Here is a 112,045-nt window from a genome sequence, read left to right as displayed (position 1 = left end):
GACCCCAATAACTTAAAGAGGTAGAAGAGCCTGTTTGGGTTCATGATTTTTAGAAAATTTACTCCATAGTGGGATGATTCCAAAGCAGGAAGATTATTGGAAAGTTTTGGTGGAGGAAAGCTGCTCCTGTCATGGTGGCCAGGAAGCAGAGAGAGAAGAGAGGGTGTGGGAGGGAGATAAACACTTCCAGGCCACTTCTCAAGTGGCCCACTCTTCCGACCCAATCCCACCTCCTAAAAGCATATCACCTCTGAACTCACCTATGGGTTAATCCACAGACAACTGGTGCCCCTATGATCCATTACCTTTGAAAAGTCTCACTTCAGAACATGTGAGGCTCGAGGGGGACATTTAGACCTAAGCCATAATGTGAGGCAATGAAAAGAGACATGAGAATATATGATGGGGGCATGGGTATAGCCAGCTTCAGAAACGGTCCTTTGGCTGTCTCTTTACAATTTGAGTGTCAGAGAAATAAAAAGGGATGTTGGTTGGTGATCAGAATCTATTAAAAATTTAAATTTTTAAATTACAAAGCCAGAGGGGAAAAGCCCAAAGTAATCAAAACATGAAAGAATTCGTGTGTGAGGTTATTACTGGCACTCTCCCTTGTTATACCCAATTACTGAAGAATAAATATCAACAGGGGATCAATTTTTTTAAAAGTCTGATATGTAACACCACAGAAAACTATTCAACTATAAAAAGAATGACTATTTCCACATACTAACACAGAAATATCACCAAGATATATTGCTAAAAAAAAAAAAAAAAAAGTAGACAGGGTGCGTAACTCAGTGGCAGTCTTTGCCTGGCATGCACAGGGCCCTGGCATGGGGGTGGAGGGACTGGGCATAGAAAAATTGTATTGTATTCTGTCTTTTATGCAAAAAAGGAGATTAAAAATACGAGTTTCATATTTTTTTTTCTAGTGGTAAATATATAAAAATTTTACTACGTTAACATTTTGTGGTTTTCTTTCTTTTTTGGTTTTGTTTCTTGGTAGTGCACTGGGAATTTGAACTCAGGTCCTCACTTATGTTAGGCAAGTGCTCTACCACTGAGCTACACCCCCAGCCCTTTTAACTTTGAGACAGGGAAGTCTCAAATTTGGATTCTCCCTACATTAGCCTCCTTAATAGCCAGATTACACACCCATTTAATTATCTGAAAGTATATAATGTGGGAGACAGCTCCAGTGACTCCCCTTGAATGTAAAACAATTGCTACAACTTTGATTATTTGGAGACTTATTTCCTTATACTGTTATGTAGAGAGCTGGCTATGGTATTTCCTTCTCTCTTCAATTGACTCTAAGCATTGCAAATAACGCTAGCCAGGTACTGGGAGGTACTGGTATGTAATTTCGAAAGTTGACAGTCTCCTGTTTCCTTGCATAGTGCTCTGTATAAAAGATATGAGCACAGCGGGATGTTAGAGCCATCAGCTCCAGGAATGTCAACTGGGTATGAGCCTTAAAGTAAAGAGGCTATGACTCCCCAGGGCACAAAAATTTACATATTAGAAACTGAAGCAACAGCCTCCTAAAATAATTCAGTTGCTACCTTAATTGAATAATGCAAACTGATCCCTCTGCATATCTTTATCTCTGCCTTTTTCAGAGATGCTTTTCCCCCTACCTGGCCAGCCAGCTCAAGTTACTCACATAGTTCCCTCCATCCTCACTGTCATTCATCCCTGAGCCACCCCTCTAGGTCACAAGATAATAAATTCTGGGAGAGGCACTCATCCTCTCGGGGACTGGACTTAGGACCCTTTGGCTGCCTTTAACATGGAATATGTCTTGGTGTCTTTACACTCAACGTGGGTTGCATTGGAGGTGGTAGACTGGAATTAACTTGCTGAGATTCCAATAACGTCTCAATGGGACTGTAAATATAACTTTTTGGATTGTAAGGAAGACTAAAAGGGATTACAATACTTGGTTGACTGTATACAATATTTGGGGTTGCAATATACAGCTCTGTGGCACTGAGGACCTGCACAATATTGTGCAGCTGTCTCCACCATCCATCTCCAGAAACTTCCCTCTTCCCAGACTGAGACCTTGTTCCTATAAACCCTGAGCCCCTCCTGCCAGCCCCTGAAAACCATCATTCTGCTTTCAATTCTGGTGTGAATCTGACTGTTCCAGGATCTCACAGAAGTGGGATAAATCTGTCCTTTTGTGATTGGGTTACTCAGCATAATGTCTTCAGGACTTATTATTATTATTTTCTCTGGAAGAATAAAATAATGCCAATGAAGCTGCAGGAGGAGGTAGCACAGAGCCAGTGGAAATAAGGGACAGGAAGAAGGTTTTCGCTATGCATTCTTTTTGCAATTTTTAAATTTTTGAGCCACAGGTAGGTTCTGCTCCTCCAACACTGTACATTTAAATCCTCTGAGTATGAGAGAAATGAAGGCAACAGAAATTGCAGAGTCGATTTCATGAAGCCCTATGTGATGAACTTGGCCAGCCCAGAGCCGGACACAGCTTTGCCTGCGGAAAGTGTGCTGCTGCGTGTGTGTTTGCATCTTCATGGCTGCTGAGTTTTGCGCTGGTTCCACATCCCTTGCTAGATTTAAAACTCCCCAAATCCAGCCTGGGGTTGGCGCGAGCGGGGGCGGGGGACGGCTACTGTCACAGGTCACAGAGCTGCCCGGTAAGAGGTGTGGCGCCGACCTACCTCATGCAGGCTGTTGGTGGAGACCCTCTGCGTTGGGGAATTATCTTTAATGCACCAGACAGGCAGACTGTTAGGCGGCCTTATTACCCACCGCTTGCTATCACCACGGTGGGGCAGGCACACGATTGGAGGATTATCCACGGGCTGACAAATCCCCTGGGCCCTGCCAATCCCGGTTAGAAAAGAATCAAATCTGTTTATTGCTGATAATAGATGGCATGCCCACGGGTTTGCTTGTCAGTAATACGTGCATCACTTTTTGTTTTTATGTTTATTTTTTCTCTTAGCAACAGGAGCTGAATTTGGATTCATCCCGATAAACCAGACATTTGGACTTTATGTGATCTAATTGCTCTGAGCTGTGTCTTAATCCCTTTTTGCGGGTTCTGCGTTCCCTCCCACAATGGCAGAAGCCACCTGGATCCAGGATTGAGAATGGTCCGATGGACAAAGCGGCCTCACAATTGGCCCCAGGGCAGAGATGGTAGATGCCCCAGTGAGCCCCTTCTGGCCGTTGTGTTTGTTGTCCTAAGAATCATTTAAATAACAGAAGGAAGCAAATCCTAAACTTGTTGCTGTGATAAACTGAACTCTCCCAAGGCAAAGGCCATTTCTTAATTCATTACCGTATCCCTGGCAACAGGTACTGTGACTGACATGTAGGGGCTAAAAACGTTTGTGGAATTGCCTTGTTCACAAAAGGTTAGATTGCTTACAGTAAAATGTTCTCAGTTATCTGAATGTTAGTAGAAGACACTTGGACTAGAGATGGATTTAAATTAGATCTGTAATTCCTTGTTTGTTTGTTTGTTTCGGGGGTTTTTTGTTTCTTTTTTTGGTGGTGGTTGAGGTTGAACCCAGTGTTTGGTGCTGAATTACAGCCACAGCTCTTTATTATTCTTTGTTTTGAGGCAGGGTCTGGCTAAGTTGCTAAATTGCCTAGGCTGAACTTGAATTTTCAGTCCTCTTGAGTAGCTTTCCAACTGATGCATAATCCTTTCGATTTATTAGAAATGAATTTCTGAATGTGTATGTGTGTCTGTCTAAGTAGATGGATAGGTGATGCACAGATAAACTGGATGTGGTGGTGCACTCCTGTGATCCCAGTACTTGGAAGGCTGAGGCAGGAGATTGCTGAGAGTTTAAGGCCAGCTTGAACTACACATGGATATCAAAGCTAGCCTAAACTAATAATGAGACTCTGTCTTAAAAAAAAAAAAAATCAATCAAACAAACAAAAATACAATAAGAATCTGGGTATGGTGGCACACATCTGTAATCTCAGTCCTTGGGAGTTGAGGCAGGAAGATTACCGTGAGTTTGAAGCCAGTTTGGGCCACATAGTGAGTTCAAGGCCAGCCTGAATGACACAGCGAGACCTGTCCCCCCCGCACAAAAAAGTAAAATAAAATAATGATACATACATGACTGACCCACTAATTGATTGATAGAAATGTACTCACACATATATAATTCTTAATAAAAATATATCACTTATGCACACTGGTTTTTTATTTGTTTTTGCAGTGCTGGGAATTGAATTCAGCACTTTTCCATGCTGGGCAAACACACTGAGATACATCTGCAGCCCACAGCACTATCTTGAAACTTGCTTTGCTCCCCTCAATAAAGCACAGAAACATGTATTTTAGATCATATTATAAAACCAAACACACATGGGAATATTCAGATTTTTATATGAAAGAGCAAAAATGGCATGTGTAAAGATACTAAAGACAAACCCAGAGAGAGCACTTATATAAGCTGGGAAATGAGTTCAGAGGTTAAAGAAGTTGGTTTCTCCTAATTCAAACATTTTCCTCTGCTAAACTCAGAAATATTTTCACAGCATACATTTTTTGATAAGATACAGCTGGGAAATTCTCCCATTTCATACCTCTTAAGCTTAAAGTTTGCAAAGTCTAGTTTTCTTTTTTTCTTTTTCTTCTTCGTCTTTTTAAAAAGCTTTTAACTTATTGACCCCAGTATTTTTGCTACATCCATTGCTAGGATCAAATCATTGTTCTTTTCAAAAAGCATTCCTGTAACCTAAGGTCAAACGAATGTGAAATATGAGGAAGTTATAAAAAGACTAATATCTAGAACACCCATAGCCCCAGTGTACTCTATCCAAATTTTTTAAACTTTGAAGTGCATTGAATGCAGAAAGAATGCAGAGCTTTTATTTTTCCACCCAGAGAAACCACACACAGGAAGAGAGACAGAGAGAGAGACAGAGAGAGACAGAGAGAGACAGAGAGAGAGAGAGAGAGAGAGAGAGAGAGAGAGAATAAAACACTATCTCCTCAATTCTATAGTCAATCTCTCAATTCAGAAAAAAAGGAAGCAGAGAAGATCCATATCAAAACAGCAGAAACAAACTATTGCTATTGTTTACTAAGATTTGAGGTATTTTTCTACCAGAATAAGACAGAAAGAAACAAAGAAGACAAAAGAAAGCCCACAAAGATGATCTCTGGCTCCGTTTATTTCACAGAAGGGAAATTGTTTAATGATTGCTTATTTTGTACAAACTGTTAACAGCCCATGAAGCCAAACAATTCCTCCCTCTTTTCTGGCAGGGGGAAAGCCATGGAATCTGCTGCCAGCATGGCCTGACCTCATCGAACTTCTGCAAGATTCCTGTGAACTCCAACCGGCCAGCCTGACCCCAGGTGAGGGACTTGGGCAGTATGGATGGGAGTGACCAGATACAGGAGGCTGACATCTAGGCAGTGTGACTTTGGGTGGCAGGCACACCGACTGAGAGTGAGTGCATGGTCACCTTCCTTCCCCGCTGCTCTGCATGCCCAGCCATATGCTCAGAGTGCCGTGCCCCCTCCTTGCCCCTTGACTTGGGCGGTGGCTGTGAGGTTAGCTCTAGGCTGTGGGGGCCTTGCACCTTTCCACTTGCCTTCGTCCCAGCGCCAAGCCTGTGAGACTGGCGTGTCCTACTGAAGTCCCTACAGTGAGGAGGATGAGAGATGAGGAACAGAGCAAGCCACAGAGCTGCCAAGGTACAAAGCTTTCGCAGCTGCCCGGCCCAACCCACATCAGCCAAACACTGTAGTGTGATCAAATGATACAGTAAGTGCTTAATCTTTAAAATCCAAATTATAGTAAAAGAAATATTGCTATTACTCTTCATCAAAATACTCTTCACACACACTTAGCCCATCTTTCTTACCACTTTCTGAAGCAGGTCTGGAAGTCCTCTTGTCTGTTTCTAGTTGTGCTGTCCCGGCTGCCTCAATGTCCTGAATCCATTCAAAGCATTTAGTTTTCCTGGTCATTTTGACTTAGGGAAAATCTAGACGTGTCACAGTGCTAGATCTGATGAGTAAGACGGAAGAGGACATACAGCGAGGCTTTCACAATCTGCCTTTCTGTTGGATGGATGTAATTTTGGACACTCATGAAAGAGGACTTCTAGAACTGCTTCCAAAAGTGGCCAGAACAACGGGTCAAGTGTGTTCGAAGTGAAGGGGAATACTTTGAGAGGGATTATTGGGAATGTGCTTTTCATTGTAAATACCTTTTTAAAAATGTAAACATTCATTGTATATTATATCACTCTTTATATTGCAATATTGTGGTTAGACGAGTTAGTACACACTTTGAAACAAAAAGACCAATTCTTTGGCTGTTCTTACTGACGCAGAAAATAGAATTATAGTCACTATAACATGAGAAGATGAGAGGGAGGGGTAGAAAGAGATTGGATAAAGGGCACCAAATACAGCGAGACAGGAAGAAATCAGTTCTAGTGTTCTAGAGCACAGTACACACTCACAGTCTGCATCAACGTATTATGTTTTTCAAAATAACTAGACAAATTAGGAGGTGCTCAATTCCTCCCTCTTCTTTGGGCAGTGGGAAAACTAGGTCAGGCTAAGTTTGGTTTAAAGAGAAGAGTTCAAATCTCTCAATGCATAGAGTATTTGAGGGGGTGGAAATGCTGATTACCCCGTAAATTGTATATGTGACTGAATTACTATACCATGCACCATAAATATGTAAAAACATTACACATCAATTAAAAATTTACTTGACGTGGGCTGGGCCAACCCCTTCTGGTGAGCCAGTGGTTGCCATGCATCCTGGAAAGAGAACCAAGAAGAAGTAAATCCCTTCCTGTGAGCCAGCGGAGCACAGGCTGGGAGATAAGAAGTGTGGAGGGCCCTACCACCCCACCATAAGCAACCAGCTGATTAGGAGAAACACAGGCTGAGATAATAGCCACTGAAATAAAAAAGCATTAAGTTGTTTTTTGCGCATTGATTGACTTTGCAGGCCTAAAACCGGTAGTCTGAGCATCTATTTAGATGATAACAGTATGCAATATAGCGACTATAGGGATCTCCTTCTGAAAGTAGTATCATTGTTAATTCCCTGTTTCTTGTTTTTTTTTCCTGTTATCTTGTTTTAAAGTCCTATATCATTTTCATTGTTTTGTTTTGATAGGTTTATTCTATTCTGTTCTGTTTGATTTTATTATATCTGATGATATTAGCCGCTATTTTGAAGACAATAAGAGGCAGTATAATAATCATCGTTGATTTCCTGTTAAATTCTTTTAAAGTCCTGCATCACTTGCACTGTTTTGCTTTGGTTGGCTTTATTCTGTTTTATTTTGTTTGGTTTTATGCTCTTTAAATGAAAAACATTTATTTTATTTTTTTGTACCGGGGATCAAACTCACCACCTTGCGTTTGCCAGGCAGGTGCTTATGCTGCTGAGCTAAATCCCTGACCAAAAACATTTATTTCAAAAAGAAGTTATGTCCTCCACCTTTTTTCACTTTTTATTTTGTGACAGAGTCTTGCTAAATTGCTGAATTACCCAGCGGGGCTTGAAGTAGCCTTCCAGAGAGACATGTACTACCATGTATGGCTAAAAGAAGACATTTTTTAATAAAAGAAGAAATTCTTTGGAAATGCTGCACAGTAGATGAATGTGTGGCTGTGCATAGGGTGAACTGCAGGGTGGAACACAGAGCACAGTGGTTCAGGAGAGTAGCCCTCGGACGGAAGTGGAGACTGTGGACCCAAGAAGGAATGGGGACAGGAAGAAGGTCGGCCAGGGACTGGCTGCAGAGATGAGAGAAACAGCTGAGTCCAGTGAAGATGAAAGAGGATAATAATGCTGGTGCACAGTTTTGGATAATTCAAAACCTAAATGTGAAATGACAAATATAAAAACCAAGAGAAAAAAAATCAACTTTGTTATCTTGTCATTTGTAGCAGGAGATACTCAGACCCATCATTTCTGTGCAGTAAATGCTATCATCTGAATAAACTGAGTGTTTTTGCTCCTTACATCCTACAGATGCTTAACCTGCACGCTTTCAGTGTTTCTAGTCCAGCTAGATCCGGCCACCAAACTGACTACTGGCCATGCTGTTCCAGAAGTTTTATGAATAAGTGAAAATACATATTCACATATGCAAGTAGAGGACAATGGAAGAGTGAGCCAGGCATGGGATACGGTAAAGAAGCAGCTGGACAGGGGCTGGGGATTTAGCTCAGCAGCATAAGCACCTGTCTTGCAAGCAGGTGGTCGTGAGTTTGATCCCCGGTACTGGTAAAAAAAAAAAAAAAAGAAGCAGCTGGAGAAGCAGGACAATGCCTCACTGCAGACAGCAACAGAGTCAAGCCTCAACATTGATGAGCGGCAGAATCACCTTGTGGCTTTTTAACACCCAGAGTGCTGGGCTGACCTGCTTGCCTTTTGCTCCGGCAGCGCTGCAGTGGAGCCTGAGTCAGCACCTCTCACACAGGCAGGTCATCTGACATTGCTGGGCTGGGCACTCACCGAGAGAGGCCAGAAGAAAGAGGAGTGTCTAAGACAGTCAGACGCCTCCGAGGCTTGGCTGGGCAGAGTGGGCAGATCAGAACATTTCAGGGCTGTTGGTTCCAACAACGAGTCCTGGAAGATGGCAGAATGTGCTGACTGCTGTCTCCTAGAACAAGCCACATATTCCTGTCCCATTGTCAAATAGCAGGCAGGAAGGTGAGTCTTGCTTATGCACGCTGGCTGTTGTCACACTGCCCGGGCACTCAGCACTTGAGAGTGACGGGAGCTGGTCAATGGATTGTGCAGTGTCCGTCTGTCTTCCTGAGTCCAGCACTTCTACTACAACCCACATAGGGCAAAGGTATTCAGCACACAAAGGCTTTTGTGGTTGGAATCCAAATTTGAATAGAATAGAAACTAAAAATAATTTATCATTTTGAAAGGAGGTTGAGAGACTGGTGTCCTGAAAGTAGCTATTATTTGCCCACCATCTAGGTGAGCATTAAATTAGGACTGAGGAAGTCAAAGACCCTAGAGCTCCTGCAGATGGATAAATTTATTAGTTTTTCCCCCCTTTAGAGCACTGTATCTATTTTTTTCTTACCCCTCTGGCACCCCACAATGCCAGTACTGGGAATTGAACCCAGAGTCTTTGCACTAAACTACATCTTTTAAAATTTTTTTAAAATTTTGAGACAGGTTCCGAGCAAGTCTCTGTTGCCCAGGTTGGGCTTGAACTTGTGATCCTCCCACCTCAGCCTCTCAGTACGCTGGGATTAAAGGTGTGTGCCACTATGCCTGGCTGAATGTGTTTCTTTTCTCTCCGGATGTAGGATGTTCCCTTTGGCTCCTGCACAAATATTGGAATTGGTTAGCCTAGAAACCAGAAATGCTTTCTCTTACAGCTCTGGAATCAAGGCGTTGCAGAGCTGAGCTCCCTCTGACATCCACAGGAAAGAGCGATGCATCCTCCCTCACCTCTTCCTAGCTGTTCACAGTGTCCAGCAACCCCTTTGGCTTTGCCCTGCAGCTGCAGCACTCCATTCTCCACCCATGTGGCATACAGGGTTCTTCCCCTGTGGCCTGCATCTTCACACAGCTGTCCTCTATTCTCAGAGGGCAATGGGCTCTACTGGATTTGGAGCTGTTCTGCTCCAGCTTGATCTCATCATAACTAGTTAAGGCCACAGTTAGTTAACCTAGGGAGGGGTTAACTAGTTAACCCTAGGGGGTCAGGACTTCAACATACCTTTTTTGGGGAAGGATGCAATCTGTATTTAATGCCTATCCAAGACCACATACCATCTTTTCTTTCCTAATCTAATACAGACTTTGCCAAAGGCATATTACGATTAACAAAACACCTGTGAATAAAAATAGCCAAGCAGAGCCCAGAGAGCTGCTGCTCACAGCTAGTCCCAGTGTCATGCCTCATGCCTAAAGGTAGGTGCTTGAGCTAACTCACAGAATATGCCCTGGGAGAGCTTCTGACAAAGACACATATGAAAATGTGGAGATATCAGAAGGACATGTGTGCAATGTGATCAAAATACACAGGAGAGGTTGACTGTTTAAAAATTTATTACAGTAAAAGACAAATTGTCATCAAAATAGCTACTTCCTCCTATTCAGACATACTTATGCCACCATGCTTGACCCTTCCTGAAGTGGTTCTGGAAGTCCTTTTTCATGAGTGTCTTCAGGAAGAACACAGTGAATGCTGCTGCTGAAAGGCTCATAAAAACATTCCTGAGTGTCCTCATCCACCTGATTCACCAGATCTGCTGCTATGATAGCTCTGGCTCAGCCCCAACTCAAAATAATCATGAAAGGTGAGTGTTCTGAATTTGGAATTGAGGCAGTGTGTGGAACAGCACAACTAAAGACACACAAGTAGGCTTCCAGAACTGCTTTGGAAAGTGGCAAGAATGATGGAATGTGTTTGAAGTGGGCAGGGGGGAGGATTTTTGAAGGGAATGGCAAGAAATATGTGAGTACTATGAGCTGGGCTAGGTAGGAGGCCTGAAAGCACCTCTGCAATATGCAGAGAGAAGGATGTGCAGAAAGAGTCATCTGCATAACACAACTGAGGTGGCAGTTCTGGGGCAGTGCTTCAGTTCCAATGTGTAAACTTTTCTGCCCTGGGAAATCATGGCCTCTGATCTTGAGGTCCACTCCAGTTGACAAGTATGGAGTGGTGGCTCTTCATCCCCCCCAGCTTAACCATGTTTTCTGGGGAGACATGGGGTAGGGAAACAGCAGGACTAGCTTCAAAGATTATGCATCAGCACCACAGCCAGCCCTAGTTATGTTACTTAGAACCAACTGAAGGGAAAAGGAAATGGCCCAGCCAACTCTGTACATATTAGTACATGGAAATAGGGCCAGGTTCAGCCAAAATGGAGATGATTGCCCTTTGTTCAAGGAGAGTCCTCCAGGTGGTCTTCCACACATGATGAGCTGCTATCTGCCTTTGTAATAGAATGAGCACAATAAGAAGGGGAAATGAAGGATGATATAAAGGTGTAGATATTAGCTTCTCCAGCCTAGAACTGAGAAAGTGGAACAAAAGCTTCAGAGACAGCTGTGATCAAACTGGGACCATGTTCAGCAGATTAAATACGTGGACTGTGCCCAGGCAGGTATTCTGGACTGTCAGCAGAGGGTCTCTATTCTCCACAGGGCACTGAGTAACAGTGGGTCCCCAGGGATGCAGCTGTAGTTGGGGTGCAAGTGGCTTGAAAGGAGTCAGCTCATGGGATGATTCCAGCTCAGCCCAGGAAAGGCAGGTGAGACCAGACCTACAGTTTGAGATTGTTATAGACTGCATCTGTTCCTTGTGTGATGGTATCTGGAGGTGGAGCCTTTGGGAGGTGAGTAGGTCATGAAGATGGGGCCATTATAAATGGGATTAGTGTAAGAGACGTGAAATAGTCTCTCTGCTCCCTGCCAGGTGAAGATTCATAGAAAGACAGCTGTCTGGAACTAGGAAGAGGATGCTCACCACATTCCACATCTGCCTTGCTCTTGGACTTCCACACTCCAGAACTGGGAGAAGTAAATGTCCATCATTTTTGTTTTTATTGCTATTTTTATTTTATTTTTGTCTTTTTTGAGACAGGGTCTTGCTATGCAGTTTGGGCAGGCCTTGGGCTTACTTTGTAGTCCAGGCTGGTCTCGAACTTGCAACAATCCTCCTGCCTCAGCCTTCCAAGTGCTGAGATTATTGGAGTGCGTCACCATTCCCAGCAAATGTTTATCATTTTTATGGCTTTTTTTTTTTTTTTTTTTGTACTGGGGAGCAAACACATGACCACATGCTTGCAAATCAGGCATTTATGCTGCTGAGCTAAAGCCTTGGCCCCCTGTCCATCATTTTTAAACTACCTGCTCCCTGGCATTTTGTTACAGCAGCCAGAGCTGACTAAGACAGGTATAGTGAGTGGTTCCTTCTCATTCATCTTTAACCCACAGAGCTGAATGGGAACTCAGAGTTCTGTGGATCCACCGATATATTGCAAAAATAAATATGCCAGGATCAATTGTCTTAGTCATTTCCTCATTGCTGAGACACATCTCCTACAATTTAAAAGAGGTGAGGTTTGTTTTTGGCTCCAATAATTTAAAAGGAGGTGAGGTTTGTTTTTGGCTCCTACAGCTTAAAGGAGGTGAGGTTTGTTTATGGCTCACAGTTTTCAGAGGTTTCGGTCCATAGTCACTTGGATCCAGAGCAGGACAGCATAGAGAAAGGCCTGGGCAGAGGAAAGCTGCTGATCTCATAACATCCAGGAAACAGGGTGCTGGGGAGAGGGAGGGGGATGAAATTTTCTGGGTCATATCCACAGTGACCTCCCCCCTCTACACAGAATTTACCTTCTAACAGTAAGTCTGCTGTAAGCCTGACAAGCCATTTACTTTTCAAAAGCCCCACCTTTGAGCATATGAGGCTTTGGGGGAACATCTGAATATAAACTACAACAAGATGATTAGTGGCCTTTCAGTGAAATGATGGGGACTCCTGTAGACTGATTAGGACTTCTGGATCTTATGGGGTGAAGTTACCTTTGATTGTTTTTGATGGGACTGGTTTATAATTATGTAGAGTGGAGAACCTGGGAAATACTCAGAACCCGGCATTTCTCAGTCACAGTAATGTGTATGAGGAGTCCGGAGGCTTTTGCTGGAGGGAAGTGGGAAGCAGAAAATGATATGGCAAAGAGATAGGCAGGAAGCTTTATTTCCTAGGAAGCCCTGCATTTCTATGTGAAATAGGTGTTTACCATTTTTCCTGAGGAAAGCAATGGTCACCAAAGCCAAGAAGCAACTCCTGGAAATCTTCCAGAAAGTCAAGAAATTACAAAGTTAGTCTCTGGCCTCCTAGTGGGCCGCAGGTCAGAAGCCCGTGTTATCAGGGGGATGTCCTTCTCAGCCTGGAAGTCTTCCAAGGGCGGGTCCTCTCGCTCGGGGTAACCCTGTAGAGATGTTACTCCAGCCGCCTTCCACCAGGAGGCTCAGGCCTCGTCCCCAGGCCCCAAGCAGCTCCTAACACCTGTCTTTACCAGAGGTGCTCATCCAGTTTCTTTTGGAGACAGGAGGGTGTTGCCACTGTCCCCTGCCCCAAGGAGAGTGGTGTGCAGACAGACTGAGTTCTGGAACATTCCCTCCTGAGCACAAGTTTCTCTGGATCATTCTCTTCCCTTCTTCATAGATGTTCAGACTATGGTGGCTTTGACATTCTGTCCTTCCCAGAGCAGACATGGAAGCAACTGGTGTGAAATGATGGCCCAAACGTGAGCTCCATTTCAGCCAGAAGTCACTTGGCTTTTTCAGAGAGCAGGTATCAGATTCACTGCCCACCTCGACCTTCACATCTCTCCCATACTTGATAGGTATTTCCTGTCTGCCAGACAGCTAGCAGGTTCCAGTCTATGAGGACTACTCGGCCAGCCTCCAGACTTTGTCCACACTGTCCCTTTCCTTGACTGGACACCCAAACATCACGCCAATGATCAGCAACTCATGTCCTCAGATGCAGCTGAGTACAGGGCAGCTCCTTCTGTGATGCCAGCAGCAACCTGAGGGGTGAGACACTCATCCCTGCCAAGAAGCCGTGCCTCCAGCCCCTCTCCTTCCTGCCACAACTTTGAGGGTTACAGAGAACAGTATGTTCCTCTTTATAACGAACATGACTTGGAGAAGATCTAAACACAGACAATCTGGGAAAATTCTTACAGCAATTGTAAATCCAAGCCACCACATTTGCTTAAGTCTGATATTACAAAGGCCTGAAGTAATCATGGTTCACCTCACAAATGGCATCTTTACCCCCTGTATCTTTCTCACTTGCCAATAGGATTTTCACACCTATTTACTTACACGTAACTAGGGCAACCTACAGACTGAAAATCTGAGTGTCAGTGCAAATCAGGAAGGATGAAGGTAGGTTTTACAGATTTCTGAGGGTTGGGGATTTAGTTCAGTGGTATAAGCACCTGCCTGGCAAGTGTGAGGTCATGAGTTCGATCCTCAGTACCAATCAAATCAAATCAAATCAAATAGGGGTAGACAGATCTTATGGGCCAGGGATTTAGCTCAGTGGCAGAAGCACCTGCCTGGAAAGCATGACGTTATGAGTTCAGTCCCTGTTACAGAAAAAAAAAGGTGACATCTTCCAAGGTAAGAAGGCAGTTGTGGATGCAGTGTAAGGCCTATTCTCTCCTTAGGGACTTCTGTCCTGGGCTCCCTTATAGGTGTTGGGAGGCAGCGTGGCCTCGGGGAACCACCCAGAGTTGTCCAGGATGGCTTTGGGAATTGCTGGAACCTGGAGCCTGAAGGGGTTGTGCCCTGAGGTTCCTATCACCCGGCTTCTTCTCACCTCACCTTGGGTGACAGCAAAAGGGCAGTCCTTTCCAGCCAGCCTGGGCTGGGCCGCTCCAGGCCATCAGATTAGCAACAGCTATGCTTCAGTTTCCGCTTCTGGTTTCCAGAAGAGGGGAGGAGGCAGCTTCCTGGTGGAGCAATGTTAAGAGCCCTGAGAGGAAATGCACTTCACCCCTGTCTGTACTGAGCCATGGGCTGGCTTTGTTGTTGCTGTTTTAATAGAAAACAAAGTGCTTCTCATTACACTGTTAGAGATTTCAAAGATGCTGCTGATAGAATTTTCAGTATGGCTAAAAAGATAGAAATATGAAATAAAGGTGGCTTTTATTTTAAGAACGCGGAGACAGAACCCCACGACCACTGAGGTCTGGCTTTTCTCTCTGCTGGACACGTGGTGTGGGGGCATACATATAGCTTTGGTCTCAGGTGGTGCCTAAGGGGCATTACTGATGCACAAATAGCCCGTTAAAATTCATTTTGCACCACAGGTAAATTCGGTTAGGGGTGGAAAAGATGACCTCAAGATAGAGCCCTTGGTTCCACATCCCAGCCTCCCACCGATGCAGCATCCCATCTAGGGCAAAATACTTTCAGCTGCCCTCTGATATTTTTAGTGGTTTTTGTTTGTTTGGTTTTGTTTTGTGTCTTTGAGACAGGGCCTTGCTATGTTGTCCAGGCTGGACTTGAATTTAGGATGGCCTCAAACTCATGGCAATCCTCCTGCCTCAGTGTCCCAAATGCTAAGATTACAGGTATGTGCCACTACACTTGGAAGCCCTCTGATATTTTTTAAAAGTGGGCTGGGAGTGCAGCTCAGTGATAGAGAGCTTGCCTAGCATGTGTAAGGCTCTGGGTTTAATCCTCAGCCTTTCAAAAACACAGTTACACCTGAGGCAGAAATGAACCACATCTGACTTCTGTAAGGATGTTTTGATGCGCTTGTGAGAAGCAGGAGAGAAAGCCAGGAACACAGCTGGCTGGATCCCAAGCCAAACCTGGAGCAAACTGGCACCTGCAACTTGCAGCCAGATGGTGGTTTCAGGGACCACTGCTGAGGGGCTGCCTTTCTAGGCGGTGCTGTGTGATGTGTGATGCTGCGTTGGTTACTGGGACCTGGCAAGGCTTTTCTCAGACTGTCACATGGACTGACCCTGCTGCTGGAGAGGTGGAGCAAGTTTCCACTCTTTTCTCTCGACAGGTCCCAGGTGGCTTACAGATCTGTGCTGTATCAGAGCTGATGCATTTCTCCTAGCTCAGAGATGACATTTCACTGTACTGTCAGCAGTGACTTGTATTGATCTGCTAAACATAACTCCACACAATATAAACACCTCCTTCATGGTTTTTAAAAAAACTCCCATGTCAATTTCTGAAACCAAATATGATTAACAGTCAATTAAGCAGGCATCCACAGAAGAGGTTTCAAGTACATAAGTAAAAAAAAAAAAAAAAAGAGATTCTAGATACTGAGGAGATCATTAACGGAACATACTATGGGGGCAAGAGTCTTACTTTTCCCTTTTTCCTTTGGTATGTTTTGAATTACCTGCATGTACAGAGTACCTACTGCAAAGAGAAAAGCAGAATTAAAATAAATGAAAATTAAATATTCAGACTGTAAACTGAAACTTCAGAACCTGAAGATTCAATTCCTGTTAATCTTTTTCTTCTGTTTGTTGTTTTGAGACAGGGTCTCGCTATGTAGCTCAAGCTGACTTTGAACTCACTCTGTAGCCCAGCTGAGTGCCTAGCAATCCTCCTGCCTCAGCCTCCTGAATGCAAGTGTGGGCTTATAGGCAATATGCTACCCTACTTGGCTAAAATGCTTTTCCTTAAGCCTTTGAAATAAAAGGAAATAAGCTCTTCTATTCAGAAAAGTCCTCCACCCCCCCCCCAGCATTTCAGTAGCTTTGTAAAATTCCTTTAAGGAACAAGTAGGCATATGTGGGAGTTAAAAATGCTTTTAATCACCCTCCCCAAGTTTGACAGAAGTACAGTAAGAAGGGCCATCTGTTTTGTTTGAAGGAGAAGTGACCCAGCATTCTGATTTCAATTAGCCTCTTTGTAGCTTTCTGTTTGGGCTGCTTCCGAGGGTGACAGTTCACACTAAGTGTAGAGAGGAGCTGGCCAAGTTCTGCCAGTGCTGATCTGTTTTAACAACTGTCAGTGAACATAGCACAAGCGCACAAGACAACCTTGCTGGATGCACATGGAAACGCATAATTTTACAGAATCAGAATAGCACAGGCTAGAATCCGAGAGCTAAGCAAAACAGTGAAATGGTGTCTTTAAGTCATATTAAACAATGATTTCAATACTTAAGAATCAATTCCAATGATCATCAAAATTCCTCATTTCAATCAACAAATACATGCCTGCTTTGTGCGAAGTGCTATGGCTTACATCTGGCCGGCAGCCACCTCCAGCTGCAGCTGTCACGGGTGCCTCCGAGTAACTCTGACCTGTCCCCATGCTACTGCCCACTGTGCAGTGGAAGGGATGCAGACAACTTATAGAGCTTCACGCAGATGTGGTGCCTCTGATGTTGATCAGTCCCACACAAACCACACACAGGCCGACTCCAGGAAACCCACCCTTGTCCCGTATGCGCCCCTTCTCTGACTCCAGCGGTAAGGTCTTGCTGCCTCTCTGACCACGCTTCTGTCCCTAAGTCTCTAATAAATCACTTTTTTTTTTTGGTACCGGGAATCGAACTCAGGGCCTGTGCTTGCCGGGCAGGCACTGTGCTGCTGAGCTATATTCCCAGCCAATTGTGCTTTGTATGATTTATGATCTCTTATAGGCCTCTTTAGCATGGTCAGTGCCATTCATGTGGCCTAGACTAGTTTTTGCTAAAAACAGTCAGAGGAAATAATGACTTTTTAGAATCATGCTTTTCCTTCCCTTCAGTCTACCCCCTCCTCTCTTCGCTCTTTTCTCTCTCCTCCTTCTCCTCTGTCCTGGGGGGCTAAACTCAGGTTCTTCCCACTGAAGCACACTCCCAGTCCTTTTTTTTATTTTGACACAGAGTCTTGTTAAGTTGCTAAATTGCCTGGGTTAGGTTCCTACTTGAATTCCTCCAGCTTCAGCCTCCAGAGTGCTGGTTACAGACTTGTGCCATCATGCCTGCTTCCAGATTTCCTTTTTATCAAAGGTAAATAATTCATTATTAATGAGAATGCCAAATAATTGTTGGATCCAACAGCAAAAGGGAAAAAAATCATCAAATATGAATATGCAGGTATGTAGTTCAAATGAGTAGGCTCAAGAAATTCCACTAAGTTCCTGAAGCCAGAGGACTGCAGCAGCACTGGAGGTTTAGATTTTAATGACAAAGTCAGGGAGAAAGCAAATCAGTAGAAGGCAACAGATTCTATCAAAGTAAAGCTATCTCGGAAGAAAAGCATTATTTTCTACATGTTGATCTTATTGTAGGCAGGGAATTTATAGTCACCATCTATTAGGGCTATAGGAATAAAAGAATAAAATTTGGAAAAACATTTTCTTAGTGATATAAATATACATATTAATGAAGCACAGAATATTCTGCTATCCATAGACAGAAAGTAAGGAACTGGTTCTGTTAATTAAGGTTATTTATTATATTTATTAAAAACCAAAAGCGTGGGCTGGAGTAGCTCAGGGTAAAGTGCTTGCCTAGTGTGTATGAAATCCCAGGATCAACCCCCAGCAGTGCAAAAGTAAATCAATAAAAATCCAACACAGGCCTTGCCAAAACCTTCTAAAACTGATCATTCAAAAATAAGCCTTTAAGACCTATAGTGCTTTATAATTGTTAAAATGTTTGTGGTTTATAGCCTTATTAATTTTAGATAGCATGTGTAAAAGCCTCTGCAAAGTATAAGATATTGATTGCACAGATTGGAGGCTGGTAATTTTCAAGTCAGATACAGTTGAACAGTCATCAGGTCCCCATTTGTGACCAGACTGCAGCACCTGGGCTGCACCTGGACTCCAGCTGCGCACCATCTACAGCCTGATGGGTACAGAAAGAGCTGCATCCACCTACTTTCTCCAAATTGTCCCATTACCTAAATGTCATGCTTTAGTCATGCCCTTCAATTAAAGCACTGATTTCCTACCCTAAAACTTAAAACACAAATGTTAAATAGCGTTACTAAGATCACTCTATTCATTGGTACTGTCCAGATGATCAAATTAACTGAAGGTTGAGACTAAGAAAATGATCTAATTGGGCAAATTCTGAAGTGACAAAGGAGGAGGATTTGGAAGCATTCATCTTTTAATTCAGAAAGGACGCGGCTACCTCCTGAGTGCACCATGGCAACCGAGAAGAGTAAGATAGGGCGCTGTCCCCAAAGAGCTTACTCATGATTTCACAGGGCTGGGGCACTGGTATATGACACGTGGAAAAGTGTGGAGCAAGAGATCTTTATAACAAGTTTAGGAAAAGGTTTCCAAACCTACAGCTAAGCTTCCTTTTCTTTTTCCTGAGCAATTGTGATCAAGTGAGAAGCATCTGGCCATGGAATAAAAATCCAACCCAGAGACACCTTTAATCCTCTGAGGGTCCAACTCCCCCAAGATGTCCCACACAGCCCACCCTCACCCCCTTGTAAACCAGCAGGCTGCTCATTTCAGGCGTGGGAGCCCCGGCCATAGGCTGGTCGTCCCAGACACCACTCACTGTCTCCTCCAATAGGAGTCAGCGGCTTTAACCAAGATCCAGGACTGATTCCCCATGACATCAGGCTTAATGGATGGTTTTGACATGTGAGGAAAAGATCTTGTATTGAAAGAGAAAATCCATACCATCGTGTTTCATGAAATGTAGCTTCATCGTTTTATTTGTATTTTAAGACTAGGGTCTCCTATTTGCTCAGGGTAGGTCCAACCCTGGGGTTCTATCATACCTCCCACCTCCATCTCCTGAGAAGCTCAGAGACTACAGTGTGTGCCCTGCATCCTGCTGAGCCAGCACTAGAAGCAAGGGTACTGTCATGAACTAACCCTATGCCTCCTTCATATGTTGGAGCCCTAATTCCCAGGACTTCCGAATATGTCTCTATTGGAATAGGGCCTTTAAGGAGAAAATGAAGATTAGTTCATCTGGGTGGGCATAAGTCTTACTGGCATCCTTTTAGGAAATTGGACATACAAAGCAGGTGGCCACCAACAAGCAAAAGGGAGGCCTCAGGAAGAACCAAACCAGCTGTCACCTTAATCTTAGATGTCTGGTCTCCAACACTGAGAAAATAAATAATGTTGAGGGAGGAGTTGTTGGGGCCAGACAGTTTCTAGTTTGTGGCTACACAGCCTGTAGAAACCAGGCTGCACAGCAGGAAGTGAGAGGTAGGCAAATGAAACTTCTATCTGTATCCATGGCTGTCTTCACCGCCTGAGCTCCACTTCCTGTCAGATTAGCAGCAGCCTTAGATTCTCATAGGAACAAAAGCCCTACTATGAACTGTGTATCTGAGAGATCTAGGTTGTACTCTTTATAAGAACCTAATGCCTGGACCTGGTATTTAGTTCAGTGACATAAGCGCCTGCCTGGCAAGCATGAGGTCATGAGTTTGATCCCTGATATCAAAAAAAGAAGAATCTAATGCCTCATGATCTGAGATGGAGCTGAGGCAGTTATGCTGTATTGGGGAGCAGATGCAAATACAGATTAACGTTAGCAGAGAGGTGTGACTACAAAGTCCATAATAAATCAATTGGCTGCAGACTCATATCAGAACTCTTTCCCACCCTGCACACTTGTCTAGGTCATAGTTTTGGTAACTCCCAAGCTACATGAGTAAGAAACAAACATCACTAGACAACTCTGAAAAGAGGAAAAGGCCCAGTGATAAGCTAGCACAAGATTGGCAACAAAAAAGAAAGCTGCATTTAAAAGGAAACGCCAAGAGTTCTACTTAAATAGGGGTTCAGTGCAACAGGTGATTCATTCTCCAGATCTGATGTGTATGGTTGGAGGAAAATAAACTCAGAGCTCACATTAATTCTGCTTTATAATAAACTGTGTAATTACTTCACATTTAATCTCCATTATGGTAAATTGTGTAATTACTTCACACTAAGTCTTCACTATAGTAAACTGTACAATTACTTCATTTTATATTATAAACTAATAGTAATTAAGAAGTAAAAGCTGGCCACAGTGGCACATACTTGTAACCCCAGCACCCAGGAGGCTGAGGGAGGCATTCAAGGCCTGCCTGAACTACAATAATGAAACCCTGTTTCAAAAACCCAAACCAAAGCAAAAGAATGCACAATGAATATAGTGTGCTTTAATTATCACAAAATTGGTCTACTTCTCCCTGGTGCATGGAAAAACTGTCTTCCGTGAAACTGGTCTTTGGTGCCAGAGGCTAGGCACTGATGCCTTGGGGCATCTTATAGTGCCGTTATTAGGCCAATAGGAAACTACAAACCAAGCCAGGTAGGGTGACAAATGGCCCAGAACCTTCAGGAATGAAGATATGGTCATCCTTGCAAATGAAGCTTATTGGCTGGAACCACCCATAACTAGAGTGGGATTTCCTCACCTTAGTTTGCTGGCTTGAATGTGGTTGGTTGCTGAAGGCCTAGGAAATAAAGAATAGGTAGAAAATAGTTATAAATACCAGCTACAACCACATGACCTGTTACAAAAATGCAGATGGTAGTTGTCCTGATTCCTATGTTATATATAGTTTTATATATATATATATAATTATATATTTATCAGATCTTTATAACAAAATGTTGATTAACATTGGCACTTAGGTATTGTTAAATTTGCATTATAGGGGCTGGGGATTTAGCAAAAAAAAAAAAAATTTGCATTATAATCTCTAAATCATGGAGTGGCAGGAAGAGTAAGGATCATCCAAAGAAAATTGCCTTCTATTCTGGGGAGGAAATTAGTGTTCCCATTCATATACAAAATAGTTGTACCACATTTGGCTTAATCAACATTTTTTTTTTTTTTTTTGGTCTTTTTCCTTTTTATCAATACTGAGGATTGAACTCACGACTGCCTGCTTGCAAGGCAGGCAGCTTATGCTACTGAGCTAAATCCCCAGCCCCTTAATCAACTTTCTATTGTATTCAAAGTATGGTTTAAAATGTGTCTGGTTGTCAAGTTGACAATAAGGGATTACAAGCACTAATCATATCAACCTGACTGGATTAAGGAAGCCTAGCAGATAGTAAAGCACACTTCCCATGTGGACAAGGCTGGCATGCAGGCCAGCAAACTGAGGGGGAAAGTCCTCATTATGAGTTGCTCCAGTTAGAATAGAGTAAAAAAAGGAAAAGCAGATGGAAGTTTGCAGGGAGCCATTAAAGCTGGAGGTTGATCACATGTGTGGGCTAAAGCAAGGCCAGCTCGGAAAACAGCTCAAAACAAGCTAGGTAGACAAGCTGTCAGAGCACCAAAAAGGCAAGGGGCCAGCCAGGCAAGCAAGTCACTAGGAAGCAGGTTGAAACTGATGTTCTTCTTTGGAGGGTGTAAATAAATGTGCTACCGTGGCTGCAGTTCCTTCGGTCCCATCAGGAGAGCAAGGGCTTCACCTGATCCCAGCTTTGTCCGCTTTCTCACCCTGTCATTGCCTTCCCTCTGGGAATATCTATAGCTGCAGCCAGGGTTACAGAAGTTTGTCCATTTCTTTGACGAGCTCTAATCTTTTTCAGTGTGTCTTTTGCTGCTACTGCCTCTGGATATTGGTCCAGTTTTTGAACATTCCAATGCAGAGCCACACCATTAACTCCCCAGGGAGCTTCCAGGCCTTCCACCCTAGGCTGAGGCTACATCCTTGATCCCTCTTTTCTGCAGCTTTCCTCTTGGGTTGAGCGGCCCTTAGCTCCTCCGGCTCTCCAGCATGCAGGTGGCCACTGTGGACTCTCCCACTCCTCTGAACCTGTTGGCCTAACATATTCCCTTATGCAACTACACAGATCTTCTATTGATGCAGTCCCTCTAGAGAATCCTAATACAAGCCAGTGGTAGTTAGAGGTCACAAAACTTGGTGATTAATTGAAGGGAGGTAACCTGAGGTAATTCGGGTGATAAATTAATTGAGGGATCCAGGATGGAGTTCACCTACATACATAACAAGATTGAGGTTCCTTGGGACCACTTTCATTACTAGGCAAGCAAGACGCTACAGGTGGAAATGAAGGTAATGGTTATGTAAATGAGTGAAACTGGACAGAGAACACCATATGAGAAGCAGGCCAAAGACCCCCTCAAAGGGCACTGATAAAAAGCACTGTCACCTATTTTAGTATGCTTCTCTACAACACATGCTGGACCAGGACATGTTGGTGAACATCTCTGGGATACTATGCAAGTGACTCAGACTGAGAAAGATGTCTTCAGGTGTAAGATTTTCAGGACAGACTGGGTTTCACATCAGCAATCTGAGTTGAGAAGTAATCCCTTGGTGGGGTTTCGGTGGGTACTGAAAAGCTCAGTAACAGAACTTCCAGTAGAATCCTGGGGACTGGAGAGCTAGCAGAACAGATAGGTCAGAGGACTGCTGTGCTGTTTAAAACATAGCAGAAGCTGGGTGTGGTGACACTCACCTAGCACACTGGTGGCTGAGGCCCCAAGTTTGAGATCAACCTGGAGACAGCCACAGACAAAATGCCTTTTTTTCCATACCAGGGATCAAACTCACAACCTTGCACTTGTGATGCAGGCCCCAAAATGCCACTTTCCAAACGGTGCTCAGGACAGTCGTGCAGATGGCTAGCTCTCTAGAAATGACCCAGAGACACAAGGAATGATCTGACCTACCTCTGGTTGTCACCTCAGTTCTAGTCTTCACTACAGGTGCTCTTTTCCTTCACAGCTGCTCTCAGCTGCAATGGCTCATGAAGAGACTTCCTTGGGGCTCTCAGCTGCTCACTGCTCATAGTACAGCTCAACAGGATCAGTTCCAGCCACATTTAAATGAAGGCCAAAGGTCCACAGGCCTGCAGGCTCTGCCTCCCGTGCCCGAGGCAGTACTCACTTCCCTGTCAGGAAGAGCTTCCAAAGCGGATCACCGCAGCAGGCTAAGGACAGTCATGGAGAAGAGGCCGTTTCCTCCTCACTTGCTGTCCTTATCACTCTTTTCCTATGTTCCTTGTTCTAAACTTCCATTTTTTAGGGTACAGTAGACTGAACCTAAGGGTTGGAGGATGCTTATCAAATCTCTACCACTGAGCTACATCCCAACTCTTCCCTTAGTACTTAAATGAGCATTCCTCATCTGAACACCTAAAAGGTTCTAGAATTTAAAAAATTTTATTTTTGGTCTTAGGATCAAGTGTAGGGCGCTGGGTGAGCACTACCACTGGGCCATACCCCAGCCAAGAAATCCAAAACTTTTTGAGCAATGACATCATGCTCAGAAACTTCTGGATTTCTTGGGGAAAAAAAAAGGAAAATATTATATATAGAGAAACATTCTCTGTGAAGAATTACCATTATGTGTGTCTAAAATATACAAATAAAATTTTTTAAAAGGGGGGGGAGTAAGTTTTGAATTTCTGGTTTTCATATTAAGATGCTCAACTGGTAAAGTCTATGCAAATATCCTCAAGACCAAAATAAAGCTAACTTAAATCATTTACTGTTCACTGGAGGAAAAGTTAAACTTAACTTTGATCCAACAAAATTAACTTGATACCTGAATCAACAGTTTGTTTTCAAAATTAAAATCTTTGTCTGGGCAATCAGTCTATTTTAATGCTATCTTTACACTGCAAAAGGTATTAAAAAATATCTTCCAAAGAATTTTAACCCAAGGATATGAAATACAGATATGAGATTTGAAATAACTAGAGCTATAAACACAACTGTTCTAGACAATGAAAGAAAAATTACTCAGTAGGAACACAGCAAAATCATATAAACAGCAGCTAGAAATTTTAGTTCTAACTTTAATGATAATGTCTGATTTGTTCTCATAAGCAGTAAGCATTGAGCCCCTTAATACAAATAGTTTCATAGACACAAGCAGACTGCTATCTCTGAAATCATCTCAAATGTCTGTGTTTCCCATAGATTTCAGTCAGATGAATATGAAAAGGCAGTGGTGATTTCTTGGCTGTATGAATAAAACTGTGAAATCTAAATTAAACAATGTAATCTAAAGATGCAGGTATGCTACTCACCACTAATGTACAGATCATAAACCTGATTTTTAAACAAATAAAAAGCACTGTATTTTGAAAGACAACTCATAAAATCCTTAAGGACAACAATGTAAGTAAGGCCCACAGTAAGACCTAGAGTTACCTCACTTACCTGACTAAACATACATCACTGCCTCAGAAGGAAATTTCTGGACCTGACACAAAGCCCTGAAGACTGAGATTACAGCAAAATGAAATCCAGATCTAAATTCCTTTAGATCAAAACTCACAGTGATATACATGAACAAAATTTTGATAATTCTGACACAATCATACAAATCAGATTAAAACACCCTTAATCAACAGATTTGTATTTACATGTGCTTTTTGAATATATAACAGGTAAGGATGCAATGAAGACGTTTTTACAATATTTATTAAGATAACAAATTTATAAATTGAAAGACTCAGAGGCACATAGTTTAAAAGGCCAATACCATGGGAATAATGAAGTCAACACAGAAGAGTAATAAGATATGAACAGTTACAACCAATACAAGGTTTTTTAAAAGCCATATTCCCCCAATGAGCACATCATAGGAATCATCCTTCAAAATTACCATGATAAAAAGTTATTTTATTTCCTTCAAAGAAAAATAATTCTTTCTACCTACCGAGCCTAGAAAATCCTATTTACAATTAACTGTCCTGCCCTTCACCAGTATGGCCTCCTCTATTCTGTCATTAAAAGTACTGAAAACTTTATAGCTATTATATTTACAAATGCACATATTTAAATTTGCTCTTCATTGAGAACAACTGAATATATACTTAAATCAAATCACAATACAAATGCTTTAGTGTTGAAAACACATTTTGTGGGGACAGGTGTATGGGAAGAGGTGTATGTAGAAGTGTGTTGTTTCTGAAGGATTACTAGGCCAGTAAGTCTGATAAAACCCAAGGTAGTCACAAAAACAGGTCTTTGTTGATGAAGAATTTTATTTCTGTTTTTACTGGACACACTGGGCTTCTTCAGTCAACCTTTACCACACTGTATATTTTGGTAACAAACCAAAAGCATGCAAAGAAGCCAATAGTTCCTAGAAAAGAAAAAAACAAAAACAAATACATTTTTACATAGCGTTCATAATTTACATCAACATGCATACTTTAGAAGTTCCTTTAAAAGTTCCAAAGCTCTAAGCTATTATTAATGGTCAAGAAATACCACATCCATGGCTGTCTGAAAAATATGAAACTACTTCAAATCAAATTTCTTACAAATACAGGTATGTTTTTATACTGTAAGAGTATCTAAGCTTTCCATAATATACATTGTTTTCTTTACTATGTACCTAATACTGAGTTAAAAAAAAAATGAAAAGAACATCAAATTTTCTTTTCTGTTTAATAGGAGTATTTTTCCACAGCTGGGAGGATATAACTCAGTGGCATAGCACCTGCCTGGCAAGCACAAAGTTGTGAGTTTGGTTCAAAACAAACAAAAATAAAAACTGGAAACTTTTGTCACAAAATGGAACTGTTACTAAAAAATTTTTAAGATCTGGTGAAAATAACTTTTAGGGGGCTGGGGATTTAGCTCAGTGGCATAAGCACCTGCTTTGCAAGCAGGCGGTCATAAGTTCAATCCCCGGTACCGATAAAAAAAACAACAACAACCAACTTTTAATTACTCAGTCATAGAATAATTACACAGGGGTTATTTCTCAAGCAGAGTTATTAGAAGTTATCAGTTTTAAAGAATTATACTGGGGATTTAGCTCAGCGGCATAAGCGCCTGCCTTGCAAACAGGCAGTCGTGAGTTCGATCCCTGGTACCAATAAAAAGGAAAAAGACCAAAAAAAAAAAAAAAAAAAAAAAAAAGAAGAATTATGCTAAAAAATAGAACAATGCAAAAGCAAGTTTTTGCAAAATGTCAAAAGTGATACAATAGCAAAGATGCCCCCAGAATACAGGGACAGGCGGCCTGGTCACACAGCACAGGGCCCTTCAGTGTGAGCCACCAGACCGTCCACGCACGAGGACACTGACATAGCCAAGCTGCTGCTTCATCTTGCTAAGAAGAATTTACTGCCTTGGCCATCTCTGTATACTGCTACGCAGAGTAAATGAGGTAATTCATGCAAATATTTACATCTCATTTTCAGAGATCTTCATCAAATTAGAAATAAAAAGTTTGAAAATTGGGGACACTTTTCAATGTGACAAAAATGAAGCTGGAAAGAGTTAAGTGACTGCCTCAAGAATTCTAGCTTTTTCTGAATTTAAATGGAGTGCACTTTTAAATTTAGTTACTGCCAAGATTGGTGGTCTGTAATCCCAGCACTCAGGAGGCTGAGGCAGGAGGATCACTGTGAGTTTGAGGCCAGCCTTGCCTCTGAAGTAGGTTCAATGCCAGCCTGAACTGCATAGCAAGATCCTGTCTCAAAAAAAAAAAAAAAAAAAAATTTGTTTAAAGACTTTTTTTTTTATTTTGTATTTTTACTGGTACCAGGGATCGAACTCATGACCACACACTTGCAAGGCAGGCGCTTATGCCACTGAGCTAAATCCTCAGCCCCTAAAGACTGTTTTATAAAAGAATATATACTAAGTTGTAAAACTGCCTGACAATTTAAAAATAAATTGAGACACACCATTTTTTCCAGGGTCAACCTCTGAGAAACTCATATGCAAAAACACAGATGCATACAGAAAGGGATGGAGATGTTGCTATGCCAGACGTGATTTATATTTCAAGTCCCAACTGCTTTTTAACACTGTTATGAAGGTAACATACAGACAGTGCAGTAAAGAAAATTTTCTAAATCAAGAGAGCTCTAGAGGTGTCAACTGTGACTACACCCAAACCGTAGCAACACAAGCACCTGCTGGGCTCCAGGTCCCAGCCCTGGTGCACTGTGGAGGACACAGGGGTCCCTCTGGGAGCTTCACAAGGGTCACGAAGGTTTGAGCAGAGGCTAGGGTTAATTTTATAAAACCAATGGTGAAAAATAAAACATTTAAAAAGCCTTGTGCTCAGCAAGAATTAGGGTGAGCGGAGAATACATCTTAGATGAGGAAAACATACATGCTTTTAAGCAGGCAGTACTGCATTTCCCTTACATACGATGCAGAAGCACAGTTATAATGGGCCAGATTAGCATCACTGCATTATTTATGGTTCTGTGTTTTTCCTTCTCTCTTTCTTACTGAGAAATACTGTTTATTACTACCATCCTGGTACATTCATCGGACACAACGTAACACTGAAAGTGACATCTTTCTATTTTGTAAAGTGGATTTTGTTTTATGAAATCAAATGGTGTCGGCTTGGAGCTAAGCCAATACAGATCCAGCCAACCACACAGAAATCCTGAGGCTTTGCAGTGCTCCATTCTGTTTCGCTGAGTTCTGAGACAGGGTCTTGCCGTGCAGTTCAACTGGCCTTAAACTCACTATATATCTCAGGCTGGCCTCACACTTGTAGTGAGGCTTCTGCCTCAGCCACCCGAATACTGAGATCACAGATATGTGTCACCATGCCTGGCTTCTTACTCTTTAACAAAATCCCTCCTACAACATGAAATGCAGGAGAAGTTACTGTGCTCACTGCCTATTCTATTCGTTATGGTTCCAGAATCTAGATTATAAATCTGTTTAATAAAAGAATGAAAATACGACATTAAGTCATAAACAATAAACCTTAGGGGACAGCTAAGCTATGATTTCTTTATGGGCATCTACAGTTACACAGAGTCAAAAAGAAAGCAGCTCCTTGCTTCCTAAGCTTCCTCAGCTCTCCCATTTAGGAACATTTATAGCTGGGACCCTAACCTGAATGTACCATCCTGAGATGCACAGCACGCCCTGGCCCCCGCCTGGCTCCCTAAGGACCTGGATTGGGAACAACCCAAGTGCATGGAGCCAGTCACATACTGAGACAGCAGCTGGCCCACTTTGCTCTACCTCTGCTCTTCAGCATAACACAGGAGTAAAAGTGCAACAGTTCTAATGGAACTCCAGCGGCATGACAATCCCAGATATAGCTTCAGATGCACATTTTGTATGATATTACTTTTTTAAGACACAGAAAGGTCCCATGTTTTTTTTTTAAGTTTAGTCATTCACTCCACAACTGTTAACCAAGTAGGCACTGGGGGCTAAGAGACCTTTATCAATTCAATTTGTGGTGGCTCCAAAATTCTGATTAAACTCTAGCTTTACAAATATAAAGTAAATGTCCGTCTTAATACACACCACATACCATCACGTGTTTTGGTTCTACAGTGGAGCTACAACCTTCCAGTTCCAACTGCCAGAGGAAGGGCTGTCCTATTATTATTGCTTCTTGATGCCACCTTCTGGGCCCCATCTGGCCATGTCCTCAGTGTGTCCTATGACTTGGCCTAGGCAGCCACAGCACTCCACCCACTGAGAGGGCGCAGAGCACGTGCACCACTCAGGCGGCAGGGGCAGAGGCCACAGGCCAGCTGCTCTGTGCAACGCGTGGACTCTGCCTGGTCTGTGGCCCTGACTTCTGTCACCTTCACAGAGCTGCACTGCACAGAACAGTGTGCCAAACCATGACATTTAGGGTTGGGGGCCAAGGACTGGAGCACTAAATAAAAGAAGCCTTCATGGGATTTTTAAAGAGAAAATGTTTATTGTGTAAAATTATTATGCTAAAAACAGTCTTACCTGTAAAGAGAAAGAAGATCAGAACCATTATCATGGTATAACCGAAGTACAGAATTGTACTTGCTGTTCCTGTGATCTGCAGCTTGGAAAAGAAGTAATGTATTGCATATATTAAGAAATACACTGCGGTGAAGCCGCTGGTGAGGAATGAGCGCCACTGCCAATGGTAATCCTAGGTAGAGGAGAAATCAAACAGCAAGAATTACCGGCCCACGATCAGAAACATGTAGCTTTCTAAATTACGGACCCAAAACACCTCGCGACAGCCCCCAAACCTCATTTCTGCTATCAGTTCCAAACCCTGGCTTCTACTGAATTTTGTGTTCCTCTGGCCTCACTGAGGGCATTGAGAAGCATATCCTACCTACTGTGAAGCTACTTAAAAACTCGCTAAAAATCTGAAGCAAAACAAAAAACAGTTTATGAGTAATAAAGCATTTGGCTGTAATTAAATTTTGTGATTCCCAAGGAAAAGCAATGTACAAAAGCATACATGATTCAAAATACGTATTAATTATATTAAAGTCTAGTCAATTCTGTATCGGGAGAGCTATCCTATTAAAGTCTGGCTAAAACGCATATTTGGTTATTACTAACATAATTTAAATAAGCTAGGTGATTAAAGTAGCTCCTCTTACTTTTATATAAAGTGCCACTGCTTATGGCTTCGTAGAACTTTTAAAAGCAAACCAAGATTAGAAAATCCCACAAAACCCGTATTTCTTTTTTTTTTTTTGTCTTTTTCCTTTTTATCAATACCGGGGATCGAACTCATGACTGTCTGCTTGCAAGGCAGGTGCTTATTCCGCTGAGCTAAACCTCCAGCCCCAAAACCCGTATTTCAAAACTGACAACCCAAATTCAAGAAAACCAAACCAAAGCACCATAGCTCTTAAAAAAATTCAGCAGAGAGTAATGAATGTCTGGAATGCTACCTCCTGGGGAGAACAAGGCTTACAAGTTTGAGACCAGTCTCAGAACTTTAGTGAGACTGTCCCAAAACAAAAAGGGTTGGAATGTAGCTCAATGGTACAGTGTCCCTGGGTTCAAGTCCCAGTGAAGAAAAGAGGAAGGGAGGAAAGGAGGGAGAAAAGAAGGTTGGGGAGGGCGGAAGGAGGGAAAGTAGGTTTCAGCGTATGACAACTACATGCAAAAAAAAAAAAAAAAAAAAAATCAGGCTTCTTTCTTCCTTCTTTTTATTTATTTTTTGTGGTCCTGGGGATTGGACCTCGGGCTTCTCACCTGTTAGACAGGCAAACTTTTCACTGAGCTACACTCCCAGCGCTCTTGTGTTTACATACCAGCAGTGAACAATTTAAAGAATACATAGCTGAACCAAGGAGAAGAAAGACTTACATGGAAAGCTATAGAACACAGTTGAAAGAAATTACAGAAGACTTCAAGTGGGGGAAAGACATTCCATACTCAGGATCTGGCAAACTTAAGACTGTTAGGATGGTAGGGTCTCTGAAGTACTCCAGGGAGTCAGTGTAATCCTTGTCAAACTTCACAAGTTTCCCTATCAAACTTTTCCAAAAGTAAAAAAGCTGATCCTCAAATTTCATATGGAATTGCAAAGGGCTCTATATGGCCACAGCAATCTTGAAAAAGAACTAAGCTGGAAGACTTATCTGTCTTGTATTTCAAGAGCTTACTCCAAGCTCTGGTAACTGTAAGTGTGGTACTGGTGTGAGCATATAGACAGGCGACTGGATCAGAACAGAGAACTCAGAAATAAACCCAAATATCTATGGCCGAGTATTTCCAACAGCAGCCAACTCTGTTCAAAGGGAAACAAGTTTCTTCAACAAATGGTGTTGGGACAACTGGATATTCACATACAAAAGATTAAAGTTGGATCTCTATCTCAAATCATATATAATAATTAGTTAAAAATGAATCAATGCCTAAATATTTAAGTTGAAACTGTAGTATATAGAAGAAAACATAGAGGTAAATCTTCCTAGTCTTGAATTTGGCAATAAATTCTTAGGTATGACATTAAAAGCATGAGCAAGAAAAAAAATTAAATTAGACCTCACTAAAATTAAAAACATTTTGTAAAGGTTACCAAGAAAGTAAAATACAACCTACTGAATGGGAGAAAATATTTGTAGGGGCTGGGGATTTAGCTCAGCACCTGCCTTGCAAGCAGGTGTTGTGAGTTCAATCCCCGGCACCGATAAAAATGAAAAAGACAAAAAAAAAAAAAAAAAAAAAAAAAAGAAAATATTTGTAAATCAAGTATTTGACAAAGGTCTATATCTAGAATACATAAAGAATTCTTAAAACTCAACAGAAAGACAATTGACCCAATTAAAAAATGGTCAAAGAACTTAAGTATATATTTTTCCAAAGAAGATATACAAATGACCAACCCACACAAGAAAAGAAGTTCAATATCATTAGTCACTGGAAAATGCAAATCAAAATGTGCTATCATTTCATACCCACCAGGACAGTTATAATAATAAACTAAAAAGAAAACACACAGAATGGAAGTGTAGGCAAGGATTCACAGAAACTAGAACCATTGGACATCACCAGTGGGAATGTAAAATGGTGATTCACCAAAATATTAAAGAATTAACACAGGACAAAGCAATTCCATTCGTAGAATATGTTCAAAAGAACTGGAGAAAAAAAAAAACCCACAGAAAACCAACCTGTTGTTCATGAATGCGCAGAGCAGCACTATTTAGAGAGACACAAGGTAGAAATGACTCAGCTGTCCATCATGGATGAATGCTTAAACATTCACACAGTAGAATAGTACGCAATCACACAAAGGAGTGAAGGATAGGTACTACACCGCAGCCCTTCAAAGCACTCTAAGTGGGACAAGTCAAATGCAAAAGACCGCAGACTGTATAATCCTGTTAGTAAGCAGTAACCAGAATAGGTTTAGCTTTCAGAAACTAAAGACAGACTAAAGAAGGAAATGGTCTCATGTGAGCAGGAAGAATAAAAATATTTTGGAACCAGTGAGCAGGGATGGTCGTTCAGCATGGAAAATGTACAAGCACCAGGAATTCTTAACTTTGAAATGATTAATTTTATGTTATATGAACTTAATTTCACTTTAAGAAGATCACACTTGGTTTAAAAGCTAGACTTTATCTTTTGTATAGAAAATAACTATAAAAGAATGTATTTAACAATCTAAACCTTTAAAAACCAACTATAGTACATAAGGATGTAATAATTTTGATGTTGCCATGCACATAACTCATAACAATGTAATTGCTGAAACATTTCAATGAATTTTCCCACTGATACTAATTATTCTCACTAAATTTTCAGAATCTAGAAACATCCATGGGGTCAGGAATTTAGCTCAGCAGCACACCATCTGCCTGGTAAATGTGAGGTCCTGAGTTTGATTTCCAGTACCAAAAACAAACAACCCCCCCCCCAAAAAAAGAGGAAAGAAAGAAATATGGATGAATTTTTTTAGTTGTTTTTTTCTCTAGTGCTGTTTTTTTTGGACAGGGTTTCACTGTGCCGTTCAGATTGGCCTCAAACTAGCAGTGACCCACCTTGCCTCAGCTTCCCAAGTGCTGGGATTACAGGCCTATGCCATCATGCCCAGTCAATGCTGAGGTTGTGAACTTAGGATCTCACACACTAGGCAAGTACTTGACATCCTCAGTCCAGAATATGAATTTTTAATTGTAAAAAATCAACAGTGGAATTTAGCAGACAGTATCATTTTCAGAAAATTAAAATTCTAAAATATCGAATAGCAAAAATTGGGCAGAATGGCACGTGCCTGTAATTCCAACACTTGGAAGGCTGAGGCAGGAGGACTGTCACAAGTTTGAGGCCAGCCTCAACTCCTTAGTGGGTTCAAGGCCAGCCTGAACTACAAACAAGACCCTGTCTCAAAAACTAAACAAACAAAAATACCTAACACAAAACAGAAACAAATCTCTATTCATAAGCTCTAAATAATGTAACAAACTAAATGTCACTCAATCCCAGAAGGCCATATTTGATTTAGAAATATAGGCCAGCTTCTATCATAAATATACATCCACAGAAATGATAACAGTCAAGCTCAGAAAGTTCTAAGTACTGTCTATGAATTAACACAAGTGAATTGTTAATACATACCTCTGCACATAGGTGGAAATAACAAAGAAGTATAGTTGCTTCAGAACATGTAATAACCAAAATGATAAACACCAAAAACAGGAAGCCAAACATGTAATACATCTGGTGTGACCTACAATCAAACACATCAAGATGAAACTAAACATCTTTGACACGCTAAAGGGCAGTTTCTTCATTTTTCTTGAACTGAGAAAAAGTTGCTTTTTCCTCCAACTAACCAAACCAGTCCAATTTTCACAGGTTTAGATGGTGAGGGGTGGGGTAGGTGTGGTGCAGAAAGTGGAAGGATGTGGCCATGTCACTGGGTTTCACTTTTGATTAGGCAGAACCCAGAGCTCCTTTTTATTACAGTATGGTTAGTCTACTGTCTAACAGGGATCTAGACATATTTGAGAAAAACTGAATGGAAAGGCAGACACAAATGAGGAAAAGGCTGACACACATGGTTTCTAATCACATACGATAAAAATCAGAATTTGGGAAATCACTATAATTGAAAAGATACTCTAGTCACTAAAAAGCTCACATGTAGTTCTGATTCTGTGCTATTTCAAATTTTGGTACTGTCTGGTGACACAGATCAAGGTAATCAAATATTGACATAATAATACACTGCTGTATCACGCACGTACAAATGTGAGAGTGGCTCAAAATTGCTACCACAAATTCTCCACAGGAATGTGAAATCAGAGAAGGCAGGCTCAGACTGGAAAGGATGAACCCTTGCTCTAGTCCTCTGACAAGTGTGCAGAGGGCCTCTCTGGAGCACACAGATTATTTCAGAATATGGGTTTAGAGATGGGGTTAATGGTCTCTCACATGGCAGCTGTGTGACATAATTACTCAAGCTCCAAAACCTACTTCCATCTCTGTAAAATGAGATAATATCAAGCTGGTAGAATTTTGAAAAGTAATAAAATTTAAATAGGGATAAGTTTTTGATTAATATTAGTTGTCATCACTATTATTCTTTATCCCACAGGAAAGACAAAACAATCTTTCAGCTGTTACAATTTTAGTGTATTAGAGAATGGCTTCTATTGCTCAGAAGACACAAACAGTAATCCATACACTAAAAACAGAAGCAAAACAAACAAAACCCCCCAAGCATAATGGTAATGTATAATGGCAAAAGAGTAAGACTTCATTCTTAGCTTACCAAATGCTATTCAGAATGAAGAAAAGCTGTATAAAGATGCAGCCGAAGGGCAAAATCCCTCCCATGATAATACCAGGCAAGGGCTTTGTGTAGAAAGACTGCTCAGGAATCTGACGTGGAATCTGATTGGTTCGAACTGGGTGTTCAATGGCCTGCAGGACAAGGAGAAAGAAAGGATTTCATAATTACATATGTGTTTTCAAATTTTTTTCTCAGTACAAGATTATTGGCCTGCTTTTTGTCAGCTTCCATGCTGACACTAATGGCAATGTAAGTCTACTTAAGCCATCAAACTGAAGTTTGTATTGAGAAGCAATGAACCGACACTATCAGGTACAATGGCCAGTCTGTCTACTAGAACGAGGCAACACTGTTTCCAGCAGGTAGCCGGTGATTAATGGCTTTAGACAAAGTAAGAAACTCACAGGAGAAGATACAGTACTTGGAAAATAATACTTAATAAAAAGGTAGAGCTAGGTTTTTCATTTTAATTACATACTTAGTCTAAGAAATCAGCTGGCTCTGAAATTTTTTCAACATTTTTAAAATCTGGAGGTGGGCAATGACATCTTGATTAAGTCGCTCGATTTTACTGAGCCAAGAACATGAAAAGGGCAGTGAGAGGCAGTATGAAACTTTAAGGCCATAAAGTATCAGTGATCTCAATTATTTGCTCGTTGGTGGTGGTATAAAAAGACTTGCAACTTAAGGTATCAAAACACATCTCTGTGGGGGCCAGGGGACAGAGATGTGAAAAAGCTCAAAAACATCCTTCCACAGGGTTCACGATGATAAATTAAAATTTAAAACCTATTTTCATCCAGATCCTATTTTCAGACTAGATTGTTTTATATGCAGATACACATGTGTTCAGGCAGATAATCAGATTATTCTGCCGTGCGAACCATTTTTAACTTTCAAGCACCGTTATTTATTTATTTATTTATTTATTTATTTATTTATTTATTTATTTGTCTTTTTTGTTTTTATCGGTACCAGGGATCGAACTCACGACTGCCTGCTTGCAAGGCAGGCGCTTATGCCGCTGAGCTAAATCCCCAGCCCCCAAGCACCGTAATTTTGAAATTAAATTTAATATACACAATTCAAAGTTTTAACTCTGTTGCTTTACTATTTATCATATGTAAATTTTAAATAATTACTTCAACAAGCCCCCAAGAATTGAAAAATCTTTCGGTGGGCTGACATGAGAGGAGCATGGAAACTACAAAGGCAGGATAGTCGCTGCTGGGTCACAACATGTATAGTCACAGCTCACTTCCTTCTGGTGAGAGCGCTGGAACCCAGGGCTGCCCCAGGCCAAGCAAATGCTCTACCACGGAGCTACATGGCCAGCTCCCACATGCTATTTAACTTTGTGGATTTGATATTTTTAGGGAGGAGTAGAGACAGAGAAGGAGGAAGTAAGAGAAAGATATAGATGAGGCCAAATAAGATTCTTATTTTCTCCCTAGCCTGCAGGTGGAAGGAGGCAGCAGAAGTAGGAATAGCAAACTAGAGGAGGGGTGGAAAGAAAAAGAAAGGAAAGATTGAGCCTTGACTGTAGTCTTCCTTAAGATCAGATATTAGGAAGGAAGCAGTACAATTTATTTCAAAGCCATGCATCAAAATAAAGTGCTATTTTTACTTTGTGGTCACTTTTCTTATAGGTTCACTTCCTAAATCATGGTATTTATTTACGTAGTTAAGTACTGTGCACTAGTGACAATTCTACTTAGGGAAAACGCACATTTTTAGAGTAAAAGAGGTAAAAAGGTACCAAAAATCTACAATTTTCCTTTATTTACTTACCCATTTTTATCTATTTGTTTTTTGTTTTATCTTTTTGAGATACAGTTTCACTATGCAGTTCAGGCTGGCCTTGAACCTAGGTTGCTCCTCCTACTTCAGCCTCCTGAGTGCTGGGATTGCAAGCATGCACCACCACGCCTAGTTTCTATTTTTCCTTTGTTTTGCTTTGCTTTTTTAGTACTGGAGATCAAACTTACAACCTCATGCCTAACACGCAGGTGCTGTGCCATTCAGTTTTATCCCTGGCCCCTCTATTTGATTTTAAAGAAAAGGTCTCATTATGTAGTTCAGTCTGGTCTTAAACTCACCACGTAGGCTAGGCTGGCCACAATCCTCTTGCCTCAGTCTCCCAAGTGCTAGGATTATGGATGTGTACCACCATGCCAGGCAGAGTTTTCATTACTTTATATCAGCATTCCTTTTCCAATTAATCTATATTAGTTTCCATTTTTACTGTAAAAAACTCTGAAATCTAAGAGTTAATACCTTAATACCTCTGCCCTGTTCCTAGTACCAGTGGGTTTTTTGTTTCTTTCTGTGTTAACAGTACAGGGGACTGAGTGCAAGGCCTTTGCAGTGAGTCACATCCTTAGCTGTTTTTCACTTGTGGACAGGGTCTTGCTAAGTTACCTGTACTGGGCTCAAACTTGCACTCCTCCTACCTTAGCCTCCCAGAGTGCTGGGATCACTGGCATGTACCACCATATCTGGCCTAAAATTAGAGTTTTAAGAATTTTCTATGAAGTCTAGATTCTGAAAGACAAGTTCATATCTGTTAGATATTTTTGTAATGTTTTTTAGGGTGGCATAGGCTAATTTCTACAGTTGAAATTCATCTGATAAGTTAGTATCTATAAACTTACATTCTTCTTAAAACCAAAGTATGCACCAATAAAAGTCAGAGGCACAGATATGCAGAACCAAAGGGCTAGTATGGCCACCAGTGTGCCAAAGGGAATAGCCGCTGACGATCCTTCTCCCCAGAGGATTAGATTCATTATAAAGAAGTCGGCAAACACGATTCTGAAAGACACAACAGGCTTTTGGGTAAAAGCAGCATTAGAAGCAAAATGAAGTGGTAACAAAACAGATGACATTGCAGCTTGTTTCTAACTGCCGCGTCCTGGGTTACATGAATGTGAAACTTCACTAGAGGCCGGGGATGTAGCCCAGCGGCACAGTGACTGCCTGGCAAGCACAAGGTCCCAAGTTTGATTCCTGACACCAAAAAACAAATGAACAAAACAACAACTTCAATAGAACCTACCAAGCTGTTTCTTTCTGACTGGTTTTGCCTAACTGAAATTCCCACTAGCCGACTGTGCAAGTTAGCTTTCCGTGTTTTCACGGCCGTTTCAGGCTGTCTTTTCCACGGCTGACGGCGGCGGGCCTCTGCTATCTGCTGGCTGTCTAGGCTCTACCTCCTGTGGCTCACCTACTGCTCATGGGCCGTCTGGGCTGCAAGTCTTTTGCAAAGTCACACAGGGAATTGTTACAGACTCTGGGACCTAATTCTTCATTATAGATCCTACTCTCAGGCTGCAGACTTTCCCCGTTTAAAACATCTGAATGTGTAACTCAATTATTTTTGTGGCTTTCTTCTTGATACACTTTTTTAAAAAAAATCAGTACAAGGTCTGCAGTACACATGTTTACATTCCTTGGGTAGAGTTGATGTACATGAACACATCTTAATTCCTTTCTCCATTCCCTTTCCATCCCCTCCTCCTCCTGTCATCTCTTGATCTCCTTTCCATTTAAGAAAGATCTGTCTCCCTACTTTCTTTTTTTCTTTTGGTACCAGGGATGAACTCACGACTTCACGCTTGCCAGGCTGCTGAGCTAAACCCCAGGCTCCTCCGTACTTCCTACTATCTTTTATTTTGCTTTTTAATTTATGTGTACTTTGGATTTCTCATATAAGAGAAGCCTATGATATGTAAGCTCAGGTGTCTGATGTTTCGCTCAACATTACAGTGTCAAAATGCATCTGTTTTCCTACAAATGACTCATTTATCCTTTTTTATGACCTAGTAGTAGTCCATTGTATGAATGTACCACATTTTCTTATCCATTCATCTGCGGATAAACATACAGGCTGCTTCCAAGATTAAGCTATTATGACGTGCTGCTGTAAATATAGGTGTGCAAGGATCACTATAACATGGTATTTTTAATTCTTTCAGGAAGATACCTCCAATGGAACAGCTGGGTCATATGGAATGTCTAGCTTTAGTTTCTTGAGGAATTTGCATACTGATTTCCATAGGGGCTGTACTCGTTTACATTCCTACTAATAATGCAGAAGGCTTCCTTTTCCCCCATAGCCTCGCCAGCATTTGATATTATTTGATTTCTTGATGACTGTCATTTTTCCTGGGGTAGGAGGGAATCCGAGTGTTGTTTAAATTTACATCTCTCTTAACAGACAGTGATGCGGAGCACTTTTTTATGTATTTACTGGTCATTTTTATTGCTTCTCAAAGTGTCTATTCATCTTACTTGCCCTTTTTTAAAATTGGGTCTTCTCTTTGGGGAGGTCTGAATGTTTCTGAATTCTTCATATAGTCTAACATTAGTCCTTTGAGGGAATGGCTGGCAAAATTTTTTCTGATTCTGTAGGCTTTTTCTTCTCAATACACTTTTTAAAAAACATGGCTCTATTACATAATAACCTACACACTCTGCAGTTTTTGTTTTATGTGGTGCTGGGAATCAAACCCAGGATCTCAATATGTACTATGCATGCAAACTACCACTGAGCTTCCATTCCAGCCCTACACAGTGTTTCTTTTTTCCCCTTTTCTTTTTTTCTTACTACTGGGGATTAAACCCAGAATTTTCCACACTGAGCTATATTCACAGACTTTTTACTTGTATTTTTGATTTTTTTTTTTTTTTTTTGTATTTTTCATTTTTATCGGTACCAGGGATCGAACTCACAACTGCCTGCTTGCAAGGCAAGCACTTCTGCTTCTGAGCTAAATCCCCAGCCCTTTTGATTTTTATTTTGAGACAGGGTCTTCCTATGCCGTTCAGGCTGGCCTTGAACCCACTTTGTAGCCCAGGCTGGCCTTAAACTTGAAGGCAAATCCTCTTGCCTCAGCTTCCCAAGTGCTGGGATTATAGGCATTCACCACCATGCCCCAACTTATGCTTTATTTTTCAGACAGGTTTGCATTAAGTTGCTAAATTGCCTGGAACGGGCTTGATCTTGTGATCTTCCTGCCTTGGGCTCTCAGACTGCTGGGATTATATATGCACCACCTTGCCTGGCTCCTACAGAGCTTTTAAAACACTGCCCCCACCTTTATCTTTCATGATCTAGTTTAAGACAAAAAAGCCTTGTCAAACCTGGAATCAAGAAGACATTTTTCTATACTTTAACACTTCTGCCTGTTACCTTTAGCTTTTAATCTACACAGAACTGATTTTGTGTATGTACTATAAGGGGATTTTTCTTCTCTTGAGGATTCATGGAACCCAGGGGCCCACATGCCAGACTCTACCCATGAGTTAGAGCCTTGGCCCCTCACACGACAGGGTGCTTCAGAATTGTTAATTCAACAGCTTCTCCTGCTTGTGATGCCACACCTTGGGTCTTCCACACAGACAGTGCCTGCTTCTTTATCCTCCCGAGCAGCCCAGGGGAGCGCATCCAAGTCTCATCTTTTCATCAATAACAGGCAATCTATGTGGATGGTGCCTATGTGGAGAGGCTGTCTGAGGTACTGCTTCAGTTTTCTGTTACAAATACTCCTGTGAATACAATCTTCCACATGACTCTCATTTGACTGGTAACTGGGATAGGACCTGCTATCCAGACATTTTGCCTAATTCTTTTTATAGCGATCACATCATCCATAAATAATAATAAAGTAGAATAATAAATGATTCTACTTTTACGGTTTTATTTCTCTTAGATCTGTTTCCTGCCTTGCTGTTCAGAGAACTTAACTGAAGCCATAAACGTGGTTTACTGGAAATTTGCCCCTGGAATGCTTGGGTTCTTAGCACTTTCTTACAGTCACTTGTTCCATTGACTTTACCACTTTGCTGGTAAGATAAATTTAAGTCAGGGACATAAGAGAAGAAGTAGCACAGGATAATTTCTATGAAGCCTAAAAAGAAGCTTCAATCATTTGTTATGGTTTAGATCTTGAGTCTCATATGTTCAGAGATGGGGCTTCTGGAAAATGACAGGACCATGGAGGAGCTGTACTCATCAGTGAGTTAATCCACGAATAAGCTCTTAGTCGAATGTTAGCAGGTGGGGCCTGGTCAGAGAAGGCAAGGCAGGGAAGAGTGTGCACATTCTCGTCTGGTTTTCTGTTCTCTTACCAGGAGAGATTCTGGCTGCCATGGGGTAGGCAGATATCATTGCGATGCCCTTCCACCTGTTTTTGCCTGGAAGTCAACCAACCACAGTCTGTACTCACTAAAATTGTGAGCTAAGCCAAAATAAGCCTTTCTCCTTTTTAACTTACAGTGTTAGGCATTTTGTCCTAGTAATGGAAAAGTTAACACACTGCTCTTTATCATTACTGCTCGTTTGGAGATCAGCTCTTGCCCATCAGAAGTGGAAGTAGGGGAGCAACTGGGTTCTACTCCCAGGGCAAATTAGATACTTGTTCTCAGAAAACCAACATTTCATTCTGATTTGTGGGGACTGTTTAGTACATACTACACTGCATGTCATACTCTAAAAGGGGCAACACTCTCCAAAGAGCATGCTTGCCTAAACATCTCCAGGGATTCGTGGAATCTATTCCCATGATGAGGTCAAAAGCCTTAATAAACCTTACATGAAATGTCAGACCACTACAGACAACAGAAGAGAAAGAATTCTACAAAACAAAAGCAAAAAACATTTCTCATGCATAAAGGTAATTTTCCCAAAGAAGGCAGTCATCACTTGGCAAATGTTTTTTACTTATTTTCAAAAATAAATCTGTTTTTTTAGAAACACAGTCTAGAGTCAGAGGATTAAAGGATCACCTACTCAAAAGCTGGGAACAAAAACATGACTAGTTAAGACATAATCACTGAAATGTTCACTTACCCAGGACAAAGAAATGATGTCAACAAAACATTTGTTTTCCACTTCTCACCTCCAAAAGCTGCAGAAGGCAAAAGTGACATAAATACAGACTTTTCTTTAGCAATCTAAGCCTGGAATGTGTCAAACTGCTAGGTAACCCTGGCCCTCACTCCTAGGCACCAGTCCTAGGGAATGTGCTGTGATTTCCTTATCAGTGGTGAGAAGCCAAACAGCACAGCACAGCCTGCCCCACTCTGGGTAAAACAAGTCCTAGACAAAACGAGTCATCTAGACCAGTTCCACTGTTCTGATTTTTTAAACTTCAAAACAAAACAAACACTGTAAATCCTGAGCCAGTATTAATGGGACTGGATACAGAAAGGACACAGTGGGGATTCCCAACTTTATCTGCCAGCGTCAGAACCTGCTCTAAAGCCAGGAACCCCTGAGTGTGCCATGCAACATAAATTTTAAATTCCCACAGTCAGCTGGCATGTCTGGGGTCTTCTAGGGCAATGTTTTCTGGAGGGACTGGAGAGATGAGCATGCCTCACCAGACTACTAAGAAGGGATGGTCACGGCCTTTCAACAGAACAGCCCTGCTTATCAAATTTTATTCTTTTGCCCCTCTCCTAGTCCCCACCTCAGTTAAAACAATCACATGCTAAAATACAGTATCAAATATGAAAGTATTACTCCATTCCCAGTTTAAATCTGGACATGAAAGTGGCATAGGTGAGAACAGATTTTTTTTTTTTGGTCTTTTTGAGACAGAGTCTAACTATGCAGTTCAGGCAGGCCTTAAGCTTACTTTATAGCCCAGGCTGGTCTTGAACTTACAACAATCCTCCTGCGTCAGCCTCCTGGGTGCTGGGGATTACAGGCGTGAGCTACCATGCCCAGCTGAACAGCTTTAAATCTTAAAGGTTTTAGCATGATTTATAAGCAAGTTTAAGTACCACTTTGCCCTCAAAAAAAAACCCCATATGCTCTGTTATATGTGATATGAATTCACAGTGTGACTAAGAGAGAGAGATTTATGAAATGATTAATTCTGGGTTCAATTTAACTCCAACATTCAAGGGTTTTTTAAGCACTAGAAATGATTTCATACAACGAGGTGCTTTTCTGACAAGGCCACATGACAGCGGCTCTCTGAACTCTGCCTCGCTGGTGAGCGCGGGGGTCTGGTTGAATGGGTGGGATGGGAAAGCAGCAAGAGGAGCAGGAGGATGGAAGCTGCCATGGCTGCTATCAGGAAAGGGAGGAGGAGTAAAATGAGGCCAGCATGGCAGGCAGGGTCCTGACTGTATATTCTATGTTAAGGTAACAACTCTAATCCTATGTCCTGTAGTAAAGAGGAAAGATAAAACCCAAGAACTTGGCAAAGTCTCGCCTGTATTCCTACATTAGGCCAAGATTCCCTGATCCAACTTAAAGGCAGCCTGTGTAACCCTTCTCCATTTCACCTCTAATCCTCTTTCTACTGAGACAACTTGGGGGGGGGGTTTAATCACTGCAAACCTAGATTACCAACAGCTGCAGCATTGACGCCAGGGCTACCTCTGACACTGACCCTGCCAACTTGCTTCTAGGTTATGCAAACATCTCTCAGTTGCCCTGAGTTTTTGGAGGGCTGAACTTTATTTCTGGAAAGCAAGACTATAGAAGACTGTATCTAATTATAAAAGTGACTTACTCCAGGGCTCTCTAAAATATTAAGATCTTGGTTCATCTGAAATACAGTTTATTTTTTATAAACATTGAAGGGCCACATTAAGAACCCTTGGATGTTTAAAGATGTTCATCAGATGTTACTTGCCTTATTAAGAAATCAGTGATCCCTGATGGCATACTTTCTTCCTCTGATAGTCTTCCACACTTTTAGGAACACAGCACATCTAACTTGGCCCTATCTATTTCAGCCAAACCTTATAATAAAAGGAGGCTGGGGTGGCAGGTAAGCAGCATCTAAACTGTTCACTTCACTCTCAAGATTCTGAACACAAAAACATAGCATCGTTTACTGATGCAAAGAAGCCATCTCCAATAGGCGTCTCTGACCCAAGACACCTGCAATGCCTACTGTTCACAGAGCATCCCTGCCTGACATCAGGTAGAACAATTCCTGAGCTGACACCAGTTACACTGGCTCTTACTTACACTTATAGAATCTGGCAGCAACGTAGCCGGCAGGAGTGCCCAGAAGCACCCACAGGACCACAGCACACGTCATCAGTGCTCCTCGGTTGGCAGGGGACAAAAACCCCAGGCAAGCAAAAACTAAAAGCAAATCATGAAAGATATAAATGTTATTACTGTTATCTTGGTTGTGAAATGATAGAACCCTTTCATTTAACAAAAAAATGAATACAACTTCAAGAAAAACATATACTATTTGACACTCAGCTGTGTCAACCTTAGCGATGCTGAACCCCACATTGGCGCATGGCCCGATGCAAGGCAAAGGCCACTCTGGAGCCCCTTACCAAGGCCCAGACCCCACTGTCCCATGGTCTGGGCAGGCAGGCCAGGCACACTAAAATAGAGTGCTTTTAATTCTGGGATCCAATGACTGCCTTTAAAATTAATATGAATAGAGGCCAGGGATTTAGCTCAGCAACATAAGCACCTGCCTGGCAAGCGCGAGGTTGTGAGTTTGATCCCTGGTATGAAAGAAAACAAAACAAAACAAAACAAAAAACCTCTTCATAAATAAATACATAAATAAATAAATAAAACTAATGTGGATAAAAATCATCCCCATTTTTATCTCATTTAAAAATAGTAAGACTGGGGGTTGGGGATTTAGCTCAACAGCAGAAGCGCCTGCCTTGCAAGTATGCAGCAGTCAGTTCCACCCCCGGCACCAAAAAAGAAAAAGGTAAGTTCCCTGAGGTTAAAAAAAAATAGTCAAACGTAAGAGAAGAGACAAGATCTAACCACAGGGTAAGGAGGGAAATTATGAAGGACTTGGTTAACAACCCGGAGAAACTGTCTTCTTACCCCTTCTCGTTAGTCAGCTTTGCTAGCTCTTGCCTGCCCAGTCCTTCATACTGCCTGGAATATAAAGCCTATCGATTACTCACAAAGACATCCAGCCTGAAGCCAAGGCTTGAAGTTACCACATGCTCACAATGGCAAGGCCAGTAAGATACTGCAAAGAGTCTCAAGTGGCCTTCCAATCCTAGCAGCAAGATAATCGCTGTTGTTTCCCCCAGTGCACCCCTGAGCAAACAAGTGCATGACTAGCAATGCACTCATGACCAGCAGGCAGACCACGGCAGCTTTGAAGAGCTGTCCAGATTCCAGGTAAGATACAGCCCCTACTGCAACCCAGACTAAAGAACTAGTTCTAAAACAGCAGGTGCATGATCCAATGCAAGGACTTAGGAAAAGGATTCCTATCCTTTCTTCCTCCTACAGTCACTTTCTAGCTGAAGCACCGACTGGGTGGCAGAAGACAGCTTCTGATAACATTTTAGAGAGGAATTTTATCTTCAAATGTCCATCCTGGGCTAAGTCCACCTTGACTCTCTGACATTCAGCACCACTGTGAATTCTCTGGTCATGTCCAAACCTCTTTTATGAGTCCTTCTCTCAACTACCCTCTTCAATCTAATATTCTTTCAAATTCCAGCATTATCCATCAAAGCTATGCCTCCTTAGGTTGTTAGATTAAACAAACACTACATTCCAGGAGACTTCAAATTGAGTCTTAAGGTCTGAATCAGTAGCTCCCAAACTTATCAGTAGTGCCAGACATTTGGAAGTAATGGTCCTTTTGCAAATGGTTCATTTATATGCTTAATTTCATTATAAAAACTTAGAACTCTTTTATTAACAGAAAATGAAATGACTATAGTATTAGTACTTAATATGCAATCAAACAGAAAAACAAAATGTCATTTAAAAAGTTAAAAGGTCAGCCATTTCTGAATTCTTCTAATAATGTCATTTGTTACTGCTTATTAGTGGCAGGCATCACTAAAGGAAAATATCACTAAGGGGGAAAAAAGGTAAATTCTATTCATAAATATTTTTTTCTGTTAAAAATTTATAAGAACCTGGGATTAATGCATTCCTAGAGCAGTCTCACAACCAGCTTTGTGGCTGATCAATATCTCTATCAAAGGTCTATCAAAAATAAATAAATAAATAAATATGGATTGTCCTAATAAAATCTCTCAAAATGTCCTGCCGGTACAAGGAAATTCACGCATGTAAATGTGTGTCTATGTGTCTGTACCCCTTCTTGAACACTGGCAGAGAAAGAAAATAATCTGGTTTCCTGAATCCTCCCCAGGTATAAGGGACTACAAAACTCTTCCTGCCCTACCCAATTTTTCTTCTCCCATCTTCCCTTGTAGATTCCAAAGATGTCTCAGATTCCAGATCTAATCTCCCACCCTCAACCCAAAGCAAGTGAGGCCCCCTACCCTAGATGGTCTCTAAGGACCAGCCCAATGTCACTAACACAAAGGATAGCTCTTTAGGGAGGTGGAGGAAATTAGAAACAATCTAGCTACTTCCCACTTAACAAACCTGGTTTTCAAATAGTATCTGGAAAAAGTATTTTCACTTGACACTTACATAGAGTCACAAAAGTCATAATTAAAATCTGCGTCCCAGATCCTAGGAAGACTGACAGAAGCATTCCTTTTCTTGGAGGACGGAATATGTCACCATGAACTAGTTTCCAGCCAAATTCTTCTTGGGCATCTTCCTAAAATGGGAATGAAATCCATTCAATGTATTACATGACATCACCATGACAACTAGAGAAGTGGGTTCACTGTTGAATATGCTAACAGAAAAATTATAAACTTATAAATGTTAATATCTACTTCGATTGTAAAGAAGTCGAACTTTATATGATTTTCTCAATTTTTGCTAAAGAAATACTTTGCTTTAAAGTCCAGAAATATCAGTTACTGAGAACTTTACAAAGATCACTGGAGTCCCACTTAATGCTATTCTATGTCAAACTTCGTGATCCAACTTGACTTAATTTTGATTACACACTATTATTCTTAACCTATGTTCATTAATCTACAAAACAAGCAGATGGTGTTAGCCCTTGTACTATAGCTGCTGTGCTATTGCAGTAAGTGTGGTCAATGGCACATTAGTAAGCCTGTGCTGAACTGCACCTGTGCTCTCCAGACATATACGTACAAGAACCCAATCAGCAGCCCACCTGGTCGTCTTAACGGAAACCTTAATCAGAATTACCCATAACTGAACTGACTTTCCCCCATCCAAGTCTGTTCTTCCTACAGTCTTCCCCAGTAGATAAAAACTCCATCCCTTCACTGCTGCATCTCCGAAACCTTACAGTCATTTGCCACTCTTCTTTCCTGAGCCTCCCTAAGATACACTTTAACACATCACATAGCCCTATTGGAAGCACACCCACAGGACCCCCTCCTCCCTCACCTTGGTTCTGGCTATCACATCCTGGCTACAATAAACAAGTCTGCTTGTGTCCCTATCCATTCAGCAACTGCAGGGCTTCTTTGGACTGAGCAGGCTCGGACCAGAAGCCTGGAGCCAGTCACTCACTTCTAGGTGTCCCCCCACAGCCAGTCACTCAGCTACTCCCACCTCCTAAATGCCAGCGCGCCCTCCTCTCCCTGCGGCCTTCCCAGCTGACAGTAGGAAGACTGTCAGTGGCCTCCTAACCAGTCTCTGCACCTCTGGTCCTTCCCTGCTCCACACAGTCCTCTGGACAATACTCGAAGCAATTTTCCTCAACACAACACTGCTCTCTCAAATTCCTCAACAGCTTCTCTGTGACCTTCAGACTCAACAGCTTGCGAGTCCTTCAGAATCTGGACCTTGCTCTCTCAGCTTTCTCTCAGCTAAATCTGTATCCTTTCCCCAAATTCCCATTAAACACCTATCTTTTTGAGCAGTAAAATGCTGTTCCTAATATACTTTTTTTTCTTGTAGTAAAAACAAATCTCCTGAAAACAGAAAATTGTAAGTTATTAATTTCTCCCTTAACAGCTAATTTATAGGACAATAGTAATAATCAGAGTATTTCCCTCCCCTTCTATACAAAATACTTTCATGCCCTTGAGAATTACACTCTACCTGGTCATTTATAAGGCATGTACAAGATGAAATATATTAAAATTGCATCTAGAATTGATTTTAAAAACCAGAAGACAGGTGGTCATTCTTACAGATTAAACAAGACTGAGCACAAGTCAGTAAGTGTTGGGTGATGGGCATGCTAATCTTATTTTTCTGAATGTTCAAAACCATGTGACAAAAACCAGTGCATTTCTTCTCCTAGGTGGTATACTGCTACACAAGGGGCCTTTCTGACTACTTTTTAATGGATACTTTAAAAAAAGAAAAAAACAAGTTACATACAGAGAGCCTTTTCTTTTGCAAACCTATGGGACTACAGCATATTCTTATTACCTTTCATAAGGAAATGCATGAAGAATTTCCCCGACACTATACACATATTTCATATTTTGCTTGCTTTTTAAGTCTAATATCATTTTCTCCTTGGGGTACTGGAAGTTGAATCCAGCCTGGATACAATGTAGGGTTCAGGTGAAGTGCCGACTTGACTGGTTTTGAGCTCTGCCCCGATGATGGTGGTGCATACCTCTTGGTGTCTGGATGGGTCACCAACACGTGGCTTCTGCTCTGTCTGGTCCCTCACTCCTCCTCTGGCAGTGAACTGAGCCGGGAACTAACGGGGTGTGTTCCACAGTGTTCTTCCACTGCGCTACTCTTGCCTGAGTAAGAGGGAGCCAGCCAACTATGCACCGAACCCCCTTCAAACACTGAGTCAAATTAATCTTTCCTCTTCACAGTGAGTGTTGGGCACTGTGTGCAGTAACAGAAAGCTAACTACGAGGTATACATCAGGCAAACTGCTCTGGTTTTCGTTTTGAAAACAGGTAAGTTCTTGCTATTTTTCCTGTGTAGTCCAGGCTGACCTTACATTCAATATATAGCCCAGGCTGGCCTGAACTCAGGACAATCTTTCTGCCTCAGTCTCCCAAAGGCTAATGTTTTTCTTTAGCTGTTTTTTTTTGGGGGGGGGGCAGGGCTCAAACTTGCAATGATCCTCCTAGCTCAGACTCCCAAGTGCTGGGATTATAGATGTGCACCATCATGCCTGATACTTAGCCCTTTTTAAAATTTTTTAAAGAAAAAGTCTAAGTTTTCAGGTTAATCTTTTTTTTTTTTTTTTGGTACCACAGATCGAACTCATGACCTTGCACTTGCCACTGAGCTAAATCCCCAGCCCTCTTCCAGGTTAATCTTAAACTTATGATCTTCCCCATCTAACCCATCCAAGCAGCTGGGATTACAGGAATATGCCAGCAAGCCTTGCTGGTCTAATAACATTTTGACCATCCTTTTCTTTCTGTGTATACAGAGTTGTCCCACTCTTTTTAATGATTACATAGTATCCTGCAATATGGGTATCATTAATTACAAAATCAATTCCTGCTAGTATTTGAGTTTATAATCTGCTATCTGTCAACATATATATTGTTTGAAAATAAAAATAATAAAATCCTTTGCATGTTGACAATAATTTCAAAAAATGAAATTGTTGGGTCAAGCTATGTGTATTACAAATCAGAAGCCATATTGCCAAGTTGCTACTGCAGGCTGAAAAACTTCATATTCTCACATACTATCCAGCAAAGTATTCTTGTCCACAATTTCCCAGCACAGGGTCATATCAAGCATTTTAATTTCTCCCAGAGTAAGGTAATATTGGGCAACAACTCTGAACAAACAGTATTGCATTGTACTTTTTTATTATGAATGATAATCACATATCCATATTTTTTCATATTTAGTAAGTACTGATTTTTTAAACAGACTTTCTTTTCATGTACTTTGACAATTTCTTACTGGGTTGTTGACTGAGTTCTTCATGGCTGTAGAATTTCTTTATTCAGAAATTGTGGTAGGTATTTAAAATATATTACATTATGCAACTTAAAATGCTTGAGAATAAATGAGCCTGGGACATCAAAATTATTTTTTTTTCCTATAATGCATAACAAAAAACCATATTTATGTGCAGACACAGTGGGATGTTAGATGTTAAAAACACTTAACTGCTCTCGAATAGTTAATATAGTTAGCAGGAAACTTGCTTTTTGACTATATCCCCCTTGATACTGTTCATGCTCTTCAAAATGGCCACAAAGACCTCAGGACCTCCCCTGTACCCCACTGTTTGGTGAGTTTGGGTGTGCGTGTGTAAGCATAGCTTGTGCAGTGCAGCTTGGACATGAAAAGCTCATGTCTTCACAAGGAGGTGGTCCACAGGACCCGCTCTGTTTAACCTGGCACTAAGCAGTGGAAAAGAAGGTACAGCCAGTAAAAAAACAGTCCCTTTGTCCTCATTTTGTGTTAAAGCAAATACGCCATTCTGAAAACCAAGGTCTCTCTCGCAGCATCTTAGTTTACTGCTGCTGTCCAAATCCAGAGAGGCTGGAGCCGAGTTGCTAGGAAAACGAAGAGTCAGCATGGACTCCCCATGCATATGAAGGTGGTCGAAGGCACTGGCTTCATGGCACTGTGAATGGCAGAGGGTCCTGGTAGGCACTGGGAGGGCAGCTGGCATGTGCACACTTGCTTGTTCACACACATGGTCTTCCTGTGCATGTGTCCCGAGAGCCCCCTTGAAGGCTCGTCTCATCTTTCCCTTGCCCTCTCCTGTGGCCACACTTACTCTTCCTTTGTTTTCCTAACATCAAACATCCCGTAACCTAGGATCTGTGCTCAGTAACCGAGGCATGGGAACAGTGACTGGCAGACTGGCCTGAAATCACAGCTAGAAGAGAATGGCAGTCCACTGCACGTGGTGGAGGGCTCTGCTAAAGAAAGCAGGCTGTGTAGCTCTTCTAGTCTAGGCCTTCTCAGTCTTTTGCGATATATGGAGGGTTTCACAGCTTTTTCCCTGCTTTGGTATGATTTTGGTGTCTGTGTTTGAAGGCTATGTGGAGACTGCAGGAACCTTAATACTGGGCTTCTGTTTGCTGCAGCAGATGACCTGGTCAATGGCTCTTGAGATCAGGAAGACTTGTGAGTTGACGGTAGGCCAGACACGCCAGCAGGACACGACAGAGCTGCTTGTGTAAGCAAATGACTGGCTATAGGTGCCAGCCTCAATGTCATCAGAGACAGAAAATCGAGCTGTGGAGGTGGCTTTATAGGCCTAGATGAAGGTATCAGACTTTCCACTTTATTCTTGATGCCTTTAATGTGCCTGTTATTATCTTCAGCTGTCAAGAGACTCTTACCAAGCAAACATCGGTGCTCTCTGCAGTCTCCTGAAGTTTTGGGCTGGGCGGCAAGCAGATCTTCTGGGGGAGCTGCTGTAGGACCTCCTCGACGGTCTCTTCTGCAGTCCCGGACACCTTGCTAGCACTAGACTGCTGTGTCTCTTCTCTCCTCTTTGGGGCCTCTTTCACCTTGATGTGCTTAGGAGCCTGCAACAGCAATTCTAGCCAAACTGTCTCCCTACAGTGTGGCTTTCTGCCATGGCCCCAAGCCCTCCCAATGGGCTGAGCTACAAGCACATCATCCGTCCATTTTTTCCTGAAGCACGAATACTAGGCAGACAGTGTGAAGGACCCACAGATGCCCAGTCTCACAGTAATGTGAGTCAGATGCAGACCAGAGGATGAAGGTGATCACGTGAACAGTCCAGGCGCCCCCTACTGTCGCCCCTAAAATTATTTTTAATAATTTAAAATATTTCAAATATTTGAACTGAAAAAAATTCAGTTAAATTCGTTTTCAAAAATTCAACACTTACACAAGTAAAAATTGCTTGGGAGTTAATTAAACATTTCATGAACTCCATGTACAGCCATAGCACTTTCTTATTTGAAAATGTAAACTCAAGATAACTTTTGAGAATACTTTAAAAGTAGGTTCTAGAGCTACTCTTTCAACTTTTTTCTGAAGCAACAATAAAGACTGTCAATCACAGAATAAAGATGAGATAAAATGTCCCGCTCACCGTGGAATCCATCTGATTGTATCTGGCAATATCTTTATGCAGTGTCCGTAACATAATCATAGCCACCATTCCAGACAAGAAGAGAACAATCACTAGGGAATTCATTATGCTGTAAAAATAAGCATTTCATAATTCATTTGTAGCTTAATCTACAGGACTGTTTAAAAGTTTAAAAAAAGAAATCTGTTCATTGTGTAATATTAAAGCAGCATTAAATCAAAATTAAAACTGCATAAAAGCCAACAAATTCAGTCAGCTGTGTTCTTCCATGTTTCTCTTTAGAGGATATACAACTTCAATACTTATCATAATATAGGTTCTGGCTTCAGGATTTTAGATTCACTGACATATGGTAGTGCTGGGAATCAAACTCAGGGCCTTGTGCAAGCACTGTACCACTGAGCTACATTTCCAGCCCTTGTGTTTAGAGGTGTAATTTTTTTTGTTTACAGTCAACATTATTAAATATCTACTGGGTATAAACCACTGTTACACACATGGCAAGGAATCCACAAGGACTGGCCTGGGTCCACAAGGTCTGGCCTCCAGAAATGTACAGAAGAAGTTTGCTCAGCAGATTAGCTAGAGCATCAAAGGATTAGTCAGCAAAGTAGAAAAAAGGAGAGTGATAGTAGGGTGAACAAGTTTCTACGCAAGAGTTCTGAGTTGCACTTTGGAGAGAAAAGCAGTAGCATAACAATGGCAGCATCTTCCATTCACTGAGTACTTGTACGTGCCAGTCACGTCCTCTAGTGCTAACTCACATCTCCTTTAATTCTCTGAACAACCCAATGAGCTAGGTTCTTCTGAATAAAAAACAAACTCTAAGGAATATGTGGCCTGCCTTGACAAACAACTCTTAAGATGAAAAGCCAAGATGGGAACATAGGCCCAGACCTCTGAATACACAGGAGAAGATGAGAGAATAACTGAGATGCTTGCAGACACAACCAGGCAGGGGCAGAATAACCACGTAGGCAAAAGCAGACGAACTGCACTCTTACCTAAACCACTGAATGTGGGTGTGAGGCATAGACTCCAGAATGTAATCCCATCTGGATGCCCATCTGATATTTTTGTCTTCCTGGAGGGGGAAAGCGAAAAGCTCCTTGAACATGTACTGACAAAGCACATTAAAAACCAAGTTCCCTTCCACAGCTGTCCTGCTGTTTAGTCAGCACCTGCACTTTCTAATGCTCACAACTAGGTTAGTCACAAGACTTAGGGAACTTTGCATTTACTCAGCTACAGTGAAAAACAGGATGAGATTAAACAGTAAACAAAACAAAACAAACCCCTAAGTGTTTCTAACAATATTAACATACTTGGATTCTTAAAAAAGTCTTGTTTAAAACTAGTAAATATTTATTTTTGATGTTAAAGCTTAGTGCTATATTTAATTTTTTCAGAACATAACTTATTTCTCTGTTCCTACCTACAGGATAGCTAACTAGATCACAAAATCACAACCCAGGTACACTGAGTATCCTACATATCTCACTCACACTGGGTTCTAAATATCCTAGAAATATATGCTGTTCTACTTGGCTGGGCTTGCAAGATTAAAAAATATTTGAGAGAAAAAACCCTAAGGATATTAAATATCACAAGTACATTAGAGTGCCAAAACAGCTTTTTAAAAATAGAGATGGAACCCAAGTGTGGGGGCACGCACCTATAATCTCGGTACTATTGGAGGCTGAGGCAGGAGGACTGCCAAATCTGAGCCTGATGTAAGCAATTTAGTGACTTAGCAAGACCTTATCTCAAAATAAAAAGTAGGACTAGAGATATACATCATGCAAAGGCTTTGGTTCAATCACCAATACTAAGAAAAAAAGACACAGGTGGAATACTCCTTCACTGTTTCACAACTTTTACTTTTCTCCTTAGGGATTTCTCCACTGATAAAAATACCCCTATAGTAACTAATTTCCTATGAAAATCTGTCAATAGAAATACTCCATTTATGTTCACACTCAAATCCTGACTTTGAAAATGGTATTATTTCCAAATGCTTTTGATATATGCTTTCAACATTTTCATTCTGTGTCTATTTCTATGCTTGTTTTCTACCCTGTTTTCTATATACTTCATAAGGATAACACAAGTTATTCTCCAATTTCCTCTACCCTTTCATTTAAATGGAAACTTAGTTGTAAGAGTGATTATGTTGCTTAGCGCACTAGCAAACTTTCTAAAAATCAGCTCATTAAGTGCTGATCTATTTGACAAGCTTAATCATTAGTATTTTTAATTAGTTTAAGTAGTACAAATTTAAAATCAATTTATAAGTTAAAGATTAAAAAAACTCACCTCAAAACTAACAGAATAAGTGTAGGCAATTTTGATCTCCCCAGAGGCCTTGTTACTTATATCCATGGGAGGTCCGGAGCAGTCTGGTTTATCTGTATGAGTATGTTTGAAGCTGTGGGAAGAAACATTTTGGCAAGATGCTGATAAAGTGGTTGAAAAAATGGAGTAAAATACATGTTAGAAATTCTGTACATATTTCAAAGTGCTGCTGATAGTGAAAGATGAAATTATACATACACATTTAAAACAGGGAATATTTACTTCATAAAAATAATGGGCTTAGTTAGAAGTAAGTGTACAAAAGCATTACTCGAAACTAAAAACAAACTTTTTAAACCCTATGCTTAGACATTAATTTCTTTTTTAAAGACAGGGTCTCAGTGAATCACTGGCTGATCCACAACTCTTGGGCTCAAGGGACCTGTCGACCTCAGCCTCCTGAGTACTAGGATTGGCGTGTCCCAAGGTACCCAGTTAAATGATCTTTAAAAAGAAAAAACCATGGAGGTAGTTTAAATGAACTACCACCTTATTATGACAAGCATTTCTTTACCACTAGTGATGTGAGAAAATGGCTGATTCCGTGGCAGGAAAAAATCATGGCAGAATATTCCATCTACATAATGTACGTTTATGCCAACAGCTCCAACCACCTGCTGAGATGCCCTTTCTGAGGCTCTACAAACACTGGCATCTAACACAGCACAGCACGGAAGCTTCAGGAACAATGGCACCACTCAGGGCCCGTGGCCTCTGACCACAGGAAGGTCACACGACCCTGGGGAAGTGCTCTTTCCACTGCAAAGGGAAATGCTGTGCCAACTCTCACCTGCTCTTTCCCACCCTGACAGATGAAACTTTGAAACTTCCTGAATGACAAATCAGAAAGGCACCTTGGCCTGACCACCCACTGCGAGAGGGCTGTAACTACGGTTGCTCCAACCACCCCAATACTCAGTCACAAGTCACATAGTGACAGGAATTTTAGTCACCATCAATCCTGAAATGCCAGATAACGCTCACAGAACAAAGCAACTGGGACCAAAACACTTTTCTGGACCCATATAGTACCTCATTCACTTATTTACTCTGTATAGTTACCTTTTTGGTTCGAGTTTAGCTGCCACTAATCTTGCTCCCATGGATCCCGTTTCCACAACATGGTAATGTATTTTGATGTCAACATGGTTGAAGATGTAAAATGTATCTCTCTCATGGAATTCTGACTGTGAAACAGAACTTAAAGTTAAAGGTAGAAATCTGGCTACAAGAGAGTCAAAATAAAAAATTAAAATTGGTTACAAGAAGAAAAATTTAGGCTTGGATAGAATTCTAATCCTTTCCCAGGAAAATGTTTTAAGTTTTGAGTTTAAATTCCTTATAAGCCAAAAATTAATTTTGGAAAGGTATAAGTCATGTTTTTTTAAAGTTTTAATGTTTACATAAAATTTAATAAACACCTGTTCAAAAGAACACAATCTAACACTCTCTAGTTTTTCAATAAAACAAGATTAACAAAATAAATCTTAGGGCTGCCTTGCAAGCAGGCAGTCGTGAGTTCGATCCCTGGTACCGCTAAAAACGAAAAAGACAAAAAAAACCCAAAAAAACAAAATAAATCTTAAACTATTATATTGTAAGCATTTCAAAGTTTACACATTCAAACACTTTTTCTTCTTAAATTTGTAACTTTGGACTAAATCAATGATCTAAGCTATTCAAGTGTCTTTGGTCAACTCTCAAAAATGCACTCACCGGGGCTGGGGATTTAGCTCAGCAGCATAAGTACCTGCCTTGCAAGCAGGTGGTCGTGAGTTCAATCCCCAGTACCGATAAAAATGAAAAAGACCAAAAAAAAAAAAAAAAAAAAGCACTAATCAATATAATCAGTTTCAAGATCAAGTTCATGCAAACTTCTATCAATTCATATCCATCAACAGAATAAATTAGGTTACTTTGAGCAAATATTAGCTATTTTTATATTCCCAATAATATTATTACCTTCTGTAGTCTATGAATGTTTAACTTATAAAAGAATAATGTCATAGAAGAAAGTCCCAGCCTTTAGCACAGCACTTGGCATGCAAGAAGAACTGAATCTGAATTATTTTAACTCCACTGTTAAATTTATACATTATTAATTTGGCATCAATTTAAGACTTAAGCATCTGTACTCCAGAACATGTGAGTCATACTCATTCAGTGACTATAACGATTTTTGTCCAAGTAAAAGATAAATTCTCTAAAATTCCATGTTTTTGTTTTGTCTTTTTGAGTAGGGTCTCGCTATGCAGTTTAGGCTGGCCTTGGGCTCACTTTGTAGCCTGGGCTGGTCTTAAACTCACAACGATCCTCCTGCCTCAGCCTCTCAAGTGCTGGGATTACACGCATGAGCCACCACACCCGGCTCTTAAAAAGCCATGTTTTATAAAGCAACACAGAGTTCATTAAAAGCTTACATTAATAACACAGGCATCTTTTGCATGGCCTTTATCTGTAATGTAACAGCCAATAGGAAATCCAGGATTGCAAAACCTCTGACTATCTTCAACATCGTAACACCACGTGACAGGCATGTTATCCACAATCCTAGGCACAGAAGTAAGAGTCAAGTTAGAAGAGAACCCAGTAAACATGACTAAATTATTGCCCAAATCAGTGCCTTACTGTAAAATGTAAAAGGCTCAATGCTTTAAGATTCCAAAACCCAAGAAATTTTGATGGAATGTAGTATTTCATAAGAACTTGACAGTATGCCAACATCTGATACAACAGTGAGGAAAAAAAATTTCATAGCTTCTTTGAAACTATAAATGTATGTAGTAAAGGGGAGTTTTATAAATTAATGTGCGTAATTCCTAATTTAATAGTATAATCTGAACAACTAAGTATAATTTACCTTTAGAAGAACACTCAAAGCTCTAAATAGGCATAAAGCAATAAAATATAATTCCTTGGGAATAGTTTACTGAAAGGTACAGAACCAAACTCTTTAATTATAACAAAAATGAAGAAGAATGTAACTGCAGGATTGGAAAATGTTCACAGGGCCACATAAAAAGGAAATTTACAATATTTCTTAAAATTGTAATTGTAGGCCGGTATGGTGGCTCATGCCTGTAATCCCAGCACTTGGGAGGCTGAGGCAGGAGGATTGTTGCGAGTTCGAGACCATCCAGGACTACATAAGTGAGTTCAAGGCCTGCCCGAACTACATAGAGACCCTGTCTCAAAAAAGACCAAAAAAAAAAAAAACATTTTTTAAAAAATTGTAAATGACTTCTAAAAGAAATAATTCTTTACCTCTAGAGAGCAAATCTTTGATGCTTTATAGTAAAAAATAGCTTTTAAAAAAAGGATAAAAGAGAAAAACAAAGTTCTGGAGTACTGTACAGCTACACTAGTATCAGCATATGGCCCTTATGTTCAGAGCACACTGGGATAAAAATTTTAAAAATTAGTCAAAATATACTAGCTGTATTACAGCCATAAGATGACACTCGAGGGCATGTTTTATTTGTTAATTAATGTATGCCTTAGAAAGTAAAATTAGAATCTCATATTCACCTGAGGTGTACATTATAAAACACGTCTCATTACATTTAAATATTTAACAGTATCCAGTGCCCTGAATTTTACAGCACCTATACTATTAAGTTGTTTATTATGATAGCCAAGAAGCTAGTAGTTCCAATGAAAAAGACTATAAAATATTAGAAGCTCAAATAAAATAAATAATTCCGATTTTCTAGAAGCCTAAAGAATCAGTTAAAACTTTAATTTTTTTTTTAGAGAATGAAGTTCAATTGATGAACGCATATAAACCATATACAATAGTTTTATGCTATCATACTGGAAAAAGACATTACACAAAAATTATACTACTAGTTACCAAATGAAAAATTCAGGGGTACTTTGCATTTTTTAAAGGCAAACAAATTTATCAATTATTTATAAAATGCCTTGATATAACAGCCTGGTTCTGATAGCAGGGTGCAGTAGAAACCAACAAACCCTTTGAAATAAGAGAAAAATTAAAGAATATCACTTTTAATTACTGCCCTCCTAAGTTAGGGAGCAGTATTTATTCAGATTTCTAACATCAAAAAAATTTAAATCCTATTTCCAATTTGATAGTGAAAGAAAGAAGACCAAAAGAATAAAGGCTGAATGGCCTTAACTCTTTGTCATGAAGGTCTGCTTCCCATTATTTCCCTCTACCCTCCTCTACCAATCAAGCTCCATTTATTAATAACTACATTTTCCCAAGAAGCTACAAAAGTTTCTGATAAGAAAGGAGTAATCAAGGCTGGGGATTTAGCTCAGCGGCATAAGCACCTGCCTTGCAAGCAGGCGGTCGTGAGTTTGATCCCCGGGACTGATAAAAATGAAAAAGACAAAAAAAGAAAGAGGTAATCAAAATCTTAACCAAAACCAAAGAAGCGGGGCATTTAAGTCATCCTGTATGGGTTTTTTTTTTTTTTTTGTCTTTTTCGTTTTTATGGGTACCAAGAATCAAACTCACGACTGCCTGCTTGCAAGGCAGGCACTTATGCCGCTGAGCTAAATCCCCAGCCCCCATCCTGTATGGTTTTAATGTGAGTAAAACATGTATTACCCATTAAGATCTTGAACTTTTAAAAATAAGACATCAGTCCTCTTTGCTAACTTGGTGGGAATCTAGGATAGAATACACTAATGTATCTTCAAGACCTTTTTCTGGCCAATAAACTACAGTCCAGGAGTCTATGAGATTAAAAATATTTTATGTACTCTGGTAACTAGTTGAGCAATTATACTTTTAAAATGCATAAAGGGTCAGGAGTATAGCTTAGCAGTAAAGCACCTGCCTAACGTTTATGAGGCCCTGGGTCAATCTCCAGTAACACACACTCACATAAACAAACACACATGCATGCATGCACACATGCAAGTCCTAACCCCAAACTCTGGCGGATGCAAGAGACTGAAGAAGTGCTGGTGTTAGTATCAAACACTAGTCAGTCTTCCAAACTACAAAGTAGCTTAGCCTGCTGAAACAGTGAGCTCAAAAGATCCGTAAATTGTACCCAAGTTAATAAAAATTTTCATCAACTTAAGAAAGAAAATTATTGTTAACTTTTCTCTATAACAAAAATAAGCTCATACATGATTAGAATGTTATGGAGGAAAAACTACTTCATCCGTATAATGAAATGTCACACAATTGGAAAAAAAATGAGGTAAATACAGACCTACAGAGGAACTTGATTTCAGAAAATGCTTGTAGTTTTTTCTTTAATGGAAAAAGCAAGCAGCAGAATAATGTACATAGTATTCAGCCATGTTATTTAGAAAAGGCACACACCTACCTGTGTATGCAGAGAAAATCTAGAAACATGTAAGAAATAACAGTTCTATCTCGAAGGTGGGGAATAGGATTCTAAAAAGTGGGAGTGGTAGAAGACTTTTACTGATTACTTAATGTTTTCTGAATTGCTTGTGGTTTTTCACAAGTATTTATTACTTTGTAATTTAGAAAATGATTATGTTCGCCCTAAAGCAGTTTAGTGCAAAGGATAAAATAAACTGCCACATTCACAGTAACATTTTATAACAGAAGCACTATGCTTCTGGAGTTGCGCCCCTTAGTCGCTCCCATTTTATTTATTTGTGGTACAGAGATTAAACCCAGAGCCTCTCCACTGAATAAACCCGAAGTCCTTTTTAAAAATTTTGAGACAAGGTCTTATTAAATTGCCCAGGCTGGCCTCCAACTTGCAATGCTCCTGCCTCAGCCTCCTAGAATACTGAGATTACAGGAATGCACAATAATGTCCAGATTTGCCATTAACTCTGATATTTATGCTTAAAAACAAGTAAAATAGAAAAATTTTCATAAAAAAGTCAAGGGCTGGGGATATAGCTCAGTGGCACATTGTAAGCATGAGGTCCTGAGTTTGATTCCCAATACTCCAAAAATAGCATAACAAAAAATAACGTAAGTCAAAGAAGAAGTACATTTAACTAATGCTTATCAATGAGCATTAATCAACATTTTCCAAATGTGTACTGAGCTAATTCAAGAACTAAAGGAGAAAGAAAAAAAAAAAAAAAAAAAAACAGCCGGGGATTTAGCTCAGTGGTATAAGCACTCGCCTGGCAAGTGCATGGTCGTGAGTTTGATCCCTGGTATTAAAAAAACAAAAGATCTAAAGGAGACGGGAATGGGGGGAAAAACAAAGAAGAATGAAGTTTATCACATCCAGGTACAAATTCTCTATGATGAATGATATATACCTCAAATGTACCACACACACACACATACATACTAAAGCCTTTGTCTAGAACTACTGTGTATTTCTTTTTTTTTTTCCTCTTTTTTTATCAGTACCGGGGATCGAACTCACGACCGCCTGCTTGCAAGGCAGGTGCTTATGCCGCTGAGCTAAATCCCCAGCCCCTACTGTGTATTTTTGATATGACTTATATTTTTCTTAATGATTCAGACTTGTATCATAAATTTTTCTAATTGCAAAGATCATTATTAGTATGTCTCCAGTTTTTTAAAGCAGAATACCTTAAACTTACAACTAATATAATTTGTCAATTTTATTACTGAATGCTTTCTAACTTTGTAACTATTTGAAATTATTTTTCTTTAACTATCTGAGCATCAAGACAAGATGTAAATTAACTGTATCATAAATTTGTTGAAAAAGATTTCTAAAGCACTTTCCTGTGTGGAGGCTGTTACGGCTTGTATCTACATGTCCCCCAAAGCCTCATGAGGTCACTGATGGGGCTTTTCAGCGGTGGCTGGATCTGGGGTGTGTGACGCTGGGAATGTGGATGTCCCACCCGGAGTGTGAGCGCTACCCTGGATAAAGTAAGCCGAGAAAGAGGGCTGCTACTGTTCTGCTACCTCACTGCTTTGCTACCTTCAGCCTGCCACAAACCTTTCCCCCTCTACTATGATCCTCTGCCAAGCCACCATCCTTGGAGCCAGCCAGCTAGGGACTGAAACTCTACAAACTATGAGATAAATTTTTTCTCCTTTAACTTTGGTTGTTGGGTATTTTGTCTCAGCAACACAAAAAGTAACTAAGACAGAAGTTTCTAAGGAGAAGCTGCTTCTATTATTCTCAAAACCAACACTTTGAACAGCATCCTTGGCACAGAAGGGAGGAAATCTAGAATCACTCCCAGACCTGAGGCGCCAACCTTTCACTCGGTCAACAATCAGCTCCTACTAGAGTAAATGGAGGTGGCAGGGCCTAATAAGAGAAGACAACATAAGACTTAAATAATATTTTCAAGGGTGTAAAGGACAATGGGAAGGAAAAGAAAAATACTGAGGGAATTTAAAGTACTTAATACTGTAAGTAAAGGTATCTCAAATTACATTGATCTAGCAATTAAGTTTCTTCTGTTTTTTTTTTATTTAAGGAGAGAAAGAAAAAAATAGAAAAAGGGTACAAGTTATACAGAATTTCAGAAAATATAAACAGTAGGAAATCACTAGTTAATAGATTACATATTGTTATCTTAGAAATAGTTGTTCAAGTTACAAAATTAAAGCATATAAAGTGGACTTTCAAACAGTGAAACTGGAAACAGTTTTGTTCAATGATCCAAAAAAAAACACAGCAATATGGTTATCTATCTTATACACTTAAATATATATGCAGTTATACTCTTTAGAGCACTTTCTCACATTGGAGTACTGAGTAACTGGTATACAATTTTGGAAACAAACTAAGATAGTTTTAATGGCTTTCTGATTTCAAATCAGCTGGGAAGGAACTTGTTAATGCTGCACATGATGGTGACAAAATGAGGCACAGATTTGCTGAGGATGCAGTTTGGTAGTGGAGCACTTAGCTAGCATATACCATGCCTGAGGTTCCATCTCCAGTACTGTAGGGGAAGCAAGAGGTAGGAGATAGCAAACAAAGGGTTTTATTTTTATTTGAAGTAAATACTATCTATAAAACATCAAATGGTAGTTACATTTTCTTTTGCTCTGATCTTTTCCATGATTCACAGTATATAAGATAATGTTTCTCTAGACTGAACCAGATCCCTTCCATAAGTATAATTCCTGTTAATCTCACAAGAGTAAATAACAAAAGTATTCTATGTAGCAAGTCCATGGAACAAAGAAATACCCAGTATTATAGTAACCTAAATCCATTTATAAGATGATACTTTATAGAAACTATTATTTCCAAAAAAGAAACTGTTATTTCTGAAATTTCTGGAACATGTTTTCATAATAGCTGAAGTTTATGTTGCTAATATATGTTAACATCTGTAATTAAAAATGGTTACTATGAAAAAAATGATACTTTAATGATGTTCTGAAAAGTAAAAGCTATTACTTCATACTGTTACTATTAAGGAATGAATGTTTCCTATATTTTATACAGATCACAAAGTAATTTATATACTTACTGAAACAGATGTTTCTGCTTTTGTTTTTTGAGACAGGGTCTTGCTATGCAATTCAGGCTGGCCTTGAACTCACTATGTAGCCCAGGCTGGCCTCAAACTCAGCAATTCTCCTGCTTCAGCCTCCCAAGTGCACAGATTATAGGCATGCATCACCACACCTGGCTGAAACAGATGCTTTATTCTGAAAAGGAAAAAGCCCCGAATCCCAAATCTTCATGTCTTACCAGTGGTGTTGATAATTCAGTAACATGCTTTTTTTCAAGAAATCTAACTTTTGTTTGTCTTCAGCTGTCTCTGTATGGTATGTCTTTGTACAAACAAGCTTACAGGTTTCCACCTTATTAAATGTAAACTGTATGAAAAGAAAGTAAAAGGTACTTTAAGAAAAATATCCAGGACCTTAGTAAAGATAACAAAGAGTAATACATAAGTGCATTAATCTTGGCAATAAACATTTAAAAATTCTTTGGAGCTTAAACAGATTTAAACTTCAGTTTTAGTTTCCGTAAGTACTTGCTTCCAATTCTTCATTTCCTAAGTTTTTTCTTTTGATATTTTCAATCTACTCACCTTTTACACAAAAATGAATCCTAGGAGACAGAAAAAAATAAACCCCCATGTAAAACAAACTGGAACATCTGTTTTTCCACAGTAATAGCCTATGATTATGATTCTGAACTCTAAAGTTGATGTCTTTCTAGTAGTAAGCAAATGTTCAACTATTCAATAGAATGAAGGGCCTCCTTAAATTTCACCTGATGAAGATTCAATAGTTAATGATAGAATGAGATGATACAAGAAAGTCACATATAAGGGACTGGGGATTTAGCTCAGCGGCGTAAGCGCCTGCCTCGCAAGCAGGCAGACGTGAGTTTGATCCCCGGTATCGATAAAAAGGAGAAAGACAAAAAAAAAAAAAAAAAAAAAAAAGTCACATATGGGTGTCTACAATCAAGTGAACCTGATCTTTTACTCAAGTATAAAGACCTCAATTTTCAAGACTTTATTTAATGAAAATGAAATAAAAACTGAGAAGTCTTTACAACTAAAGATTCCTCCAATTTAGATCTAGGGCCTGTTTCATGTATAAAAGTAATGATGTTCACAATATGCTCTTTAATAATACATTTATTTTATCAGGAGGCATATTCAAAAAATATATTTTCTAGTTTTCAGAAGGCTGTATTTACTCCTTACTTGATTACTGTAAATCTTTTAGTAAATTCAAACTTTATTACAGGTGTTAAAATTTTGTATATGTTTCACTTCTCAGGAGTCCACTGTTCTATACATCACAAACATCCTTAAACTACCTGCTGTCCATTAGCAGAGGAGCAAGTTTAAGTGTGGCCCACTGCTGCCACCTGCCAGCCAACAGTTTAATTTCGCCACACTGCTGACTGGCAACAGAGAAGGACTTTTTGAAACACATAAACCTGGGTGGTTCAATTACAAAGAAAAATACCAAGACCAAGGACGAAAGTGATTATGACAGTTCACATTTACATAATGCCTCCTATGTTCTATGTACTTTATGTCAAGCCTTGTGTAATCTTTCCAACAATGCTACGAGGGAAGACATTTGTCCATTATACACCAGACTAGGAAACCGAAGGACAGAAAGTCACACAACTATGAAATGGCAGAGCCAGGACTTAAGCAAAGCTGAGCTCTAGAGAAAATGCTCTTAGTAATGACACCCTAGGGACCAGGGATGTAGCTCAGTGGCATAAGCACTTGTCTGGCAAGTGTGAGGTCAAGAGTTCAATCCCCAGTACCTTCCCCACCAAAAAAGAAACGAAACAGACTTCCTATTGCCTTTCCCTATAATATTTTCTTGGGGAAGTTCTAACAGTTTAAATTATCTCTGGTTATAGATTTAGAAAGATTATGTGTTGTTAAAGGTTTTCCAATATTAGCTCTCAAGACAACAAAATCCTCCTTATAATATGCAAACCCCTCATTGTTCTACTTTTATACAATCAATTAAAATGTAAAAAAGATGTAATTTATATAGGAAAATGTTTTATGGTAATTTTTCTTGAATTATTCAATGTGGGCTTAGAATTACCTGTGGAAGTCATTAAATCAAACACTTGATCAACCTACAAGCCTGGTTACAAGGCCAATTCCATCTTGATATAGGAGCTTGGCAAGTTGCCTAGCCCTACCTTAGGTTGAACAACTACCTGTAAAATGGGTTTAGTAATGCTATGCAGGATTATTAAATTAAATACAGAAACAAGCAAAACATGATGCTGACAAAAATAAGTGTTTACTAAATGACAGCTGTTATTATATATCCTGTCACCAGCTTTTATCAAACGGTAGAAAAATTCCATTAAGTTCCTTCGCACTCTGGGGGATACACTGTGGGCTGCCTGAAAACCACTAAGGCTAATCCCTTGGGCCTCATTTCTCTTAACACTTATCATCACAGAAGTCTGGGTCTCCGAGTCTTCCTTCCCATCCTACTTCTCAACCCCAAATTGGTTACACGTCCACCTTTCAGACACCATCTCCACCCCTCCTGGACCCCAAACCCTTCCCCTTCATGTGCCCTTTGGAACTCGGGTGTCATCAGTAACAGAAGCCATCTTTCACCCTCAACCTCTTCTCAATATGTTTTCTCGCCTCTGATGAGCTTACAGCTAAGTGTGATGTTAAGAAGTGAAGCCTGGTCACAGAAAGTGAGCTGCTGAGGTCATGGCCTGGAAGGGTCCATGGTCTACCTTCTTCCCTTCTTAACGCTCTCTGCTTCCTGCTTGCTAAGCCAGGAGTTGTTTCTCCTCTGCCATGCTGCCCAGCCTTGGAGCCAGCTGACTATGGACTGAAACCTCTACAAATTGTAGGCTAAAACAAACCTTTCTTCCTTGAATTTGCAGGCACTGGATACTGTGTCACAGCAATGAGAAAGTAACTAAGACAACTGTCCTCTTGGATCCCTTCTCCAGCTGCTAACCTTCATCATCTTCACTCTCCCCATCCCCTCATTCCTCTGCCATTTCAATGTCTAGTTTCCAGTGTCAAAATAACACCCTGTTTTCCCAGCTCACCAGCCCAAGAACTCCTCAACTCTAAGACACCAAAACCAATCAGTGCTATGGTTCTCTTACTGACTCCCACTATGGTCCTTTTACAGTTCTCACCCAAGAAAGGTCATAGCCTTCCTTCCCTCCTTGCAAGCTCAAATTCTAAGATCACTTTTGTATGTCCTTAGGGTATCTGGTCTTCTCTCACCCTGTTGTACCCATTTGTCAAGACACAAACCTGGTTAAATTCAACTCGATAGCAGCACAGTAGAAAAGAGCTAGAGAAACAAATCAGCATCCTAGCTACTCTAACTCTAAATCATCCTCCAGCTCAGAGGTGGATGACTTGCCAGCACTCACTCTGCGATCCTCTGATCTACCCTCCTACTGATGCCTCCTTCCTCAAACTCCACTTCTCCTCCCCTCCCTTTCTTGGGTGAAGCTTCCTAGTTCAAGTTCACTGAGAAATTTGACGCAGTCACCTTCTAGCATCATGTGCTCCAGTTACCGTGGGTTAACTGGGTCACAAAGGCCAACCTCTCCATGGGGACACTAGGACCCGTCCCTTCGTTCCTATATAAGGACACACTCAGCAATCCCTCTCTCCAATCCTCACTCTTCAATCTTCACTGGATCATCCTCAACCACACACAAACCCTGCTGAAAGATACATAAAGTTCTTGTTGACACCATGCCACCGTGTTTCTCCCAAATATAGGAGCTCAGCAGAGCTATGTGCCACTGGTTGCTCCACTGTCTCTCAGGTAGCTACTCCCCGACAGCAGCTTTCTCACTAATGGCTCACACCAAAGGCTATATCCGAGGTCAATTCCTTCCCTACTATTCTGATCTAGCAGTGGCAGAGAAGCCAATTCTTCCTCCAAGAAACACTTTATGTTGGTTTCCAGGAATCACACCTTCCTCATTTTCCTGCTTACTCACATCTTGAGCCTCTCAGCCTATAATACTAATTAGGTGCATCAGGGCTTGGACCTTGGAATTGTTTCCTCTATATCCACTCCTTTCAGGATCTGCTCCATTTTGTGGCTTTAAACACCATCTATGCACTGATGATTCTCTCTAGAGGGAGAGAGGAGGTAGGGGAGAAGATGGAGTAGAGGAAGAAGGAGAAAAAGGGGAGACAGACAGAAACAGAAACAGCTTGATATCCAAGCTGAAGCCCTTCTCCAAACTCGACATAATATACAACTGTTCTTTCAACATTTCCCTTGGATGCCTAATCAACACGCCCTACTTATTATGTCCATTACTTTTCCATTTTTTCTAAACCTGCTGTTCCCAGTTTCTCACCTTAGAAAACACACCTGACAAGCTATAGCCCACCCCCAGCCAATTCTTTTGGCTTCACCTTCAAAACAGCCACTTTCCAATCCTTCCTCCATCCCCAAGGTCTAAACCACCGTCAGCTCCTACCTGGAAGGCTGTGGAATCTAACTGGTCTCTGGCTTCTTTCCTTATACTCTTTTGGTTCATCATTGTTATGGGAGCCAGAGTGATTGTAGTGAAATCCAAGCCTACACAAAGCCCTCAGTGTTCGCCATCTTGCTCAGATGTGAAAGTTAAAAGACTCTGCAGTGGCCTGGGAGCCACTCAATAAAGTAGTCCTGTTACTTCTTTGTCCTCATCTCTGACTATTCTGTGGCTCACCTGCTCAAGTTGTACTGACTTTTTTCTGTACTTGAACATACCAGGCAAGCTCACATCTTGGGACCCTGGCATTTGCTGGTCTCTTCACCTACAACACCTTCCCTTACCTATTCACCCTGCTTACTCCCTGACTTGCTTCAGGTCTTTTATTCAAATGTCACCTTCTCAGTGAGACTTCCTAAATTTACATTTTTAAATGTCACCTTCGCAGTAAGCCTATTTACAGATGCAAAATCCTAGATGTAAAATTTTGCTATTTTACTTTCAGTTTTTTTTTATTCAGTAAACAACTTTACTGAGGAAACAACTTTAGTGTTTATATTGCTTCCTTTGCCCCATCACAACAGAAGATACTTAAGAGCAGAGATTTTTTTGCCTTGTTCACTGCTATACCTCACATCGACAACAGAGTCTGGTACAGATGAGTCACCAACAAACTTGTCAGCCAAGTGCATGAAGGAGATGAGTGGTTAGACCTGAGTTATCAGGCTCCTGCTTCGTGCAATACACATAATGCCTTATGCTCTTCTCCTAATGCAAACAGAAGTCAGACACAGAAGATGACGAAGTAGCTTTGGAGTTTTATTTTGTTGTTGTTATAATTGTTTTTGCTGTAAATCTAAAATAAGGTAAAATAATTTTTGAAAATAAAGGACAGAACAATGAAAGGTGAAATGAAAAACACTATTCAATGCATAGTTGAACGGCTGGTTTGTAAAGAAAAGTCTGATCACTTGGTCCCAAGTTTTTGAGTTCCCGTGCCTTGGTCTTAAAAACAGCCTGCCTGTTCCTTAATTCCTTACTTGGGAAATAAAAGTGCTCCCCAAGTTTGACTATTTAAAATTATTAGCACTTTGAAAGCATAAAACATTATCTGACATATTTGAGGAAGACACATTTCTGGCTGGAAACTACAAACTTGAAGCGACCAGGCCTGCACTGTGATATTTCTTCCTCGGGGGGGGGGGGGGGGGCTTTCCAGTGCAGGTCCAGGTGCTGGAGGGAATGAGACGGCTTATGCAGAGCAGGAAAGGAGGCAAGACAGCAACACAGGAGGTCTCAGACAGGGGAGACAAGAATAGGAAGCCAGGAGAAGCAGCTGTCCAGTTGGGGAGAAAAGTCTGGAGTCAAGTGACAGCCATTAAAGTGAGTGGTTCTTATGTGGTCAGTTAAAGAGTAAAAGGAAAGACTTCCGGGAGAACATGGCGGACAGACAACAGCAACTACCGGAGGCTCTCTGAAAGGCTCGGCTCAGAAGTCAGGAATGATGCGGACTAAGGAGACATGAGCCGGTAGAGATATGCTCTGCTGACTCAGGAACAAACTGGGCTGAGAGAAACCAACTTGGAATGCAGTCCTGGCGCTAAAATAGGAACAGAAAAGACTCGGTGTGGAGGCTGGACCCCACGCCATTGGAAACCGCAATTTGGGTTTCCCGCCGCTCGGCGGCTGGCTGCCTCCACAGCGGCTCAGCAAGGAGAGACGCGCAGAAGCTCTGGGAACCGGAGTCTGCGAACGGAGTCGAAAACAGGACGGACAAGGAGGCGTACACTGACTTGTGGCGAGGTGAGTGAGAGAAACTGACACTCTACCACAGTTTGACTCCAGCGGAGGACTTTCTGGGCTCGGGCAGTCCTGTAAGAGCAGGGCGCGGTGGCGACTCCAGCCACACATTCCCCTCTCGGACAGGATTGGTGAAAAGTGCCTGGCCTGCGTGACGCTGCGGGCGGACTTGGTAGACTGGCCTAACCCAGATCCCAGAGCCTGACGGTGGCCCAGAGGGGCGACTGACTCCCGAATAGGCTGCCTAGTCCGTAACTCCCTGGTGCGCAGCGGTGGGCGGGTACACCTAGCCAGCGCAATTTGATCAGGCTGTGGCTGACAGGCAGGGAAGCTGGGCCTCCTATATAAGCTTGCATATATATAAGGAACAGAGAATATGGGGAAGGGAAGCAACAAGAAAGGCTCCTCGGCCCCCAATTCTGAGAAACAGGCAATAGCGGACACCGCACCAATAGACATTAAGCGCCATATAGAGAGCCTCATAGACCAATTCAGGAATGAAGTTATCAACGACCTGAAGCTAGAAGTATGCAGAATAGTTAGAGAAATGCTAAGCACCACCCAGGAAAAAACAGATGGTGGAATGGCAGAACAGAAAAAGAGGGGAGAATTGTTTGATGGAGAAAACAGAGAAAGCATAGAGTACGTGAAGCAGGTTCAAAGGGACTATCAAGAAATTAAGAAGTCTATCCAAGACTGGCATAACAGCTTGAAAGAAACTAAGGACAGACTATCTGAACTGGAGGGCAGACTTGTAATATGGGAGAATGAAATGAAAAACTTCTTAAAAATAACAAAGAAACAAACAGCAATAATACAAAGACAAGAAGATGATAAGAGGAGCCACAACTTAAGGATTAAGAACATAAAAGAAGAAGTAGGGACACAAACAAGTGAACTACAAAAGCTACTCACAGAAATAATCCAGGAGAATTTTCCTAATTTAGCAAAAGGTAAAGATACTCAGATGTATGAGGCATACAGGACCCCAGCTACCTACAACCCTAACAGAGAAACACCCAGGCATATAATAATAAAAATTCCAGAAATTCAATACAAGAACAGAATATTAAAAGCTGTCAGAGACAAGAAACAGACCACTTACAAGGGAACACCCATCAGAATTACAGATTTCTCTGCACAAAACATCAAATCACGAAGAGCATGGGGGGAAATAATTCAAGCTTTGAAAGATAATAATCTCCAGCCAAGATTGAGATATCCTGCACAACTGTCCCTGGAAATTGATGGAAAAACAAGGTGCTTCCAGGATAAAGAGGAACTGGGGGAATTTGCAACCACCAATTCAACCCTACAGAAAGTATTGCAGGATATTCTAAAAAAAGAAAAATACAAAGAACCCAGAAATAGTGGCGGGGATGCCACAACGAATGGAGCAGAGAACAAAATGAAGAAGACAAACTGACAGCTACTGACAGAAAAAGAGCTCAACAGAAATGAGACAGAGAAGATTGGATGATAGGAACAGCTATTTTGGAGAAAATGACATCTTAATAGGTAATACTGATTTAGTATCATCTTGTTTTGAAGTCTCATCTAGCTTTTGTTCTTCTGTCTCCATTGGTCTAAACAGGTTGTATCTTATTGGATTTTATTATGTACGATAGTATAAGCAAAAACCTTTTAAAGACAAGGAGAGTATACAGAAACCATTGTTCATTTTCTGTTAGTCGATTCTAAATACTCTGTAATGCTGTCATTCTCTTAAATGGTTTTGCATTGTTTTGATATACTTAATGCTACAGTATACGAAGTTGTACTCAAGGACTTCAAGGAAAGAGTCAATATGGTAACTACTTTTGGGTCGGAATTATCTGGTGGTGAAACACTATTCTGCTTAAATGGTTATGTTTTGATCTGCGCTGTTTCGCTGTTATGCCCTCTTTTTTCTCAATCTCCACTCCATTATTTACTTTTTTATTTTTATCCTTTTAATTAAAGGGGAAAAAATAGCAGGATATAATATAGTAACCCACTTTGACTTTCTATTATCTCGATTTGAAGCCCTGTATTACTCTCACCATCTTGTTTTTGACTGATGTTCCCCTATTCTGTTTTGCTGGATAGTATCAGGTTCGAAAGTTTAGGCATCAGCTGTGAAGATAATGAGATTCATTATAACGCCCATTCTCATTGACTTTTATCTACTTTTGAAGACCTACAATGTCTCCAATGTTTTGGTTTTGTTGGTTTTGTTCTTTACTGTTTTATTCAATTGTATTATAACTAATGATACAGGCAATTCTATTAGAGATAGCGGGAGGCATTATGGTAACCATTGTTGATCACCTTGGATTATGTTTTTATATTATCTATTATGTCCACCCTTTTGACTTGACCGATTCTGTTCTGTTATGTCTCATTTGGTTTTACTCTCTTCCAAAAAAGCAGTAAGAACCGTGGGAGCAATGAAACCCAAAATGTGTAATAGTCATTGTACAAAAGAAAGGAAAAGAAAGTGCTCTAAACTATATAACTGCATGTATATTTAAGTGTATAAGATAGAAAATGATATCGCAGAGTTTTATTGGATCATTGAACAGAACTGTTTGCAGTATCATTGTTGGAATGTCCACTCTACAAGCTTTAATTTTGTGACTTGAACAATTATTTCTAAGATGGCAATATATAATCCATTAACTAATGATTTCCTACTGTTCATTTCTTTCTTCTGTAAATCTGTATAACTTGTACCCTTTCACTGTTTTTTTTTCTTTTCTCCTTAAAAAAAAAAGAGTAAAAGGAAAAATGTAAAGTACAGAATAATGGATTAAAACATAGATAAATAAATCCAATTTTATATGTTTGTATGTACAGAGAAATTTCAAGGCAAGATCAACAGGAAACTAAAGAGGAACTGGGGGAAGAGACATGCTTTTCATTTTATATCCTTCTGTACTATTTCGTTTTTTATATAGTGGTATGTTATTATAAATAAGTTTTCTAAGAGAGAAAAACCACTGCTCTTTGTGCAGTGGGACAGCAGAAGTCAAATGAAACAGGAGACTGAACAATAGGGACGGGGCAACAGACTTAAAAGGGAAGGGAACGGTGGGAGGCCAATTTAGCAGACAGAGCACCTTCCACTGTGCTGAGTTTGGCTTAACTGCTGTGCTAAAAGTGTATTCAACAAGTCCAAAATATACTTTCAGTGATCACAATGGAAAGGTTAACTTCCAGAAAACCCAAGGCGGGGTGGGAACCCAGTCAATGCTAATGCCTGTCTAAGGGCAAGCTGTCTAAAGACAGTGCTCAAAAAGGGGAAGTGACACAGAGCAGCTGGTGCAGCTCCTGATGACTGCCAGGCTGAGGGCAAGGCCCTTCTGTAAAGTAGACAAGGCAGGGGATGAGCTCTTTAGCCCACCACCTTATTATTTATAGCACTATGTTTGCTAAGACACACTTAGCATGACATGTTAAGGACAGAGATCCTTTCAAATTGTCGCATTAAGAAATTATCTTTGGATGCTAAACAAAGAAATGGTCCTTGGCTATGACAGCTAAGTTAATTTAAGCATTCTCAAAAAAAAAAAAAAAAAAAAAACCAACAAAGCATAAAACAAAAAAAAGGAGGACTAAATAGTTTTTATGTAACGCAAAATACCAACCTTATATGGAGAAGGTTCAATTCTTTCTCCAAATAATACTTGACCAAGATTTTCAGATGGACGTTTTCCTTCTGATGCTTGGCAAAAATCAAACCTGAGGGAAGAGTATTTAAGTTTTTAAGAAAGCAATGAAATACCACACATCTGGCCACTCTTGAAAGATTAGCTACTAAACATTTTAGTAGCTCTGGTACATGAGTAAGAAATGTATTTGTATTTCAAGTCCCCTGTGCCACAACACTCCAAATTATGCCTTAGAATAATCTCTAATACTTTTTTTTTTTGATACTGGGGATTGAACTCATGATCTCACATTTGTCAGGCAAGCACTTGTGCCACTAAACTAAATCCCTGGCCCCTAAATAATGTTCCTATTAAATAATAAATAATACTTTCATTATAGAAATACTTTCTAAATAATACTTTCATTAAAATGTAAATTATGGGATTTAAACTGACACAAAATTTTTTTTGTTCATTCAAATTATAAAATCACTTATTTCCATAATCGCCAAGTGAATTTTTCAGAACCTATCTCCTTTTGTTGTAACTTGCTGATCCAAATCTTTACTTAGAAATGACATTGCAGCAAGCTGTGCGACGTCTACCTGCTCCTCCCTAATACACTCTCCACCACGTCCCAGAAGGAGGAGCACAGCTCAAAAGACCCCCTGAGAACACCGCCATGGAAAAGCACACTCAGTCACCTGAAGATTCTCTCCATGTTGTGATCTCCCTTGTATTTTTAATTGATTTCAATGAAGTTTTGTTTAAACATTACAGCTTAATTTCAGCTTTGCCACAGAATATTAAAGAGCAATTCTTTGTTTACCCTACCATGATACGGGAAGTAGGTGAGACAAATACAGTAATGGCAACAAATTAGTGAGACTTCCAAAGAGAAGATGAATCTCATATGATAAAAATGGGCTAGATAGGACACCTTCCATCTACTAAATATAACAGAGTCACTGAATTCTAACAGCTACAAAGATTCAATTAGGGATGACTGTTTACTTACCAAAAGTAACAAAAAATAGATAAAGTATCTGTAACCAACAGTTACATAAATTACAGTCCATTCACTCATGAATCTTACAGTCATACACATCTAACACACAAATTCTTACTTTTTATATATACTTTTCTCTATAACATATGTGTGTTTTTTTCTTAAAACTTAAGTAAAGGAGAAATTAGAATCCAACTAAAATTTAGGGACTATTATATAGCTAGTATGGAATACATATTCAAATGAACACAAGATTTTCATGCAGCATTTTTTATAATATCAAAACATTAGAAACTGAATGTTGATAAACAGGGAATCAGTAAACAAACAGATCGTGGAATATATACAACTTCTATGACGGAATAATAAACAGGTACTAAACAGACTGGAGTCATTGTACAGTAATGTGGAAGATACCTATAACATATTCAAGAACGACAAGGTACAAACCAAAGATGACGGTACGAGCATACTTTTGTTTAAAACAGAAATGTATAAATGTGAATATAGTATTAGAATATTCAGAAAAAACTGCAGAGATGTTGATATCAAAGTAGTAGTTCTTCCAGGGAGCTGATTATATGAGAGATAAGAATTCCATTTAAAAATATATAAGGTATTTAATAATTAAATTTTTTTTTAGAAAATGGAATTTGGTACAGATAGATTTAAAAAGGGAATCCATTATTTTACTGCATCTTTTGTAATGTAAAGCAACATGTAAAGCAAGATTTGGATCAGCAAGTTACAACAATGTTGCTTTACAATACAAAAGATGAGCACACTTTAACCTTGGCAAAACAAATTTTAAAAAATGTTTTCAGGTCGCATACATTTTTAAATATATACAAATTTACTCTTAATTGTGGAGAAAATAAGAGTTCTAGGTACACAAAATTCTGATGAGTCATAAACTTCATATAAATATGAAGCTGAAAAACTTACGCTGTATATTCATAAGGAAGAACAGATTCCACTGAATCCAGCCTGTTCACAAATAGTTCTATTTCAGCCTGAAAATGAGGACACACAGAATTAAAATACAAACAATTTACAACCAAGATATGCCATGTTTAGGACTGAAAAAATTTAAATGCTTAAAATGTGAAGTTTTATGACATTCAAGTTATTACAAATACAACAAAGAAACTTAGAATTTCAAATGTCTCTACTATTTCTTAAATACACTTCAAAAATACTTCTTGTTTATTTGTTTTTTGAGACAAAGGCTCACTATGTAGTTCAGGCTGGCTTTCACCTAGTGGTAGTGCTCCTGCCTCAGCCTCCTGGGTGCTGCGATTACAGGCATGCAGCACCATACTTGGCTGTTTACATGTTCTAAATTTTCTAAAATATTAGTGAGATATTTTTAAGCCAAAAACATGCATCACATTAACATAAGTGTTGTTTTTAGAAATCTGGTTTTCAAATTCATTATTTCATTCTGAAGCACAAAAATAATTTTTAAACATTCAACCAAGAAATGTTGCCAAGATGACCAGAAATGTCTAGATCAATTATGCTAGAAATACAATCCCATGCACATGTGTACTCTTTAAACAGACAGGAGACAGACAGTGACAACATGGTCTAACTTTGGAGGACTGCTTTGATCAATGTAAGACTGCTGAGCCACAAATGAAGTTCACAGAGACCAGAACAAGTACAACATGAGGAGAACTGCTTTATCAACTGCCTGAAAAATATGGGTTAATTTTAACTACACCTTTATACTGAAGCTTCCAAAATTCCCCCTAGGCACAGATGAAGTTCCACAGGACCCAGCACTTACCCACCTTCTCAAATCATCGATACTCATGACATAATTGACTAACTGAAAAAGCCCGCAAGTTATTTGTGCCCTGAAATACTTTTGGTGCTAACCAAGAAACCATGAAGTAGGAGGAAATATTTACCTGGGGCAAGTAGTGTTATAGAGTCAGACCACTGTGGCTGTCTCTGGATTTGATCAAGAGGCTACCAGGAACGGCACAAAGCCACACTCATCCTTTCGGACCTTACTGACTAGTGCAAGCAGACAAGACTCTGAAGTGTAATTAAGACATCAGTGTGCAGCCACTGGTGAAGCAGCGAAACAAGCAGGCGTGATACACCTCTGCAGCCAGCTGCCTGCATCCCAAGTCAGTGCCACTTACTAACTGTCATTTCTGTCAATTTATTTAAAAAAGCAGTTTTCCATGGGTGCGTCAGCTTCCTTATCTGCAACAAGAGTGTGTGGATTAAGTATTAGCATTTACAAAACATTTCAATAGTGCCCAACACATGAAGGGCCGTGTATCTGTGAAGGATACTCAGTAGAGGGAAGGTCTAAACCAAAGTGCCCACCTTAAAATGCTTACCCAGTATACAAGTTTTGTGATGGAAAACATCATCAGCCTTTGTGTACAGTCTCATAAACCCCTATATCTCTACTTCAATGAAACAGTAAATTGATTCCAACACACACAACAAAGTAATTGTGGCTGGGGATTTAACTCAGTGGCAAAAGTGCTTGCCTAGCAAGCGTGAGGTCATGAGTTCGATCCCCGGTACCAAAAAAAAAAAAAAGTAATTGTGTTTCCTTGCACAGAATATTTCAGACTAAATCACTGGTTATTTTACTAAAAAGATGATGGGACTTGATATTACAGCATGCTTGAAAAACTACAATAAAAAATATGTAACTGTTACAAAGGCCAAATTCCCAGTTAATAGTTTACTCTGACAAAATAATCTTCATTAATTAGAAGGGGTCAATACAGCTTAAAGATCTCTCACAATTCAAACGATATATTTAACATAGCTTAATGAAGACAGAAAGGTTTCTAAAAAGCTAACCCAGTTCACATCTCCAGATTCCTACAAGGAATCTAAGAGTTGTTATATGCTACCCAACTTTCGATCTTTTCAATTGCAAAACCCCACAGACCCACACTGCTGTCACAAAAAGCAAGCCCCTCCTGCTGCTTGGAACAGGGTGCTGCAGGTAGGCACATCCCTTCCTCTCCACCTTGTCCTTGGAAGCCAGGCTGCCTGGTCTGACATCCAAAGGCTGACACTCAGAGGTGACTGTGGCAAGAAGTTCCCATGCTTCAGCTTTCTCACCTGTAGAATGGAGGTAATATTCCTTGCTTCAAGCAGTTTTTGAGACACTTTAAGAGCAGTGCTTACCATCAAGTGCTATGTATTTACTAATATGCAGCAATGTCTAACAAGATTTAAAGCAATGATGGAAATGTTCTTTATCTGTGCAGTAATACAGTAGCCTCTAGTCACACATGGCTAATATTCTCAAATGGACAGCACAATACTACAAGACTGCCATGTGCTTAGCACCATGTATGGAACTTAACGTTTTTAACCTGGGCACTACAATTTTGTCTGCTCCTAGAAAAGAAACACTAATTAGTTTAGCCCAGGAGTTAGCAAGCTTTCTCTGTGATGGACCAGAGAGTAAACATTTTAGGCTTTTTAGGAGGACATCCTGCCTCTAGCCCCACCGTGGGAAAGCAGCCTCCAATTATACATAAACAGATGAACATGGCTGTACCTGGTAAAACTATTTATGGGCTCTTGGATATGATTTTCACGTAATTTTTACCACCACTAAATAATATTTTGTTCTCAACTACTTACAAATATAAAAGCAATTCCTGGCTTGACAGCCCTACAAACCAGTTGGATTAGACTCTGCGTGTTGCTTTTTAGGTATTTTTCAGCTTTTAAAAACTCTTTATCTATGGGTACAAGGTTCAAGGTTCAAGGGCCATGTGAAAAACGTTAATAGGACACTGTTCCAAGGCATAAAAAAATTAGGGTAAATGTATCTTCCCAATAATGACAAGAATTTTTTACTTGGCTCATCACATCCTCGCTGAGGTTTCACAGTTCATCTTCTGGCTTGAGGATTACAAAACTGAGGCAAATTATTCTCATTTTCTGACTTTCTTTGCGTTGCCCTGAAGCAATTTTTTATTAGTACATAATTGTATATATAAAAATATATTCATCACGGGGTACTGGCACATAATACTACTAGGTCTTGACCCTTTATTCCCCTTTTCCACCTCTCCCTCCTGTTCCTCAGGTCCCCAGATCTATTCTATGAACCTTCATCCTTCAAATCATAAAGACTGCCATCTTCAGAATTGCCTATGTCGGGCCTGGGGATTTAGCTCAGCAACATAAGCACTTAACTTGCCTGGCAAGTACAAGGTTGTGAGTTTGATCCCTGGTACAAAAAAAAAAAAAAAAAACTGCCCATGTCACTGATCATGTCAGCTGATTTTTCTAAGGGCAAATACTACCATACTCCATTTTAGTTTGTTGTCCAAAGTGGTCATATACTTTTTTCCCCCCATTTCCTTATGTGCACATTATTAATTTTTACCCATCTTACTTGACAATTATCTCAAATCCCTACTAAATTTATCTCATTTGTCAACTTTTCCTGATCTTGTAAAGCAATCTCAAATTTTACTACTAATAAAAGTACTAACAATGCCACTCAACAGGCATATGTTTTAGCCCTGCTTTTTGATTTATAAGGCTATCCGTAATTACCAAAGGCTGTCTGCAAAATTTTCCAAAAGAGAAAATCCAAAACCAGTACTTCTCATGAATCTCTCACCTGAAGACAAAGTTAATTCTAACACAGCACACTAGTAGGGAACATGACTGGTTCTGAGACAGCAGTGTCAAGACTTCGGGGTTCACTTCGAATGTCCATAAACATGCACTCCTGGGCAAATCTTAACTGTGGGTGTGAGGGGTAGACAAGCACACCAAATCCAAACAGTCCTTGCACACACGGGTCCGCAGTTGGCCAGCAGTAACTACAGGCTAAATGAATAAACAGCTGTTCTGCACAGAAACTGCACATGCCCAAAGCTGATAAAGATTTACCACACGTGAATAACCCTGAGGGTTTCTGTGACAGGCCCTTCCACTCCCCTCCTCAAAGCAGGGGAAGTAGCTACACAGAGCTGTTTTTGTTGTTGTTTTGTGGTACCAGGGATCGAACTCACGATCTCAAACTCATCCAACACTGAGTTTTTAAAGGAAGCACCTGACTGTGGCCCCCTGGGCCACTGTTTATGCCTGTCAGGACTCTCAGGTTGGCTAGGTTTAGGGAAAGTGAAAGGAAGACAAAATCCAGCACATTCTCAAATTACCGAGCTAGGACTTACTCATTCCACTTGAAGATGAGGAAATAAGTTAAAAACTGGACTGCAGAAATACAGAGTGAATAAACTCAACCATCACTATCATTTTTGTTGCTTTCCTTTCTCTACTTTCCATTCTTTTTTCATCTGGCCCTTTTCCACATATTTCTATGAGGTCAGTTTATCACAGATATCTCTACCAAATTATAGACCTATTTCTGTTCAGTGAGGTAATTAAACACCCTGTGAGCATTCAGCTAATCGTGGTTACTTCTGTAGCACTTTCTTTTCTTCTTTTCTGAATTGTAAGAAATCTAAAAATTTTAAGAATTACTGTTTCAAAACATGCTAGCCGGTGTGGTGGTGCATGCTTGGAACCCCAGCACTCAGGAGCTAAGGCCAGAGGATGAAGAGTTTGTAGCCTGGGCTACAGAGCCATTTCAAGGACAGCTTGGAATACACAGTGAGACTCTGTCTTTAAAAACAAAGAAACAACAACCATACAACAAAAACCTATGCTAAGGAATGTGAAATAAAGACACCTCTAACAGAGCCACTTACAAAGTATCCTAAGAATGAGATCTTTCTAATATAGCAGTAAAATGTTAAAAACTGGGAAACAGGATGTGAGACTACTAGAGAGTTTAGGTACCCTAACAACAAATTTCTGGCTGAATTACATAAAAGTATGCCACAGACCATCATGACATTTTTTCCTAAAAATATAAATACACTCACTGATGAAAGAATATGGAAATATGAAGGTAACAATTGACTTCAAGTGACCCAAGTGGTCATTATACTATTCCCCCAAATGGCTGGATGTTGAAACAAAAACTCCCACTTTCCACTTAAAAGCTGGAAAAAGAGCCGGGGACCCTAGTTCAGCAGCACAGCACCTGCCTGGCAAGGGCAAGGTCGTGACTTTGATCCTTGGTACCAAAAAAAAGTTGGAAAAGGTGAAGAGTAGACTACAATATTTAAACTAGACCAAAAGCTTAAAAGTTAACAGTACACAATAAATTTCTATAAAACAAATAAAGCCAAAAGAAACAGTAAGAAATTGATGCATAAATTTAGGGTTGAAAGATTCTCTAAGGGCAAAAATAAAGACCTCAAAGTAAGTCAATTTATTAAATGAGGGAATACACTGAACTCGGCAGTAGATGTAAAAGCCACAAAATATAGATAACAACAAATTCTGATAGGAAAAATTCATTCAGGCTACACATGTATTTAACGTCTACAATGTCCTATGCTTAAGATTGTGAGTGATAGGGGCTGGGGATTTAGCTCAGTGGCATAAGCGCCTGCCTTGCAAGCAGGCAGTCATGAGTTCGATCCCCGGTACCGATAAAAAAGAAAAAGACAAGGGGCTGGGGATTTAGCTCAGCGGCATAAGCGCCTGCCTTGCAAGCAGGCAGTCGTGAGTTCGATCCCTGGTACCGATAAAAATGAAAAAGACAAAAAGAAAAAAGATTGTGAGTGATAAAATAATACAAACTCACTAACACTTGCTTTCAAAGAATTTACAATCCAGATGGAGAAACAAGGCATACATTCAAGAAAATTAAAAAAAAAAGTGACAGTGTTATTTATGTGTTCTTGGTATAACTGAGGAATCTCGGTGGGGTTTACTTATTAAAACAGCATAAGAGTGATATTTGATTTCTTTTTAGGTCAGTTTCCACTTCAAACATCTTTATTCCCCACTGGAAGGTTAATTAACTCCATCTGCTTCTGGACATCCCCCTGAAAAGAGACCAAGTTATCACGGATGGCACCAGACAAGAGGTCTAAAGGTTATTTGCTTCAACATTCCTCTTTTCAAACTGTCCTCACCTAGCTTATTATAAGCAAGTATAGTCTGGCCAAATTAAACAGTTTAAGGAAGTTACCAAATCATAAGTCACACAGACAAAGCAATGCCATTTATTTAAGCCAATTACAATCCTGAACTAAGAAATCTTTACGGAAAAAGTTTTATTTACTCTAGCACTCTATGGTCTCCTCAGTAACTACTTTTGCTGGAGGTGCACCTTTACTGATAGTCTGAATCAGCTCAGTTTGCTGTGGTCACAAGTGCAGTGTATTTTACTGCTTTAAGGTACAGGGCCATGCCATCGAACTGTGGTTTTCTCTGTATCTTTATTTTGTTTTTATTCTACTTTTACTCTGCCTTATACCAACTGCCATCAGATCTATCCCACCACACCTACAACTAGATTTTAAAGGGAGAAAGGAATCTCAGTGAAGAAATGTGACTTCATACAACAATCAAAGCAAATAACTAGGCAGTTATGAAAGGGTCTAAGATAGAAAGGCACACCCATAAAAAAAGGAAAACTATGGAAGTTTCAACTGCTTAATGTTACAGAAGTGGGAAAATTCTAAAGAAGGGCAGTTTTAACTTGCATACAGCAAAAAAAAAATAAATGAATGAATGAATAAAATAAAAATCCCAAAAGGAATTTTTTTTTACTGGAACTCACAAATGGATGTTAACGAGTTCAGTGAGCTCAGCAAGCCCAGACTGATCTCCTATACAACTGGGATCCTTTTCTAATACCTCTGAAAAATAAAATTTCCATTTTGGAATATATCAAAAGATACAAAACATGAATGACTACTTAAAATTTAAACTGCTTTCTGTTGATCAGTGCATTAATTCTGTAAGTTCAAGATGTCAAGGGGTCAAGGTTCCCTGAAAGGAGGGTAAGAAGCAGAAGAGCAGCGCCCCAAAGTGGTGAACAGTCCAGGCTTTGAGGGCTGGGGATAACACTCGGTGACAAAGCACTTGCCTAGAATTCCTGAGGCTCTGGGTTCAATCTCTGTCACCACAAAAAAGACCAAAAAAAGGCAGGGGGCTTTTGGGACCATAGTCCTGGGCTCGTGCGCAATCTGGCTTCACTTTCACTAGCTATGTTTGCTGAAGATTCTAACTGAATCTTACTGAGCTTCTGTATCCACATCTAAAAATAACAGTTGTTAAGAAGATTAAGGTACCATATACCTGGAATGCGCAAAGCACACAAATTGCAGTCTTTATCATTATTATTAGTGCAGGGCAATAAACAAGTTTGTAAAGTAAAAAGTTAAGCCTTTCAAAGCCTTTCTTGTATAGTTAGTTAGTTTTAATGGCAACAGAGAATGATCTTGCACAAAATAAGCACAATTAACTGCAAAACATGTTGAGAGACCACGGTAACAGAAAGCCCAAGGATGTATGGGGAAACAAAGCCCTGGGAAACTCACTCTTAAATCTGACACAGCTTGCAAAATGTAGGTGCGCCTGTGCGTTTGTGCTGTGGGTGGAGGTGAAGAACAATGCCTGTGATTTTCAGGGGTCTATGTGTACACCCTTAGTAAGAACAATTGCTGAATGTCTATTTATTAAGGTCAAATTGACTCTTCCCAAGGCTGGTTTTCAGATTTGAAAAAGTGTTAGTAACACCTACACACTGGTTAAGTTTCCAGAAGTTAAGAATCAATGCTTCCTTTCTAGAAAAAACTATGAGAGTGAGAAACTAGATGTTAATATTTATCACTTATACCAACAACTACACATACATCAAGCATTTTTTACTTCAAAATCTTCAAACTACTTCCATGCTCAAATTAAGACAGGCATAGATAGAAACATTCTGTATCTGCTTTCTGAAACTTGATTCATCTTATATTAAAGGTAACTGCTTCTAAAATAATACACAATTTATAAAAAGCTTCTAAAAATACCAATAAAAAGGTTAAAAATAGGATTCTGAGTAAGCTTCCTTTTTATCAAAAACTTGTTAAACTGATTCAATTAAACTTTTTTTGGCTTACCATTATGTGGTACAGTATTTAATTATTTTTCTTTCCAGCATGGGAAAGAAAATCTTAATCCTTTATCTAAGATGAAGAACAAGTCAGATGCTTTGGAGAGCTAATGTTAGTTTTAGTTCTTAGTTTTGAGGAGAAACTAAACATGTTGAGGAGACAAAAATTACCTAAAAGTTAAAAGCAGCAAAGGTAACGCTAATTACCAACTATTAGCTCTCAGAAAGCGGCTCACACACTCAGAACTGGTCTAAAGCTAAACGGCATGCTCCTGAATAGTCAATAGTGTGACAGACCACACTAGAACTGCACACTTTATGAAGCTCTATTCACCTCTAGGGCTTTTATTTGACTTACTAGAGTCACATATTGTCTTGATTTTAGAAAAAAAAAACATGCTACAGGAATCCTTTATTAGCGTACTTTTAAAAACTAACAAAATAAGGCAAATAAAAGAAAAAATAGATAAAGAAACCTCAAAAACAATGAAAGTAATGTATCTAAAATGTTTTAGGTATCTCCAACAGCTATTGATAAATAAAAATTAAAACATGGGGCGGATGGGTCTGGGATTTAGCTCAGTGGCATAAGCACCTGCCTGACAAGCGCAAGGTCCCGAATTCGGTCCCTGGTACCCCTCCCTACCGAAACCACTGAGCAGATACTATATCATTTAGCTACAGGCACTGCAAATCGAATCCATTTTTCTTAAAGGGAATCTGGCAATATTAAATAGAACTATAAAACTGCTTTCTTGACTTAGTAATTTTATATTTGGGACTATGCAAATTAACTCCTGCTAAGTACATTCTAATGAAGTTATTCCTAACAAAGAAAACAGGAACTAATCTAAATGCCCTACAAGCATGAAATGGTTAAGCAAATCATAGACAGTACAGTAATAACAATGATATACTATATGATCTATGAGAAGGAAACAGTCCATAAAAAGTAGGAATGTTCACTACATTGAACTATTGTCTACTGACAGTAAAATGTATTCAGAGCAAATGCTAGTAAGTTAAAAAAAAAAAAATGCTATAGCTGGGCAGGGTGGTGCATGTCTGTAATTCCAGCACTTGGAAGGCTGAGACAGGAGGAATGTCTCAAGTTCCAGGCCAGACTGAGGTACAAAGTAACACCTTATCTCAATTACCTCCTCCCCCAAAACCCTACAGAAATAGTTACATGAATAGTTTATGAAGGCCAAGATCATAAATCAGAAATAAGTACAATGCAATACAGGTGTGGTGATACATAAGTGTAAACCCTGTACTCTGTGAGACTGAGGCAGGAAAATCACAGGTCTGAGCTAGACCTCAGCAACTTGGTGATTTAATAAAATCCTATTTCAAAATTTAAAAAATTTAAAATGGTCTGGGAATGTAGCTCAAAATAAAGACTGAGTTCAACCCCCAGTACCACCAAAAGGTAAGTAAAAATTAAAAAAATAAAGAGCAATATAAATAGAATTTTATGATCCCTGGAGTCTTGTTTTTCTGCCAGTAGATTAAACATAAAATAATTTTAAATGACCAAATGACCAAATCTGTGCCAGAATTTAGCTCAGCTGAGTAAGCACCTACCTGGAAAGTATAAGGTCATGGGTTTGATCCTTAGCACCAAAAATAAATAAATAAGACCAAATCTTCAAGGTTCTTATCTCAAAAGGAAAATATGAGCAAATATTATTATCCCTATCGTATAGCTGAAAAAAATGGATGGAAATATTACCAACAACTTGCCCAACTTCCTAACAACACTTTTGAAAATAATTATTCCCATTCCTCTTCCGCTTTTCTCAATAATATGTATGAGAGTGTCTTCCTTTACAGATATAGAATGGATGAGAATAAACTATTGTCACCACTCTGACTGAAGTAATGAAAATTTAAACTGCTTACTATTATTTATAGCATCTCCACTGAGAGTAGAGTGAAGAAATGTGTAAGTTTAAATTCCCTACACCAGTTAGTCAAGCATTAGGGGGAAAGTGCTAAAAGGACACCCTTCTCTTCTGAGAGTTGTTGCCATTGGCCAAGATGTGAAAAGCTGCAAACAACTATGTAAATCTAAATATTTCAGAAAATGAATCTGCCTTGCCTATTTCATCCCCAGATCTTTCAAAATTACAATTCCAAAATCATCCCCCCAAATTAATGAAAACTAAAATGCAGTCACTTGAGAAAACAAAAATTACCTACCTGGCAGATAACCTGTAAACTTCCCTTATCCTCATTTTCTGAAATCTCCTCAAATGTCACTTCTCTCCTGCTCTCCCTGAGAACTTTAAGGCAAAAAAGTTTCCTCCTCTTTAGGAGCACTCTGAACATAAATCTTCTGTAATATATCTGATTTCACTAGTCTGTTCATAAGCTTATGTCTTTTGTTTTGAGGACAGGGAATATATTCCTCATCTTTGAGGAACTAAGCATACAATATATAATTGCTATTAAAATTAAAGACCATGGAAGGCATGGTAGTGCAAGCCTGTAATGCCAGCACTTTGAGATGCTGAGGCAGGAGGATCACAAGCTGGGGTCCAGCTGTGGCAATTTAGTGACTTAATGGAAAGACCCTGTCATAAAATCAAAAGGGTAGCTCAGTGCAAACAGTGCAAAGGCTCCCGGTTGGGATATGGTGCAATTCCTCAAAAATAAGTGAGATGAGGGAGAGGGGAAAGGAAGTAAAAAGATATGCGAATGGATCAACTCCCCGCGATGAAGGTCATTATGTACTGCAAACACATACTAATAAAAATAAAAACTAAAAAAGGAGAGCTTTTTGTACTGCATGGTATGAGTGAAGGACCAAAATATCCTCTACAGAGTTGGTAAGCCTCCTGAGATCCTTAGGCATTTTTACAGATACACGTTTTTAACATGTCATTCAGGGCAGCTGACAAACTTGCACACGAATGCGAAACGCAATGAAAAGTTTAATAGCTTCTCTCATGTCTTAAAATAACCTCAAAATTCACAGCTACAGTAAAGTTAGCAGTAATAAAATAAACACCAGCATTTTTTTAAAAAAATCAAACTTGGTAAAGAAACCTATTTATAGATTGTAAAAGTTGGCTGAACGATTATTTGAATTGTTAAAATTATTAATGGTTTCAAAGAGCTCTTCAGCTCCCACAAGCTGTTTTCGTAACTTAAAATAATTGCGTATATTGCCACATCTTCACCGAATTAACCTAAAAGCCGGTTACTTGTGTCTCTTTAACTGCTAGTGAAAACTCTTGTGTGACTACCCTAAGGGGTCAACGTTTTCAAGACAGCCTTGAAAAAACCAGTTTCCTCCGTCACCGACTCCTTGTGTTTAAAACAAATTTCTAAGAAATTAAATAACGTGACAGTGTATTTTTCTTTTTTTTTCTTTTTGTTGCCAGGGATTGAGATTCTATGTTTTTATATTAAATATTTTAGTATTTAAAGGACAGAAATCAAGTGTGTAAAACCATTATTACAGCAACTCTTAGTGCACATTGCGTGGTTCGGCGTGTTACAGTCCACAAATAAGTCATCAATAGCTAATCATGAAACTAGCTATCAAAGTCCTAAAAAAGTGCGAGCTCTCATAACCAACCAAGAGATTTAAACGACAACAACAAAAAAAGTAGTACAATGAAACAGAAAGCAAAGAAGTTAAAAAGTTACTGTAACTAAGCGGAGAGTTGCGCCAAAAGGACACCTCGGCGTGCAAAACATGGGGCTGGAGCTGCACTTATCCAATTTGTTTCAAGCGCGCCCTTTCCTTGCAGTCCCCGCCGGAGAAAGTGAGTATAGATGTTCTCGCGACCTGGCCTGGCAGGCGCGGGGTGAACTTGGAGACTCCTGACTTAGTCTTCCAGATCGACCCCGACAAGGATCCTTTCTGAGCATCTTACCCCAAGCCCGGCGCAAGCCAGGCGGTCCCCGGACAACTCGACCCCACCCACGACTACGCCCCTTTCCCCAACTCCCACCTGGGGACTCCAACGCCCCCGAACCAGGACCACTTCCCCTTTCCACAGGGCAGCCCGGGGCCGGCCAGGCCGCACCCACCTTGCACTCGTCGCTCTTCTTATCATCTTCACAGAAGTTGACCGGCGCCAGCCCGGGCAGGTAGAAGGCGCTTCCTCGGCGCGGGCCTGAGGCTGCCCCCAGCAAGAGCAGCGACAACAGTAACAGCCGCGGCCCCCGAGGTGGAGACGACGCCGGCAGCCGAGCGCTCATGACGGCTGCTTTGGGGAAAAAGCAACCGAGCCTAGGGGGTGAAAAGGGGAGGAGGGGCGGGGAGGCTCGGAGACCACGACGAGGCCGCGGGACGTGAGGGAGGCCAGCCCCACGAAGGCTTTAGTTCCGGTAGTGCTGGGGACACAGCGGGCCCGCAACAGAAACCCAGCCGGACCTCAACGGAGCATGCGCAACGCTGTGTGCACATGCTCAGTGAGAGCGCCGTAAGCGCCGCGGGGAGTTTCCGGGAGGAGCGCGGAGGAGATCCACTTTCCGGGTTTTCGCCGCTCCCGCCCGGGTTTGTTCCGCCGTTAGCGTTCTGATGGCAAATTCCGATCTAGATCTCCCGTGGGGCGCTCCTCGATCGTTCGCTGCTGTCTTAATAATTTCCCATTAACATCATCCAGCTCCTTAACCACGCAGATGCTCCAGAAAGTAATTGCTGATGGAAGCGGAGTTGGTGGCCGGGAGGAAAAGTTCCGGGACATAATGGTTGGGAACAGGATAAGGAAATGGATGGGAAGGAGCTGCCTATGGCTCTGTATATACAGGTACTCGAAAGTGTAGACCCAGTTTTTTCCAAGCATCGGCTATGCCGATGCAGTCCTGTGGGACGCTGAGATCGTATGCACAGAATAAACAGATGTACAAAATAAACAGATGCCTTTAAGGGAGCGTGGAAATTCAAGTGGGAAGAAAATTAGTAGGTGAGCAGAAGTAGGTGCTGACATATATTTGCAACAGGGGTCAGGCACTCCCGAGAGCTCATGGAAGAAAGCAGTTTTGACAAAATAGAGTGTGAGCACACTGGAGCAACACAGTTTCCCATGGATAATGTCCCATAGAGTCCCCGAGGGCAAGTTCACAGATGTACTTGCGCTCACCAGGGAGTTGCATTTTCTGAGTATTTTTCACGGGGATCTTTACTTTTTGGTGACAGAAAAAAGCTAATCCAATTCAGCTTTAAGAGGTCAACCAAATGTTTAGGAAAAGCTCAGACACAGAGAGAGAGAGCAAGCCAGATTGCAAGAATGGGCAAGTTCAGAAAACAGGAGGCAAGTTGAAAACAGCTTGGAGGCCCATAAACTGCTATTTAAATTCTTGTGTTTCACATTTTCCCCAAGGAAGTTCTTTCACCAAAGGAAGTTCTCTAACTTTCACTAAATGATTAGGAGAATCTAACACTGCTAAAAGGTTAAGAACCACTCACTGATAGATAGTGGACCAATGAAAGATAAAATTTTGGCTTGCAAAGATAGGTTGCACTGACTGCTCCAACATAGGACCACAATTACCTAGTTACGTGACCTGCACACATTAATGAAGGGAGAACGAGGAAATAGAAAACAGAAAAGAAGAATGTTCATCTCCCTATAACTGTTGTGAAGGTTAAGTAAAAACTATGTGGAACACACTTTTTGGCCCAGAAGAATGCTGGCCATTTTCATGTAACTAAAGCAAAGTTAATGAGTTAATGGGGCCATGAGCAAAAAAAAAAAAAAAAAAAAAACAAATGTGGATGACTTTCCCCTCACACAACCCTCTTCTTCAAACAAATCAACATTTTTCTTTAGGATAGTGAATGAATTTGTGATGTCCTGTACTTGAAAGTAATGGAGGCTTCCAATATAACGAGTGACTGTTCTTTCCAAAAAATAGAAAGGAGAAAAGAAAATTAACGGTTTTGTTCACCTATTTTTCTAGTCACTAAAACTTAGCTTTTACCATCTCACTGCTTTTTCCTTGCCCACTTTTCCTTACTGCTACCTGCTTCTCACCTGTTTCTCAAACTCCAAACTGGGGAAATATACTAAAATTTTCATTTCCTCTCATTGTGATTCAGCAAGTACAGTTCGCTGGGCCGCTAGCCTGACTAATCCATGCGCATACCTACAGCCACAACCTTTGTGGCCCTAAACTCACCGCAATAGCTTCAGCTTTCAATCCTGCCAAGTGTTGTCTTAGACTACCGAAGGCATCCCTAAATTCCACTTTCCTGCTGAAATCCTGGCCCCACAGTACTGTATTTACCACTATCTGGAATGATCATGTTTATCTTTGCAGTCTCATTTGCTCATTTATAAAAAATTCTATTGAAATCAAGGGTCTGGTCTCTCCATCCCTAGAGCCTGGGGAAACAAGGAGAAGAGAAGCTTATGATTAGAGCTCGCCAGACCATAGGGATCTGAATTTGAAGTCGCAGACTTTCACAGCTGAAATAAATTTCACATTTTTCAAAGAGTTTAACCCTCTTATTCCACAGAGGAAAAAAGGAGAGTGACTGCCCACAGTTACCAGGATACTCCTTAACTCTGAACCCGCAGCAATCTGGGTGTAGGGGGGTTGGGCCCCAAAATTTCTTTCTTTCAGACCCTCCGCTTCCCTCCGAGTTCAGCATCAGAAAAAACCCGGACAAATGGAGTCCTGATTAATGAAAATGACCTCCAGATTTCAGAGAGCGGGTTCGCTGCATCTGCGGACTGCGCATGCGCTTGCCGGCCTGCCGCACCTTGCCAACTCCTACACCGACACGTCATCCGCTCCGCTGGATTCCGGTGGGCGGGGCGGGGGCGGGGCTGAGAGGGTCGCTGGACGCTGCGGACCTCTACTTCCGGATCCGGCCTCTCCTTGGCCCCGCTCCGCCCGGCCGGGGTTCCCTTGGTTTCCAGAAGTTGGGGTGTGGCGGAACAAAGACTGCCCAGTCCTCCTAGCCAGTTGAGAAAAGGAGTCCCTTGCTTGTGGCCCCTTGTAATGGCGTTATAGGCCATGGTGTAAATGCATCATCACTTACAGAAAGACATAAACAAGAGTGAAGATTCTAGTTACAAACTAGGAAGAAGGCAGTTGCCCTTGCATTTTCCCTTTGATTGTGACGCTCCTTCAAATAATGATACTTCTGGCTGGACTGTAAAACTTAACGGGATATGATTTTCTCCTTTCCTTTGCTACGCATTGCACTTGTCGACTCTGATTTAAGTAATATGTCATCACGTCGATAGACAGAATGTAGAACTGTGATATACAGAAAGGGGCGGGGTGTTATTGTTTAATGAGTGTAAATTTCAGTATGGAAAGACTAAGAAGTTCTAGAGGTGGATACTGGTGATGATTGTAGTGTGAATGTAGTAATTCCACTGAATTTAAAATGGAAAATTCAATATTTTGTATATTTTATGCAATATAAAAATATGGCATTTGTTTCTTCCACTTTTCTCTCTCGATATAGTTTGGACATCCCATTTTCCTGAGTTTTACACAGCTTCCATATAGGATTGTCTTACTTAGCAAATAAAAATCAGGATTCCCAGTTAAACTCTAATTTCAGATGATAAGTAGGTAATTTTTAGTGTAAGTATGTCCCCAATATTTTATGATCTATACATTTATGTTATCTGGTATACATTTTGTCAAGATGAAATTATTAGGGAAGCTGCTTTCATTTGCAGGAGGTGTACCAGCTGAATGCCTAAATGAATGAGATATCAAGATTTTCTAGAAAGAGAAAAAATCCACTTCATTTTCCACAAATTAATCCTAAACAACAAAAGGTCATAAATAGTTGTTGAAAGAGTTCAGAATACAACACCTCAAAATACGACATGTTGGCATAAGGATTATTTGGAATTGAAGTCAATTGAGAAATAGCAATCACAGGAAAAGCTCTCTGCATTCCTCCTTTCGGCAAAGCGGAGAATAAATTTGTCTTCATTAAAGCTGTAATAAATTGGGTGTGGCAGTGCATACCTGCAATCCCAGCACTTGGGAGGCTAAGGCAGGAGAATTGCCATGAGTTCAAGGCCAGCCTGGGCTAAATAGCAAAACTCAGTTTCCAAAAAGAAAGAAACCAGAACCTCCTATGACAGAGCCAAGATAAATCTGTGTAACAAACCTTAATACATAGCATTTGGCTACCACACCTTTCCTAGTAACCTTCTCACAGTTTACTGCTCCTGGAGTTTAAACCCCATTTCCTGGTCTAATCAATATTCCACATTCTATTGCCTTTTGTTAAAAGAGTATATAACAGAGCTGGGGATTTAGCTCAGCGGCATAAGCACCTGTCTTGCAAGCAGGCAATCGTGAGTTTGATCCCCAATACTGATAAAAGAAGGAAAAAGACAAAAAAAAAAAAAAAAGAGTATATAACAGTGGCAGTGAACCTATTGCACATATGCCACAGTGGACTGTTTGTATCACTCAAAGCTCTGTTAGTATATTGTTTTTTTGTTTCTGTTTTTGTTTTTTCCAAACAAGTTCTCACTGTGTAGTCTAGGCTGGTCTTGAGCACATTGTGTAGCCTAGACTGGCCTTGAACTCACAGCAATCCTCCTGCCTCAGCCTCCTGAGTGCTGGGATTACAGGTGTGTGCCACTACACATCCTGTTTGTTTTTCTTTTAAAACAAAAGATGTTAACGTATCAGTGTTTTTTGTAAACTAAGCCTCAATACTCAGATTTAATCGCAATGTTTCTACTTTGCAGTAAGTGAGTGGGCTTTGGGTTGCAGTTTGGGCATTCAGTCACTAAAAGTTCACCATCACTGTATCCTAAGTACAACTGCTTCTTTGGCTTTTCATTTCTTTTCTGTGGAGCCCTCATATATATAAGTATATATAATATAGGTATAATATATTATATATAAGTATAATTTGTTTTTTTTTCTGTTGCCTTTTTTCAATTTAATTCACAGGCCTCAAGTGCAGAACATAAGAGGGCACAAGAAAAATATTCCTCCCCTGCTCTACAACTTGGAAATAAAACTTACCCCGAATATTAAGCTAGAAATGCAGCTCATAAAGATCATGCCAATCCATGAGAGATCTTAAATTTTAAGATAATGAAAGGTTCCCAAACAGGACCAGCTTTATAAATCCCAAAGGAGGAATTATTTAACCAGCAGAACCTAGAAAAATGAAAGCAACAGCAGTAAACCAAAGTATCACACCAGGAAGACAATGGCGAAGCTCTGTAAAGTAGACATATAAATCTTAATTTTATTTACTCTGAATTTATGCCTTCTGACCAATTGTTTCTTTTAAATTGAGCTTGCCTGGAGTTTGCTTATTGAGGGAGAATATTTGCCCTGCTGGACCCAAGCAGGTTTCCTCTGGGCTTATTTTTGTTTTAACAACTTCACTGAAGTATAATTTACATATCATTCAATCGATTATTTTTAACTACTCAGCTCCATGACTTTTAGTAAATTTATACAGTTGTGCAGCAAGCAGCCTAATCAGTTTTAGAATATTTCCATCTCCCCAGTAAGACCTCCCCCTACTCTTTGGCATCTAGGCCCCCTTTCTGCGTTCAATTCCAGGAAATCATTAATATGTCTTCTGTCTCTATAAATTTGGCTTTTTACTCACTCTTCTGAGGACGTCTTTTTCATAAATCAGTAAGTAATTTGACTTATATTTCAATTCCAACGTCTGTGGGTAAAATAAACTCATAGCAAGGAGACAAATCTGTTGTCTCCTGACAAATACTTTTTGCCTTTGGTTGCTAAACTGTCCTGAATCTTTGTCTTAGTTATCTTTCTTTCATTGCTGAGACAAATACCCAACACCTTTAAAGGGGGAAAGTTTTGTTTAGTTTAGTTTGTAAAGGTCCATAGTCGCTGGCTCCAAGGCAGGCTGGCAAGTGGCAGAGGGGCAACCATTCATGGCGATGGAAGACACCAAAAGCCACAAAGAGGGAGAGGAGAGAGACAGAAATCTCTTTCTGTCCCTTATATTGCATTCAGGCTACCTGCCCTAGGGTGAATGTATCACTCATACCCTTAATACCAGCATTAGACTGAATCAATCAAAAACTCTAGATTCATCCATCTCCAAAAGTCTAAGACTGCTTGAGGCTTTGGGGGGAAAATCTAGATACAATCATAACAATCCTCCAAAGTCAATGTCCTCCAGCCAAAGAAACACCCATGGTTAGGTTTTTTCCTCCTTTCAACAAAGGAAAATACATACAGGCATCTCAGTAAGAGAGTATTTGAAATAAACACAGGATTCTCGCTGTGTCTGCTGATTGGCAGGAGTATTTTAAAGAGTTTTCCTCTGTACTCGATGCTGTCAGGAAGCAGAAATAATTCTTAGAGTACTGATACTGTTGCTCACTGCCCCACTTGCGAGAAGCCAAGTGTGCCAATAGAAATATCTCTAAAAATTATCTCAAGCTGAGACTGAGCTCTGTGATTAGCCGTTGGTTAATAAAAAGTCTTATCTAAAAGGAAGGCATTGATAAAGAAGTGATCACCTCTGTTAGCCAGCATAGGAGATGTTTATTTGATCATTTTGTCGTTTGGACAATGTCTTGTTTTGTGTGTTGTGATTGCAAAGGGTCCTGTTTTTGTCTTACTCATTGAGGTTGCAGAGTGCCCTTGACCACTGTTCATGCCCTGTGAGGGGACTTATGTGAAGGAGGAGTGGGCCAAGACCTCCTGGAAGGCCACTTCCCATGCCAAGGGCTGCATGTGGCTTTTCCCCCAAGATAATGCCATCCAGTGGCAACCAGTCAGCTGCTCTCTCTTCTGTGCAGCTATGTAATTTTGCATTTTTTGATGCTTCTACAAAAATATTAGATCACTGAGTAAATCCCAACACTCAATCTCAGACTGGGGTAGTTTTTATAGATTCTTAAAATCATTTACCCTTTAGCCTATAAGTGAACAGCAATATTAGTACTCTGTTTTTTTTTTCTTTCTTCTATGACCCTAGGAATCTTATTAATGCATTTTAGCAATATTTCCAGTACAAGCTGGAAGTGGTGGTGCATGACTATAATCCCAGCACTTGGAAGGCTGAGGTAGAAAGCTTGTTGCAAGCTTGTTGCAGCCTGGGCTACAAAGTAAGATCCTGTTTCAAAAACACAAAGAAAAAAAAATTTCTAGTGCGTATAGCTAACAGTTAGTATATATAGGAAAACTTAACAGTTACTATATAGAGGAAAACTAATAAGTCAATTTTAAAAAAACATAACTGAATAAAATAAGCAAAAGAATAGTCATATCACAAGGATAAATTATTAATAGTCAACAGAAATAAATATATGTTTAATATCATTATTCTCCCAGAGACTACAAATTAAAATCTCAGTGAACTACAGTTACACAAGCAGAAAATAGCTAAAATTTCAAAGTCTGACAACAGCAAATATTGGCAATGACATGAAGCAACTAGAATGCTAGTCACCACCAGTGAGAGTGTAAATTTGTAAAAAAAAAAAAAAAAAAAAAAGTGCTCACATTCTGCAACTCAGAAATTCCACTCCTACCTCCGAAAGCCTACCTATATTCACCAAAAGATGTGTTCACTGACAGGGAATTCTAATGTCCATCCACCGCAGAATAGAGAGATTGTAGAACATAATTAATGTAAAGAGATTGTAGAACATAATAGAAAATGACACAGCAAGGGAACAAACTACTATTAAACACAGCACATATCTATCTCATAAGCATGATATTAAGAGAAATCTGACAACAAAAACACTTGTTTACACCAAGTATAAAAGCAGGAAAAACTAATCTGTGGCATGAGAAGTGAAGACAACTGCTACATCTTGAGCATTATGAAGGGTTTGTGAGTAGGAGCGCATGTGGCCTCCATAATGCTCTAATGTTTGTGTGTTGATGTGAGGGTGTCTAGATGCAGCTTTTTTGTGATAATTCATAGAGCTGCACGCTTATCATCTGTGCACATTTTGTACACGCTTATCATCTGTAACATTTCAAAACCATTTGTTGACACTTGTATCATTCCTGTGCAAAAACTGATAATCACCAAGATTGGTAATTGGATTTTATCATTCTACCTTTTTACTTTTTTTATTTACTTATTTTGAAATAGAGGGATGGATTTGTAGTGCAGGCTGGCCTCAAACACTTGGCAATCCTCTTGTCTCAGCTTCCTGAGTGCTAGATTTACAGGCGTACACCACCAGGCCTGGCTTCAGTCTACTTTTTCCTTTTGGTGCAAGGAATCAAACTCACGGTCTCACACTTGCCAGGCAGGCACTGGGCTGTTGAGCTATATTCCCAGCCCTCACTCTACTTTTATGCATTTGAAAACACTCACGAGAAATTAAAATTTAAAAGATACATATATACATATAGAGATATCAAGAAATTGTCTAGAAAGGTGTTCACCTAACTTTTAATCTGTCTCAGGGAGGAAGATGCTGAACACGTGTTTCTTGTAGTTTAAGAGGAGGTTTTGAATTGTGCTACCATACAAAATTTCTAAGTGGAGAGGAGAGGAATGTAGAATTGCTATACATGTGTGAGGCAATGGATGTGTTAATTAGCTTGATTGTAGTCATCATTCCACTATATGGAACTCCAAACCATGAGGTGTACTCTAAATATATATGACTTTATTTGTCAATTATACTTAAAAAAGAATAAAAAATATGTATTCATAATTTTGTGTTTATAAGTATGCATATATATGTACACATATATGTACACATATAGGTATGAGTATATGTTTGAGTTTTTCCTTGTCTAGCCAATCTATTCAAACGTAAGTTTTCTTAGAGACCAAAGCAGTACAAATAGAGCCATGTGTTCCTTTATACCGCAATGGCCTTAGGAATTAACTTATAAACTCGGTATGCTTAGGTGGTGTGGTATTAACCAACAAATGCAGTATTTATGATGTGTCACAGAGAACATTTTCATGCATATGTTAATATAAATATATTAAATATATTGTATGCATATTGTAGATGCACGTATAAAAACATTTTAAAATTCAGACAATATGACAGTTTTTTAAATTAAAGATCAAAGCTTATTAAAATGATTTTTTTTTTTTTTTTTTTTTTGCTTTTTATAGTGCTGGGGATTGAACTCAGGGTCTTGCATACACTGGGAAAGAGTTTTACCACTAAGCCATATCGCCACTGCTTAAAATGAACTTTAGCAAGACAGTTATTTTTAATTTCATGGAAATGTTTTAAATATGCTAGAAATAAATGGGATATGCAGGCCATCCGTAAGCTGCGTGTGAGAGAAATGCATAAATCATTCTACATGTTTTGCTTTGGAATCCTGGCTCACTATGGATTTGAAACTTCTGAGTATGTCTAGACGTATTTCACTGAAATAAAATGTTGGGCAGAGTTTCCAGAAAAGCCATAAAGTTCAAGCCCAGCTCAGGCAACTTAGTTACTGAGTGAGACTGTCTCAGATTTAAAAAGAGCTGGGGATGTAGCTCAGTGCAAGGCCTGGGCTCAGTCCTCGTACTAGAAAAAAATCCATAAAAAGAAACAAAGGCAGCGGGCTCAAGTACCAGCTCACTGCTGCTCAGCCGCTGCCGCCAGCGAGAAGTCTTTCTCGGCGACTGCTCTTCATGAGCTGCTCAATGATCCAAAATATACACGTTGCCCAAAAGAAAAATATTTGAGAGTAATTTGGGGATAGGATGCTTATTGACAATAAAATGTAGACCGCAGGATTTGGGCAGTATGGACCAAAGGGGAACTAATGTATGAAAATAATTCTACAGAGTCACAGCACGGTCATGTCTCCTGGAGACCAGACCTCGGAACATGATCCTCACATGGGATGAGCTTTGCTACTGGGTCTTGTTTAACAGCCACAGCTCTCAATAAATACCTGCTTTAAGCTTTGTTTCTTTTTTCTCCTCTTTCTCCTCCCCTTTCCCTTCCCTCTCCTCTTCTCCCCCTTGCTTAACACACACTTTCCCACTGAGCTACAACCCCAGCCCCGGTTTGAACATTTTGAGGGGTCTGATATAAAATAGGATAAAGCCTGCAGCCAAGCGGATGCCTTGACATCCCCATTTTCCCTTCCTCATGCCTGCTGACACAGAGTGAAACGGACTGGGTGACTTGGAATCCCTTGAGAGGTCTTTAACTTCACTGTGCACAAGAATCAGATAGGGCCAGTGGAAGACACTAAGCATTCCGAATGCTAAAAGCTATTTAGAGGTCTTTTCAGGGCACTTTTGGCTTTACACGAATTTCCCAAATGTGCTGACTTTAGAAGCTCGTGCCCATTTCAGTCACACTTCACTGTAGTTGTAGCCCACGTTAGGATCCAGTGACAGATTACAGCAATGTCAGTTACATTTAAATTTCAGATAAAGTGAGCTGGGTTTGATTCCTTACACTGCAAAGAAAAACAATGTACAAAGCGCAAAACAGGAATTCACACGCGGACAAAAGATATAAAAGTAGCAAAAGCATTTAAATAAATATTAAGCCCTCTTGTAATAAAATAATATATTTTTTTAAAAGCCCAGTAGGATACTTTATAAAATTTAATAAAAAAAAACAAGTTAATAAACAATGACCATACTGACACTAAGCATTAAATAGTTTTTCTGGAGGCTAATTTGGTAATGTGCATTTTTAAAGCCTTAAAATGTGTGTAATCTGATAGAACAACTTTACTTCTCAGAATCTGTCTTTGAGAAACATTTAGAATGTGTACAAAGATTTATCAGCTTCAGTACAATGTGTTTTCACAGTAAAAAATAGAAAACAACTATCATGTCCAACAGAGCTGTGGAAGTGAATTATGGTACCACATCCATGCATAGACTATTTGGGGGCATTGTAAATATGTCAAGGAGAACTGATAACAAAGAGATGGTTAAGATAACATTGCTAAAGGAAAATTCATATTGTAAAATAGCATGCAGCCAGGGGAGAAAAAGCACCAAAAAAAAAAAAAAAATTCTAACTCCAGTTTTGTTTCTAATCAATGCATACTGTCAGAGCTGGCATGTAGTTGCCTGGTAGGCACAAGGCCCTGGGTGTGGTCCCCGGTACCGCAAACAAATAAAAACCAGAAGACTGAAAGACAAACTATTAACTGGAAGAACGTGTTTACAAATTACCTAGGCAACAAAGGATTTGATTTCAGTATAGAAAGAGCTCTCACAACCCAAAAGAAAGAAACAAACGATCTAATTTAAAAATCATACCCTGTGTGGTATTAGATGCCTATAATCTCAGCACACGGCAGGTTGAGGCAGGAGGATGGCCATGAGTTCAAGGCTAGATTGGGCAACAATGTGAGTTCAAAGCTAGCCTGAACTTTGCAGTGAGACTCTGTCTCAAAGAAATAAAAGGTGAAGACTTCACCAAGGAGGAGTATGGACAGCAAACAAAACCCCAAGGTAGTCAACATGATTAATCCTCAGGGAAACACAAATTAAATCCTGATGAGGTACACCTGAGAACCTACTAGACAGCTAAAATTGAATACAATGACCAAACCAAGTGCTGATGAAGTTGTGGAATATCTGGAACGGTTATATAATGCTATCAGGAATATAAACAGTAGAGTACAGTTTCTTACCATATGACCCAATAATTCCATTCATAAGTATGTATTTAACCCCTGGGAAAATGAAGATTTAACTTCATAAAAAATTCATACACAAATTTGCAAAACATCTGTATGTATAATTAGCAAAATCAGAATCAGCTCAAACATCTTTTATTGTAGAGATGGATAAATTATAATACAATGGAATGCTGCTTAGTCACTTTAAAAAGGAATGAGCCATCGATACAAATAAACTTTGGATGACTCTGGTATACACTGTATACAAGAAAGCAGTGTCGGGATGATACATTCTGTGATCTAATTTATATAATAGTAACATAATCCAAAGTGGTAATGACCAGAAGGGAGACCAGTAGATGCCAGGAATTAGGTGTGACTACAAGAAGATAAAAGAAGAAAAATTTTTTTGGTTGCGATGATAGAATTGTGACATATCTTGATTTTGGTGGGAGGGGCGCATGTGTGAACACTAATAGAAAGAGGTGAAGATTTAGCTTTGGAGGTAGAGAGCTTGCCTAGCAATGCATAAGGCCCTGCCTGAGTTCAGCCCCCGGTATCATAAAAAATAAATAAGCAGACATTTTTATTTTATTTATTTATTTTTTTTTTTGAGAAATTCTCATTACGTAGTTCAGGATGAACTTAAATTCATTATGCAGCCTAGGCTGGCCTCAAATTTGTGGTGATCCCCCTGCCTCAGCTTCTTGAGTGCTAGGATTACAGGCATGCACCACCACACTTGGCTAAAACAGGTATTTGCAAAAATCAAAAAACACATATAAACCTAGAAAAAAGAACAGAAGGCCACACATGAAAACACTAACAGTAGGAGTTTTCTATGCAGTCAAATAAAGGTGATTTTCTCTTTCTTGAATATGAACTATTTTTATATTTGAAAATATGGAACATGGCTGGGAATTTAGCTCAGCGGCATAAGCGCCTGCCTTGCAAGCGTGCAGTCATGAGTTCGATCCCTGGTACCAAAAAAAAAAAGAAAGAAAAGGAAAGATGGAACATTGCTGGGTGTGGTTGCTCATGCCTATAATCCCAGCACTCGGGAGGCTGAGGCAGAAAAATCTTCACCAATCTGAGACCAAACTGGGCTACAAAGTGAGCTCAAACCAGCCAGAACTGCATAGTGAGACTGTCTCAAAACAAAAACAAAACAAAAGAAATAAGAAAGAAAGAAAGAAAGAAAGAGAAAAAGAAAAAGAAAAAGAAAGTAGGGAACAGAGGCTTCATTTGTGAAGAGTTTTATCTAGACAGGTGATATACAGATCTACTGTCACATGTAAATGCATCTTGCTGTGGGGAAACCTGAGAACCGCAGGGCATGATTTTATACTGACTCAGCCTTTTGGTGGCCAGGGGGTTTCACTACCTCCCTGGAAAACTCTCTTTTGGGTAGGGCGTTCCTTTTAGAGTTTATGAGAACCACAGAACCCTTACTGCTCTGTAAATCTTGTGCAACGTCATAACCCTGGCCCAAAGAGTCCTGGCCCCATTTCCCCCATTAGCATCCATTAGCCAGCAACTTCCACTCCTCCATGTGCAGCCAGAGCTCCTTATGCAATGGAAAAAAGATGCAGGCGACAATTAAGTTAAGTACCTGCTTCCCTTCGCCATCAGTTCCCACTTGTCTTATACTCATCAAGTATTAAGCACCGGGAAGCTGCCAGGAGTTCAGTGGCACCAGCCTGTAATCAGTTATGCCAGATGAAACTATAAAATTGTTTTATGTAGAGACCTCGAGAGAACTTGCCCGAAAGCCTGGAGCCTGACTTGTCAGGATTTGCAGCCTTTGAGTAAAAATCTGAGCTATAGCTGCAGGCCCTACCCCCAACCCAGGACAGCCATCAACACTTGTACCTACTCTTGGGGTCCCAGCCCCTTTGTGATCCCTTCGGGGCCATCCACAGGAAATAGACCGTGGGCATCCCAAGGGCTGTTGCTCAAAAGTCCACAAAACTCTACCACTGCCATCAGACCTCAGCTTCGGTTTGGCAGCTTGGTACTGAGCAACTCTGCCTTTTAGACTCTGTCTACCCCACAGGGCAAGGCCATCACCAAAGGCTGTGACAGGCACGTATCATCTCTCAGGGCCTTGGCCATGCTTCCGACTCATAGTTCTGGATTGCAAAATAAAACCAGACAATCCCATATGCCAGGGACCCTTTCATATGGATCCTTGGCCCTGCAGTGTACTTGTAAGTGCGGGAGAATGCTCACTAGCTTGGTGAAAACAGTGGAGACCAGAAGGGGGAGGGCTTTGAACTTGTCTGCAGCTCTTCCAGTTTGCAAAACTTAAGTTATCTATATCATTTAAAATTAATCTAAAATAATCTAAGTCTTAAGACCCTCTTTCTTCAGAAGAAAGAAGAATAAATGAACCATTTTTGTCATTTTAAAGAGCCAGTGTTCTGATCAAGTGGAGAAGAGAACAATTTGGGAAGAATAAGAGTCTTCATTCTCTCTGTGTTTATGGGAGCCTTAAGTAAGGGGCACACAGCACCCGAAGGAAAAATTCGGGTGTTGTAGCCCACTTTATGCTGTGTTATGCAGCAAACTGGGTAATTTATAAATAATAAAAGTTTACTGGACATAATGGTGAGTGTCTGAATCCCAGCACTTGGAAGGCTGAGGGAGGAGGATTGCTGTGACTCTGATGCCACCCTGGGCTATGCAGCGAGTTCAAGGCCAGCCTGGACTACACAGTGAGAATCTGCCTCATAAAACCTAAATGAATGAAAGAATGAATGACATTTGCTTGGCTCACAGTTCTACAGGCTGGAAAGTATAGGAACGAGGTACCTGCATCTGGAGAGGGCCTTCACGCTGTGTCACCCAGGGCAGAAGCACAAGAAAGCACACACATGACAGGAGAGAGGGACAGGGGCTGAATCCCTTTCACCAGCGCTCCTGGTCTCCGGGGCTCTTCACCCGGAGCCTAGGGTGAAGAGGACACTCTTCACTAGGACACTAGGTGTCCTAGTCACCTCTTCATGGCTCCTCTGCTCTGTGCTGTCCCTGAGGCAATTAGATTCCAGCATGGACTTTGGAGAGGACACTCAAGCCCTGACATGGGGCATGAAGAGCGGGAAGCAGGCAGGAGCTTGGTGGTGTGGGGAGGAAGCCGAATAAATGAAGCTGTAGGCTTTGACAGTCTGCCAGACCCAGGCTGTCGGGGTCCTCTGTTTTTGCTGCTGACTGAAGAAGAGGGCATTTAGAAACTAGGGGTCACAACATGAAGCAAACGTAGAGGGCTGGAGGGGAGCAGGGAGAGAAGCTACAGAGACAAGAAATGAGCTGCACCCTCCCCCACGCCCCAGATTCAGAACGGGGACATCCAGGGAGAGGACAGGACCATGAGAGGCCGGGCAAAACTGCTCGGGAAAGGACCAAAGGCAGGGGGCCGCCTCTCTGTGAGTAGAAAGCAACAAGAAAGGAGGGATCGGGCTTAGGGGTGTCCCCTGGGGAGGGGACCTCCAAGGTGCAGAGCCAGCTCCAGGCCTGGGGGAGTCCCTGTGGAGGGAGGGTCAAAGGAAGGAATGGTGACAACTGGCTGTGATCCACAAGAGATGCAAAGGATTGAGGAGTGCGAGGAGGGTGCACAGAACCCCTCAGCTCCCCGGAAGCTTCTTGGAGGACTTGATCCTCCCTGCTGTGAGACACAGAGGACAAAAAGGGAGCGTGCAGAGGAGCCGGGACCGCTGGAACCAGAAACTCAGTCCTGGTAGCTGAGGAGGGTTTTTTGTTCTTGTTTGCAGGCACTGCAGATTAAAGCCAGGGCCTTTGCATTGAGCTGCATCCCCAGCCATGTAATTTAAAAATTTTGGAGACATTATCTTGATAAATTGCTAAATTGTCCAGGATGAGCATGAACTTGTGGTCCTCCTGCCTCAGTCTCCTAAAGTTCTGAGTTTATAGATATGTACTCCCATCCCCAGCTTGGAGAATGTATTAAAGGTTCAGAAAATAGAAACAATCAGTAACGGCAAAGAACTTTAAGGGACAGGGTAGCAGAGGATGTATGTGATGTTACAACTCCCATTGAAAAGCCGAGGATGAATTTTAGAAGCTGAAGTTTGAGTCACTGTTTAGATTTTTTGGGGAAGCTGGTATCTGACCCTAGATCAGGGGAAGGGAGCGGTAAACAGGCACCAGGAGACTCGTTACCTTCTTTCCTTCCTCCTTCCTTTCCTTTTCTTCTTTCCTCCATTCCTTTCTTCCCTCCTCTTTCTTTTCCCTTTCCTTCCTATTCCTTCTCTCCCTCTCCTTTCTCTCTCCTTCTTTCCTTCCTCCCGTAATTAAGGATTTCTTTTCCTGGAGAATCCAGACCAAGAGCATTTCACAAGGGACAGGATGGGTAACGCAGTGACCTTTTAGTAGGACCTGACAATCAGTGATCCAGCCTGGACCACGTGGCCTGAAGGGAGGCTGAAAGCCTGGAGGTGCTCAAAAGTGAACACTCCCCAGGAGGGACGGAGTCAGTAACAACCACCATTCTTTAAAGCAGCCCTCTGCTCACCGCACACATCTTCCAAGGAAGAACTTCAGGCTCCTTGGTAATGCCTTTACATTCTATTTTTGGTTTTACTCTGGGTACAGTCTGACATGTTTTAATAAAAAGAAAATGATATAACAATTCATGGGACCCTGCTTTTGTATAATTATCTATTTCCCTTTATTAAAATTCAAGATGTTATTGTCAAATACATTGCTAAGATTACATATATATTCAGTGCCTCTAAAAAAAGTAACCTTCCAACAATAGTGATGGTTCATTGTTTGAAGAAAAAAATCTCTCTTTAGAGAAAACTTTCTTCCCTTAATCCATGTACTGTTTGTTTGTTTGTTTGTTTGTTTGTTTGTGTTGAGTCTCACAGTGTTGACCAGGCTGGTGCCAAACTTGCCTCGGTCTCCCCAGTAGCTTGGACCACTGGTGTCTGCTACTGTGCCCACCTTAACCCATTCTTTCTTTTCTCTTGGTTCTTTGTGTGCATCTCCCTGGTAAGTTACAGGAGTTTATTGGAAGATTAAGGCTGTTTCTTGCTCGCTGCTTTGGCACAAAACAAACGCAAGCCCTGAGCAGCAGCTGGTCCAGGACCCAAAGAGAGTTTTACATGTGGGGAAACAAAAGAGGGAGAGCCCAGCATGGGAGAATTGCTTCCCAGGATTCTCCAGATTGGGTTTTTTATTTTGCTTTGAGTTTGGTGAGACAGGGCTCACTATGTAGTGTGAGCTGGCCTTGAACTCCCTACGTAGCCCAAGCTGGCCTCAAACTCACGGCAATCCCCCTGCCTCAGCCTCCTGAGTGCTGAAAATAGAGGTGTTTACCATCACACCTGGCTCCCAGATTGCTTCTTTCCAGACTCCAAGATGCTTTCCACTCAGTTTTGAAGGCTTCCCTTCTGTTACATGGAATACCTGGGTTGTGTAATATACTCCACAGGGTACATGACACAGAGTATCATCACTGTGCTTAGGGGGCTTCTGCAACAACAGAGGGCAGGAGACTTTTGAATAAGACTATTGTGACAATCAGGGAGTGGGAAATATGATCATCAGGGCACAAAGCACAAATCGCCCCCAGAGATGCAGCAGCACTATCTGACCAGGGAGGTGTAGCGGTCAGTGGCGGTAGACTGTGGCCACCCTCAGAGGACGTGAGAGCCTTGGCTGGTGAGGTGCTGAGGTGAAGGGACCAGGCCTGCATGTGCAGAAGACAGGCCTAGTTCCAGTAAGGCCTGTCACATTGGTGCAGCCCTGGGCACGAGAGAGAGTGAAGGAGCCACCCCTAGGGTGGACGGTGATGCTGAGAACACCATCAGGAGGCAGATGACAGGTGTCCCCAGGCCAGTCTGAAGTGACTTGCTGTAAAGTTTTTCCAGCAAGAAAGTGACGCGTTCGTGTATGTTCTTTCAAAAGGTGACTCTGGCAGGAGTGTATGGAACAGACCAGCAGGAGAGGGTGATGCTGACTTGGGCAGTGCCAAGGGCACCAGTCACAGCTGGTAGAACACAGGGCGCCCCCGGCAGTGTGTGGTGGGAGGACTCCAGAGTGGAGAGGTCAGAGACAGAGCAGTACCGTGGCAGTACCGATTTTTTTGGCCCAAACAACAGAATGACCCCCGAGGCAGGAGGTAGCTAAGGGAAGGGATCGTGAATGTGTGCCATGAAACCCCAGGGACAGTGCTTAGCTGTGGCTTGGTCACTTTCTGTGAGACAGCACCCTGAAGAGACCATTAGCACCTGGATGACACGAAGGAAGTCCTGAAAGGGAAGGAAGGAGGGAAGGAGGGAAGGAGGGAAAGAGGGAAGGAAGGAAGGAAGGAAGGAAGGAAGGAAGGAAGGAAGGAAGGAAAGAAATTCTTTCCTCCCTGTAATGGATGTTTGAAAACAAGCTTCTTTATTTGAAGCAAATCATTTTAAGTTTGCTCAAACAAAAAGATTGAAAGGTCTGAAAGAAAGAAGTGTTTATCCCAAAGGCGAGTGAGATGGCCCAGGGGCTGGCCGACTTCCCTTCTTATTTCCAGGAATGCACTCTGCCAAGGTGTTGCGAATCCAGTTTCAGGAAGGCTCAGTGTACCAGGTCTAGGTAAGCAGAGTGTAGGTCATCCTGTTTGGGTAATGACTCAGGTGAGACACCCAGCTGTCACCGCAGCACAGCGCTGCCTTGGATGAAAGCTCTTATTGACTTGAGTGCTGTGGTTTGGACTTTTATGCATTCTCCACCTGTTTGTGGGTAGATTTTTATGACAGGCATCCAATTCCTTATTTTAAACACTGACAGGTTTTATGCTTGCATTTGAGGAAGGAAATTGAGCTGTTCTTTCTCTGGCCTTAGGAGGCGCAGATCCTGGGGGTAAACATTGCCTGTGACAAACCAGAGTCAGGAGAAATACCCAAGAAACAGGGCTCTGAAGAGGGAGGTAATTACCTAAAATTAGATCAAGATAAAACTGCTCTATTAGGTAAATCCTGTTGCTAAACTGCCTCCAGCAAGCTAATTGTGGGATAATGCTGTGTTCTACAAAATAGAAAAAAAGAAATACTTAGCAACAGAGAATGGAGTGAGTATTTCATGTTTCCCTGCCCCTTTCTTATTTTTCTTGATTACTTTTCCAGCTTGAAGGAAGACATGATGAAGAGTAAAAGCAATTCATTTAGGGACATAAAAAGACGTGACTCAATTTTGAAAATTGTTCTCCTAAACACACACTCGGGTCACTCATTGTGCAGTGGCGTTTCTGAGACTCGGTGATACTCCATGCACTCAGTGGACAGGATATGTTTTCAAAACTAACAATCTGTTCTCGCTGCCCTACTTCTTTTTATTGCAGCCTTGATAGCTCTTAGAAGGCTTCGAAACATCCTGGGGATTGAGTTTCCCCAAGCAAAGGGCAGTAAAAGCAGTAACCTAGAACCAAAGTGACCGTGTCACGCTGTGATTATGGCTGTGCAGGCTCTCTGGACTGTCCCCTCCGGGGCTATGCAGCCACCCACTAGAACAACCTTGTCTACTTATCTTTCACCTGTTGGGGAATCTATGAGATCAGATCTCACGTTTATCAGGCTCCACCAACATGAGATACGAGCTGCATTTCTATAATAATTTTGTCATAATCATAATTTCAGAAAATATCTGCGACAATGAAGAAGTAAGATAAAAAAATACACATTGTGATTAGGACTGCGAAATAATTATGGGAACACACCAACAAGGTCTTCAAGACAACAGCTAAAAGTGAAAACATTTGCTGTCTGGTGAGATGATATAAAAGATTTCATATAATGGATTTTTTTTGCGCTAATCTTGTCATGTTTGGTACAAATTACAAAACAGAAAAAAAGGAAAGCAAAAGGCAGAAGTAGAATCAAAATACTGAACAATTTGTACTCTCTGTTGTGGTTTTCCAATAAGCAGCTCCAGTAATTATAGAGGGAGCCAGCCGGGAGCAGGTGAATGTCACCTTAGAGAGACAGGTGGGCACTGGGCTTTTCCCCAGGGGAACCTGGAGTGACATCTTCCTTTCCAGGTCTGGCTCACTCTGTTTGGCGATCTTACAAATGCTCTAGGAACTATGCAGGACTCCCAGGAATCCCTGGATGGGGCCAAAGCCGTGTGCAGGTGGGGTACTAGTTGGATCTGGGAATCACCAGCGAAGACCATGGCATTTCTGTGTTTTACCAGTTAGTCAGATTGTAACAGGTCCAGTGAGTGGACAGAGCCAAGATAAGAAGAATCTTGACAGAGGAGGAATGAAAGCAAGATAGGATCTTGCTTATTACCTGCCTAGCAAAGAAGAAAAACTCCACGAAGCTAGCTGGGTTAATAGTGGTTAGTTCTGCTTTCACATTCATTCTTTTTTTTTTTTTTGGCACTGGGAATTGAACTCAGGACCTTGCACTTTCCAGACTGCTGCTTGTGCCACTGAGCTATATCCCTAGCCCCTCACTCCATTCTTGTGAATAAGCAAAGGAACATAGCCAATCTATGGCCTGTTAGGAAGTGGACCGCACAGCAGAGCAGCAGGCGAAGCCTCACCTGTGTTTGCAGCTGCTCCTCATCCCTGGCAGCACTGTCCGAGCTCCGCCGTCTGTCAGATTGGCAGCACTAGATTGCCATAGGCGCGAGACTCCTCCTGTGACCTGCACATGTGAGGCATCTAGGTTGCGTACACTTTATGAGACTCAATAATAACAGAAATAAAGGAACAACAAATTTGATGCACCCAAGTCATCTCAGATCCTCCTCCCCACCCTTAGAAAAGTCTTCCAGGAAACCAGTTCCTTGTGCCAAAAAGTTTGGGCACTGCCTGTCCAGAGGTTCTAGAAAAAGTTGGAGGCAAGGTGTGGCCATACCCCAAGGATTGGGGGTGATGAGCTTGTACGGAGCAAGGTCTCCATCAGAATCTCCTACTATTATCCTTAAGTTCCCCCGTCTCTTCTCTCTGCTTCTGACCACGGGTTGTTGCCTATGTCTAGAGCACTCTGAGCTTTTGGATGGAGACATGGACAGAGAATTACTATGAAGTCCTTCAACAGGAGATGGTTTCTTTCTAAGCAATGCTGTAGAAACACGTGTCCATTCACATTATAAGGACAGGATCCAAAGCTTAGGAGTCCCCAAGTGAGAGTGCCAGGAACACTCCAAGGAAACTGGGCACAGTGCTAAGTTTCTTAAATAATACATGAGAAGTTTCAGTTGTAGAGGAAGAAGTCCTCTCCTCAGCTTGATAAGTCACTGTTTCAATATAAATACATTTTTTGGTAACGAGTTTACTATAAACACAGATGCCTACTTTCAGTTCTGTTAAGGAAGTGCTAAGAAACTCAGTTGAAAAATACAATAAAGGACCAGAAAATACCTGTCCTCAGACATGCACAGAATCATGGAATGAATCAGGGTTCTTTCAGTGAAACCACATCCAGACAATGGGGAAGACACACACACGGGGACAGCACAGGGGACGATGGCAAACAGCTGTAGCTTCAGGCCTGGCACAGATGTGGACTCAGTGACCAGAACAGGTTGTCTCAGCCCAGCCTGCTGCCACAGGATGCCATTGAAGGGCAGCTTCAACAATGGACACTTACTCGCAGAGCAAGAGGCTGGGAGAGTGAAGGGGCTCTTTTCTGGCTTGCAGAATGGTAGCCTTTTTGCTGCAGGCTCTTGTGTCCCCCTTTGGTGCCTGCAAATGGAGACAGGAGACACTTTGGTGACTCCTTCCCTTCTTAAAGAATTCAAATCCTTTCCTGTAGCTTCCATTTATAGTCTTCCACCTTCATTAATATAAGAGACAACCCGCTGACTCCCCTTGAATGCAGAATGCTTTGAAATTAGTTAAACTGAACCCTGACTCCATATACTGATATGTACAAAGCTGACTACGCTATTTCCTTCTCCTTTCAACTGGCTCTAAGCAAGGCAAATAAGGCTAGCTAAGGTACTGACACGTAATCTTTGAGGCCAGCTGACAGCTTCCTGTTTCCTAGCATCCTGTTCCTTATACAGCAGTTGAGCACAGCAGGACGGCAGAGACAAATATCTACGGGAACGTCAACTGGGTTCAGACCACAAGAGGCGATGACTTCCCAGAGCACGAAAGCTTACCTATCAGAAACTGAAGCAAAAGTCTCCTAAAACCATTCAAATGCTACCTTAAATGAGTTATGCAGAAGGGTCTTTCTGCGTATCATCCTCCCTGCATAGAGCAGAGGTACTTGCTCTTCACCTGCCAGCTCCGCTCGCCTTGCTCATGTAGTTCCCACCATCCTCACGGTCACTCATCCTCTAGCCACTCCTTTCTTCATGAGATAACAAATTCTGGGGGAGGACTTGGAGCAAGGCCTTTGTTCCATGAACCTCACCTGGAAGAGACTCAGGACCCCTTGGCTGCCCTTCACTGTAAATATGTTTTTAGTGTCTTTACTCTTGCCGTGGGTTGTACTGAAGGTGGTAGATTGGAATTAATTCACTAGAACTCCAATAAGGTATCAATGGAATCACAAATATAACTTTCTGGACTGCAAGGTGAGTGGGAAAAGGGATTACAATATTTGGGTTACAATATTTTAAGGGATTACAGTATACAATTTTGGGATTACAATAGGCAAGGCCTAAGTATCTCACAGGTCTTCAGTGCATGGATTTGGACTGGAAGGCAAGCAACTAATACAGATCTTATGCTGTGTTACAAAATCACACAGAAATTACAGGAGGGGGAGCCACACAGAGAAATAAATGGTCAGAAAATATTCTCCATCCTTCTACCTGCTTTCCTATCTACTGACCCAACATCCACACAGTGATGGTTTAGATCTAAAATGTTCCCCAAGTCTCGTGTGTTCAGAGGTGGAACTTTTGGGAGGTGATTGGATCATGGGGGAGCTATACTCCTCAGTGCATTAATTGGTTCATAGCTTAATGTGTTGTTGAGAGATGGGGCCCAGCTGAGGGTACCTTACTGGAGCTGTGACCTGGAAGAATGTACCTTTGTTCCTGGCTCCTTTCTCTCTGTTTCCTGGCTGCCATTTGTTAAGCAGCTGTCCTCCTCCACACCTTCTGTTATGTTTCTACTTTGGAACAGTTGATTATGACCTGACATGTCTAAAATCATGAGCCAAAATAAACCTTTTCTTCGTCAAGTTATGTATGTCAAGTACAATGTCCCAGCAATGAAAAAGTGATTAAAATAGAAAATACCTCACTCTTGGTACTGATTTTCTGTATTGGTCAGCTTTTCTTCTGAGGGACAAAATATCGTCTGAACTTAAAGGAAGAAGAATTTACTTTAGCTTGTGGTTTTAGAAGTTTCAATTCATGACTGGCTGACTCGAAGACAGAAACTTCATGGAAGAATGGCAGGGTAGAAGAAAGTGGCTCACTTACTGGTAATTACAAAATAGAGGACAGGGGAAAAGGCCAGAGAAAAAGGAGCCAAGAAGCACGTATGGGCATGTCCCCATGATCCACTCAGCCATACCCATCAGTGTGGTTTACTAATTTACAGATATATCTCAAGCCAATCAAGTTGAGAATGAAGATTAACCATCACACATAACCATTCTTCCTCCCAACTAAGCATCCAAAATAAACATTTACTGAGCACCTGTCATATAGAAGAACTTGCTACCTAATAGAGAAAATACACTATATATTCTAAATACTATAGTACAACATCCTAGGTGCTTAAACATAGACCAGTGGGGGCCCAGAGAGAAAAAAACGAACACTAGTTGAGAACAGCATTGGGTGTTTCCCCAATTTGTATGCATTAGTCTGGGGTAAAGAACACATTTTTTGTTCTGAAGTTAAATTGGAACCAGGTTCTTTTTCCTGTAAAGTTAGCTTTTATCTTTCCAAAACTCAGTGGGAAGAATTCATCTCTAGCCAGAGAAGGTTGTTAGTGGGCACTGATAGTGAAGAGAGACGGAGGATCCTTGGGAGCTATGTCTGTCCCTCTAGTCGTTGGAGGAACAGTGTCAGTGTGGACCACGGGACACTCATGGGCTGCCCAGCCCAGATGTCCTGGGGACTGGGGGACCTGCCTTTCCAGCATCCAACAGTTGGTTCCTGAGAATTTTAAGTGGTCCTGGAGGCAGTTGGGCTGAGATACAAATCCAGACAGAACAGACAGGCAACCAGGGAATGGAAACATGCAGGCTAAAGAGAATCCCAGCCCTTTACAGTATTTAGCTAAAAGCCAAGTACATATCTGTATTTAAAACAACAATGCTGCCCAAACCCAATAGCTGTATCATAATTGACTTGCTACTTCCTACCTACAGTGTTCAAATACTTTGATGATAGCTTTATTAATCACAGAAAAGTCTCTACACAAACAGCATTTGTTTTGTGGAAAGGGGGTATTGTCATTGGAGACCCTACTAAGACACTGTTCCATAAAATAGGAATTGCTAATCTCACATCAGGGTGAAGAAACCGAGATTCAGTAAACTGAACAATTTACTCATTTGTTTCTTTGGGTTTTTTTTTTTTTTTTTTTTTTTTGCGACAGGGTCTCACTATGTAGTTCTGGCTAATTTTGAACTCATTACTCTATATAGTCCAGGCTGCTTTTGAACTTGCGGGGATCCTCCTGCCTCAGCCTCTTGAATGCTGATATTACAGGCATGCACCACAATGTCTAATTTACTTGTTGTTTCAAATACTTGCTAAGTCAGTGTCAATCTCTCTTTCTCCCTCTTTCCCTACCCCAACTCTCCCCTCTCCTCTTCTATCTCTGGAAAATTCAAACTACATGTGAATTCCAAGGAAATACAAGAAATCTTCATGTTCTCATTACCCAGCTCCAAGAATCAGCAACTTGTGCTGCCTTTTACTCCAACTACGGTTTTTTTGAACACTAAACGAGATGAAAGTTTTGCAGAGCCCTAGGCAGCAGCCAGTCACAACAACAATGTTACGGTCCATTTGGGCTGCTCTCAGAAGAGCCACAAATGGACTGGTTTATAAACAATAGAAATGTATTGCTCCTGATTCTGCAGTCTGGGAAGGTCAGGATCTGACAGGTGGTCATTTCCTGGGTCAGAGGTGGAGGCTTCTCATGTGGTAGAAGGGACACAGCAGCTCTCTCATGGTACAAATGACAGGGCAGCTCTCAGGGCCTCTTTTATAAAGCACCAATCACAATGTGTGGGGGCTCTGCCCCATTTCCCAACACATCACATTGTCAATTTGGCTTTGTTATGAGTTATGTCTTGATGTCCCCAGTAACAGCCAGCACTCATGGGTGAAGCCATTGGAAGCTGACTGGATTATGGAGTTCACAGCTGACTTGCGAGGAGCAGGCATGTGGTTGGAAGAGGTAGATCCCTGGGGTGTGACCTAGGAGGGTGCATCTCCCTCCCCAGCTCTTCTCTTCTCCCTCCGCTTCCGTTCCCTCATGCTAGGAGCAACCTTCCTCTACCATCCTACCTTGGAGCCAGCTGACAACAGACTAAGAAGTGAGCCAACAATACCTCTCCCCCTTTAAGTGCTGGGTGGCAGGTACTATATCTCCACAGCCTGAAAGTGGCCCAGACGGCTACAGCACAAACTTTGGGAGAACACAAACACTACCACAGCAGGAGGTGTCTGCCTTCTGTCACCTGTCCAATAGCTGGTTCAGCAAAACATAGAAAACATGATTAGAATTTTGAAGACCTTGGTCTACACTGACTTCTCCACAGGTCTGAGCATTTCAGGGACACTGCTTATGTGACCCAGGGGCAGTGACAGCTGGCTGCCTGTGGCCCACAGCCACATTCACAGGGAGGCACAGTGCCAGCTTCATAAAAAGGAAGGACTCGGGGCCCTTTGGTGGCACTCCTGGCAGTGCTGACAGATAGCAGAGCCTGCAGTTGTAATTCTAAACAGGGACCTCACCCACAGCACTTCCTTGTGTATTCTTTTTTTTTTTTTTAAATAGAAACAATAAAACCAGAAAGAAGAATGATTTTTAAATCAAGAAACTTCTCACGGTGATTTGATGAACAGCCCATGTCTTTGCTGACTGTAATGTGTATAATTTATAGTTTGAAAAGAACCTGTGCTGATGTGACTTAATACTGATAGGCAATTCAGTTTGTTCAAGGAAAAAAGATCAAGCATATTTAATTTGTAAGTTTATAAAGGGACATTTGACCAAGGGTCTTCCAGAATATAGGCTCCTCTAGGCAAGCGAATGGCGCAGGCATTAGCAGATATTCTAGCCTGCCTCTCTCTGGGCCAGTTTTGCTGTGATAACATGGCCTCTGAAGGGGAGAGAAAGCTTCTTCTCTATCCTCTTATGTGCTTTACCTGGGACCTGTAAATTAAATGACAAAGACAGATGAGCAAGAGAAAACAAAAGTGACAATTTATTCATGCAAAGCACATACTTACAGTGACAGCTCAACAGTTCAAGAAGTGGCTGGGCTTGGGATACAGCTCAGTGGTAGAGCACTTGCTGAGTTTGTTGAGGCCTGGGTTCAATGCCTACACCACTGAAAAAAGGAGTGGGCTTATACATCATCTGGGGCTTGTATATTGATGG

General features: G+C 40.8%; 1 protein-coding gene and 1 long non-coding RNA gene across 2 annotated transcripts; one reads left to right on the top strand and one right to left on the bottom strand.

Annotated features, from left to right (window-relative positions):
* The first annotated feature begins 4,959 nt into the window (after positions 1-4,959).
* Positions 4,960-8,388, top strand: LOC134475582 (uncharacterized). The gene is made up of 2 exons (XR_010046755.1): positions 4,960-5,365; positions 7,509-8,388. It is a non-coding gene; the product is annotated as an uncharacterized LOC134475582 (long non-coding RNA).
* Positions 8,389-24,885: 16,497 nt separating this feature from the next.
* On the bottom strand, positions 24,886-86,383 carry Tm9sf2 (transmembrane 9 superfamily member 2). Its single transcript, XM_003477601.5, has 17 exons — positions 86,011-86,383; positions 73,926-73,993; positions 71,969-72,062; positions 62,301-62,428; positions 56,100-56,229; positions 54,742-54,866; positions 53,641-53,752; positions 52,329-52,408; positions 51,325-51,433; positions 45,894-46,026; positions 43,464-43,583; positions 41,322-41,379; positions 37,123-37,282; positions 34,448-34,599; positions 33,289-33,400; positions 29,173-29,344; positions 24,886-25,570 (listed from the first exon to the last, which is right to left on the bottom strand). Exons 1-17 carry the CDS (start codon positions 86,179-86,181, stop codon positions 25,503-25,505), a joined length of 1,992 nt encoding a protein of 663 aa, XP_003477649.2. The 5' UTR covers positions 86,182-86,383; the 3' UTR covers positions 24,886-25,502.
* Between the last annotated feature and the right edge of the window lie 25,662 nt (positions 86,384-112,045).

Source organism: Cavia porcellus, unplaced genomic scaffold (assembly GCF_034190915.1).
Source record: "Cavia porcellus strain 051 isolate PalLab524CR breed Dunkin Hartley unplaced genomic scaffold, mCavPor4.1 scaffold_4, whole genome shotgun sequence".
Lineage (NCBI taxonomy): Eukaryota > Metazoa > Chordata > Mammalia > Rodentia > Caviidae > Cavia > Cavia porcellus.
The sequence above is the reverse complement of the archived record's forward strand: the minus strand, read 5'-3'. Positions and strand labels throughout refer to the sequence as shown.

Coding starts and splice junctions, on each gene's coding strand:
- Tm9sf2 (XM_003477601.5), bottom strand. CDS start 86,181: ATGAGCGCTCGGCTGCCGGCGTCGTCTCCACCTCGGGGGCCGCGGCTG. Junction 53,753..54,741: donor GCTAAACTCGAACCAAAAAG/GTAACTATACAG, acceptor TTCTTCCCACAG/CTTCAAACATACTCATACAG. Junction 25,571..29,172: donor GATCTTCTTTCTCTTTACAG/GTAAGACTGTTT, acceptor TTTCTTTTCTAG/GAACTATTGGCTTCTTTGCA.